Consider the following 143,748-nt stretch of genomic DNA (forward strand, 5'->3'; position numbering starts at 1 on the left):
ATGGCTTTTGGCAACGAACTAACTACACACGTTCCTTGCAGGAGATACAAACAATACAAACCTATCGAGAGAAGTCCAGGACAAGCAGAGAACCAGGAGGGATGGAGCACTTATTTCAGCCATTTCAAAACCATTTTCTTCTCTAAGAGCAATGAGAAAGATCCCTTGCTGAAAAGCAAGCCAGGCATTGTTTAAATCTTTAGTCTAACACTGACTGTTAGATTAAGTACAGGACTCACATCTGAATTGTACTTTGGATTTTTTTTCTTATAAAAACAAGGGGCTAAGGTGATAACATATAGACTGTTTGATAACTCTGGGGGCTGGGTGCAATTAGAAATTTTCATGAAATAGTCCTTAGAAAAGATTGAGGTAGCTTTGAGTATTTGTTGTTTTTGCTTGTGACCTAGGATACCTCTATAAGTGACCATCCCATTCTTACCTGTTTTCTCACTTTATTACTTGCAAAATTAATCAGATTGGTAATCCAGAGGAAAAAAGAATAGAGTTTTTGTTTGTTTGTTTTTTAACTTGTAGATAACGAATCTTAAATATACAGCACAGTGCAGTTGTTTACTACATTGCTATGGGGAGCAATGTACAAGTCTCACTATAATCCAGACCACGGACACCCAAACAACAGACTGACAAGACCTACCTACATGGCTCTGCCCGGCAGGAATTTCTAGTCTGCATCCCACATAAAATCCTTGGATGCAACCGCTGGTGGTGGCTTTGCTTCCTGCTGTCTCCATGGCTCTGGAGATATTGGATTGGCACCACCACTCCCCAGAGGGCATATGTGTGTTCTGGGGACAAGCAGAACGAGGCTCCTATCAGAGAGGTGCCAGCATTTTACTCCCAGAACAGAAAGTTTTTTCTTGTCATCTCATGGGGTAGAGACACCATTTTCTGCTTGTTCTTGCACCCTTTCTCACTTTGACTACTTACTCAAACAAAAGAAAGTACCATGGTAAATAATGGTAAATAATGTGGTAAATAATACAATACGCTCCAGTTTCTGCTTTTGCATGACTAATGAACTCCATAAAATTGATGCAGCTTAGTGTAGCTGCAGCTTTGGGTTAACAAAACTCATTTTGGGGCCTTTCTCATGGGCCCATACAGTCACATAATCTGGTACTACTGAGTGTCAGTAGTGGATGACTAGAATAAATTGCTGAAGGTTGGATCACTGGCTGATGAGAACAAAAACAGAAGAGCCTTTTATTTGTGGAGGAGAAGAGTTTTTTATAAAGGTTCACTGAGATGAGAAAACACACTAAAATGTTTTTAATGGTCTATTTTCCATAGGAGTCTGGCTGCTTAATATTAAAGTTTATAATCAAAATGAAATTAACATTTAACTGGACTTCACACAAGCCATTTCTAAACGCTAAATCCATTGAAGAGCTGTATTGCAACATATTTAGATTATTTACTGTAACTTTAACCTTCAGACTGAGACCTATTGCTCTCAGTTTATGAGAAGATAGTCAAGCATAGATGCATTTTGATATTTTAGCAGACCTGTCAAATGCTCTCTATTTGCAGTCTGAATATAGTCATCGCTACCACTTCCGCAGTGTGCATGATGACTTTTAAACAGCTTGAAAATATGAAGAGTTCAGATTGTAACATTCCCGTGAGATTAGTTCTTTAGTTTTAAAATACAATAGCCTCCTTTCTTCCTTTGTTTCTAGGTTGATTTTTTTTAACTCTTTTGTGGCCATTTCAGATATGTATTTTTAAAAGCACCACACAGCCTGCTGTTGTCTTCTTTATACGTAACTGTTCATCCTATTACCCAAACATAACTGGGCATCTAAAACTATTCTCTGACTTAAAACATAAAACACATTTTCCTGCAGAAATCATTACCTGAATTTTATGGCCTAAGTTAGCAGTCAGGCTGAGGATGGGAGGGAGTGTAGTTTGCATAATACTGATGATAGGAGGGCAGTGTACATGTTGTTGTGCAGGAATTTAGTCAAAAGCTTAAGAAGACTTTTAATGCAGCATGAGAAAAAAAAAGGGTAGATCTACTGCAGCTGTAATGCTTAGGATTTGTGATGCTGCAGGCTGTCAGTAAGCTATACACAGAAAGCAGCCTGTTTCAGCACAAGCACTGACATCTTATGCTACTGTAGAGAAATTAGCTTTCCTCCACACTTACATCCATAGTTTTGGGGTTTTTTTCACCTTAAGAATACAGAATTGCTTGCATTATCTTCCTTTAAATGTCATGTTAGAATATTTATAATTTGATTATGCTTTTTGAGGTGTGACTTCCAGGTCATACATTTTTGGTTTTGCAATACGGAATCTGACTGCTGTACTGATAAATAAACTATGTAATGGTTTTAAAGAGTCTGTTCCCTTTTTCTCAGAAAGACATATAGCCAAATGAGAAACATGGTGAGTGGTCTAAATACCGCTCAGAACAGCATCTACCGCCAGACTAAACACAAGGATATTAGTTTTAGTTCACTCTAGTTCACCTGGTATTCACTGTTAGCTATCTCCCCGCTCCAGCAGCCTCCTTTGAAACGTATGTAGATCAACGGCACCACCAACCTGGGAAGCACAAAGATTTTCTCAGTAACCTGATGGCAGCCGTGGAACCCGATTCCTGAATAAATCTGGATAAACATGAACTTCATGGCCCTCAAAGGAAACAGCAGCTCGTGAACAAGAGATTTGTGAACGTATGTCAGCAAATGTTACAAGACAGACAGGCTTCAGCCAGCCCCTTTGGAAAAAAAATAACATCAAAGAATGTCATCAAATACAAACGCGCATCCTCTTTAGAGACAACATCTGTTCAAACATGCCACCAAAAGAAGCAGACACATGGATCTGGTAACCAGTCTGCTGACAAACATCTCACAAAACTTAAGTATTAGTTCAAACAGTTTGTTCTGCTCCCCCCTCCTTTTTTTGAACATTTACGTTTTTATAGCACAAGTCTCATCAGATGTCACTAACATTTTTTTCTTACAAAAAATGTTTTAAACTACAGCTAAAAAGCACACTAAAGGATCGGTGAAAGAATCCAACTAAATGTTGTAGTAGACAACCAGACACTGTGGCCTGCTAGCAGAACTAAGCATTTCCAGCCTTGCACAGCAGTTGAAATCTGCTTGAAGCTAACTTTTTAATTATTTTTTAAATCACTTCTGCTATTATTAATGCCATCATTGTATCACCCTCAGAATCATTCAGCATGAGGGAGAAAAAAGCAGTCAGAATGCCTTTATTAACATCACTGTAAATGCCATTGTTTTCAGAGGCTGTAGTGGGAAACACATTTTTACTCATAGTAAATACAAAGAATTGAACTTCTGTAGGTGATTACTTTTTAAATCCTGATAAAATTTTTCATAGCAAAACTAATGCAGCAAGACTATTACCCTCTGCAAATTAACACTGTTTGTGCAGTACGCAAATGAAAAATACGCTTTCCCAAGTGTCAAGCCTGGGTGGGATTTTAGACAAAACTACAGCCCTTGAAAGAGGGAATAGGGCTTGGACTCGCATAAAAGACTATGGCTTGCACGGCACCGCCAGCCTTTTGTAGCTGCTTCTTTTCTGGGTTCCCAAAAACGGAGAGTCGCAAAAAATGGCTAGATGGGTGGAGCGGCCTTCCTTCCCCACGACGACCCCCCTCCTAGCACAAAACACCCCTCAGGAGGCACGCGGCGGGGTGTGCACCGCAGGGTCACCAAGGCTACCCCCAAATCCTCCTGCCGGGGCTCGGACCGCGAGCGGAGGAGCCCGCGCTCCCAACGGCCGCGCCTCGGAGAGCGGAGGCTCCCGCTGCGTTCCCGCCACAGCCACCAACGGCCACCAACGGCCACCAACGGCCGCAACAAGACGCACCCAGTGCGCATGCGCCCCAGCCCGCTCCCTGCTGGCGCTGCGTGACCGACAGCGGGAGGAGCCAATGGGCGGGAGGGCGGCTTGTGCCGCCGCCAATGGCGTGCGGGGAGGGGGCGGGCGCTGCGGCGGGGCCCGGCCGGGCGGCATGTGGCGGGCGCTGCTGTGGGGGCGCCGCCTGCTGCGGCCTCCGCGCGCCGCGCCGGGGGGCGCCCTCCGCGCCGGCCCGCGACCCGCCGCGGTGGCACTGCCCGGGGGCAGCGGCGCGGGGCGCGGCGGAGCCGGCGCGGCCTGGGCGCGGGGGGCGGCGGAATGGCGCCCGGCGGCAGGTAGGGACCGGCGGGGCGGGGCGGGGTGGGGGGGCACGCGCTACCCTCAGCGCCGGTCCCTCGGGGTCTTAGGCTTCCCCCCCCACCCCCCCAGCATTCGTCAGGCGGCTCAGTCAGGCCTGCGGCTTCATAATTTTAAAGGGCGCGCTTGAAGCTAGCGAGGTTTCTCCCTTGGGGAGGTGGTGGCTGCTTAAATGCCCCAAAGCTGGCGGTTCTGCCGCGTGTGCGGTAAGCGGTTCTGCTGGCTTCTTCCCCAGTGACTGCAGGCCGGGACATCAAGACAAGGCAGCTGAGCTAGAGCCATGTGCTCCCCGGCCTTGTGAAATAGTGCCGTGAAATATAATAATGCCTCAAAAAATAAATAAAAAACTCGCAAAACCCGCAAGCCATCCCCTGCAGGCCCCCAAGGAGCCTTGTAGGTGCTTAGTGGCAAAAGCAGCTGTGTTATGTGGCGAGGCCATGGATCTCCCACTTGCAGTGCTGCTGCTGACGCCGCATCACCTCCCAAACTGTATGAAGGTGACAGGTCGCTGGCTGTTGTCTACAGCGAGAAATGGCCGAGCTGCAGGCGTGTTTCGTCAAAGTGTGCTCATAGAAGCTTCCCCGTACGAGGAATGGGGACGGATTTAGCAGCGCGAGGGCTGGTACAGGCTTGGTCGCCCTGTGATGGGTTGTTGTGGCAGCTCTTCCTCGCCTGGGTCTGGCTGTGCCGTGCAGCGCGGCTGAGTAAGCCGGGGGCTGCTTAATCCTTCCTCTGGAGCAGGCGCTAGAGGCTTCACATGTGGCTACCAGGCAAATATTTAACTTTGGTAACCGCTGTGTCTGGAGGAGCTGTGGCCACTGCTAATTTTCTGCATGTGTGACCACAGCAAAAGTTGAAAGAGTGCATAAGTCCCTAAGCTCAAAGGCTGTATTTTACAGACATCTGATCCAATTTCATATCCCCATTCACGCATATGGTTGTATGTAGCTATTTTTCCTTTGTCTGCCTTTCCTTTACATTGGTAAGTGTGAGCTTGGCTCTGCTTCGCACTAATGTTCACTTTATAGGGGCAGGCCTGCGTCGCAGGCAGATCCAAATCTGCCTTCAGTGCATGCACAAGTCGTTCACTCATTAGACCCAATTGGAAACAATCTGATTTCAGTATGTGAGCAGAAGTAGTTGTACTAACTCAATATCAGGTCTATTTTCTGTATTGATTTAATCTACCTAAGATTTTAGAGCACTTTCACCACCACATATCACCTGTTCACAAGCAGTGCTCTGAAAGGCTTTTAATATGCTTAAAACCTGTGGCTGTTGAAGTATTTAAGCCTCATTCATATTGACTATCAAATATCTGATGATAGTATTGACTCAGGTAACTATTTCTTGCTGTTAGTATTTACTAAAAGGAATCCTGAATACTAACTACTGAGAAACTGTGTAGCATAATATGGGTACTGTATAAATAAACAATATCGACTGATAGAGTATTATTTACCAAAAGACTGCTTTGTTCTCAACTTTGAATGGGCTTTAAAAATCTGCAGCTCCTGTTTTGTTATCAGCATCTAACCAAACTCCTTAATGATTGGCCTAACTAAGACTATAATTTAGTTTGTGCTGTTTTGCTTCTTTAGTAACTTCTAAGTTATTGAACTTTAGTAATTTCTAAGTTATTGATATTGGGAAATTAAAGAGAAAATTTGCAACTGTTGGTTTTTGTTTTGTTTTGTATTCCAGATGATGCACTTTCCAGGTTCAACATTGACTTCGTTGTATCTCTGCTGAGGCAAGAAAATGCTAAAGACATTTGTGTCATCCAGGTATCTCCAGAACTAAGATACTGTGAATATTTTATAATTGTGAGTGGATCTTCAACACGACATCTCCATGCAATGGCAGAGTACATGCTGAAAATGGTAAGACAGTTTCCTCGATATCCTTCAGGTTTTGGGAAGCAATTTCAGTTGGAGACTGAAGTCGTGAAGTTAATTTCACAAGACTTGCTTGTATAGTGATATACCAGGCAAGATATGCCCTGCCATTAGTAGCCATGTGACATGTAGTCCTGAATATATCTAGCAACTAACTGTGCTTTTTTCCTTTAGCTGTACTTTGCAAAATGTAGAAAATGTGTTTTGAAAACAGACCTCTCTGTGTTTAAAAGAGTGATGATGGTAACACAGTTTGATGGCAGGGCTGAGAAGCTCTAATGGCAATGGCAAGCAGGCCACCGGCAAGCTTCGCAGTGTTCCTGCTTGGCTCAGGCTTTGGTCCCTAAACATGCAGCTGCTCACAGGTTTTTAAGGCTAGAAGAAAGGCGGCAAGTTGCAAAGCAAAGGATCCCCTCGCTGGTTTACTAATGCAAACTGCTATTTAAATAACAGCACAAAACCAGCTTGTAAAGGTGGCTCCGTCGATTGAGTTCTGTGCACATCTGGAAGGAAAGGAAAAGCAACAGCTATTCTTGTACTGAAGTGTTGTATTGTGTAAGCTTTTCAGTACAGGAATGGAGTCCAGGACAAAAGCATAGGTGCTACGGAGCAACAAGGACCTGACACGGAACAAGGAGAAACTGTGGCCAGGAAGGAACCAGCTGGCTGCTTATAAGTGCAGTATGGGCACTGCTACTCTTAAATCAACAGCCCTGGGTATTCCCCAGAGCAGGAGAGATCAGTGAATACCTGCCATTCTGCCACCACCCTACAGAAATGTGCCTGTGCTGCAACTGGCTGCTCCCTCTGCTGGCAGTGAGAGCTCTTCCTTTGCACGGGCTGAACCCTTGGGCATAGGGTCCTCCCTCCTGCACATCCAGAGAAGCTGACAAACCCAGGGCCCCAGCAGTTTAGGGCTGGAATAAGTGTTGCAGGGGGGAGAGGGGAGAGGGGAGAGCACAGAAAAAAAAAAGCTGTGTGGTAACAAAGCTTTAAAAGCTTTCCATAGTTTTCTGATAGGCTGTTTAAACTAGAAGTAAGGTATTTGGATAAGGAGCAGTGTGAAAACTCATCTGACTTAACGTTTGAGTGACCATCCTTTGATGCTTGTCTTGATGAAACAAATAGGCTAAGGACAGATCTGAAAGGGACAGGGCTTCAGCCTCGAGCTGTCCAAGTTCCCCAGTGCTCGTGAGCACCTGTGTTCTTTACGTAGCAGGTGGGAGAGTTGGGCATCTCTAACTGGCATCCCGAAAGCCAGCATGTTATATTGGAAGCTACCTTGCCCCTGCTAAGCTTTTCCAGTCCTGCTTTGAGCTGCTCTCCCTTCTCTCACAAAGGTTGGTAGCTTGAAAACCTTTATGCCCATTGTGCTTCCTCTGTAAAAAGTGGAGCTGTGTACCTGTGTCTTGCAGGCAGTGTTCAGCATGTGCTTTCAAGAGGTGGACGACCCCTTTGAAGGTCTTTATGTCCAGATTCATTTGCCTTCCCTTTCCAGAAAGGCTAAGCTGGGCATCACAATTCCTGCATCCTTAACTAGCTCATGTAGAATAACTACAGCTGCCTGAAAGGAAACTTAGTGATGCGGGCGACCGTGGGGAACCTCTGTCTGAAAGACAACTTAATTGCTAAGCAACTGTGTCCAAAATTGATTTTAAAAAAAAATCCTTATGCATGACTATAGAAATTCTGAGCATTTCAATGTCAGATTCTATACTAAAATGTCATTAATGCAAACTTTTTTTTCTTGTACAGACTACAGAATTAGTATTACATCACCTAGACTATTTCAGACTTGTAACAACTCTAGATGACAATGTCCATCTTATCTGTTAAGTCTGAGTGCTTTTAAGTAAGTGTGAAGTAACTTTATGCTCTTGCTTCTCTCTCAGTATAAGTGTCAGAAAGAAGAAGGTGATTCTCATGCTCTCATTGAAGGGAAAGAGACGGATGACTGGCTGTGCATTGATTTTGGTAAATATTTGCAAATCTGACAAACAACCAAGTTCTGCATGAGCTCTGTGCTGAAGGAAGTGTCTCAGTGTGAGCCCTAGTTGCTGTGGAGAGTTGACAATACTCTGCTGTTCCAGAATTTCAGATGTTACTGTTGCTTGAATTCACTGAGATAACTGAATTCATCTTTGCTAAAGATCATTAGCATTGAGAAGAAAGCAGCAGTAGTTACTCTTCAGGGCCAAAACAGGTCTTAATACATTGAAAATACGGTAGTAGAAAGAGGAGACAACTCAGCCAATTTTCTGAAGTTTATATGATTGCATGCCTCATGCTTTCCTAGTAATAAAATGAAACTCTTCACTGTTCTGGTCATGTTACCCCAGACACTGGGTAAATCCACAGTCCTAAAGAAACTTTTTTTGCTCCAGAGTGTGAAACGCTGCATACAAACATAAGGGTCTTTGCTTTCAAAAAGTATTGCTCCTTCATTGCCACCTCTAGAATCTCATCCTCTGGATTTGCGATGGGAATAAGGATAAGCAGGTGACCGCGGGTGGGTGAGGAAGCAGCACAGCCAGTGCCTCAGCCCCTTCACTTTCAATGATTTTGACAATTCTAATTGAAAATCAATTGAAATTTGAGGCATTACTAGGCAAACAAGTGCATTGTAAAAGTGCCCTGGGATTAGCTTTCTTTTCACTTATTTTGTACAAGCAGTAGTGAGCATGCAGGAAAACCTAATTGTAGTAGGAAGGAGAAGCTCGGTTGAAGTTCAGACCTGTTACTTTATAAAAAACCATTTGAGGTTTGAGCAACAGACCTGTGGAAAAAAGTTACTGGGTATACCTGAATAATACTACAGGGAAATTGGAAGTTTGTCATAAGGAAATTTAGGGAAGGTGCTCTTTGAGGAAAAAATTCTTTCAGTGTTCTTTCTAGAAGTTGCAACTTACTTTGGTCTGGAGTCTGGTGATACAGTTTCAGGTTAAACTAGAATATTGCTGTCTTCTACTGACTGCTCTGGGAGTTTTCTGTAGGAATGACTGATTCCTGATTCTGTTTAGGACATGGAGCCAGCTACTTAAGAGGAGACCTCCTGCAGCTTCTCTGTCACACATGGCCAGAATAGGGATGAGAAACTTGAACTATTTGTGCAGCTTGAAATATGGTAGTTCTACAATTAATGCAGAGGGCTAAGTTTCACTGCTGCTAGATTGCTAAAATAGGTCTATCACCCTATTAAGTTAAAGTCTGTAGCTAATTATTTTTGACATGTTGGAGTTGTTGCCCAGACATGTACTATAAATGACTCCCAGGCCAACTGTGACTGCTTATTTATTGTGACTTTCTGTTCTGTGCAGGTAACATAGTGGTGCATTTCATGCTCCCAGAGACGAGAGAGAGGTACGAATTGGAAAAGCTCTGGACTCTCCATTCCTATGACGACCAGTTAGCTCAGATGATGCCACAGTTGCTGCCAGAAGACTTTATACTGGGACTTGCTCCCCAAGAGCAGTGACTGTCACCTTGCAATGAGCTGCAGCAAGAGCTTAGTAGAGCTACTGAGTTGCCGAGGTGGAAAGTGAAGAGTGTGCCCTCACAGGCCTCAGGCTTGGAGTGGGATTACTTGCTGCAGTTGACTAGCACAGAACAGGATGTTTTACTGGATGTGCCTATGTAAGGTTCTGAACAAGCTATTAAACTGATCAGGCTTTACCATAAAGAAGGAATCAAATCATAAGGAAACTTCATGGTGGAGTCACCGTCTCAAGGGTGGCTATAGTGAGAAGCATGGGGAGCTGACAGCTACTGAAGTTGCTTATCTGAAAGTGTCTCTGGCCTTCTGGCTTTTATTTTATGGGTGAAAGGTCTTACGGTAGCAATAACACACATGACACATCAATCCTGCAAAAAGTGAGTACTGCAAGTTGGAGACCTGCCTGGAGCAGTATGGCTTAAGTAAAACCTTTTTGCAGTAGGTCAGGTGCATCTTGTTATGGCGAAGCAAATCATGCTGCCTTGGAATTGAAGGAAGAGGGGAAATGGACTGGTACTAAGTGAGCACCCAAAACCAAAGAAAGAGGAGTGACAAATACACCTTGAGTTAACAGAAATTCAGTCCTTTAGCTAAGGCTAACCTGTTCTTAATTAAAAACAAAACAAAAACACTGAAGAGCTTCAACTCCTTTGCATGTTAAAAGATGCAGTTTGTTCTAAGTGTGTCTGGTCTCTCTCCTGCTTTTCCTCTCACCTAGTTTCTGGCAAAAGACTCTGAGGCAAGAGGCTGGGGCAGTGTAAACTGCCCCCCTGCCCTATGCAGGGAGGGGAGCAGGGCTAGAGGCAGCCCGAGTCCCGGGGCACTGCTTGCTGCTGAGGGACAGTTCAGCACTGGCAGGAGGCCTTGTGCACTGGTCACACGCACTGGCTGCTGCCCTTCCTAGCATCTGGGCAGGAGAGCTTTAAGGCAGTAAGAACAGTTGCCTATATGTAAAACATGTAGCATTGGATTCGGACCCCTTCCCCTTGGGAGAAGCTTGCCCCGCCAGGCTAAATCTTGAGGGTGAAGACCTTTTTCTTCTGAAGTTGCACGAGCTGCTCCAAGCTCTGCCTGAGTCTGCCCCCTGCACAGCAGCTGCTGCTAGTGCAAGGACACAGTGCACCCTTCCCCTTCAGGGAGAGAGCAAGGAAGGAGGAATGCCAGCCGAGGGCTCCTTCAGGGAAGGTTGTGCCATTTGGAGTGTGTGCAGGCAGCGGGCGCTCATGTCCCGCTGGCAGCAGTGACCTAGAGACAACCAGCTGCACCAGAAGGCTACCACAATAGATGAAATCAAAATACGAGCCATGGATTAGTGATAGACATTGCAGAAAGTGTAGGTGGAGAAAGCAGCTGAATTTTTCATCCCATGAGCATGAAATGGTTCATAAGTTTAACAGCTGTTGAAAATGTTAACATCTTTTACAGATAAGGACTACCCACAGTTGTTTTCTTTCACAAACACGAAGTAGCAGTCCCTGCAATGCCACCGCTCTGAATCACTTGAAATGTGCCCAACTATATCCGAAGTAACTTGCCTCCCTTTCACAAGTCAGATTTTATTCTGGCTCCCACTCTTTCCATTGAGTGTAGAGCCATTTCTTGGCAACGTCTTGGTTACACCATACTGAATTAAGGGGCTTGACCACATTTTTTTTTTTTTTTTTTTTTAATACTGAAGTATTATGGTTTAGGAATTAAAAAAAAAAAAAAAAAAAAACCTTCCAGGTTGCTTGTGGTGTCTCTAGCTTCTGTTCTTTCAGGAATAACTGCCATGAATTAATCTTTTCTTTGCTAAAAGGCAGCAGATAGTTCTGCAAATTAAACAAGGACCCCTTGTTGATGTAGTAATGCAGATAAAGTATCTTTGCCCTTGTAAGAAAGGCATTAGTGATATACTTGACTGCAAAAAAAGATTTGCAAGATTATATCATGGTACTTGGCAACAAGTAATGCACAGGGGGTAAAGATAACCTTGACGCTCTGCATGGAGGGATAGGTTCTAACTCCGATGCTTCCTCCGAGGAATGGTATTGGGAAGTCACTTGGGTTGCCTCCCTGAGCCTCGTGTGCTGTTTGCCTCGTCCTGCTGCGGAGCACTGGCTGCAGCAGCAGAGCCTCCTGCCATCGTACGGCCCCGCAGCGCCTCGCCGCTGGCAGCTGCGCTGCGTGCAGTGTCAAAGGCAGCAGGAACGAGAGGAGAGGGCCAGAAAGAACAGAAAGATACGGAACAGCCTCCACAGGAACCAACTAGGACGCCTGAAATGGGAAAGGGATGGTAGCCTTTAAGGTAAGACAAGACAAAAAGAAATGAGTGGACAAAAAGCGGTGAAGTATAAGAAAAAGTACAACTGAATCTACTGCCAAAGCACACTGTGGAAAGGAGTTAAGTGAAAGCATCAGGAAAGATCCACTAGCTTCTGCTAAATATCAGGATTCCTAGCTCAGGAAAAGAACTTCATCACTCCCACTTTCACAAAACCATCACATTCTTCACCAAGTTACTGCTCCAGCCAGATGTGCTGGAAAGAGCCGGGTGCTGGGAATTACTACGTGTGTTCTGGCTGCTCCCTGCCGTGCCACCTCTCCTGCAGCTGCACAGGTGAGTCTCTGCAGAAGAGGATGATGGGGCAACAGAGGAAGAGTGCTAGTCCAGGGCTTTGGTCCCTGTATCCCCAGTGTCCTGCACTGCATTTGAGTAAGTCACGCAGCCGTGGTTGCGCCTGGCCCTTACGCTAGCCCCTGCAGCGCAGCGCACCGCTCTGTGCAGCTCCTGTCGCGTTCCTGTGCGCTGCGCCTGCCCTGGCAGCCCCTCGAAGCCCCGCTGTCCCGCACAGCGTACATGCTGCTTGCACTGGACACCAGCACACGGAGCGCATGCCTTGGAAAGTGCAGCTTAGGAACAAAAGCTTTGGAAGGTCGGAAGCAACTGAAAGCACCATGATTTAGCAAATGCTTGAACAAGTAGAGGATTCAGCTATCACAAATGCTCCAGCCACACAGAGGAAGGTTTAATTTTTGTTGCTCAAATGACAGGAATGCCACGTCTTAGAAGGTGGCTCTCTAGTGGCATGGGAGGTCTCTGTGAAATGCAGGACTGTACATGAGTGTCTGCTGCAGAGATTGCTTCTTCAATTCCCTTTTTATTTTTGCCTACTTGGTTCCAACAGACACACTGACAAGTGGAAGGGGTGAAATCACACACAGAAGTTCACAGTAATCTGGTTTACCTTAAAAGATACAGAATGATTTTACTCATGATCACTTCTTTCTTCACCTGCTCTCCTCCACGCTTAAGATATTCACCTTTAAACATCTATCCTCATTTCAGTTCCCGAGGATGGTTGTGGGGATCTAAGCCAAGAGAAGATACCACCTCCCTGCCCCGCCGTGGGCACACAGCAATGGGGCAGAGGCGAGACCGGGGTTGCCACATTGCTCGCTAGTGCGGCAGGCTCGGCCTACGCAAGTTTCTGGGGCTGTGCTAGTTACAGAGCTTCATCACAGAGAGCAAAGACCGGGGCAGAGGCGGCCAAAACAGTTGGCAGGTGATCAGCTGGGATCACGCTCCAGAGCCGCTGCAGACTCCACTGTGTTTGCCCCGCGTCACGACTGCTGAGCGCACGGCCCTGCCAAAGCAAATGGGCCCAGGGCATTTCGGTAAAATTGAGACCAAAAACTAGGGGCTGTGCTGTGGGCTTGGGGGTGGTGTCTCATGAAAGGGAGATGAGGAGTTATAAGCCACAGAAGTTACCGCTCTTAAACAGGCCCTGGCTGCCGGGCACCCTAGCACAGCTGGGAGCCCCGTGGTGGCCACTGGCCCTCACGCAGTTACTAGTCTGGAGAGAAAGCCCTGAGCAACCTGATGGAAGCACCATGACTGCTCGGCCTCACGAGGCTCTCAAGAACACAACACACAACTGTATCTGATGATAGGAGTTAAACTCTTTATTCCATTCAGAGGCATCTGGCAAGTGGAGCTGCATTGGGGGGCACATTACAGATGAAAAATGATCCATACTTTGTGGATACTGAAATCATTTACAGTATTTACTTTCTAGCTATTCCCAAATACTCCAAATTACCAAGTCTCAATTGAAAATAAGAAAACAAACATGATTTACCATACTAAGTCTAGAAATTTAAGAGAGATGACAGTATTTAAATCAGCAGATGTAAATGCAGCGCATATTTGTAAAGTAACTTTTATGGAAAATAACAAAGTCAAATCCTTCTCAAATGTTAAGAAAGGAACGTCAGACTGACTTAAGCCTCAACAAAAATTAAATGCTATGACTTTTCATACTTCAGTAATTTTAAATTCATTGTAAGAGAAAAAAAAAAAAAAAGTAGTTATCCTAAAGGCTAGATGAAGGTCACTGTCAAAAAAAGGAAAAAGAAACTCATTTTTCTCTGCTAAAACTACAACATAAGTTTGTGGTTTTTAAACCAATTAGTAAAGAAGAGATGCAGGAAAAAACACTTCAGACCATTTTCAAAATCATCTAATCTGTACAACAATGATCTTTGGGAAAATTATCTAGTCTATGTAGTAATGCCTCTATTTCAACATGAACCTAAGAGGTAGATAACAAAATGATGAAACAAATGTTTTTGCTCGTTGTGCCCCTCAAATCAGTGCAGCATGGTGATTCTGATCATCTCATGCACAAAAACATCACAAAAAAGGTTCAGAGGTAATAGCATGGCTCTGTCGACCACACGCATACAGGCGCGCACGCGCTCACACACACACACAGCAGTCTTTATGCACCATGTGTTGCCACATTTTTTTTTTTTTTTAAACTGAGGTAGACTGAAGTTTATTGTAGAAACTTGAATGTGTCACTATTACCACAATCATCATTCAAATTACATTCGGAAACTAAAAAATTTGGTAACTTTCCTGTTATCCCTGCCTTTTGACATTTGTTTTTTCTTCTCTAATGGTTGGTTGCAGAACGTGCATAAATCCTGCTGCATCTATTATAAGCCAGGCTAGAGAGGTGGTGGTTTTCTTTTCTTGTAATAGTTTTAAAAAAAACCTTCAAAGTGGCTTAGTGTGGCCCATAACAGCGGCTGGATATGTAAACTTAGCCTTTCCTTGTCTTTCAGTGTGATCAAACACTGCTCGACCTTCCCCCGTTGCGGTAACTGAAAGCAGTGTGTGATGGGGGTGCGGAGCGCCGCGCTCCCGCACGCCCCGTGTCCTATCCAACTCAACATGAAGCTTGCTCTCGGAACAAAATGGCAAAGTCCAAATGGGCTGCAAATGGGTCAATGTAGCATTATTAGGTAGTGATGGTCAAAGGCACAAAGGGTTCATGCATTCAATCAAGTAGCACAAAAAAAAAAAATAAAAAGAAAAAAAGAAAAAAAAATCAGCCTCTTGCAGCCTTCTAAATTTTTCCCCCAACCCCAGCCTCTTGCCATCACTTCCTTGTCCTGTTCCCAAATAAGTACCGTCACAAACTTTTTCATCCCATCTTAAAAGAAAACTAAACGGCATTGCTGCTATCAGAATGTTGGCATCATTCACTATCTTTTGAACATTCACTGAATTTTCCTAAACAAACGATGGTGTTGAAGCCCTCAGGAAATCTGAGGCTGTTTTTTGTATCCACCTTACTCCTGTCAGCCAGCAGCTAGAAGTGCTCTACTATATTTTTTCCCGATAAGCCTGTAGTACTCCTGGCTGGTGGCTGATCAAATTTTAATTTTTTTTTAAAAAAATAAAATGCTCAAGAACTATTAGCTTTATAAAGTATACAAAATACCAAAAAAAAAAGAAAAAAAAAAAAAAAAAAGAAAAAAAAGAAAAAAGGAACAATTTCTCATTGAGGTACTAAATGCCTGAGGTAGTTTAGTAAAATGCATATTTATCTTTTTATGCCCTGGCCAACACCATTCAACACTTCCCTTAGGTTATTCATGGCAGTGTTATGTAAAAATGCAACCAAATTCTTTTTAAAAAATGCCACTTGTTTCAACACTGGGACTAACACTTAAACTCTTGTCGATACCCTTGCTCTATCCCTAGCCCACCCAGAATCCCACCCTCCAAATGTGTTCCTTTTCTTTAGAACGGGACCTATAAGAGCAATGCCTTTTTTGTTTTTTTTTCCTTAAACCAGTGAACTCAGAAGAGAAAGCTTCATTAGACCAAGTTCTAAAATTGTTGGGGAATAATAAGAACAATAAAAAAGACTAACAAGTTTATGTTAAATTGTGAGAATAGAACAAAAGGGAAGTGAAGGGGTCCTTATTTTAAAGCTGGGTTTCAAAAGTTTGAGAGAGCCTACAGAATACATTCTCAGAGACAGCGTTCAGCGTTGCCTGGTCCTCGAACAGGTGATTGGCTTGGTGGATCTTCTGCATATAACTCCAACAGGTGCTCGCCACCCGTCGCTCTGTCGCACAGTCTGTCTTTGGTCTGGCATCTGTCTCTGATGGGCCATTTCCTAAACCTTTATTTCCGTCTTGGCTGAGGCTGTCCACTTTGCAATGTTTTTTGCTGTTGCTGCTGCCTTCTTACCTGAGCCAGAATTTCCTGAATTTTTCTCTGAGCAAGCTGAAGGACACAAAGAAAGAGAAACAATCATCACGTTGGTGCCTTGCTCCTCACAGAGGAATTGAGACACGCTCCCGGGATACGGGAGATCTGCAGTAACCGATTTCCTCCTATCAACAAACAGCTTGGTTTGGTGTAATACACAACTAAATTTTGAACTTTTCTTCTTTTTCCACCTATTTTAACTACCTGCATGATCAGTTTTCAGACATCATGAACATCAAGGAGATGACCACTAATAATAAGACTACTTGAAGGCTGACTAATGGACATTTCAAGGTAACTCCCATCTGATGTCTCCAGAGACACTAATAAGAACCACTCTTATTGGGCAGCAAACACGCTGCAGCACCCACAGGACTCAGCCTTGCAGGACTCATCTGCACTCCCTCCTCATTTCTGAACTACCTGTCACCCGCAACAGAACAGCAAAGGAATCAACCCGAACCAAGAAGCAGAAGAAGGATCCTGTGATCCTTTCCCTTATGATATGAAATCAGCACATTGGCACAGTTGTAATTTCCAAAGGGGGGGAAAAAAAAAAAAAAAAAAAAAAAAAAAAGAAAAAAAAAAAGGTTGTGACCAGACTGAAGTTGAGATGAAAGCGGGTAGGCTGTTGCATCTCTCAGGATTTGAAGACAAGCACGTATGTATGCAACCTGTCCACACCTCCCAAATCCTAAACATGCTGACAAAAGACATGCAAAAAGGAGCTTGTTTCACATATGAGTGTGAAATATTGCTAGAGGTCTCTCCCACAGGTAGGAGGAAAGTTCACTTCAGCAAGACAGAGAGCCCTGGCAAGCAGCACTCCCTGTATCCTGAGCACAGGCCTTCCATCCCTTGCCGCTCTACGTAGATATAAAAGACAGGTCATGGCAACATCAAGGTAATGCAAGAAAAGAAAAAAATCATTCCAACCCCTCCTACCTGGCATGCATAGAAGTGACCAGTTATTTTCACAACCACCTGATCATTTTCATCAGGTGTCTGGTCACGAGGGACTACAACTTCTGCACTTGTCAAGTTTTGAAGCTCATTTACCTAAAAATAGACAGGAGTCAGAAAAATGAAGCAATATAAAGAAACAAAAATCCCACAACAACCAAGCCTCAAAGATGAAGCTGCTGAGCACAGAAACAGCATCCTCTAAATTTAAAGCATTCAAATAAGCACACACACACCAGAAAGCATCCTCATCCTGCAGCGTACTTTGCAAGATGAGCTGCTTGTCTCACTAACATAAATTAACACCAAGTTCCCCTGTTTGTAAAAGTGCTTCAGCGGCTCTAAATGCAACATACAGGAGGTGTTAAATACATTACTTAAAAAACAAACAAAAAAACCCACAAAAAACCCACACAGATACATGCCAGTTAGACAGTATTTACAGCTGAGTTTACGAGTTTAAGGTCAGAACACTTATGTCACGTATAATGTAAGGAAAAAAACTGCCAAATTTTTTCCTTGAAAAGCCTTCATAAGACAGAACTCTGAACACCTACAATTAAGAAATAGCACCAGCTTTAATGTAACCTCATGGAGTTAGCTATTAATTAGCCAAATGTTTAATCTTTATGGGTGTATACACACTTAAATTGGAGTAACACAGAAGTTTTAGTTCTGGTACTTACTGTTTTGCCTCCTTTACCAATAACTCTACCAGCAGCATAGGATGGCACTTTTATATGAGCCTCAAGTTTCACTTCTTCTTTAGGTCCAAAGAAATTTTCTTCCTTAAGTTTTCCATAGATTCTCCCTTGAGCCTGCAAAAATATTTTCAGTTAAACAGTGCCTACTGAAATCCAGTTAACTTTAAACAAAAAAACACGCAGAAAGGGGAACTCACGATACACAACCCTAATAAAAACTTTCCCTCAATAAATACAGTAACTAGGTTTCTAAAAGTCTTTGTACCACCTGCAAACCTGGTTATGAAGGAACAACTTGGAGATCATTATACCATTCTATTTGCCATGAAATAGTGCTTTTAAAATAAACCGTTACATTCCTGCAGAGGTAAAGAATAGTGGAGCGAAGAAGAGCCATGTGGCCAAATTGTGTTTTTATTACTGCCAGGGGCACAGAATGTCATTAATTGGTTCAAAAATATATTAAGGAAGCTAAAATGAGCCATGGCTTCTTTGACCACAAACTGCATACCTTTATGTTCAGTTACACAATATTTTGGTTAAAAAATAAAAATAAAACAGGAATTGCTCAGTTTTCTAGTGTCAAAAAATGAATTCCGCATAGATCTAACTGGCACAAATGGGCAGCTGCCTGTTCTGGGCAGGGTGGGTACAAGTGCCAAGCAGCAACGAAAACGTCCCCCGAGACCGGCTGCTGCCCCTCGCCGCTACCTCCCCTTCTGCCCTCTGTCCCTCGCCATGTTTTAAGATATCGCCTTCTTCCTTCCCGCCATTGACCAATAAACCCTTAAGTAACGCAGCCGGTCTGCCTCTCTGCGGTATCAAAAGAACATTTCAGCTGTGACATTGCAGGGAGGTGCTCCACAAAGAGGACCGGCCTCTGACCGCGGAGCTCTCCCGGTTCAGAGCCCGCGTCGCCTGGTCAGAACCGCACGGCCTGGGCACGACCACCCTGCGCGGCGCACGGCCAAGGGGCCCGCGCGCCCAGAGAGGCTACACCATGCGGCCGGCACCAGCTTATTTCACCTGCACCTTAATTTCCCCATTCCCTCAAGCTCACACAAGCTTATACCACCCTAAATTTGTCAGGCCAAACATGTTTATAATCTTGGAGCTGAAGTACTCAGTAAGTACCTGAACAGTATGGAAAAATATAATGTGAAGTACACAGCTTTGACCTAGCTGGTGGGAAGCTACCACCCTGTCACACAGGAGAACAGCTACCTCTTTTCAGTGAGGCAAAGGGGTATCCAGAAAGCCATGCAGGAGCTCAGCACTGCGTGCTGGCACCATCCACCACCCAGCAGGCCAGTCACGTCCTGCTCCGGGGGGATCCGAAAGGGTTAGCCAAGGGCAGGTGAGACGCTGCTACGAAGCTCATGCTTGAGCACGTGCTTGTCCGGGGAAAGACAAGAGCGCAGCCGTTTTCCTCTCAGCAACGTTTCCCGCCCACAACACGCCTGACAAACTGCTCAGCCAGTAGGGCCAGCATGAGAAGCTCCATAGGAAAAGGGTATCGCGGCCCCGCAACGCGAGCTCCTCTCTTGGCTTTGAAAGGCCTTGAGAGGCTGGAAATAGGTTAGTGATCCTTCAGCTCTCAAAAAAAACGTTTTGAAGAACAAAGAGATGCAACTCAAATGGATTGTGGCTCCTTTACAGTCACACAGGGGCTGGAAGAGAGAGTCTCCCACTTCTCCTGCACAGGCCCGCGCTGAGGCGACGCGATCCCAGTGCCCGGGCCCGTCCGAACCCTGTGGAGCGCTGCGGCCGCGGCCAGCAGCAGCGGCACATTGCCCAGCTCCTGCACTGCAGAGACAGGGACACAGCCGCCCCGGCACGCGGCGGGCAAGGCTGCCGAGCCGCAGGGGCACGGACCTGTCCTTCGCCGGGCTGCCGCAGACGCAGGACAAGAGCTCCAGCTCAAGAGAGCCTTCCTGAAGGCCGGGCCGCAGCACAGGGCTCGCTGCGGGCAGTGAGAGGAAGGGCTGGATCCTGCCCTGCCCCACTCGGGCCAGAGGGCTCCAGAGGCTCCAAGAGATAGGAAAAGCCACCTGAAGGGAGCCCTGAGTGGGGCTGCTTCTCCACAAGACGAGCGCTCTCAGGAGAGCAGCTGTGCCAGTGTGCTCACCCCGCTTTGCAAACACACAACCCAAAAGTGCACAGAAGTGACCAACTGCTGTGGTTTTGGCTGAAGTAGGGGCTGGAAAACAGGGAGACTTTGTTCCTTGCATGATCTGGGTTTGGGAGAAATGGCTGGCAGAGGACTGGTATGTGGGAGTCCAGGGTAAGAAGCTTGAGAATGGCTTTGACTATATGAAAATTAGCCTAAGGGGAGTCCAAAGCTTGCTACAGGATAAGCCCACTGATATCTGGTGGAAGGAAAAAAGCAGCCAAAAGACGCTCCATATACGAGAGCACGAGTGCCCCCATACATGGGCCGCACACAGTAAAGCCCACGAGGCCACAGAAAACCTTGAGCAAGCAGAGCTTCTAAATTACAGTTTTACACTCAATAGATTTTCAAATCAATATGATAAGACCTCAAAATAGGCAATAATACCAAATTCATCTAAGATTGTCATCACCACAGCAGAATACCTGCCTCTGATAGGTCTCAACCTCCTGAACTCATGAAACCCATTCTAGATATGCCTGAAGTTTCTACACCTGCTTCTTGCAAGATGCCCTGAAGCAAAAAATACAGAGCTATAAAAATTAGGAACATGCAAGAAGGCAATACCAGGACATGAACTCTCAAATGACTTAGTACCTGCTCTGGGCCTCATCTATGATGAAAGTTGGCTGCTGCACAGAACTATCTGTACTACCCCTAATAAAACCAGCTGCTTTGGAGTAACTACATTTATCCCTTAGCAAGTAAGTCGGAACGCCACTCTACTACTTTATTTTAACAACAACAACAAAAAATTGGAGCATCTTCATGCAGCTGGGATGTAAATACAATTAGGAACCTTGCACTTATCTGTAGAGCTACACAAAAAGCATTTTCCATCTGGCACACAACAGTAACCTGGAGAGACTCAGTCTCTCATCTTGTCAGCTTTGTTATTTCAATTAAATGGACTCATTTTTTGCATACATTAAAATAGACTAGAAACACTGAACTATTACAGTCAGACTAGAAGGGAAAATAGGAATGCAATGTGGTTATATTTTCATGCTAGACTTGATTCAACCTTATGTAAAACTCCCACCAACTTAAGGTAACCAGAACATGGTCTCTGATGATACTGTATTACTCATATAGCCACATGTGATTCCTTTTGGCAGAAGGAAAGCAAAAATCAAGCACATACTAAAATTCTGAATAAAATAGTACTGGGAACCAAATACTCTGTTTTCACTATAGCCCCTTACAGCCCAAAGGCCACTATGGATTGACAAGTTTTTATACATTGTACCTTGAACTGAGCTTCTGGAGGTCCAGTGATGATAACCATTCTCAGCTTGGCATCTGGTCCTTCAGCAGGGGCAATCTGGAACAGATAAACATAGCTTTTTTTGGAGGAATAGTTTAAAGCCTCCTCCTCCCCATTTCAGTCTCACATTCTGTTCAAGAGTGAAAAATCATTCGCTGCAGTGCTTCAGTCAGGATGAAACCCATGTTCTCCTTAAAGTGTATTAATTAGCTATAATGAAACATGTAGAAATTGGCTAAACCATGAGCCACTTTATTTCTGAAAATTAAAGGCATGGCTACTCTTTTGCAGATGGCAAAACCCCATAGCAATTTTCATGTGGCTACGAACGATGCAAGACACGTAGCTTTCAGAAAACAAGGCTGGTCAATAGACAGAGATTTTTTTTATTCTTATCCATTAACTTAAGTAGTCTTTCTAACAAGTTGTGCCCATGAGCCAAAGTTTGCATCTGTCTCCCTGCACGCAGAAGGTCACTCTACTGTTGTAACTAATCATATCGGAAATATTCGTCCATACTGGATGACAAGTTCGCAGTTTCCAGTGGTTTTGCATTTAGAGACGTTTGTGTGTCTCAAATAAAAATTAAGCTCCACCACAACTGAGACAGAGATGCCTGTAGGGTATCTAGCAGTTCATGTCACCACAAAAGTAAGATTTCTGTGGGTGTTGTTCTCAGACTCCAATGGCATTAAATAATTCAAAGTAGCCTCTGACATTCTGCATGAATCTTTTGTTTATCACAACTGACATTTCCATTGTTGCATCTAGTATTACAGAGCCACTGTTGAATGGGCAATATATTAAACACTACGGGATTTCATCTTAGCTGTTGGCATAGGGATGTTTTTCATATTTAGCAGCTGTAGTTTATTTCAGACAAATTACCAGTCACCATGTATCACTGTCACTAAGGAATTTGGCTAACCAAAGTTCATATAATTATTCATATTGTATCTTAAGATGGAGAACACACTACATACACTAGTTATTTGGTTGGCATATTTATTTTTCTTATGATTTCTGTTTTCCACTTGGCTTTATATATATGGAGACATTCATTTTAAAGCAGTACATTTACTAAAATAACAAAATACAATGTTGTGGTAAGAGCAAGAAAAGACTAAACCCATTCATTATTTGGAACACACAAGTATTTTGAGGTGGAAAACTTCAAGAGCCACTTGCAGGCAGCTGATTGAGCAGAGCTCAGCCTGGTAATTTCCATTCTAGTGTAATGAACCCTGTGATTTGCCTCTGTCTCCTCACCTTTTTCATAGTGAACACCTGCTTCTTTATTGAAAGTTTAGGATAAATATCTTCCATCAAGTCTTCATTGCATCTTTATTTCTTGCACAAATAAGTGTTCTGGGCTGTTTCTTGCTTTGCTTTTATCTTAGCACACCTTGTTCTTTTCTCAACAGCTGGAGTACAGCGTAGCTGAGGGCTATGAGAGGAACACGTGCTACCAGCAGCAACCTTTCCATGTCTGACGGGCAATTTAGGAAACCTCAGTGCTAATTTGGCCTGTCTGCCGGGAGAGCGTACACCTCTCCTCTCACACCACAAACAAAGCGGGGGATTTTTAACATACAAGAGGAATAAATTTACATTCCTAACTGGAAGACAGCTAGTCTCCGTACTGAGTCACAATCCCACTGTTTCATATTCCCCAGACCTGGAGCACACACACACAAAGCAGCTCCTTCCCTGGCAGGAACGGGCAGCGGCTCCAGCCTGGGTGCGAGGTGGGTGCCCAGAGCACAGAGCTCCTTGGCCGGCGCTGGGGCCGTGAGCTGGACAGCACAGCCCTGCACGAGCCCCTGTCCGGCTGCCACTCATTGAGGCTTATTTTACGGGTAACCTAGTTGCATCAGATCGGCAAAGCTCAGCACGAGCGCAGAGAAGAAAGCGGGTGGATATAAAACACTTTCATTTGTAGCCATCGTGTATACGACTCCAAACCAGCTCAGAGCGCCAAGCAGAGGCTTAATTCTCCCACCGTGTGGAAGAAAGCATGCTTACAAGTCTGGCAGAGTGGAAGTTGTTCTAGCAACACTCCCTCCAACTTTTAGCTAAGATGCTGACTCCTGACTAATTCGTTATTTAATATTTTGCTCAAAAGCTACAGTAAAGATTGCTTGAATGACAGGTGGTCAACACCAAGGACCTTTAGCAAGCTGGAACCTACTGTCACTTGAAACATTTGTTCTCCCACAAAAGCAAGAGTGCTGCTTCATGTTGTTGGGTCAGATTAGAGTTCAAATTACATTTTTATTCTAACTGATATCTGCCAAAATCTGCAGCCTCACCATTTAGCAAGCACGCCCTATATCTGCACACTTCTGTGGAGCTTTAACTCCACTTCCACAAGTCTCTATTACTTTATTCCTGGTGAAGGAGCAGAAGACAAGAGCTTTAGCAAACTTTTAACTGTCTTTCAATTACCACAGACATGTTAAACGTGTTGGGCAGAGGGGTGCCAGCCAGCAGAGGAAGCCTGAGGCCACTGTTAGCCCGATGCGTGAGAAACTCAGGCAGCTCCCTTTCCACTGAACTGTCTTCCAAGGCCCAAATACAGGACTAGTTTGGGCTGGTTCTCAGAGGTCCAGGTTACTTCATGTCTCTCTCTCTCTCTCCACCATAGCAGTACCTACCATATGCTACCTAGCCTGTAGATATAACCTATGGAATGCTCACCCCTGTACAAGGGCAAGTTGATAAAAGCAAACCTCCCCCCCAAGACCAACACCACGCGCTTCCAACCATTCCTTGCACCAAGTTTCTCATACCAATGCTCTACAAATGTAAGCCATCCGTGCTGGGCAACTCCGTTATTTAATGCAGCGCTTAATAAAGGATGGATTTGGGCAGCAGGCCAGCTGGTTTACTGGCCAGCAAATCGATGGGCGTTCAGCAAAGCCCACGCCAGGCTTGTTCATGAGGGAGCCCCGTGTAACGTGCAGCGCGCTGCAAGGTGAAGCCCTTCCAGAACAAGGCGGCTGCAGCGCACGCTGCCGCGGCCCTGCTGCCCCCGAGCGTCTCTGCTCCACAGCACCCACCAGGGAGGCTCCGGGCGTTACTTTCTGGTACCTCTACAGGTACTAGGAAGCTGAGGATAAGCTAAAAGAGAACTGAAAAGATGACATCTGCATCGCTTGGGCATATAACAAACATTATTGGTAATTTGAGGCAAAACAGTGTCTTAACAGCACGGAATAGCAGAGGCAGCTATTCGCAAGGCCCTGGCAAGGGAAGGCAGCCATCCTTCCTTGCACTTACCGTGGTGTTCCCAGCGGGAAGCCAAGGCCTTCCTGCAGGCAAGGGGGCAGCCGTGCTGGTTAGTCCCTACACACAGCACAGGGCAAATTCACCGAGGAGGCCTGAATTTGAACTTGTCCCTCTGTTAGTTCAACTGCTGCAAACCACCTTATTCTCATCGGTGCTGAACTAGGTGGTCAACACACAAACAGCTAGACAGGCCTTTGGGTGCTACTCCAGGGTCGAAGAACAGATCAACTCAGGGACTGAGAATACACACGTGGTTATACAAAGTACTTCAGAGCGGAGCCAGCAGATCTTAATATCTCAAACTCTCCAGTTTGAAACAGAGCAAGACAGATCCCAGTAGTAAAAGACTTTGCCTGGCGTTTGTTTTTAAAAGGGGAATTTGCCTAGCCAATTTTCACTTTACCAAAAGCAAGAAGAAAGCCTTTACATGCTGCTTCATTAAGACTTAAGTCTGTTTCTAAGAAATTGGGACCACCAAAGTAGTTTTCTTTGCAGCTTATATTTCACACCTCGGGAGACGTTTGAAAACATGCTTCTATAATTATCTTGTCTCAAGGAAGATGAAAAAATGATTTATAAACAAATGTACCATTTATCACATCACATTCTAAGCGGAGAGAGGGGGAGGACGTTCACGAAAATCCTGCTTGTGCAAACTTGCTGAGAGCGTCATATAAAATAGACAGAAAGTTAGTCAGTGTAATAATACCTTAATAGATGCGCCTGCAAAACGAGAAAGTTGTTTGATGTGCTGTCCCTGCTTGCCAATAATAGCTCCAACTGCCAAGGCTGGGATGAACAGATGAACAGTCTCAGACTCGGGCTGTTGCTGTGGGGAAGAAGGAAATATGCAGTGAATGTTTTTGAACATTATGAATCAGACTGACAGGAAAACTGGTATGGAACAAGCATGCATGGAAATGAGGGAGGATTCTTAGGATGCCCTGTTAAGTCCAAATGTTAAAGGTCTGGCTTTTTTTTCTGAAAAATCATGAAATTCACAGAAAAATGAAAGGACAATTCAAGCCAAAAGAGGATTCTTTTATCTTTTGTAAAATAGTTGCAATTTTAATGCAGAGAGTTTAAAAGCAATTGTGCTGTTGCTTCTTCAAGACAAATTCATTCTTACCTGACACTACCTCGATGCTTTTCCGCATACAAGACTCATCAGATGAGACTGCTGCAAGTGAAGGGGCTACAGCTTAAGTACACAAACTATCTCCAGCTTCCCTAGTTACTTTTCAATAGCAGCTGGTGCGAGAGCTTTGCAGAAAGCATAGATTGGAGTTGCATAGATGTTACCATTTCCCCTGTGTGGGAGTGATCTGGAATGATAGCCAGCTTGACTATTGCCAGCGATTCCTCTTGGGTAATATTATGTAACAGTTGGATCCTTGGCAGCAGGCCCGAAACAGGCTAGTAAATGAAATGTGGGATTAAGATTTTTTAAAAGTAAGAGGACCCTGATGTTGAGCCCAGTGGATATCAGGCATTACTGCAGTTTTCCACTACCCTGGACCAGACAGCCCTGCTGGAGGATGCAGCACAGTGCCTAAGGTGCTCCCAACGTGCAGCTCCTCACACCCAGACACACATCAACGTTCTGCCGGCCTCAGGAGGGGCTTCCGAAGAGCTTGGCTTGGACTAGCCGAGCACGCCGTGCACCAACCTACCATTAACCCTCTTACACCAAAATCACTTCTCAGAGCATTTCACACAAGCCCTTCTCTTAGAACTAGAAGGCTCTTAAGACCCTCTTTAAAGCCCTCTTCCCTCTCTACAGTTATGTTTATGTACTTTCAAAATGTATTTCATTCATCCTCAGCAGTACAAGGCCAACAAACGCTTTTCCCACAAAGGCATCGCCAAAAGCACGGGAGCACAGTCACTGCATCCGCGCCAGCCGGGCAGCGCGTACCAGGGAGTACCACTGAGCAGAGCACAGGAAATCACTGTACACATTTAGCTTTGTTCTCTGGTGTATTTTGGTAGGGATGCAGGCCCACATACGCTCAGAGGCAGCTTTTCCTGAGATATTTTTGAAATGACATGCTATATGCAACACGCACACCAAAAAGCAGCTGGAGACCTTAAAAAGCCATCTCAGCTTATTTTTAAATTTCAGCAATTGCTTTCAAGGGGAAGCAAAGTCCCAGGGCGTTAAGCATCAACAAATCAAAACAAAATGCTCGTTTCCAAGTTTTACCACTATATTTTTGGTAAACCTGAAGACAACTGTAACCTCAGGGGAGAAAATTCCAGGCACGGATCCACGCACCAGGTAAAGAAATCCCGAAATAGGATATTTAGAATAGAAACACATTGTGACAGTTGCTTTAGGCGATCACCACAGTCACACAGTTTACCCAGCACACAAGGCAATGGCACATTTGGTGAGTTTCGGCTGATTCAAGCCCACATTTTCCTTGCACACGGGTCCCGGCGCCCCAGCACCCGGCATTCCCACCGTTCTGCGCACCCGCAGAGCTGCGACCCCGGCCAGTTTTCCACGCAGGGAGCAGGTGCCTGACCTGCCCCACGGCAGGGCCAGGCCAGCGGCAGCCCTGCAGCAAGGTGGAGAGCGAGAGCAATTAGACCCGGCTCCGGGAAGAGGTGGGAGCACCGCGTTTAATCTGCCTGCCGATCAGCTTGAAGTGATCTCAAAACTACGCCCTGAAACTGCATGTTCGCTGGGAGAGATACTAGGCACTGCAGTAGATGTGCGAAACTGCCTTCCAGAAGATTACTCATTTTCTCCTCTTATTTTTCACCAACACCCTAAGAGGGTACTTACAGTAAGTCCCTGCACACTTCCGTTGTCAATCCAACAGTATTTCCAGCTATTTGGAAACATTATTGAAGATGCGCTGTGATCTTATCACTTGTGAGAACTGCTTCTGAGCGGATACTAATCCGGGAGACGTTTCCCGTTCCAGTTTTGCTGCAAGGAGCCACGCGGAACGCCGCTGCCGTTGGCTTCTCCCCACGCACGGCCTCAGCCGAGCTCCCCCAGCCCAGCTTGGGGTTAATCCTTACAACGCTGCTACAGATCAACCACGTAACTTGACTCTGTTTTCAAGAGCTTACACAGCTTCTACCCAAACCACCTCCAGACATGCTTCTCTACCCTGCAGCTGAACCAAGCCTCATTACTTTTGTTTGCAGATATTTCCTGCCTTCCCTCTGGTGCCCATCTGCCTCGCAGCACTGTTTTTCCTTCTCTTTCCCAAAGCCCAGTTTCAAGCCGCCTTCTTGGCAGATTCAGCTCACCACTGAAATTCCTTTCTGCTGCTTCACCCATTACACATGAAACATGGGCAACGCAGGCAATGAAAGGCAGAAGACGAACACGCGTCTTCCCGAGCGTAGTCAGCTCGCTGTCATCCCTCTCCCTCCTCTTCCTTCTCAGGATTCTCACTTGTTGATACATTAGAGATCCCTTCCAACCTCATCCATTCTGTGATTCTGTGATTAAGACTTAAAAGAAACAAAACAAAGCCAATATTTTTTGTTTGAATGAGTCGCCTTAAGGTTTAAGTTCCCCAGTGGTGTAGTAGTGACACACGTTATCACCAGGGTACAGAGGAGAAGCTGTCGATACTTAACTGAGCATCCGCTGCCGTTGCTCAAGGTTTTGCCTGCAGCAGTGTACTGGCACTAGAATACAAGCAAATCCATCTCCAGGTAGACCCAGCAAAGGATTTAGGAGTAGCATATCCATTTCCTTACTCACACTGGTTTTAACTACTCAAAATAGCATAGCTTGATTTGTCTTCAAGCATGAACATCAAGATGACGGGTCTTGACAGTAACTGTGTACGACAAAGACTTTCAAGAGAATATCATAACACCAATGTAATTTATTATTTGCCTACCTCCTTACCCATAACAACTTTTAAAGTATCATTTGTGATTTAGTGGAAGACCCTCCTCAGAGTCAAAGCAAACTCCAAAAAAACACAAAGTGTGATGCAATGCTTACACCACCATCCGTCTCACAGAAGCTTCTGGAGTTCTCAGGAGGCAAACAAAAAAAATCCACTTTAACTTCATTTGCTCTACGCCATGCCCCATAAGTCATATAGTTTTCCAGGAACTTATAGGATGAATTATGTCAGAAATAGATTCCCAGATCTTAAATATGCGTTAAAAGCAGTAAATTTAGGTAAAATTTTACAATTGCATAGAATTTAAGATTAGTAAGGTCAAATGAAGCTTGCTTAAACATATACTTCAATACAAAAACTAAAAAAAAGGTCTTGGAGAAAGCATCCGTCCATATGGACTGCAAAGAATATCCTATAGTTCAATCCATTCATAGTCCCCTTTTCAAACTAGGAATGATATTAAAGAAATTGTTTCAAGCCTACCTGGAGAGGGAGAAAGATGCATAACTGAGTTGAATTTATTGAGCTTCATGACAATATATAGCAGTACCAGATAGATTCACTAATATTTATAGTAAAGTTACCATTTCGTCCTGTTCATGACCCCCTTGGAGGATGAATCAGTTTTAACCTTAAAAGACAAAATTTACTTTTGTCTTAAAGATGGTTAACTTAATGTGGAACTTTATCATTATGATTACTTTTAAGGCCTTAGCAATAGTCATGATTTTAAGTATTTCTCTGTTTAAATAGCATGCAATCATTAATCAAGTATAAAGTTCATTAAATCATGGAACAGGAAGTAGTAGCTCATCTACCACTTTTTGACAATGCAAAGTCTCCTGTCCCTGGAGAATTCCTTGCACTCTACTTTTCTTCCCCATCCAGTTTATTTCTCCTCAAATAACAAAATCATTTCTTCAAGGTAAGATCACCTTGGGAGCTGAAAGAGCAGGAAAAAAAACACTTTTAAATTTGAAGAAATGGAGAAACCCGTTTCTCCGAGGTGTATGGTCCATTTATTCATCCAAGCTTGGAGAAGCCGCTATCACAGACATACGAGACGGAAGACCTCTTGTGCAACGTTTGCCCAAAGCATTCAGAACCCTCCTCCAAAGTCTGAGGTCTTGCTGCTAATTCTGAGGGCCTGCAGCACCAGCGCAGGGTTTTTTCTCCCTCTACTGCACTTGACCAGATACTCTCTTGAGGTATCACCGTTTTTTTCTGACTTTACTAAGGACTTCCCTGACGACTGCTGAGGCCAAAGCACGTGAACTTACCCGCTGCCAGACAAGCGACTCTTGCATGTTGATATAAAATACCCTAGCGATGGGTTGGTCATCACTTGCCTCAAAGCGTGAAGGTACCTGTGGAGATGCTGGATGGCAGCTTATCAGATGAGTTCTGCAAAGGCTCCCTGAAGCCTTAAGTCTTGGGGGCATGGTGAAGCCTTAAACACATGGCCCCCAGGAACAACCAGACAGGAAAAACCACCCCCACAAACCACCCTCCAGGCAGGGGTCCACAAAGCCCAAGGCACCTGTCTCAGGCACAACGGTCCAACAGCCCTGTCATGAGGTGCAGTGTCCAAAAAGCCATACTGGAAGCCAGGAAGGTGCATGAAAGAAAACTTGTTGTTTTCTCTCTAGCCTTTAAGTCCAACTAAGGTAAAGCAAGCTGAGAAAAGGGAAAAAAAAAAAAAAAAAAAAAAAAAAAAGGATGATGAGCTTTGCCTTTTCAGACTACTGGGCAAAGCCAAGCAGCAGATTGAAGAACCTGTGGAGTCTGGGTTGACCTACGTGTTTCTGGGTGCTGGGACAGGAGCCTGAGGAACAAGGGTTTGGGGAAAAGAGGCTTTAGCTTTAGATCACAGGGCACACAGACAGCACACCAGAATGTTCACTCAGATGGAGAATTTGGTCCTTTTTTAAGATTGATTTTCTTTTTTATCCTAAGACAAGCTCCAGAAACTCAGCATTCCTAGTTCGGAGAAACTGAGATTCCTCAAGTGCATGGTGACCAGAAACAATTACTGCAGTTCACGAACATCTGATAATACTTGCTTTGTTTTTCTTCTACAAAAATCAGTACGCTCCAAATACAAAACAGGCTTGATAAGCCTTTTTCATCTACATTACACATTTAACTAATAAAAACAATTTTAAATGCTGTTTTTGTTTGTTAATTGAATTCCAATTTCCATCCAAACCTAGCCGATGAAAATCAGAAGTGAAAAATTAATCAAGCAAATAAGAAAAGCACCATTCATCATTTCTAACAGAACGTGGAAAAAATACATTAACCAAAGCAAATGGTAAAAACCTAAACATTTGTTTAAATAGAAAGATATACTGTGTTAGTAAAGAACAGGGCAGTTGTGGTGGTACAGACTACACTAAGGCTTTCAGAAAGGTAACTAAAGTACAGATGTAAATCAAGATAAGTCAACTTAAATCAGATTTCCTGCCCGCTAATATAAATCATGATGAAAACAGTGATCTAAAATACAGTTGCAAGTTATTCCAGCCCATCGGAGGAAGCTAAGCAACTGCTTCTCCACACCAGCAGCTCAAGAATTTCAGGTCAGTCCAGCTCTTTCCCATAGCACCTTGGATTCACCTCCTTCCACGTCTCCTGCAAGTCCTAGTCCACCGACCTCCTCATCCCCTACCACCTGCCCTTAGCATAGCACTCCATACCAGCTGTTTCTTAAAGTAAATAACAATTCTTGCTTCCTAGGACCTACCCTGTTCCCAATCCTGTAGCTGCTGCTGCTGCCCCTGCCATGTGGCTCTCCTGCCCCTCCGTGGCACACGCATCGCCAGGAGCTGCCCCTCTCCCTAGCTCGTCCCTGCAGCCCAGCCGGTTTCCCCAGAGGAATTGCCCGCGAGCCCCCAGCCCCACAGCAAACCTCAGCACACAGCTGTGATTGCCGAGCTGCCAGAGTGCAAAGACACCCGAGCTCAGGCTCTTCCCACTCCTCAGGATACGCTCCGTGCCCCACGCTGAGGGCTGCTGCTTTACAGACCCAGAGGCAGCAGACTCCCAGCCAAGTGAATTTGCAGATCCACACTTCTTTCCGCAGAGGGTAGGAAGAGCTCCAGGGCCCAAGAGGTTGCCCCTGGGATAAGCTAGCCAAAACACTTCCTTCTGCCAAAGTCCAGGGCAGCAGTCCTGCCAATGCCCAGGGACTGCAGGTGAGGGGAGCTTTTCCCTTACCTGACGCGTCGTCAGAAGAGGAGCCTTCCTCATCTCCTCAGGCTGGCATGAGCAAGGAGAAAAGCTCTGAAGAACAACAGACATCTCTCCAGAGAGGGGCAGGCAAAAAAACGCCCCAAAGCACACGACATGGGGGAGGCAGAAACCGCGTTTTGGGAATTGATTTATTTTAAAAAGCAAACGGGGCTTTGCCGTCTCGGCTCTTCCCCCAGCCGAAGCTCTCGCAGCCGGGGCCGCCGGGCGCTCTGCCGGCGCGCGCGAGGCCGCGATCCCCCGCGCCGGGCTGCTCGGGGACGCCGGTCCCCGCGGCCCTCGCGTGAGCCCGGCCGCTCGCCCAGCGGCGCGCTTGCCTTCCAGGCGGGCTTGCCTTCCAGGCGGGCTTTTAAGCGTCTCCTCAGAACCTCTGCTCCATCAAATACATGTGGTTGGTAAACCCATTGCAACATTTGGGATAAGGCTGTAAATTTTTTAAAATCTTTGTACCCACTGAAGTAAATAGGATTTTGTGCCAGACTCCAGCGGGAGCAGAATCAGATCTTTCCTGTTTTCCAAGCCTGTTGTGCATCTCCAGTATATGTTTTCATTTACTCCAAATGCGCTGCAACTGAATTACCTTAGGATGAGACACTTATTTTAAGTTACGGAGTCATGTTATCCATTTCTAGCCAGCATCCATTTTTAGCAGTGAGGGAAATAATTCAAAACTATTTTAAGACTGCATGAAACCATCTCAGCCAATGCTTGGCCACAATCTAGCTTTTCTTTTTTAATAGATTTTTAATAGTAAGCAAATCCACTTTGTAAAGTGAAAAAAATAAGCCCAGTAACTGAGTGCATTAGAGAGCTCTCTTGCTGCTCTCCCCCTTCCCAGCACCCAGCAGCAGCACCACCAAGGCAAGGCAGATTTACATGGTTTTCCAAATGCCCCAAGTTTTGTCAGGAAGCCTCTACCAGACCCAAAGCCAAAATTTAAACCATGTTTTTGCTACGCAGTATGAAGAATTGTGCTGGCCTACAGCTACACTAAATGCTCTTATTTAGTTAGTAATAAAAGTTTGCAGCAAGGGGAAACCAGCATTAAGCCAAGTATCCTTGAAGACATTCCAGTAAGAGTCAACGCATTAATACAAAATAAGCTTTTGACATCAGTGAAAGAAATCCTAGTGTGTTCGTTTTCCAATACCAACACTAAATGTTTGAGCCCTCATGGGAAACAAGAGGCTCCTTAAGAAAAAGCTTGAAGTCCTGGTACGTGGGTCTCACGTGACACGTAGAGTGTTACAACATCCTTCCAAGCACCCCTGGGTCACCGCTCTGCACATCAGATAAAGCAGTGCTGCTGCCCCGACCCTCCAAGCCTCTCTGCTTCATCAGGGAGGGATCGTGCTGCCATGCCCAAGCCCGTTGCTGCGTTTCCTGCCCGTGCCCTCGCACGGGTGGCCGGGGCTCCTGGCAGCACCTGCGTCCCGTGCCCAGCTCCCCGGGCAGCTGGGACCAGAGGCCAGGGCTCTCCCTCGGTGCAAAACCACACCAGCACCCCGGGCAAAGCAGGGACGCGGCCTGCAGCAGGCAGGCTGGTGTCAGCCCCGAGCCTTCGGCGAGGAGCGAGGCCACCAGCCCCTTCTGCATTCCCAGCTCCGGGACGGCTGCCGCTCAGCACTGCAAACAGGAACAAACTCTGTTATTGCACAGTGACCGGGGACTCCTGGAAGGTTAGCAGCCGTCACTGCAGCTCTTGGCCCTGAGCTTCAATGCTTTTCATCACTGTCATCAGCTACCTGGCAGGCCAAGGGAATCTCCTCAAACTACTAGAAGTCTCTAACCCAGCTGCACCCATCAGAAGTGCTTCCAACACGAAAACCTAGCCAGGACTGGGGGGTGCAGAAATCTCGGAAGCGGGGAAGGAACGTTTCCTGGCAGGCTGCGCATAAGGCATCTCACAAGCAGGGACAGGTTTGACATATTTCTGAACATAGCATGAACTCTTTGTTTTTGCAAAATCTAATTAGCCACAGAGCCAAAAAAGCAATCTGCCACCGTTTATTCTGAATAGATGGCCAAGAAGCAGAAACGAGCGCAAGCTGCAGACTGTTAAGCTATTTAAGTAGGAATTTTGCCGGTCAGTCATGAGCAGTAAATGTAGGTATTTGGTGCTGCAATACTCTGCAACCACAAAAATATGAACATTTTGAAGCACTTCTGCTTAAGAGGTTGCGGCATTTACACAGAGCCACGCGGGTACCCCAGACTCCAGGCAGGCTGTCCGTGAAATCTGCGGTTGTGGAAAAGATACCCCGTCAATCTGGTTTATCAAGACTCTGCTCTCTGATTCCGTAGAAGCTGCGGGAGACAAAGGACCACACAATAAAACCCAACAGATTCTGAAACACAGAAAGGCCGCTTGTTTCTCGCCACACAAGATGGAGCCAGCTACAGCAGGGCAAAAAGGAGACTTGAACGACTTGTGTTACTGGCCTGAAGGAGGACAGCACCCTGTAGTAACTACCTGTTACTACCTGGTACATAAGGAATAAATTCCCCATTTAGTTTGACATTTGGAGGATGCCGAGCCTGACGGTTGGAGAACCCCAATGAAATCTCCTTCCTAACACAAAAACCTCAGAGCAAACACTTATTTCTTGCCCCAGGTCCCTACAAATGAACAAGTGTTCAGAACTGCAGCAAGGAAGATGTCTCTTTTTTAAAAGGCATATGTTATTGCTTGTCAGTGACACTACTTGCTTCATGACAGACTCAGAACCATGCAAAAAGCCATTAAAAACAGCTGAAGCCTTCAACACCCCAGGAAGAAAAATGCTAGCTGCCACTTTGCCCAGTCTTTGCCAAAGGACACACAGGGCCCCCTCCGTTCCTGCTCCGCACACCGGGGACCGCTCGGTCTCCAGGGACGGACGCGTTCCCGAGCGCTCCTGAAGGGAGCCCGGCCGTGTGGCACAGCCCGGGGGACCACAGAGACCTCAGAGCTGCTGGGGAAGATCCACGGCTGCCTCCAGGGAGCCCGACAGCCGCCCAGGGTCACGCGAGTTCTCGGGTGCAGGGATGTGCTGTTGATCAGCTTGGAAAACGAGGCAGGGCAGATGTCTGCAAGGTCCTGAGCTTACAGCATGAAAGCCTCATCAGCTGCCAACAGTTACTGCAGACAACGCTATCATCCTAGAGGGTCCTCCTCTGGATTTGTCGTGCTACACATGTATGATTTTCATTTTGCAGATATAAAACCATATTGCAAAAAAATGCTGCCAATCCTTCTTTAGCCCCCAAACCACATCCTCTTTTGGCTGTAGGACAGCTCCTCACAAGATCATCTACTGCATAACAAGCTAGCCAAATTAGGAGAAAGGCGCTACACAAAGGTATAGATGCACATACATTACCTCCCCCGGGTAGTTTAGACATAACAGGTGCATGAGCTAATCCTAACAAACCCAGATATCCAAAGGAACCCAACTCCACCAAGTAAGAGTCAAAGTACCTGGAAACATAGGACAGTTTTTCCTCTTCCTTGTCTCTCATCTATGCTCAGGGCATCAAATGAAGGCCCTCAATGAAGCAATTTTTCATTTTAAATTACTTTTCTTTCCTGCCAAAAGCACAATACAGTTATTTCTCCTATCACATCTATGCGATATAGAAGAACTCTTCTTTATTATTATTACTAAAGAAAAATATTGGAGGACAAAGAAGAAATCTCTCTTGACCACAACATCTTCTAAGGAGAAAGGTTTCCATTGGCATGTTCCTCACCTGCAACAAAAAGCCTTAAAAGACGGCAAAAAGAATAAAGGAAAGCAGCCTAGCAGCCTAGCTGTACAAAACTTCGTTTGTCATTGGAGAAAGGTAGTTTGATTTCTTGATTTTGTTTATTGTAGGAAATGACTTCTTTTTTCCTCCTCCTAGAAGCACCTATGCATACCACATACCTGGAAATTAACTGCGAGGCTAAGAAAAGGTTAGAAAAAAGGTGCATTTTGAGGGTGGAGTTCCAAGAGGCTACAGTGGGTGTGCAAAGAGACGGCCAGTACAGAAAGCAGTTCTGCTGCGAGTGGAGGAGCGGTGCTCGGCCTCAGCTGGTTTTCATGGCAATAGCTCAGCTACCTCTTACCGTACCGTACAGATGCAGGAGAACAGCTGGCACGACCTCCTTCTGTGGAGAAAAGCTACCCAGCTCCGCAGCTCTCGACACACCGGGGTGCATCCGTCGCACTACGGAGAGCCTCCAGCAAGAGGGTTAATTCCACTGCCCGCTTTCTGGGCGTTCAGGGACAGGAGGAGCTCCCTGCAGATCACCCTGCCCTCTGACTTGTGATCCCTGCTTTCTGACAGAATTAAGTGTAGTCATGCGCACAATTAAACAAAAGAAATTTCAATTACAAAAAATAAAGTGCAAACTACTTAACCCCGGTAGAACTACGGAGTGTTTTTAATCACATGGCTAAAGATAGTGGAGCTCTAATATCAGGATTTCTTGTTCATTTGGTTCTTTAAAATCTTTAGCTTTCCAGGATAATCAGCTTTTATTCTTGGGAGACATGCACTTTCAAATTCTCCCCGAATTTCAGAAGAGAGAAGGAACAAGTTCATCAAAGCGATTCTGAGCGGCAGAACACGACATCCAAAGAAATTTTTCTCGGATATTTTATACAGTTTTTGTGATGATGGATCTCATACACACCCCGCTTCGCTGCGAAGGTGCTCGCGGCTCCTGACAGTCGTTACCAGTGAGTGGAGTGCAGGCAGAGCAAGGAAAACCTGCTTGCAATTGTGTCACACTTGTAACACGCAAAAGCCAGGGCTGAGAAGGATTTGAAGATAAACAAAACACTTGTTTTCCAAGCCCAAAAGCAGTTTGACAAGATATAAGTTACAAAGAGGCCATCTACAAGCCCTTACTGTGGTTGCACAAGGATACGCGTTCAGAAAAGAGAAGATGGTGTTACCAGACTGCCAGGACTGTAAGAGCAAAATCAGGCCCATTTGACAGTGCCATGAATTTCTAACACTCAATATGCTTAAGAGCAGACACATTTTCTTAAGTCCTATTTTTCTCTTCCTGCCTTCAAAAATTCCAGCATTTCCCACGCATTCCCATTTGACTTTGTCCTCCCGAAAGACAGGTAACAGTTCTTGGATTTTGACAAGAGGAGACAGAAAAATCCAGCCATCTAAGCACTCAATATGCAATTCCGTTACATGCTTTTCAAGCGACTACATAAAATTCACACTTTAAACAAACAAGCTGGGAACCTGCGCTTGAGAATGAACTATAAAGCTGCGAGATCAAGACTTGTTGCTAGTGATGGATAAATAAGAGGTGTTATCCTTCTGTAGACACTGTCAGTCAGAGGCACCTGGGCACCAAGTGCCCATGTGCACACAGGCACATGGGCTGAACTAGGAGAGAGATGCCAAGGACACAGAGTGTCCTGTATGTCCATACTTTCCTGTATGTACTCTTGCCAGGATATAAAATGCAAGGCAATAACCAGCTTCTTCATTTCCTACTCCACCTCAAATCCACCCTGGTTGGGAATTCTGAAAAAGCAGGGAATTGGACAATTAATGAAGCAAACTGCATCTCACACCCTCAGTTCAACCAGTAAGTAATGAGACTTGGAAGTTACACACCAGTGTGAACCACGCTCTAGCTGGGCCCTGGAGAATGAGGTATCTCAGTCAAGCAGAAACTGCTCTCCTGAACGAGGCTCAGGCCACGGTGCTGCATCCAAAGCGAGGTTTGAGGAGATTCCAACACTGCCATCTCCTAAGTGTGTTACTGGCCTGTTCCTGAAGCCGTTGGAGGAAGAAGAGTGTTTGTGTTCTTGTTAAACATGCCCTGAGGTTTTGCAGGAAGAGAGGGAGAGAAAGAGATAGCATCCAGCTCACATAAACAGAGCTAAAACATATCAATTTACTTATTTCTTAGCTCTTGAAATAAGATGAATTGGACTGAGGAATGTATGCTTGACTAAAACTGGATAGATGGGGGTTCAGACATGTCACTGTAAGCACTGGCAATGCAAAATAATAACAATAATAATCATCATCATCCTGAATCTGCATTATTATTGCCTTTCCACCTGTACAAAAAGCAGTATCAAACACTCACCTCATAAGCTGACACCTCAAAGTTATTTGGGAACAAGTCCTGCACAAAGTCACAGCAGCAGCTTGTCCCTAAGAAAACAACACATGCAGAGGACCAGCCACACAAAGTCTTCTGCAAATGCCTAACCATGCACCTCTTCTGAGGCAAGGGAGAGCCACTTTAAAGATCATATTCTCCACAAAGGAAGCTCCACACACTCAGACACACGCGAAAAAAAGCTCTGGAGCCCTCAGGACAGCGCTGGGGTGTCCCAGGCACACTGGAGGGTTGGGAAATGCACAGTCACAGAAAGACGTCACCCAACACCAGGTGCCAAGAGTCCCTAGATAAACAGACACATGAAGCTGCAAAGAACACCCCTCAACTCAGACAACAGTCCAGGCAAGGCAGCACCAGAAACTCAGATTTGCCGCTGTCATCTGATTTCTGCTTACGCAAAGATCCACCTCTTCCATTATTTCCCTCCTCCAATAAAACAAGTTGCCTCACTTAGCATTTTCCTGCCCGGGATCCAGAGACATTGAATGTCTGAGAAATAGCTTCTCCCGTTACTCAGGCATCTGCCCTGCACTTGCCAAGGTCTGGCTTTTACCTGAGAAACCAGCCAGACCTGAACTAGAGGCTACCCACACATCTAGAGGGGTCTGGGGGACACCAGTGCCTCCACCCCAAGCTAGCAGGACAGCCTAGCTTGATTTTTTCTGCTCCTACAAACCACTGGAAGCATCAGAACTGCTACTGGAAAAGCGCAGAACCGGCCTCTTCCACACGAGGCAGAGGAACACGACCTGTCCAACCCCTGGGAATGAAAGTGCAGCTTGTTGCCATGCCAGAGGCAAGCACCAGCTGTGAAGGTAGCCAGCAGTGAAATACTTACTGCAGTTGCAGTTTGAACAGAGACTGCAGAGCACTGATCAAAAGCCATGAGTTCAAGAGGTTCTCAAGAGCTTGTACAGATCCCAGCAGATGGAGGGTTGGCCAGCCTCCTTTGTGAAAAAACAGAGCCCCAGGGTCACTTCAACACAGCTGCCACACTAAGGAACTCCGAAACAGCCAGCTTGCAGGCAAAAGGACACAACGTCTCCCCATGGCTTCTTCCTCAACATTTTCCCTAAGGCCTTCTTCCCATGAAGCTGGACACAGGAGGCTCCTTCCAAAATGTCTCATGTCCTCTCCTCAATCCCCCTTCCATGGTTGATCTTTAGCCTTCCAAGGCTGTTCTACCAGTCAGCCCTCTTCTCTCGCTCTATTTCTACATACCCTCTTTTAACACGGTCTAAAAATTGCTCTACTAGAGATAAATAACAGAAGAAAAACACAAGTTAACAGAACCCCACTTCATACACAGACAATATTTGCAAACTTTCAGGGAACACACTTATAAAACAAAAAGATATGAAAATCTTTTTTTCTTGGAAAATTGCCCACACCAAAGAAAGAGATCCACCCATACTTTTTCTTGCTTTCCTCTGCTCACAAGGGAAGGGCAGCTACTGAGAGTAATCTGAGGGGCTGACTTGCCTGAAGACCACAAAACCACCTGCTCCTTTCTAGACAGTCACATTCAAGTGAGAAAAGGTGAAAGTTTTAGCTGTTCGTGTATTTGCTTCAGAAGTCCTTCAGTTTGGTTCAGGAATTTTCTTGGCACCATCCTCAACTTCCAAAAGCCAAAGACTCCCTGCTATTAGTCACCACTTTTCCTTGTGTTTGCATGTTTGCTTATCGCACATCTGGACTATTTGGAACAAAGGAAAATGCTCAAAGGATTGAGAGAAAAGAAGGAACAAGAGCAAGAGAGAGTTTAGACTGATGGTCCTTCCAGCTGTAAAACTGCGATACTTTTTGAAAAGTTACACTTGCTTCTTGATGACTCTTTTCCAGATGCTGCCTCTGTCCTATTTCCAGAGGCCGGAAGCTGCCAGAGATCCTAGAGGGCTAAAAAAGGTGCATCTGTGGGGAGAGCAGTGCACTAACAGAGGGACAGACAAGAATAAGCCTGAAATTGCCAATTCAACGCTGTTTAGGTGCACATTTGAAGCGGAAGTGAGAAAGAACCGCAGCAAAAGAAACAACGAGAAAAGGAATGAAAATAAAGCAGCACGTGAGGAATAAGAGAGTGTAGGCTTACAGTGTAAGCTGCTCGAGAATAGGAAAGCAGGTTGCAAATTTGGAATAAAGAGGAAAGAAAAAGTTACACCTATCATTACCACCAGCGTAAATAAAGTTATATATGCTCAAACAAAACACTCACACTCCACTTCATCTTAAAAAAGAAGAAAAAAATAAATCAAGGCAATCCACTACTACAGATGGCATTGCTACCCAATACACTGAAGCAAAACCTCTATTATTTGGTTAGTTTAGTCTGCCATTCTAATTAGAGGGGAGGGGGTGGGCGGGAGGGAGGCATTTATTTGTCTTACACAGAGGCACTGTTATTAACAGTAAGATAACTGCCTATAAACACATTTCCATTGTGGTTTTCTTTGGAGTATTTTTTTCTGATAAAGCTACTATTATACTGAACATAGTTTATAATACGTTCATAACACCCAAGTTGTTCATTCCCACAAACGATGCTACGAGTGTGGAATTTTTCCTCATCCTTTCAATAACATTTTCTTGGCTTCTTCTTCTGGGAAAAATATTTAGGCAACAACTTCCCTTTAGTGCAATATATATAGGCCCACTTGAGTTATTTCATAAAGTTCAACATGCTGTGCTGCTTTTTCACTCTTCTAGTTCATGATGAATCTCAGATTTAGCTTTTTAGATGTTACTGTTGAGCAAAAGAGAAGGTAAAGTCAGTTGTACTAAAGTTGGTCACATTCTGCCATCCACTTGTTAGAGACCATGACCAGAAACAGAAGAGTGATGATAAAAAAAAAAAAAAAAAAAAAAAGTCGCCTTTCCTGGGCAATGAAACTTTTTTTCTGGAGCAGCAGAGCATCTTCTCTTCCTAGAAAAACACTGGACCTTTCAGTTAGAGCAAAATAGTTTGCGCTCTATAACAAAATGTTCATTTGTGGTTACACTGAGCAGTACTGGATCTGAAAGGGAGCCCACTGGGCTTCTTCACATATTTCTTAGAGAGTAATATGACAGATAAATCACAGCTTTCTGCAATCTATGTAATTCTAATTCTATGCATTTACCAGAACGGTTTTTCAAATAAGGCTTGTACATTTATAAAGCTATTACACTTAAACAAATGCTCTTTGTACACAGATCCCTGCTTTATGACCATAGAGCTGTTTGGTTTTGTTTCCCTCCCCGCCCCACTTCCAGATCAGCAGGAATACAACTACAGATTAGTATTTTATTATTAGCAAACTTCTAATAATTTTAAACTCCATTTTACATCTGATTTCTTGCTGTGAAAATGCAGGCTCTCTAGAGAACAGGATCTAACACTTCCCAAACAGCAGCAGTGTTCGGGTTAACAGCCCCATCCGCTAGCACGACCCGAGGGCGCCCTTACCCCAAACGGTGGGTACGAAGCAGCAGCAGCAGCTGAGGCGACGCTCACGGCGGGAGGTGGGATTCCTGAAGAAGAAGGTGGGAACAGACCCAAGGCATTCAGATTTAATCCAGGAATTAAATGTGCTTGAAGCTGCAATGGAAGAAGAGTTATTTAAGCTTTAAAATTCAGGTCATTAAGCATGATCAGAATCCTACTTGGCATAGGCTACTAGGGCCTTTTGAAAAGATGTAAGTATATTCTTTCAAAAAATTACTTGAAATCTCCTTTCCCCCAAGAACTCAACTTCAGCTTTATTCTCTAGACACAGACCAATAATATTAAAAATATGGCGTGGAAGGAAAGGCAGCTAGAAATCGCTTGCTGCACTTAATTAAGTGAAATGGAGCACAAGCTTGTGACAAGCAAACCAGGCAACAGGGCAACCTTTAGTTTCCACATTCAGAGTGAATAAAATTATCAGAGATAACCATCATTTTGGCTTTGTACTCAGAACCACCCAACAGCCCATAGAGGCAGAGAAACCTCATTCACAAGCCCTGATCTTTTGCATATCCCCTTCCATAACCTTTTCCTCCCTCCCATATCCTGTCTCAGAAAAAGATAAAGGGAAAAGATCCCCAGTGTGTGCTCTGGCAAAGCGTCAGCTCTGAAGTTGTGCAAAATTTTGCTGAAGCAAAAGCTCCCTGGGCTCTCAAACACATCACTGCAGATCCCCGTGCACTTTGGGCACTGCACGTTGTCTCACAGGAGGGGAGGGAGGGAGGGAAAAGTGGTGGGGAGAATACGTGGTCAGTACAGAAGCCCTAAGAAATGGGCATTTCCGAAAAAACATGGACTGATAGAAATTAAAATAATGATAATAATCCAGACTGATTCCTGACCATATCATTTGGTTCTATAGATGTAGACACACGAAGTGCTTTTCACAGCCTGTCAAAAATCTCAGCCATTTCCCAATGTGAGCTTGTAGTACTTCAGGGAGCTGATGAGGTGTGTTGCTTTTACTATATAATTTGCAATCATCTCTGAATAACTGAATGACTTTATCATCTTTATCAAGAAAAGCCCTTAATATAGCCTTCTTAAATTAAATAACCGAAAGCAGGAGTGTTCCATCCTCTGTATGTTATGCTTTTAACACCAAGAGACTGAAAATCACTGCTTAGAGGAACTTACACAAACTGCAGCACACAAACCACAATTATATATAAACACACATTCCTTTCAGGTTTCTGCAACAACAAAAAGTGAAATCCTCATTCATTTCTTCAATCTAAGTCAATTTCTCAGTTCCTCTACTTAAAGCAAAACAGAGGAAGCCTTCACTAAAAAAATAAATAAATTAAAAGGTAATAAAAATAAAGCCCATACCTAACCCCCAGGAATGACTACAGGAAGCAACTGACATTGCAACAGCGAAGTTACAGCTGGATATCAGAAATTTTCGCAACAAGAGCGGTCCAGGTAGCACAGGCTGCCTGGAGAGGCTGTGGAATTTCTGCCCCTGGTGATATTCAGGCCTGGAGAGAAAAGGCACTGAACAGCCCTGCTTGACTTTGAAACTGGCCCTGTTTTGAGCAAGCCCCTCACTGGTCCAGATGATATCCAAAGCTCCCTTACACCCAAGTTATTCCAAATGTGATTTCCAAAGAGGGGCCGTGCCATAAGACTACTCACATTCATAGCAGCAATATCATTTTCATAGGATTCCCTGATTTTCTTCATAATTTCTTCCTCAGCCTTGGCACAAGTTTCAATACTGCCTTTAACTGTAATGGTCCGTTCTGGATTATAGAGTGTCAAGTCCTGCAATCTACAGACAAAACAGAAACACAGTTAATTAGCAGGTAGCAGCCGTTCGCCCGGGTTTACCAGTTGAGAGTGATGACATCCCAATATGTCGGGTTTGCCCTCCAGACAGCGCACAAGCAGTTTACAACAGAGCTCACACAGAGTCCTCGGAGGATCCGGAGAAACTCTGCCCTTGCAGCAGGCTCCGAAACCACCACCCTGCGGATCAGCAGCGCATGGGGGAGACGGGCTTGGATGCAACACCTGGCCAGATGCTCCTCCAAAGGAACAAACCCTGCGCTGCCAGAGCAGGAGCTGTGAGGCAGCGAGCGCGTCAGCGCTGTGCTCCAACCAGCCCTGCTCACGTGGGACATGGAATAACGTGGATGTCCCAGAGCACAGGCCTGCAAGGCGCTTTCTTGCCCTGGGAACACCAGGGATTCCTGAAGGAAGGAGAGGAAAATGCCCGGGCCTCAGTGATGCTGCAGGAGAGCCTCCAAATCCTCCCCACGGGAGGAACGTAAAGCTGTGTGCAGTTCAGCATTTGCTGTGAAACACTAGTAAGGGCTTACAGAAAACAAAAGGACTACAGCATCAAAATCTAGTGCTTCCTCATGTAACAAATGCTGACCATTCCATGATAAGATGGAATAGACTGACTGGGAAACCATGACATATTCGTGAACTGAGAAAAGGTGAGTTGAGGAAGGAACTAAAAAAATCCTAAAAAACAGAAACAACAGCACAGAATGCAAGAGAAGTGAGAAAAGCCATGGCAGACAGGAAAGGGAGAAAATGCAGCATGCGAGTTTCCTTCTCTTTGCGTGGCAGAATGTGTGGCAACCTGCACGTCTCAGCCAGGCAGCAGCAAGCACGAAATGCATCCACAAAGCAATCCTGAAGTGTGCGAGCACTGAGGTACTACACCAGGAAGGAAAATGGTGGAAATCACCCCAAATAAGAGAGGGGAAAGCTTCCCAAATCAGCTGCCTTTAACTTTATGGGCAAGCTTATCAAAAGCCTAAACAAAGAGATTAGGAAAAAGACTAATTAGAAGAAGCAGAATCAGGGGCACATATGCTCTTTCATCTACTAGGTACCAACTGAATCAGGCAACTCCACGGAGTTATTTCAGTCACAGCACAAGCAGCACGATCTTGAGCCCCAAAATTTTAAATGTACAAAAACCATTAGCTTGTTAAATTAAAAATTGCTCTGCAAGAGCGCAGAAGCAATGTGTTAATTATGTCATTATCAATAAAGTTAATTGTCATGAAATGAAGACCATTACCCCATTTACTCTGTAAATATATATTTATATTTTTCCTTTAAGACATCATTAACAGTCTGTATATCGTTTGCATACAAAATATTTATGCCAATGTATTTAAGTGATCAGGCTTATCTTACAAAACTTTTCTTGAAATACACTTGCCATGTGGGTGATTTTTCCCCCAGTTGATCCACTTTTCTCCTTCCAACTATTTCTATCAACATTGACATACCTTCAAGAAGTCCTCAGTTTCTTTCATCTGATTCTGAATTTACTGTTTTTGAAGGATCTCATTCACTCCTGGCTTCTTTGCCTTCATTTGAGCTGTCTTCTGTGCTATGTATGGTTGTCATCTCCTTCATTTAATCCCATCTCTTCCTACACTGCCTTCCAAACTTGCTCCTTTCTGTAAGGCCTATATATTCCTTATTTTTCCCCTCCTGGCTAAAGCTAAAGTCCAGGCTCCTGACAAATACTTGGAAGCTTACACAAAGCGTTACTCAAAGCACATTGTTTTCTGAAGTTATCACTCCAAGGTAAGGCCAAGCTTTTCCAGAAAAGTTTTGTCTAATTAATGATTTTCCCCATACATTCTCCTTGATTTGCAGACACAATTTCCAGTAAAGGTGAAAACTTCTGCCCAATCCCAGCTAAATTTAATCAGTCTCAGGCATCTTTGCAAATCCACAGACCGAGAGCTATTACTTTGTAGCAGAAGACTACTCGACACATCCCCGTTTGGCTGCTAGAGGCCAACAGAGAAATGGACAGAATTACCATCAAAACACTCCTTTCAGCACTCACTCACTTTGTTTCCCTTCCCCTTGCTCAAAAGTCTAACTTACACCAGAAACTAATCATCACTAGTTTCACTCATTTTCACTTATAACTCAGAACTGATCCAGGCTTATAATCTAAAACACTCTTCCTTGTGTAGAATATGTTATATTAGAAATAGCAAGCATTTAAAATATAGTCTAACAGAGGTTTCACGTAGCCCACAGTGTTTTGGGAGTCACTCTTGACTGAATAACTCTTCTTTACAGGAAGACTTACCACTTACAGTGATTTAACTGAACTTAACAGTTTAGTTCAGAATATGGAACAGGACCTGTTACCACAAGCTTCAAAACCCCAATATTATTTTTATAAGAGCTTTATATCTGCATGCTCTACAGTGGCATTGCTGCCAGTTCAGACATCACACCGGAAGACTAAGCCACAAAACACTTACGGAGATATTGTGATTTTAGTATCCGTGTCCTGCTCAATTTTCTTCAGGTTTCGTCCTTCTTTGCCAATAAGTCGGCCAACAAAGTTGTTATGTGCCAATATCTTCAAGGGAATTTCTTCTGTACTGTAATGAAAGTTGCAACCGGTCAGAATGCTGGAGACCAGAGTAGAAACTTTTTTGAATACTACAGAGAAATTCTATTTGCCTACAAATATCACTCCCATTCACTTGCACCTGTTTAAATGAGATGCAGTGTGAATGCAACTGCAATGTGTATTTCAGCACAATCATCTAAAGATTCGCCATAACATATCTGCTAAATAAAAGCTTGGTGAAGCAGCAAAAGCCGTTGGTAAGGAAGTAATATTCCTTAGACATTCTGGGAAGGACTCACAGCTTGTTGTGCTCACTCTGATTAAAAGCAGCTAGTTATTCAAGAGACTTCAGGGTTGGCTCCAGTTCTCCTCAGCATCACAGCCAATCAATGGCTGGAAATGTAGAGAGGTGCTGGGGCTGGTTAAGCAAGTATGTGGTCACTAAAAGCAAGTCTTGGTTCTTGCACCTCGTTAAATTTGGCTAATAGCAGCAAAGAGTCACTTCACAGCAGACTTTAAAGACTACATCTCTGAATGCAGTCAGCAAGAGCTCAGAATTTTGAATCCCTTCACAAGGAAATGCCTTTTACTCACAATTTAGTATCTTGAGCTTCCTTTTGCATGATCTCCATAATAATTTTACAAGCTGTTGAGCAGCCTTCAGGAGTTGAGTGGATGGTAATTGGTTTCTCAGCAGCACCTGCATTCTCTTTACGATGAATATCAATTCTTGAAAGAAAGAAAAACACTAGTTGTAACCAGGAATTGTACAGTGATTCTTGCATATTTCCAAGTCTAACAACAAAAAATGGAAATAATAATGACCACATTTAAGTGGTTTCAGTTCATGAAATACCAAATTATTTAAAATTTACCTAAATATTATTTTATTTTATGAAGAACTTCCACCTATCCTGATTTTAGCAGCTAAACCCCACCTTTGTGGACACTGGGATATCACCTTTCCCCCCATCCCAAATTCCATCAAGACTTTTAGAGGAGGCAATAGACCATCTCTAATACACCACTGAGGACAACATTTCAAATTTCCCCAGTATTCCTGAAGTTCATCACCAGTCTCATCACCCCACTAATAACCAATACACTGGTAATGACTGTTCGGGTAGGGTACAATGACAGTCTTGTCTCACCCTGGCTTTTGTAACCACCTCACTAGCAGAGTTCCCTAGCGCTCCATTAGCTAGTAGTGTAGCAGGACTTATATTCATCCCCAAAATCGTGTCCTATGCTTCTAAAGCCTGAAGTTGGTCCTGCCATTCCGTCCCTTCTAGCTCTGCTCTCTGTCTTCTACCAGCCTTGATCTACCCCCTAAGCTTGCAAAGCTTCAGAAATTTAACAGGATTAATCATGGCCTGCAGCAAGACGTTGCTCTGGGTACTATTGGGCCCTCCTCATACCTGCAGGACACGCGCCTTCCACTTCTGCTTTTTCCTTTCTCCCCTCATTCCCCACTGCCAACCAAAGCTCTTTCCCAGAGTTAACAGCTATCTTAGCTGCTCTTTAATAAGCCCCTTGATTTTTCCAGTTCTTTCTGATGTTGAGAATTCATTTTGTTTCATAATGCAGCACTTCGTGAGAAGCCCAAAGCACCTTTTGGTGTTGAGAAGGAGATGAGGTTTTTCATGCCCCAGTACAACAAAACCACCATCCGTGAAGTCCCAGATCTGTGCAGACAGCAACCTGCAATTGCTCCTGTCCTAGTCAGCCTGCTTTTAGGAGACAAGCACTTTCCACGTGCCAATCTTCCAGGTCTTTTCTAGGTCAAGAATTAGAAGCTTCAGGTATCACCTGAAAATTGATTTCCTATAGGCAAACTACAACCAAGTCTTGTCAGGACACCACAAATCTCTTAGATCAGTGCCATTAAGACGCAGCAAACACTCTCCTGGGTCATCATGTGCTGACGAGAGGGTGAAAGCAGCCACACAGCAATGCTGCTTTGAAAAAGGAGCACCCCCATCCCTACCGGCACCCTGACAAGGGGAGCTGCAGCCCCTCGCAGCTCCCACGCAGCCGCCCTGCACCGGTGCCTGGCGCTGCTGACAGAAGATTTCAGAGCTCCCGGGGTGTCCTGCTCAGCGGGATCCCACCCTCCCTCTGTGTTGGTGCTTATTTCTTCCCTAGGGGCTGGGACTCGCTGCAAACCTTCTCCTTCTGCACCCCTGGACCCCACTGCTCTAAGCTGCTCAGCTCACTTGGCAGTTTGCTTTTTGCCCTCTGTGCATTTTCTTAACTCCTATTTTGCTCCAGTTCTGCAACTCCACAGCAATTAGCTTATTCAGCAGAAATACATAGGGGTGAGGTGCAACCAGCAGGGAGTGAAGACATTAAAGTTTTGCCCCCACCAGCTCAAAGCATTTATAAGTCATAATGATGCTCTGAGCTAAACTCAAGCTGGATCAAGCACCCGTGGTGCAGGTATGTCCCCTCCGCAGAGCCCGGCAGTACAGCCCATGCAGTTTCCCTCTGCGCTGCATTCGTGCCTCCATCCCCGAGCTCTCCTGCAGCCAGCGCCTCGCTGCTGGCCATCCAACACATCAGGCAATGAGCCGGGCGCACCCGCTGGATCCCAGCACGGAGCACGCATGTGCTCTCCAGAAAGGACACGTCATGGAAGCAGAAGCACTTCCCAGGGGCCGTTTTTGTGACAGGAGGACAGACAGACATCAGATCTCTCCCCACAATCAAGATCATTTTACTAGCAAATTTTTCCAATGGGCCCTGGTTTAAGTAAATATTCTAGATTGAGAGGGTAGGTGCGGGGGGAAAAAGAACCCCCATATCACCACAAGGCTCTTATTGTCTCCTAGCAAACTATGCTTGCAAAGTTCACCCCAACTGGAAAAACTGTGCTCCAAAATATCAAGATGGAAAACAAAGAAACAAGCAACACACAAAACAAAAGAAAAAAGCTACACAAGACACCTGACAAAGCCGACACAGTCGGCCATATTTACATTCCTAAGGCAAGATGTTTCCCAATGGTGAGGGGTCCTCCAGCAAAAGAAGACAGCATGATTCTGTGGTCTCTAGAGCCCTTCTTACCCATGCAGAGGCCAGGCAGAAACTCTGCCTTTACATGAAACACAAGGGCAGAGCCCTGGAGGTCACAAGAGCCGGTTCGGAGGAACGACCTACTTGGACTGCGTCTGCTTGGTGATGTTCCTGATGGTGGCTCCTTCCTTGCCGATGATGGCTCCGACGAACTGCGTGGGGACCAGCATGCGCAGCGGGACGTCCGACTGCGGCTTCTGCCTGGCGCCGGCTCCCGGCGAGCCCTGCCTGGCGGGGCCGCGCGCGCCGAACCCGCGGCGGCCCTGCGCGTGCGGCTGCGGCGCCTGCTGCGCCGCCATCTCGTCGGGGATGTAGGCAACCTTCAACGAGTAGTTTTCCAGCTGAAACCCGTTCAGTTTTTCTATTGCTCTGTGTGTTTGCAGAGGGAAGGGAAGGGGAGAGAAAGAAAAAGAAAATAATCACACATGAGACCTTAGGAAATGGAAAATCTCTCAGGTGTAGCCTTCTTCGTGTCCTAAATTTTATGACAAAGCCAAAAATTTGTTCCTAGATGAAAACTTCCATTCACATTTCTTCAAAAAGATTTAGATTACACATCTTTTTTTTCCTTTTTTGTTAAGCTGTCTGTATTAGGACTGCTTGCTCCGGGCTTCTCCGCGCTTAAAAGGTTTTGCCAGCACAACCCTATCAGCGAAACCCACGGGAGACGCAGCTCATACCCTCCAAAGCGTTCTCCTGCCCATTTAATTTAAACCACTTTCCCAAATAGAATTAAAGCTGCACCAGAGGGAAAGGGTTTTTTCGCTGGTATCCCAGCACCTACCTCCGGGTTTTTGCCAGCGCAGCTCCGGGCTGGACCTCTCCTAATAAGCAATTTAGCTGCGACAGTGGGAAACACAGCTCCCACTCGGCCCTTCGTGGGAAATAAGGTGCCGCGAGGCAGCCACCGGCACTGGGCACATTGAGCGGGGCTGGAACGCTGCACACCTCACCAGCCACTGCTGCCCAGGAGGCAGAGACATCCCGGGCAGGAGAAAGGACAGAAAGACTCCAAAAGAGGCCCTTTAAACACACCAGGGTGTTCCACTGAACCCAGCGCGCTGGGCTCCTCCAGAAGGGACAGACTTCTGAACGACACGAGGACTTGCTCTCACAAACTGCACGGAATCAATCAGCACAAAGATCCAGGAGCTACCGGAGTAACTACATTGCCTGCAGTCTGCTGGTCAGGCAGGAGCACAAACTGGTGTCTCTGTCCAAGAAAGGCATTCTGAGTTTTGTTAAGTGTCACGTTATTTAGATGGTCAGCACGGTGCTACTCTGACACCACCAAAACAGATACTGATTTGGGACTATTTGCGAATGCCAAGCCTAGACTTGGACCAAAATTAATAGTGATTTTGTTTACAGACAAAATTTCAATTAAAAATACAAGCAGGAGGAGGGAGGAAGGGGATTTCCACCTCATGTCAAAGAACCTGCCAATATTTTCTTTAAAAAGCTCTAATAAGCCAGCACTTTGGAGTGAGGCCTTTCCAGTCCAGGCACTTAACGCAGTCCCTGGGCTCACATGCATTTGCATGTGGTTATAGACACTTTACCAAGCGCCGCCCTCAGCCACAGCAGAGGATGGAGCTCATCACCTCCTAAACCTGAGTGGGGAGCCAGTTAAAGCAGTGCCCGTCTCCTAGAGATCCCATCGGAAAATAAATCAGGCCTTGGGGTCTCGAAGAGCTGCGGCAACGGAGCAGTAGCTTCGTATGCAAGAAGTGATATAAGGAACTAAGCCCCAGCTGTACTAAAGAGGATAACGTGTCCTCTCCTCTCCCGAGGAATAAATCCATGCCCGTGACATACTCCAACAGGACAGTGAAGGGCTTAGGAGAAAATGAGTAATTCCTATCTTTGGAGCGGTGTTTAATAAGGCCTGGCAATAAATAAGGCCTGGGGCAACCCCACCGGACAACAAGGAAAGCGAACTATTGAATAACCCATCACTGCTCATTAAATACCTCTGTTCACCAAATGAGACTCGGGTCCATTGGGGATGGAGTGGGAGGGTAATTGCTCCCTTAATAGGGGAAGCTCTTACAGCACACAGCAAAAAAAAAAAAAAAAAAAAAAAAAAAAAAAAAAAAAAAAAGCTGGATTAAAATTTGTTCAGGTAATTTCCAAGATGAAATTTTGCAAATTTAATCCATTGCATTTGAAGAACATCTTATTACATAGAAAGCTGTGTTTAGGAGAACATGAACAGCAGAATTAATGCCATGTGCTTTCCCACGGATGTGTGTGTCAAGGCTGAGCTTCTGCACAGCTCTCCAAAGCCCGAAAAGCAGTTGGTGAAATCTCTCAGGGGAGATCCCAACTGGAGGAGAGCCCTGGAGTCTCTCACCTTTAGGTAACCTGAGCATACTGTTACCTGCTGGTTGGCTGGGAATATACTCGACATCCACGCTTTTGGGTTACGTTTCACTGTACGTGGCCAACAAGGTGAAGAGCTGCCAAGGCAGGGGACGAGCAGGGCCCTTGCACATGCCCCGCTCCTCTGCAGTCACGGCTCCAATGTCAGACACGGACAGGAGCCACTTCCAGGGAGCGCTGCTCTGGGTTCACACTCCTCCTAGCGCATTCCCTGCTACACGTTCCTTGGACAAGCTGGGACGCTGCATCTTTCCCCAAATGCTGCAAGCTTCCCTGGCTCTCAAAGATTTGAGACCGAAATCGCTGTGCTAACACAAAACCTTGCACTAAATCAAGGTTCCTCACTGCAAGATTCCTCACTTCCTCCGAAGTGGTGGTGGGAAGGAGAAAGCTTTTGTTTGCAACCAAGCTACATGGCTATCTCAATTCCACCACAACATCACCTAGTAACAAGTGGCATACAGCATACCTACGCTAGAAGGAAAGTTGGAGTTTTCCTACTTAAAAACAGTTTCGATATTCCTAAGTGGTTCTCCATGGCAGTAAGTGCCAGACCTAGAAAAGCTCCTTTTCCATTCTGGGATTTTAATTATAACAGCAATGAACAACTGCTGGCCAACCCATGTGAGGATGCAGAGAAATACCTCCAGAACACTAGAGGAGTTGCTTTTGAGGACACACCTGCATTAAAAGCCCCTTCTCTAACCAGGACCCGAGACCTGGCAGCCTGGGCAGGCACCGGCTGCGCAAGCCGTGCTGGGGCTGGAGGCTCCCATGCAGGAAGGCAACGCGCCAAGGAAGGACTTCACCAATTCAGCACCCAGGTTCTTCAGACCAAAAGCTCCATCTCTTGCCGTTGCCCGCTCGCATGTTCCCCACCAAGCTGGGCTTGCCCAGCCCTCTTCCCCCTTCTGCTGTTGACAGGAGTTAAATATTTTAAATATATGAATATAGCGCCTCCCCCTCGAAACGCCCATGCTTGAAATCACTCGTCCATTGATGGTGTGATGGCACTAAGCACTTGATGGAGAACATATTTCACTCCTGCATGCAGCTTGTACCTCCACCACCTCCCCTCACCTGAGCAGATATATTTGCATACTGAGAGGACTGATTTAGATGGTAATTTTTCTCTGCTGTTATGATGGGTTTTGCATTAAATACAATTACAGTTGTCATTAGTGTTTCAGAAAATAAACACTAAACGAAAATAAATCTAAGCTTATAATCACCTACCGCTCCGAATTTGCAGTACTTTTGTTCCTATGGCAACATTAGATGTGACCTCTGATGGTGTATAAAAGTATTAGCTATGTAAAGTGGCATTCGTTCTGCAAGAACGCGTGTTGCCAGCGTGCACACACGAAGCTTCAGTTTTGTGTGTGGGGGAACAGTCCCTTGCTGCCTGCGCTTGCACGCGTTCCCGCTAAGAGGCGGCCACCAGCACATGACACTCGAAGGCGGTGTCACCACCTGCAGCTGCAACGGGACAGACTTGGGCTCCTGCTGCTTTGGCCAACAGTTAAAATATCGTCCGTCACAAAGCACCACCAGACATCAGTGTTTGCAGCCACGGACCCATGATGGGAGACAAGGGGGTTCCCTCTGATGAGCAGATCCCAAGCAACCTCAGGACCTACCCTGCTGACCAAGGGGTTCAAGCCGAGCCAGTAGGTTTCAGGGTCTGCCACTCGCTCCCTGTGCTCCCCTTTTCCAAGGATAACCCACCACCGCGTTAAGTGGTTGCAGCGCGTGTGTGCAGTAACTTAAGCGCCAGGGTTTGATGCTCTGCGCAGGGCCTGCTGCTTCGGGGCTTCACCCGCTCACCACGTAGCCTCATCAGCGCTGACGTTTATCAGCCAGGAGCCCTTGCAAAGCCTCCCCTCCCCGCAGCCCCTGCTGTGCACCCCGGCCTCTTCCAAGAAGCAAGGCTGGGGCATGTCTAGAAAAAGCAAGCAGCCGAAGCCCCACCGCCACAGAAGAGCCATGCGCTGCAATTCCCTGCAGGCGGATTCCTAGAAAAACCTCCAGCCAGCCACTTCTTCTGTTGGGGGTTTCTAAATGATTGTGAAATTATACGCTACTAGGGTTAAAGACCAAGCCAATCTGAACTAGTAATTTCTGTAGAGAAAATGAGTCTCATCCCTTAAAAAAAAAGTCAATATTTAAGCATTTGCAGGTGAAAGAAAGCTCCTCCTGTTGCCCTACCTGCCCAAGGCAACTACCAAACCCTCTGGCTTTCATTCAACCTCTATCACTCCAGGTCCTTCTCCGACATTCACACTGGACTCCAACTCGCCTGCTTCAAATGCAGGATACCTTCAGTTATTTTTATGCAATTTCTCATGCAAAACAAAATTTTATCCCGGTTGCTTCTTCACAGTTTTGCCTTATCTCAGCATCTCCTTAATAACCTTAAAAATGTAATCACTAGCGCTGCCAATTTGAGGGGAGAAATTGTACACTGTTGTTTGCAGCTTCATAACAGATCGTACACATCTAAGAGCTCACATCAGAGATGACAGATCCGAAATATGAATCATGCTTTTTTTTCCCCCCCTATGATATTTTAGGCACTTCCTTCTTATATTTTCAAAGAGGGAACTGTCAAATGTAAAGTTAATTTACAGCATGGCACCAAGCATTCTTTCGGAATGAGAACTTCACCATCTTAATTATTGTGCAAGAGAATTCAGTAATTCTCTTGCACATGAAGAAATGCTTGTTGAAAAATGCAAGTTTTAAGAAGGTAACTCAGCAAATTAAAAAAAAAACCATTGCTGCCTTCCAAGCACCCCAATTGACACAAGTTGCCCTCCACGTTTGGTTAGAATATTCTTACAATTAAGCTAACACTTGCACAGATTAAACACGTCATGTGTTGCATTCAAGCTATGCAAAAGCCATAATTACTGAATTATGTGTATAAACATTGTTTGATTTGTAATTTGTGTTAACACATACCATAAGCAGTGTCTGCATCTGAACCGCTGATTTTAGTCAGCCACAAGGTGGCAGAAACTTCAAAGTTAAAAAAAAAAAAAAAAAAAATCATCCCAGGGTATTCCCTGGATTTGTTTGACCTACTGTGGCTAAAAAGAGGGAAAAACAAACGTGGTTATACCCTTCGATTAAAAATTAAGCAACACAAGTCCTTATTCTAACCATACGGGAAAAGGAAAATGATACCTGCAGCATAATAATAATATGCAAGTTTAAAGGAATAGGAGACAGAGCAACTAAGTGGAATACATATTTTCTTTAAACTCTAAACTTTAATGTTTAGATTAAAAGTTACTCATTACCAAAGATAGGTGAGAGTATAAAGCAGTCAGTCTAAAGTTCAAAAGCCCAAATAATCAGAATAATTAAAATAATTTATCAACTTTTCATCTGTTTAAAATAAGTATTAATCTTCTAACCAACTAAAACAAAAAAACACCAAAAAAACATAATCACCACCAACAAAAGAAACAAAACAAAACAAAACCTCAGCAAGAAGCAGAAACTGTTAGGAGAAGAAAGCAGCTTCCCAACAGAGGAGCATCCAACACTGCAGAAGGGCATCACAAAATATTTTAAAGTACGACTGAAAAAAATCATTAAGCAATAACTTTCCTCGTTGCCATTGGTAAAGCCACTAACTTTCAACCTTTGCCAGTCAAATAATTTTACTTAATTTTTCATCTTTCAAAATATTTTGGCTTATTGAAGGAATAGTTGGTGACAAAGAATAGCTACCTAAAATAAAGTATACAAGACTTAGTGGTGTGAGAGGATCGAGAGACAGTCTTAAAATGTTATTGTTTATGGCATCATTTCATTAATTGATTAAAAGCAAATTTGCTTATAAAATCTGCACGGAGACAACACCAAGATAACGTGACATCCCAACATGCAAGCTGGAGTACAGAAACAAGTTAGCAAAATACTTACTGTCTAGCCTGGTCCTTATTGCCGTATGTTACATTTACAACCGCAGTCTCTGTGTCAGTGTTCACTAGAGGAAAAGGCCAAGAAAAAAAACAAAAAATTAAGTGTGCTGTACATTCATTTCCCACTACAAATCTAAAAGCAATTTGAGATGCAGGCATGTACCTTGCTCACAGTTCTCCACTGTTCCATATTGGGCTAACAAACTATCCAGCACCTATCAAGAAGGAAAAGAAATGACACATGTAAGTTTTAAAAATGTATTAATCAAACAACAACGAACATCCTGTAATTACACTAAAATTTGAAATCATTTTATCAAAATGCGCTGCATTTGAGACAAGTGCTCAGGCGAGCTACAAATTATTTTGGGAACAGTAAACACACATTGCTGTTTTCCTTCTCCCCCCAGAAAACCTGCATTTGCAGCCTTATTACGGACGAGAGAGCTCCAAGAAGTCACGCTGCCCTGTTCCCAAGTAGAGTGGGCTGCAGCAGAGGCAAGAGGAATGCCAAGGGCAGCAAACATGGGGTAACACCCCTCGCCGTAACCGCTGCCGTGGGTCCGGCGTGTCCTTCCCCGAAACGCTCTGGGGCTGTGTGTGGGAGCGCAGGGTGCTCGGGCAGCCGCGGCCTTGGGCGCTGCAGGCAGGGCTGCCCCGCGCTCCAGAGCTCATCCCCCGCTGCCGCCAGCTTGTCCTTCTTCCAAGGAAGGAAGGAAATAGGGAAGCAAGGATGAAAGGAAATAAAAAACAAAGCAAAAAACAGGGCTATACCACATTTGTGCAGCTTATCCCTGCAATAAGGTCCCACTTGTTACAACCAGCGAGTAAGCATGCCCAAACCCCCCATCCTCACAAACTAAAGCTTCCAAGTACAGCCCGCTCCCTCACACAGTTAAGAGCTCACAAGGATAAGTCATTAATGACCCTCACACTTTTAACACAATATAAAGAGTTAAACTATAAACTGACATTTACATGCCCACGCTTAACGACAGCTCACATTAATAAAATTTCAAATTTTAATCTTTACCACCTATTAAAACTGCAGTTGCACACACAGGCATTTCAAAGGTAGTGTTTCAATCCAGATATTTTAAAGGCAATACACTGCTTGCCAAGTTTGAGCCATGTATCGCTACTCCTAAATGCACAATTTCACCTCCCACCTTATGTAGGCACCAGTAACTTCTCTTAGTAATAATTTGTCAATTGAAAAAAACCACTATTAATTGTCATCCCTTCCTACAACCGGAGCTTAGTCTAGTCTGAGCGCCTAAGGCTTCACAGTCCCCTAAAATCCAGGTTTTCTGCCACTGCTCAGATTCTACAATTTCAAACCATTTAAGGAAAATTTTACTCCAAATTTCACCAAATATTAGCAAAGCAGGGGGATCGCAGGGGATGAAAGTAAATATGAGAATCTCATGTGGAAACCTTCCCCTGGGCAAGCAGGAGTTGCAAGGTCTCGCAATTCGGAGGTTGAAGCAGGACTCTAGTGCCAGGGACAACAGGCACTGCCTGAGCAGAGAAAAGTCTCCTACTACAGACAGCTTAAATGAGAGTTTTGCCATAACCAGAATGAACAGAGCATCTGGCGGGGGCCAGACCCCTTCTCAGGGGCCCACCTGAAACGGGATACAGGAGGGGTCATCAGCCCGATAAAGCAACTCCTTTGTCCTTACCGGATGTTAACACCAGGGCAGTATTACACAGCAAACAGCACCCCAACGTGAGCTAACTTATTTAGTTACTTCGGACAGATTTTCATGACATTAGAACTCCCAGGATCAACTACAGCTCGTGCCCACCTTGACCCACAGCTGCATCACCTCCAGATCAGAGGATTTCATTTTCGTTCCTGCCCTACAGGAAAAGTGCAAAGCTGCAATCCCAGGGGTACTACGAGGCTCTGAGGAAGAAAAAATGATCCAATGTCTTGTAAGCTATTTCCCTATTAAACTAATGCCTGAGCTAAGAATGTTTTTAAATAAAGACCAACTTATTAAAGTCATTGACACCACAGAGGTACCTTTTAACTGGATTGTGTTTGAAGTGTGCAAAGAAAAAAAGTGTCAGCAGGTCTTGGGTATGTGTTTGTATGTATTTATTTTACGGTAAGAAGCAAGTTTTGCAAGGGGAGAATATTTCGAACCGAACCAGCCCATCCAGTTGGGAAAAGTCGTCGGGACTGAACACAAAAAAAAATACATTCTCTGTTATAACTTGCTTCCAACACACAGGACCCAATTTTTGCATGTGCTTCTTGCTTCACACATTTATTGCAACAGCCAGTTTCTGTTCACATCCTCCTTTTTTTTTTTTTTTTTTTTTTGCATATCTCTTTACCCTGTCTTTTCTCTCTAGCCCCTATTTTTCCTCTCTAGCCCAAAGCCCCTAGTTCTGCTGCAAAACAAACATGTTTTGTTTAAGCTGCTCTTCCGTAACACACTCCGTGTACAGCCTTATTGGGCAATCAGAGCAAAACTCAAAGCCAAGTTGGTGGTGCAGCAGCAATTCTGATGAGCAGCTGAAAAGAAAAGTTTATCTGTATAAATATTTAATCGAAGCTAGAAAGAAAGAAAGAAAAAAAAGAAAGTCCTTCCTTTTCTTAAGCTCTCCTTCTAGCAGTTGTCTAAATTGGGTCTCCTGCTCTTGTTATAGCACAGATGTCTCTCTCACAAAAAGCTGCAGTCTTATACTGTGGACTTTCATTCATCAGACTCTAAAAGCCAATTCTGACTTCATTATAAACAGCAGTACCCTACACCCAGCCCCGCAAAGCGGGGCTGCTTTACAAAGGCTGCCTAACAAGAAAACGTTGCTCTTCAGTAGAGCCGAGCGCTCCGGACACACACTAAAACACTCCGGTTCTCATGCAGGTTTCCAGGTTTGGCAGCAGAGCCCTTTGCACACACGCGAGCAGCCGTTTCGCGCTCTGAGAGTGCGGAGGGCGCTTGGCACAGCTCTCCCTCTGCGCCTCGGCCGTGCCCCACAGCGCCCAACGGCCTCAGAGCGCCGGGTGCCTCATGAGGCGACCGCGGCCCGTGGCGCCCCCAGCCCGCACGCTCGCGGCGTCGCTGCAGATCTCAGCCCTCCTCCCGGGCTCACGTAAAGGCACGTTGGGGCACCCTGACTCGAGGGCGCCGAGGGGGATTTCAAATGAAGCAGAACTGAAACCACAACGAGAGGGACTGCGGCCGGCGTCACTCGGCGGAGCGGCACGTGAGCGCTCTGGCTGCGAGCGCGTCCCGTGTGCCGGGTGACTTAACAACAAAGAGAAAGAGAGCCAGAGCGCGACGCGAGGAAAGAAAAGAAGTTGTCAGCGCAAGAGGCTCTTTGCTTTTAGAGAAGAGATAAGGTGAAAGAGCAAGGGAGAGCCAGGACATGTAAAGAAAAGGGGAGAGAAAAAGCAGCATGGACACCGTTACCAGATATCAAGCCTGGCTGATCCACTAATACCATCTCCGAAGAGTTTTCTTAAATATGCTTAAGTCCATAACAAACACCTTTTTTACTCAGTTACCTGAACGCGAGGGGCTGGGACATCCCTCGAGCACACACCGCACCACAGCACGGGCGGCACCGGCACCACGCGGCCTGGGCACACACAGAGCTGCCGGCAGAGCTGCCTTTGCCCTCCCAGCCCAAGCACCCCCCACAGACAACTTTAAAAGGCCCTTTAGCAAAGTGGCTTCACCTGATGGCCAAGCCCACACACCTGCCAGCCTGCAAGCCCCATGCAGCTCGCATGGGACTCCTCAGAGCAGCAATGCAACGTCGCCACCCCTCCGAGAAGGTCCAACCACGTGGGGCTCCTGGTATGGGCAGAGTGTAGCCAAACCAGCGTACGGCCCATTGGGACAAAGTCATTCCTCCAAAACTTTATGGAGGCATCCAAATGGGCTAGCTCAGCTTGCAACGGTTCACGTTGCAACATGTGGCGATGGTGTTTTTCATCTAGCAGGCCCTCCAGTGCCCAGTTACTGTCTCATGGAGCCATGACCATAGTCTGGAAGAATCAGAAAAATAAGTCTGGAAGCTGCTGAAGTCATTGTTTGCACCCACCAGAAAGGCAGCGCTTGGAAACAATAACGCCGGCTCATTTACCACATCCCATACAAACCCTGGAGTGAATTCTTTGCCTGGGAACTTACAGTTACATCCAAATGTTCAAAACTATTAATAAATTTACCCTATAATACAATGCTGTTTAGGTGGCATTACCAGGGTGTTAAGAATGCAAAACTGAATCCCAGAGAACAAAACCAAAATTATCAAAAGGAATTACTAACAGAGCGACCAGTTTGGACACAGAGTGTCTGCTTTCCAGAGTGCTCAGCACTCCTTTATGCTCAAAGAACGGCTTCAAAACCAAATCTCATCTGCAGCAAAGGAAAAAAGAGAAACCTCCTGCAGGAGAGACCTGGAGCTTGTCAAACCTGAACACAGGATGCACCGACAGCAGGTAATGGTAACTTCTGCTTAAAGAATTTGCCCAGCACCAAACAGCTAAGGCAGGAACTCAGCTTTCCATGGCAGCATCCGATTCCCCTAGGCAATGTTTGCCTCCGAGAGCCTCAACTCACTCACCACACACTTCCCTGATGTTGAAGTTACAGGAGGCAGAGCTCCTGCAGCTCGGCTGCCCGCGCGGGGTTTGTCATTCAGGAGCAGAGCTCTGCCCCACGCCAGCGCCTCTCCCTGCGCTGCTGGCACAAGCTAAGTCACCTTTTACCTTGATCTCATTGCTGAGCAGCTCAAATGCTGGATAGAAAAAGAAGAAAAGTTGTGTGTATTATTTCATTTTTCAACTTCAGTGTTTTAAGTTAAGCAAAAAGCATAAGCAAAGGAAGTCTAAAGCAGATCATCACAGGCAACCATAACTATGTACTATAACCAGTTCTACCTACCACAAGTGTTTATAACTAATTCCAGATAAGATAGCTGGACCATTTTTTCCACATAGAGAAATATACATTTTTATATCTATATATAAAACACGTATTTTGAATCAAAAGATAAGAGATCCAGAGGACCAAATGCTTAAAAAGACTCCAGCTCTCAAGAGCAACATGTAAAAGGACCTGCCTTAAATCTGCTAAGTCAAAAATCACACAAAGCACAATTAGCAGAACTCACAGTTGGAGGAAAGTTTGGCTCCTAGCAAAAATTTAAGAGGACTCCAGCAAATGTAAGCAACAGCATAAAAACATTAGAGATGAAGCTCAGCTTCAAAATTTCCCCTCATGCTTTTTTTTTTTTTTAAATAAAAATTCCTATGATAGAGAAAAAAGTATATATCTAAAAAATCATTGAGATAATGTTTTAGCTCTGAAAGCAGAGAACAAAAGTGTAGGGGGGAAAAAAACGTTTGGGCTATGACACCAGAGAGGAAAAAGAGCCCAACTTCTGAATTCGTCATACTCCAAGGGCTTGTGTGCGCTCATGTTCTCACGTCACATCCAAGTTGGAAACAGTTTCCTGAATGTGTGATAGCGTGGAAAAATGTGTGTGTGTGTGCGTGTGTGTGTGTGTGACACAAAGGAGGTAAGGGATGGCACAAAAAATGGTTGTCGTACCAGGCGGACAAATGGCATTAAATGGCCTCAGAGGTTAAAAAAAATTACATAATAACAGTTTAGAGAAAGGCAATAGAAGTTATTAGATGCATGGGTGGCCTTCCTCAGAGAGATTAAAGGGAACAGAATAATTCAGTTTGGAAAGGAGTGAGAGGGAATACGATACAGGTATTATGAAATAACGAATCACGTAGAGATGGCTAAATTGGCAGCTTCTATTCACCCTTCATCTAAATTAAATCAAAACAAGTTTGAAAACAGAGAAATAACTATTTATCCCACATTATCTGAATGCAATTAAGCAACCATACAATATCTGCTATAATACTTGATTAATCTCCCTTCCCTTCAGATTAAAGGTGCAACTCCTTCATGAGTAACGAAATCAGAGATGATATCAGAGTTTATAAATCAGGTTAGCACCCATGCAACCACTCATGATTCAACGTACAAACCCACATGCAACAGAAACTCAGAAAAATTAAGCAGCGCCATCGGGCCGATAGATCCTTCAGGGCAGCGATGGCCGTTTTAAGGAGGCAACAGCACTTCCCACGATACGCTGCACACAGGCATGGGAGCCAGCAAGCTTTATTAAAAATAAAACTGTTTGGAAATGCACAGAGGTAAGGTGCGAACGTCCCGCTTTGCTCATAGCCATGTAATTCAGTGGCACAACACACTTGGTGCTTTATTGGCATTTTAACACTTCCCTTTGGAGGCAGCCAGCAGCGGTGCCTGTCGGGGAGTGCTGCTCAACCCCACCGGGCAAGCAGCTCCATGCCACAAAGGAGGTGGCTCAGTTTACCCTTCTTCCTATCAGCCTTTCAATATAAATCAAAAATGAAAAAATCTTCCAAGTTTTCTTTGCTCCATAGTATCACAGAAAAATAATGTTTTCATTTAAACTGGAAGAAACATCAGGGAGAATTTCTCCTGTGTGCCTTATTCTTTTCTTGAACATGTGAAGAAGGTGCTTTTGAGAGCTATGTTTGGCTAATAGTAAAACACCTTAATGCCACTTCTGCTCTACAGGACTGCTACTAAATTAAAGGTTTAATTTTAACAAAAACACTGCTTCCTGTAGAGTTGAAAACATGCAACTATAACGAAACTGTCAGAATAAAAATTGATTTTTCAGTGATCTTTTGGAACCAAATCAGCAGGTACAAGTTTGATGAATTCTCTCTATAAGGATGCGGAAATACTTCTGCAAAGAGGCCACAGATTTCAAAAAAAAAAAAAAAAAAAAAAAAAAGCATTTCTAACAGGATCTTGGTGCTGCTAGAGACAGAACCTGTTCTGTGGCTGCTACTGGGAAATCTTTCCTGGGAAGTTTGTCCCATACTCCCACATTAAACATTTCCTCTAGGACTGGCTTACAGCTACCCAAAAGCTACGGGGGGAATCACAGAGGAAAATCCTGCAAAATGGATTTAGATCACATCAGATCAGCTCTGATAAGCTATCGAATCAGCTCTGATAAAAACAAAGCATGTAAAAACTCAGATGGAGATCACATGCAAGACACAATTTTCTTCCCTTGTGTTTAAGGCTCAAGAGGACAAGCTTTCAGGTGAAGAGAAGACTTTAACTACTTCATGAATACCTTGGTTCTCTTTGCAACCTGGAAAAGCTATACAAAGGTTGAAACATCTAACTTGAGCTGTATTTGAGAGATTCAGTCCCCATGCCCATCCTCTTTAAATAACAATAATAATAATAATAATATGCATGCCAACACGCCGCTTACCCACAGTCCTTCTCATCAAGAGCGGTGCTAAGACCCGGACAGATGTTGAAGGGAAGACTTGGCTTCTACGGTCTCTGATATGTGGGAGACACGTGAAAGGAGGGAAACGCTGTTTGTGTGTTATTGTTTATGGACACACGAGCCACATCGATGGATATTTCCATACAAGTGCTCCCCCTCCAGCCGTCAGTATGTGAAAGTGGCACTTGAGCAGGACTCAACCACGGCCCCAGCACAGGGCCCTCACCTATACCTCACCTACACTCAACGTGGGCCATCATGCAGCCTCCTGACACATGGGGTGGTTTGGGAAGCTAATCCTGAGCTCAGGCAGCTCGGCCTACACCTGCTGAACTTGCCAAACACTGGAGTAAATGAGCCTTTCCTAAGCTACCGCTTCTTGCTGATACAACCGCTTTGAGCAAAGGGAGGAAAGGGAAGCACCTCACGGGTGGAGGCTAGGGTGCCACTCAACACATTTATTCTCAGGGCAAGCCAAAAATAGGAGTTATATACACTTTATAGCAAGAAGTAGAGGTCTTTGTGCAGCAAGAACACCACCTTCAAGAGTGCGAATTATTTTGAGCTGCAAAACCACCTTAAAAAACATTTGCATTAAAGGTCTCTGCCGGACTAACGCAGAGATGGGAGCAACCACTACACACTTTCAATCTGGGGATGAATCTCACAGCAAGAGGGAAGCAAGTGATTTAACTGCCCAAAATTTCTATGACACACACACAAATCAGCCGGTCCCTTCTTCCAACGTTAACTTCAGCAAATAAACGTGCGCCTTTGCACTTAAAACTTTCTGGAAGGTAGCACAGCATATTTTTAAAAAGAAGCTACCTAATCATTCCACCTGTCCTTAAAAGCAGAAACATTTTTATTTAAAACCTCTAAAGGAATTTAATAACTCAAAGTTATGAAAGGAAAAGTTAAAGGGAGACTATTGTGCAACTGTAATGAAGCTCATCTTACAGACCCAGATCTGTAAGATTTCCAAGTCCAACTTACAGAATCCCAGTGCTCTGGCAAACTCGCGCACTAACAGGCAGTTAGGATTTGAGAAGAGTTTTACCAAAAAATGAAACTTTTGAATGCTATCATCTAAACTAGAAATTAGCACTGCAAGAAATGCACTGCACAAATACCATTTGACATATACACACACGTGCACACATCCAAGCAAAACAATTCCGAGTTCAAATATTGAGTGCTTGCTGACTGCTTACAGACTAGAAATTATTTTAAGTACCTATTTCAAATTTACAATCAGATGACTCATGAGATGACTGTTGGAAAAAATCAAGAAGAATGGCTACAGTCAAATGAATTACCTCAGGCTAACGTTAGCCTGGCTTCAGGAGGAACCTTTGCTTCCATCTTCTTGCGTTCAGGTCAACTTGTGACCCCCCCAGAGAGGTGGAAGTTTTCCATTAATAGCTGCACAGTATAGCAGCTCACCAATAAGATTTAAGTCAAAGCTTGTGGCGTGGGCTCGTAATTAATAAAATTAGCACACAGAGTCCAAGCCACCTTCTCCCAAAGGGGAAGCAAGACTGAGGCAATCGCTAAGGAGGCAAGTCTATGCTGTTGTACCTGCTTGTAATAATTAACAGCTGAGAAATAACATCATTTCACACAAGCCTTGAAATTAATGGAGGAAAGAGAGACTATAAATCTACGTGGATGAAAGAAGTTTGTTGTTTTTTTGGTTTTTCTTTTTTTAATTCAAAGAGAATTGCTTATCTGACACGTATTTAAATTGCCTCCTGTTTATCAGGCCTGCTTACACAAAGCACAAGAAATCAAATACCACTAAGCCACTAAGGTCTCCTCTCTCCTTATTGGCCCAAATGCCCTTGCTGGAAAGTTAAATCGTAAGTCTCCATGCCTTGCATTTTATAGCCAACTTCTCAACTGAGCTTAAATAATTGGAATTGTGTCCAACAGACCTGAATATATATAAATATATACACACATATATACACACACACACACACTTTTTTTTTTGTCATCCTTTGATAAAGATGCTCCTGTCCCAACATCTGAGTAGTCTGTAAAACAAGGTGCTATACTGATATATATCCCTTCAAACGAGTGTTATTTTCAGAAACCTTCAGCTGGATACTTGATTTCAGCCCAAATTCTCTCTTGTACTCCGAAATGGGCTCTGCAAGTATTCAGATAAATGGCTCTAGCTCTATTTCACAACCTCTCTGCAAGTAGCTCTGCAAGCTAAAAGTAGCTCCTCCACTAAAAGTACTTAACTCTCTACAGCTCTGTTCCCTTGAACATGAATCAAAAATGTCTATGGTAGTAATAAATTAAGAGTAAAGATGAGCAATACTGAAGGGCACCGAGAAGCCTTATGCTATTTACCAGTTACACATTTGCTATGAACTACCCCTTGTCAAAACAACTCTGTCCCTTTAAAAAGCTTAAAATTAAAATTTCTGACATTTTAAAGGTCAGCGCTGTTTAAGATAAGGGAAGTTGGATGGAGTGTAAATCAACAGTGTATGACTATATGAATGTACACTCCATTCTTATTTTTCACTGATTCATAGTGAAAAAGTCAGCCCAACAGAAGGGGAACTAGATTTTTAAGCACAGAGGAATAGAGTGCTTCAATATTTTATTACTGACATGAAAAAGAAAGAAAGAGGTGATGTTAGAGGAACTAAGTAGCCTTGGTTATATCACCTGCTGAAGACTTAGGGAGCCACAGCTCTTAAATCCCTGCTCATGGCAACTGGATAAAAAGAAACATACGATATTGGGAGCTTAACATAGCAAGAAGCTGCAGCGCCTGCTAGTAGGAGATCGCAGGAGCAGTGGCAAAATCAATCGCAAATCATCAGCTGTGCATTAAGCTCTTGTGCTGAACAGCTGCTGTGAATAATGAAAGGTACAACCAGAGGAAGCTCCTGTCTCCAAGATCTCACAGTACAGCAGTCAGTAGAAGAAATACTACATGGGGAAGTGCTAGGAAAGAAACAACCAACATGGAAATGTCCACCTAATCGTGCTGTTCAAGTTGAAGGTTGTCCCCAGGAAGCACTTCGGAAGCAGGGACCAGGTCCGCCTTATTGTCTAGCAGTAGAAATTAGAAACAAGCAGCCCAAGTCCAGGAGGAAGGGCAGCACAGCTGGACAGCACAGCAGTGAGCTGGAGTTTGTGGCCAATCCATCAGCGCTCCTGCCACTACTGGCATTTATAGGAGCAGAAATGAAGAGTAAGGAACGGAGTACGGAATGAAGGAAAGATCTGAGGGCTGAATTTCCAGTGGGTAGGAAAGGGCACCAGGAAGTAGTAATTTGTAGCAAAATGTTTAAAATACAAACAGAAACATGAGAGGAAGCCCTCAAAAGCCTGAGTAAGAGATGCAGAGAAGAGCAGTATCACAATCAAACTGGAGAAAGCAGTACACCCGGAGATGCAGTTTCCCAATCAGCAGCCAGCTAACGAACGCACAGGAGCGGTTTCTTGAGCAGCAAAGAAATGTTGGGGTGGCAAAATTACTTTCCCTGTCCTTAAAGGAGCACGGACTTAACTCATGAGCAACCATAAATAGTAAGGCTGAGGCAGAGAACAAAATTACAGGATGGAGTAAGATGGCAGAGCGCACTGCCGCGGCCTGCGCAAAGCGGCACCCGCGAGGCCTGGCCGCGGATCAAGGGCCAGCGCTCCAGTTGCTCTGCGGTTATACATCTTGGCGCAAGTATTTCGGTAATATTCAGCCTTCTAAAAACCTCGCTATGGAGAGCGGTCTTTTCCAGCCTCGTATCGTTGAGCCCTTCCCAGGGGCGCACAAGGCGCTACTGTGGCCGTGCTGGCTCCCCCACCAGCAGCACAGTAGTGCCGCGCACTGCAGAGCCACAAGACCAGAGCAGGACACGAGGAACGTCTCCTTTTCCAGCCTCCTCTCTCGTCTCAGCGTGTGCCTCGGCGCCAGGGCGGGCCAGGCCAGGCCACGGCTGGATCTGGGAATCCAACAGCGAGCTCATGGCCGTCGCGGCCTGCAGGAGATGGGCTGCCGCTTTCGGCCGGCAGCACGTGGTGTGGAGACCACCCAGAGCCTTATCCGAAGCCAGGAGCTCTCACAGGAGAGATCCAGGAGGTCACATACACCACTCCAGAGCCACATTAGCTTCCCCTGGAAGAAAGCGGGTGAGAGGGTAAGAAGATATTTTCTTTGCCGTTCTGTAACCCAGGACCTGGGATGTTCAGGAACAAAAGCAAAGGGAAACACTTTGCCTGGATACATGAGAACTCATGGAGGGGACATCATCTTCACACACAGTAGAGTCTCTCTGGCTTTCCCATAGGATACAGGCATCCCTCCAGGGTCCATGATATGAAAATATGAAAGATGGCAACAACACAATGGAGCAGCTTTATTTTTTATCTTGTCACCAACCGATCCAGGACGTCTCTTCACTTGAATCAGCTGTGGCTATCACGGAACAGTGTCTGAAGTGCATGTCCTACGCAATCACAGCTTTTAAACTCCAGCTTGCACCCTCCTATTCAGCAGCCATTTGGATCCGACCAACTTGGCCGTCTAGTCTTTGATATCAACTGGGATCTACTGAGGTGCAACTTCTTTTTTTTTTAATTTAAGTTCTTCATATGTTCCTTCCTGTGTGCTCAGAGAAAAAGTGTTTGCTTTTCATTCTTCCTTGCCCCCTTTCAGAATAAAAATCGTAAACAACAACAAAATCTGATAGCAACTTTTTCCTAGGCAGGGAAGAAGTCCAGTCTTCCCTCTTCCTTCTAGGGGGAAGGAGGGCAGTCTTGGGCTCCTTCACAGGCCAGGCTGCCATACTCTGAGAAACATTTCACTGACTGACCCCAGGACTAACTGCAGTGCCCTCTCCCCACCCTTCTGCTGGTCTTGCCCAAAACTTAGGGGCACCGGCTTTTTCCTCAATACATTTACAAGAACAACAGGGGATGGCACTTCCACGACTCTAATATGCAGTAATGAGCAACTCAAAGATAGCAATGGATTTTCCAAAGTAAATCAGAAATGACTCATTCCACCCTTCCCCTTTTTAAATTAAAAAATAACCCAAAAAGCACATAGCTCTAAGTCATTTTTTTTTCAGTATCTGGCTCGCAAAGAAAAAGTTGCTGTTAGTGTGCCATTCACAAAGAGCTTGAGCCTGAGCAGTGATGCTTGGGAGACTGGGCTCCTCACTGCTGCAGCTGCTCCAAAACTACCATGGATGACCTCAGCATTTGTGATATCGCTATACTTGCGACCAAGAAATCAAGAAACAGAAACTCAAGAAATTGCACTCTGAATTCGGGGAAAAAGGAAGTTGGATTTATCACTATCTCAACTATATCTGGAACTATGCAGACTTATCATTACTCCTTGATTTAAACAAAAGGCAAAAAGCTAACAAGCAAACACGACTATTTTCTCTCATCTATTTTTTTTGTTGAGCTACAGGTACCAATACCTTTGGCTATATTTTTCAAAGTGAAACACGAAGATAGGAGTATGCCCACCCCAAGTCGTGCTGTATGGGAATGAAAATAGGAACACATCACAAGTATAAACAGTTCTCGTCTTAATCGTATTAGCAAGTTCTGCTGGAAACCCTCTTACAACAGCATTCAAGCCTGTTTCAGCAGTTGACTAACACAAGTCTTAGCAAAACCAGCCTCAGGATTATTTCAAAGATTTGTTCACAAACACAGGCCAACCTCCTATTTTTTTCCGCACTCCTACGCAGGTCTTCACTACCAGAACAGAAGAGGATTCAAGCTGCTAGTGCATGAATATAGGCAGCTGACTGCTACAGTTTTAGAGTTTAAATACCTTTCTTCTACACATACTTGTGTGGGTATGTATACACATATACACACAAACACCCTATATATAATTTCTCCTCACCCAATTTCCCCAGGGTAGCAGGACTCCCCACATGGCAGTGGGACTCCAGAGCATGGAAAACAATCCGGCAGGAGCAGAGAGCTGCTTCAGGAGTGAAAAAACAGGTTGTGCACCCATCCCAAATAACACTGCGTAGTGTAGTGGAAGATGAATAATGTTCCCACTACTCATGTGATTAACCACATGTAAAATCTCTGAACAGTAGTGATTGGTTCATTTAAAAGATGGCATCTCAAAGTCTGGTAGAGCATATGGAGTGCTGTTTACTCAGCTCAACATCTTGCCATGGGCTTAAGCTATTCCATAAATAAAGCTTAAGTTGGCTTCTTAAAAATATTCATTATGAAAATACTTCCCAGCCAACATGGAAAGCACAAAGCCAGAACTCTTAACAGCTGAGAGCAAGCCCATCAGGGAAAGTTTTACAATATGACCTAGCAGTTCAAAATAAACTGAGTTATAAGATGGAGTCTGCTTTATCCCCTCATTTTCTACGCCAAGGCTGAATATTACATAGGAACACCTAAAATGACTGATTTCAGAGTGAAAGTACCATAGCCCCATGCATCAATATGCTTCATACTGATAAAATCTAGTACTTTGAGGCCATCCTCGAAGTCCTCTCTATCCTATCAAGTGTTTTCTCCACTCTTTCAAAGTATAAAACATACCAGTAAGGACATGCTCCAAGCTGCATGCAACTAGCACAAGCTTGACATGGAAGTGCTTTTAAAGACCTCCCGTATCTACTGAAGGGTGGTCATCCCAAGGAGCAGTGGTCAAGCCACAGTGAGATTCAAGTTGGGAGATCAGATCTCCAGCGTGTCCCATGACAACCACAACTATCTGATTTCAGAACCGGCGTTGATGAATTAAAACCTCCACAAGTCAGGCTTGATTTTGGATGTTTGTGTTCTAAATTCTAGAACTAGTCAACTAAACAGGAAACTGTACCAATCTCTACTCCCAGCACTATAGAAAATCTCAGTCATTTAACATAGCAAAAGTTGCATCCTGCTACACCTCCGTAATTCCACACCGACATTTAGATCTCTACCACGAGATTTTCCAAGTATGAACAACAGAGGTCTTCACAGACTGTCCTCACCACCAGAGACAGCTTCCCCATTTCACTGTGGATTTCTTTCTTACTATTGAAACTCTCTACCATTTTACTTATTTGCAATAGATATGAAAGGCTGTTTTTTTTTTTTTTTTTTTTTTTTTTTTGCATTTGCATTTGCATTTGAAGATTTTTGTCTTATCCAAACACAAAGGGAGGACTTAACCTCAAGTCTTTCTTGGAGATGACATTTTGGGGGTCTTTTTTAGGCCCTCACTGCCCTGCTGGAGATGCCTCTGGGGCAGCCCATGGTGTTGGTGCTCGGGGGAACAAACACAGGCAGCTCCAGCAGACACCTCGCTAAAGGGCTGGCGCAGCAGGTCCAGCCAAGAGGGTATTTGCCTCAGAACCAGTGAGGGAGAAAAGGGAACTACCTAAAGCCAGTCCACTTGGTGGTGGGAAAACATCATTTGCTGGAAATCTTGTCTTTACAGATATCATCTGGTATATCAGTAAGCAGTTTGAAATAAGGCTATATCCATCAAATACTTGAATAAATTTCACTTTTAAATCATCCAAGATCCTTCAGAAAGTGAATGTTTAGACTCTGCACTTCATCATTCTCTATTGCTTTAGAAACAGAACCAAGGAATTTGCAAGCTCCTTAGTTTCATTTCCAGCCCGAGCCAACTATAAAGTGCAAGTTATGCAGCATTAAAAAACAGAAACTGGGTCATAAAGCAAAACATGATTTGTTAATATAAATCTGTATGCAAGCACATGGACACAAAATACTATCATACATCTATTATACAGTTCACATCCTGGAGGAGCAGACATGTGCATGAACGCAGGCAGCTGTGTAAACACAGTTGCAGTTAAAATACAAAGCATGTAAGGAAGAAAAGCATCACTACAAAAAGTTAAAGACATTTGTCCCTTCTGTAGCTCTACAGAGATGCTTTTTCTACTGGGTTACTAAGTACAGACTGTCTTTAAAAAGTGTCTAGTAGATATGCAGTGATGTGAAGAAAAAGGGAGGAAAAAAAGAAAAAGAAGCCTTCTCGATTTGGCGAATGCAAAGTTTACACAGAGCTTACCACAGCTGTAAATAGCACAGGGTAGTGAAGATTTTTAAAAATATATTTACCTTTCTGCTGCTGATTTTTTAAGCCTATAAATATAGCAATAGGCATTGACCGTAAAAAGCTTAACACTTGGAACATTGAAGAACAACACGTTGAAACATGAAAACAAGTTAACCACTTCTGGTATGCCGTAAATTCAACCCAAGGCAACGTAAATTTATAACAAGGGTGTTCTGAGATTTGCTCAGGGAGACTACAAAAATCTCTAAAACCCCAAATTGTACCAGCTTTGCAAAATGAGGATATTAGGCAACCAACAATTTGCCTAGAGAAGTTCAGGCACGAGTCTCCAGTCTTGGTCTTACAGGTACTGAAAGCTTAACCTGGAGCACGTCAGCAGCCCACGGCCCTCGCAGGAGCACGAGCACAGCGAGTAAGAAGCTGCCTGTTTGCCTGTACACCATGGGGAAATGGCAGACACTGGTTACTCTTAAGCCATTAAATTAAACATTAATTTTCTGTTAAAGAGAAGACAGACAATTCAAGTTCCGGGGATATCAACTGAAAGCTTTGCTAGAATGGTAATTACAAAATTCCGATTGGCAAATTGTGCATGAAGAGCATGAAATACTATGTTTTCCCAAAGAAAGTACAATCCCCTCCTCACAGTAGCCAGTAATAATAAAAAAACAGATAAACACCCCACTGTGTATAGCTCTGAAATCTCAGATGCCTGTATAAGGTTACAAACCACAGAAACTATCAGGTCAAAAAATGCTGTCTTTGCCATGCCCATGAAGGGTTAACCCCTCGACCCAGGACACGGCAGCAGCAGTGCTCCGCACCCCAGCCCTTCTCTGCAGGAAAAGCAGGGATTCCCAGCGCTTATAAGCAAGTCCAGTCCTATTTACTTCTCTTCAGAAAACCAAACCTCCCTCCTCCCCCAAACAGGTATGTCGCGCACATTTATTTTAACCGCCAAGGGCTGGATGAAGAAAGGCAATACCTGCTAGACACGGTCCCACAGAGACACGCAGCAGCGGAACCTCTCCGTCCCCGGGGCGCCGCCGCGGGGCTGTCCTGGCCGCGGCGCCGCCGGGACGAGGGGCTCACGGGGGCGTCGAGCGCTGCCCATCGCCGCCCACCACCTCCCGTCACCGGGAGCAGCCCGGCTGGAGGATTTCTCGGCAGCTGAGGTGCTTCTCCTTTCAAGTTGTTGCTTTTAAGCTGTGAGATAGCGCAGCAAAATGTATATTTTTCATGCACCACGAGTCAAGTTCTTCTTCCTCTTTCCTTTGTCCCAGCCATATGCTGTTTCTGCATCTAATTCAAAATGCCAATGCTGGCACATGTGTTTTCTTTCATACAATGGAGCTTGCAAGATTATTCATGATTCAGAAATGCAGAGCATAATGTGGGCTGCTTTGCATCCTAGTCCCTGTCTTCTAATTCTCTGCAACTTGCACTTTAAGCTGGGAATGACACTAGGGAGCTTCCAAACTTGTTACTTCTGCTTCCAGAGCAATAGGGAACAAAGTGCAGAGTCTAAACATTCATTTTCTCAAGAATCTTGAATGACTTCAATACAAAATTTATTCAATGATTTGATAAAGGCGTCCAAGAACCCTGCGCGAAGCTGATGGCTGGTATGCGGCAGGGTATCATGTGAACACCAAGAGCTATTCTGTCTGCAGTACCAACCAGTTTGGAATAAGTCAGATTACATTTGTGGAGACAAGAGTCTCAGTAAAACCCCTTTTCCCTGAAGTGGCTCTACCTTTTGAGACCAACAACCTTCTCCCAGCTAGTCCTACCAGACCTGTCTCCCATACCCTGCTTTGAGTGAGGGCATCTGTCAGCAGACTTAAAGTCTTCTCCTGGAAATAACCTGTAGACTGGCAGCCATTTCGCCTACCAAATAAAAGGCTGGGGGAAGACTTGAGTCTTTGGATGTAAACAAAGTAGTGAGGGAAATCCACACCAGTTACGATCTAGTAAGCGGTGAATGCTAATATTGCACAGTTGGGGAAAAAGCTCCTTAAAAGTCTACACTTGCAGTCAATTAATAATAAAAAAGTCCCTTCTCCCCATTGCTACCCATGCCCCCACACACCTAGCTGCAGAAATCCTGCCTCCCGCCCCGTACGCACAAGCGGCGGCCGCCCTGGTTCAGGCACCGCGAAGGCCTCACGCGCAGACGGATGGTTTCCTGCGGGATGGGGTAACGCTGTTGAAGGACGAAAGAACGATGAAGGATGAACTTTGAGCAACATTCCTTGGAGACACATATGGAAACCTTTGCCTGATGCACACCCCACAGGCAAGAACTAAGAGCGTGGAGTGTTTTCACTGGCTTAAGTCTTTCAGCCTTTTTAAAAGGAAGGCACAACAAAAAGCACAGTCTTAAAAATAGGTGATTTTGGCAAATTTTACTGCTTATTCCTTTAGCATTGTCACAGCTACACCTGAAGTTGTTTCAATAAGTGACAATTGAAAGATGGTAATCATGACTTCAGGAGTAACAACACTTTAAAATGCTCAGAAAAGCACCAATATCTCAAAGGAAGAGCTCAGAAGCCTTAAAAAAAAAAAAAAAAAGACTAAAACATACCTCTGCTCTCTCTCAACAGGATTATACAAAGTCACCGAGAGCATTAGCAACAGATAGCCATGTACTTAACTTTGGTCTTATACAGAAGGAATCACTTGGGGCTGTATGTATTGGAGCTAAGCAAAAAAACCCAAGACACCTGTCGGTGCTGTAGAACATCAGCCCAGTTTCAGAAAAAGTGGGACCTTTCAAACAGCTGCTTAAGCAAAGGAGCATCTTTCCAGGCAAGCAGGAAGCCAGGGAACGGGTGGCAAGTCCAAGCAGCCCTATTTTTAGCACATGCCTAGAAAGCGCTTTTGCTGCTTCAGCACTTTGCAGGAAAAACAAAGTGACCAAACATGCAGTTTATTTGCAGAGGGATGAGCCCCAGCCCCAGGAGTGAGCGGATTAGAGGGATGCTCCGTTTTCCCCCATGCCCCGCCAGGCAGCGGCCCCGGGACGCGCTGCTGCTGCTGCAGCAGTGGTAGGAAACAGATGCTGCAGCCTCGGGAAAGCTCCAAGCTGCGCAACTGTGCTGGGACAGCAGGAACTGAAAGCGAATACACCAAAGGCTTCCAAATTAACAGCACTTCGGACAGTAAGGGCTTGCAAAATAAGAAAGCGTCTACAGTGAAGTGTTGTAAAAGGCCCCATGAAACCAGTTTTTCTATTTTAGGTTCCGTCTATTACAATATTTTTCCGGGCTTTTCAGTGCCTCTAGCATGAGTTGGTTAAAGAAACAAACAAACACACACACACTGCCTGTCACGGGCGATGAAAGCGCACAGTCACTTAAAGGAGGCGAGAAGGCCTATTGCCCTTGGCTACTGTTTCTCTTATTACCCGGTACATGCAGAATTAGACCACAGTGCATTATCTGGTAGCTTTTGCCTGTTGATATAAATATTTACCAAATAATCAAAATTTCACAATATATACATGCTTAACCTTTAACTCTCAAGTTATACTTGCACACCTACAACTATCTCTACTCACTCTCCCAGGAAAGTCTGTTACATTTTTTCCAGTGGTAAATGCCTTCTATTTCAATTATTATCATTCATATAAGTCTGTTTTTGGAACAAATTATTTCACACGCTGCAATAACAGAGTCAGAGTATCCCTAATTATACGTTAGCTAACAAACTCTGCCACAGGGAAGACAACTAGGGCTAGGAGATGCACCGGGCTACCAGAAAATTGGGGAAGACTGAATGCAAGTTTATTCTTCCTTCCTCCACACGAGTGGCACCACAGTGCCAGGAGAGCTGTGCTTAGGCCACCCACAGGCAGGAAAACAAGTGCTTTGGCCAGGAGCAAGGTCCAAGAGCCAAATGCTCCTGGTCCAATTGAGGAGCTGGCAAAGCGACTTGCCGTCTGTAAACAACTAACCCACCTAAAGCACGGCACTGGCCTCCGCAGTTAACGCAAAACAAGATTTCCAAAGGACACAGGTATAAGCCAGAAGAGCAGCTTTTTGCTCAAGGGTATAAAGGACACACTTCCAAGGCCAAAAGCTGGTCTGTTCTTTCCACTCGTGTCAGTTCCACCCAGAAACCCTGCAGCTTGCATGTCACATACGGCAGCAGTGGACAGTTGGCGACACGTGGGATCGCCCGGGCAGGGAAATGTTAACAGCACCTGCTCAGTCTGAAAACAGAGGTAAGCAAAGCAGTTGCTCAATTAGCATGAGGACTGAGGTCGGAAGACAGAATTATGAACATATGAACATAGAAGAAGAAGAAGGAAAAAAGGAAACACTCCAAAGTAGTCAGTTCACTTGTGCATGGAAACACTTCACAGTAACGCTAACTTCATCATCTGTTTTCACTAGTTTGAGATAGAATATTTAGCGTTGTCCAGAAGCTTTACACAGAACCCTCCACACACACACACGAACACAGGCCCTAGCAGGCAGTGAATTGTCCGAGTGCTCCGTGCTGCTCAGCGGGTCCCCAGGCTGCGGATCGCCCACCAGCAGGGACGTGCGACAACCACAGGCAGTGCCCTAGGCAGAGAAACCCAAGAGGGAGGCAAGGCCAACCGTGAGCAGCCTGGGAGGGGAGAGCACAGGGTCTGGAGGGCCCCAGAAGAGCAGCGTTGCTTCAGCTGCGGCGCAGTGGCCAGTGCGCCCTGACTTACCTGCACGCGACGGGGCCCTTCAGACCATGGGGACAGCACAGGAACTAGTCTGTAGAGCTACTGAGGGCAGCAGAGCAAGCACAACCGCGGGGAGGAAACCGCGGGGAGGTACCTGCATCTCCTTTTTGGTTATGTTAGCAAATAAGGTGCTGAGCACCATAAATCCCATTAATTTTACACAGGAACAGATGTTTGTCGGACAGCACCTCAAAGCAGCTTCAACACCTGCTTGTAGAGAATGTGCTACAAAGAATATGCCACAAAAAGAATAAAGGAAGACAGAATATATATATTTCCAAGCTACGGGATATTTCTGTGCTGGTTTAATCAAGGTAGAACACGAGTTTAATGCTCATACTATAGCTTCACTCCTGAAATAACCAAATGCCATTTTCTCCTATGTTGTTATGCAGTTTACCTGCAAAAATTGTATGTTACAGTTCAGTAAAATAGTCGAGCACGGCTGTTCTTTGAACATCCGTATACTTGCAGTTTGGAGACAAACTCTGAACCTCTTGAACGCGTTACTACTGACAAAACCACCTTCTAAAACTGCAACCAACAGCTGAGCAATGTGGTAAGCCGCCCCCCAGGCCCAAACAGGCCCCAGTCGCACCGCTGGAGGGTGACCCAAAACCTTCATCTTGGCTGGTGCGTGTGGTTAACCTTGGTTTTCACCCCTTGTCGTTCAAAATAAAAAACCACCCCAACCCAGGGCACCTTTGGTTTTCAGTCCTAAATTCACAGTTTTATGAAACTCTACACAGAAGTCGTGAGAATCTCTTTACAAAAGTAATAATAATAATAATAAAGCCACAAAAACTCAAATAGGTAAGGAATCTCTTCAGTGTTGTGTCTTGTCAGCATGGTCCTCCTGCCATCTCTCCCTCTCCTCCTCCTTCTCTCCATTTTGCCCATACTGGAGGGCTTCACCTACACACAGGGACACAAAGGAGCCGAGTGAACCAGTGCTCCACTCTGCTGGGAAGGGGATAGGGAAGAACATGCAAGATTCAGGGAAGGGAAGTAGCAAAATAAGGGGAAAAGAAACAGAAAAGTACAGAAAAAATAATTTGTCTCAAACTGTTGAGTAATTTTAAAACTAGACCCTTAATTCAGAATTATCTGCTTTTAAAAATAAGTCAAATATTTAAGGTCCACTTTATAAACAGAACCCTGGAGCTCTGTCTTAATATATGCCACTTTTCAGTGGCAACTGTTAAAATCATCCACAGTCATTACAGTGTCCATCAAGTAAAAAAACCTGCTAGCACTGTACAGATGAGGAGAACATCAGTTAAAATATTACACAATGATTTCCAATATCAACGTTTTATTCTAAACCTTTAGTTATAATCGAGTTTCTGTATGAAATACTCCACGCTGTGGCTCTGCAGTGGCACCAGGGCCCCTCCTTGGCGAGCGCTCGGACGAGCAGAGGTTCTGACAAGGGCTCCCCCAAACCTCTTCTAGCGCTGTTAAATAACAGACCAGGCTGGTGGACTCAGACCTGCCTCGCTCCGTCTGCACGTGGAAAGGCGAGGGCAAGAAGGCCACCGACACACGACACAAACCACTGAATATGGAGTTCCTAGTTGTCGAGTTAGGCAAATACTGCTGCAAGTCCAAGCCAAATGTTTGTCTACCACTAGAATTGAGTTCTGCTCATTGGTAAATATAAATATTGTTAAGAATGTTCTTAACAATGTTCTTAACAGACATCTTATTTGGGTGCAAAATCCTGTTTCCAGAAGTCATTTGTCCTAAAGAAAAAAAGTATATAAAAAGTATACAAAAGTATATATAAATAAAGCCACATGCCGAAAGATGTCCGGAGCGCTGACCTACCGCGTGTGTTTTCTTCAAGGTTTAGTGGTCGCTGTCCCTCCGTTCCTTTCTGCTAAGGTTGCTCCAGGAGAAGAGTGGAGCTGGTCAGCGAGGGCTTGCTAAATAATGACTGGCCGAGCCACCAACTTCTCTCATTGAGATTAATGTCAGAAGTTAGAAGCAAATTGACCTTTAATCGTGACTTCATAAAGAGGATATGATCTAGCAGTGTACCCAAAGTAATTATAATTTAAAGATCAACTTCTTTCTAGCCCTTCCTTTTTAGGGCTGTTTGACCACAGAGATCATTTGACCATATTTTCTGTATGAAGAGTTTCACTTTGCCAACATCAGCACTCCCCGGTTTGTTTGCCTTTAGCGCAGGAGAGAGAAAACATAAGAAGCTGACAATCATGGTTAATCTGCAGGAACTGTTACAAGGAGCCGGCTGAAAGCAACTTTCCACAAAAAAGACACCCAAAGCCAAAAGCAAAAATAGCTCTCATACACACACACACGCAGTCAAGCTTCATTTTTACTATACTGCTTTTAAACCATTAACTGAGTCATCTCAAATCCCCAGCTATTTTTATAAGGAATTATTCACACACTGAACTGGACTCAAAAAAAAAAAAAAAAAAAAAAAAAAAAAGAGGAATTGTGTACATTTCCAGTGGAAACTCTACCTCCTCCTGTCCCATTCCGCCTCCCCCACCCCAGGCTAATTAGAGCTACATAGGAATCCCCCGATTTAAATGCATTTCCTTTTTAACTTGCTCACCAATGAGAATTTAAAGCATATTTACCACAGTGGTTTTGAGTTCACCTCAGAGCAAAAACTTAGCATCTTCTACTTACTCAGCCAACACAAAATTCCCTCCTCTGCCAGGGGGCTTCCTACCAAAATAAATGGCCAGCGACCAAGCGACCGTGGTATAGCAGAAGAGCATAAAAAGCAATTAGCAGTAAAGTTTTTGTGCATTGTGTCATTCCGTATTCCTTCCACGCCTGCACCAGGCAGCAAAGACTTCATTAAAACGAGCTTTGAGAAAGAAGCGACTCCTGCAATCACTGCCCACTGTGATTACTCTTAATCTTAGTGGGAGCAGAGCTATTTCCACCCGTTGCTTATTTGAGGAAGGCCGCGTTCGTGCAGCGTTTATTTTGGGACGCCGCGGACGGGGCGGCACGCGGCCAAGCGAGCAGTACCCGGGCGCCGGCGCACACGGCAGTGCTCGCTCTCTAGGAACATCCCTCGGCCGCAGCCAGAGGCCGGGACCCCCCGGCGCTCCCATGGGATGAGGACGGGGCTCCCGTGCCCAGGCGAGCCCCCAGCGGCAGCCCCTGCGTCCTCGACAGCCTTCCGCTGTGAGGGGACGTGGAAAGCACCTGGTGTCTGAGGAACTCCCAGAGCCCCCACGCAGACGCAGAGCGCTCCAGCTCAAGCTTAGAAATGTCTGCGCTGCGCCCACAGGGCTGGCTCTGTCTCTGGCAAAGAGAGATGAGGGAAAGGGGCACCGACTCTCACCCTCTGCAGGAAGGCTGCACATCCCCTATAGCCCAGGAGGCCCCCAGCTCCCAGGGGATCACCCCATCACTGCTGCCACTCGAGATGGGGAGGAAAAGCCAGCACCTTCCTCGCACACAGGGCTGCGATGGGAGCAAAACAGAAATTACACACCTCTTCCCACCAAAAAGGGGCAGACCCCTGTATCACGGGCTAGCAAGTTTTATTCGGAGTCAGGATGTCAAATACGAAATCTCACCTCACGCCAGAGCGGGGAGCAGTAACGCATGAGGCAGGACCGCGCTCGCCACGCGCACCCGCCGTGCTCCTCACGCCGACACCGCGACGCTCAGGGGCGGGCAACCCAACGGGGGAGCGAGCGGCATCGCGGCGGCCGTTTTGTTCCTCCGCCCCCATCTCGGGGAAAACGAAGTACTGAATAAAGACAATTTGTGAGGAGAAGGGCAGGGCTCAGAATAAGGTACTAATCCATTCGTCACAAGTACTATTTTGTTTCCTTCAGGTAACATTATGAAAATGCATATTATTGGGTTCAAAGACAAGCAGAGAAGTAAAGTTTGTAATCTTCTCTTAAGAACAGTACGAGGGAATTTGGGACTCAACTCATAGCAAAACTTGCTATTTCTGAATCACAGAAATACTTCTGAACTGTTCATCTGGCATGAGACTAACAGTCTGGGAAGATCTATTTAAAAGCACTTTTTTTTAATTTAAATAACTGTGCATGAGATGTTGGAACTCAGCTATATACTTTAATTTTCAATCTTTTTATAATCTACAATTTTCTTTTGCCAAGTTTAAGATGTCAAAGTGAAGCACAGCACTAGTACACAGTATCTGTAATTATCTTGTTAGTCACAATTTGACTTTGATGGTATCACTGTCCTGAAACCCATTATTAAAATTACCCTTCACTTGATTACAAAGTTACCATTGCTTGAATGAGAGAAAACTCATGAGGAAGTAACTTGGTACCTTTACTCGCTCCAATTAGATCACAAGAGATAAGATACTCTTGAATTTCCTTTTCAGCACTACAAAAACCTTCGAGGTGCACTTGGATGGTTCATGTGCTCTTGCCATGGCCAGGAGGAGCATTGGTGAACAAAGTCCAGGTGCCACCAAGGTCAGCAAGGGGTTTCGGGGGGGTTTCCCCGCACAGTTCTCTGGAGGAAGAGTCACTGGTGCCTGCTCATACATTTTAGGCACTGGCTATGTCATTACTCACTGAAAATTTCCCATTGAGACTGACAGCAGCTTTTTTTCCGCATTACTTGCGAAATGGAAATTTCCTGTCTGCCCCAAACGCAGCCTGAGTTGGTTAGATATAGGAAGGCTAGAGAGAACATTTCCTACTGCATAGACACTAGGAAGTAATCCAAGTGCTGCTGGAACAGCTGCTGATCACTTTGGGTTGCATTTATTTCCACTAAGAAGAGAAATTCAAAGAGCAAAAGTGTCAAATGTCACTTGCAGCTGCAAGACTTGCCACTCCAGCAGCTACGACAAGGTCTACAAGCTGCTCACTCCTAAACACAACTCTTCTGTCCCACCGCCCCGAGTCTCACAACCGGTAACAACTGCTTTGCTAACAGCAAGCACCTTCTGCTGAAAGCCAGAGTGTCCGTTTCTCCACGGATACAGTTTATCCAACGGTATCGCCATTTGTTACTTTTTAAAGGCCTCAGCAACACTTGGAGATAGACACGCTGCAGAAGCGCACGCCTGTGAGCGCCCCAGCCTGACACTGCCCGCGCGCGGTGACCCGTCCTGGCGCGCTCCTCTGGGGCTGCACGAACAGCGGCCGCGACACCCTCCGGCCCGGCACCCCTCGCGGTTTGGCACCCCTCTGTCTGGGGACCTCTCGTCTCCCAGCGCAGCCTCCTGCCTCATGGGAAGAGGGGCAGAACCCCGGAGGCAGCTCCCCGCAGCAACCTGGTGAGTTCTCAGCTTCTCCTCCAACCCACCGCAGGGCCAGACCGACCTGTGGAGATCCCCTGGCACTGCAGAGCCAGAAGGTTCTTCTGCAGTTTGCAAAGCTGCTACAAGGGCTAGCTTTGCTCTAACGGAGGTGGGACAGACATTGCACCTCCCTCCTCAGGCAGCAGATGGACCCTCTACAGTCAGTTGCGCAGAGCAGGGCAGCATTCCTGACCCCACCGCCCTCAGGACGGCGCCTCGCGCTCCGGAGCGATGTGTAACGGGCAGCACGGCCCAAGGCTGCCAGAGGCTGCAGCTCACGTTGCAAGCTCGGTGAGGACTGCCTGCTTAACCTCCCTCTGTAAAGCCACCCGAAAGGCGCTGCTTTTTGGAACAGTGAAGAAATTAGTAGCGGTTTTACAATGGCAATGTGAACAATCAAGCTGCATAGAAGCCACTAGGCAGATATTAAGTTTTGGCAAATTAATGACAATGTTTGACATGCAGGTAGGTACACAAGTTCAAGTACACTAGATTTCAGCAAACCAGGAATTCCATCTGAAAAAAAAAAAAAAAATAGGCAGCTTCCCTCACTGCACTGCAATATATAGCAACCTCATGATGAGGGAGGAATGAAGATTGCTGACTAACACGCAAGGCACAAAGGATGATCACAAGCACGTCAGTGCCTCCCGGGACTAGGGGAAGCCTTAAGAACATAGCCTGAAATTTGCCATGCAACCCTTTGTCTTAACCCGTTTTGTAAACGCAAACACATTTCCACATTAAAGCAACCTGACATATTTTATGAGTCAGGTGAGGAGACCGCTCACATCTATTTTATGAAGACAGAGAAAGTTACTTCCCTAACACACAATCACACAAAACCACCAGTATGCACATTTCTAAAGAAATTCAGTGAATGCACCAGTGGTATCTGAACAAATGTCAGTGTTGGTATTCTTAAATTAACGATCCCTCTTTTCAATTGAGACTAGGCAGCGGGATCACTAAGGTGTTTTATAATGCAGAAGCAGACTTGGAGCAGAAATTAAGTCATGTCACAAACTGGTGGAAGTTACTGGCCTGTAATACACTCACACCACCAGATGTTTATCTGCAGCTCCAGAAACTGTAAGAATCAGATTCTCTCCTAATATTCTGTAGTCCTTCCACCCTCCTCCTGGATTCCTTGGTGGTTTTCGCAGCCGCGGAGCTATGGACCTCAGAAATCAGAGAACTGCTTGTAGCAGCTTTACGCACAGCATAAGAACCTCAGATGTACTCTATAGCCATCTGCATATGTCCCTAAAGGTTCTCGTTGTCCATCAAAAATCATGTGAGTTCAACCACGTCAGAAGAACGAGTCACTCACCTAGCATGAATCCCCCTGCACGCTCCCTGCAGTCTCAGACACAAAGCTGCTTGAAATACAAAGTACCCCCACTGCCCTGTTTCTTCTACTACTTCAAATGCTCAAAAAAAAGGAGGATCAAACAAGCATGTGCTGAGAAGGTGGCGTGTTCCCCATGCCACGAGCTGGCTGAGTCGGGACGAGGACACGAGCACCCACCAGCACCAGTGTGCAAGTCGGACCGCGTCCCCGAGGGCGAGGGCTGCTCTAGGCAGGCAGCCCGTGCTGCAGCATTTACTGCACACACACCGGCCGCAAAGGGCCGAGCAACACCCGCCTAGGAGCCACGGGCACTTGGCTACAACCCTCCGCTCCGGGGTGCCTGAGGTTGGCCTCCCAGTTGCTGGTCAAACTGGGAAATTAGGAGTTAGTAAGTCAGCCATGCGAGTGAGCAAGTGAAATTGCAGCATGAAGCGCTATCTACTATTCCATACAATAACAGCCTGATCCCATTAGTAAGAAAGAAAAAAAAAGTAATAATAATAATCAATAGAAGGTGTCCCAAGAACTGTTGATTCGGATCTGACTCTCGCACACACACACATATGCATTCAATCTCCTACTAGGAAAAGGGATTTTATAGTATGAAGGACCAGTCAACTGGGCTGTTTTCAATGATAGTTTTAATACACTTTCCTCCTCCCTTTCCATAAGTTAATGGTGGGCTATAGTTTTCAGAGTGTTTTTCTGCTTGCATAATGTTCTAAAAATTCTGCTCATTTGCTCCACTGAAAGACATGTGCTTGCAAGTGGCTTGGATGGTTTTTAGCCACTTCTCCCCCACCTTTGATTGCCATGGCATTCAGAGCATCTGAAAATAAGGCAGCTATTTCAAGTTACATTCCCTTCCTTCTCTGCCCACACGTACTTGGCTACCAATTTGAGACAGGGGATCAGAAGGAGCTTCAGGAGTGAGAATAACAATAAAACTTAAGAAGAAAGGAAGTGCCTTAACACAACTTGATCTCCCTGCTCTGCAGCCTTTCGGGTGGGCATTCAGCTACATCTCCTGCCTATTCTTCATGCCCTCATGGCTGCCTGGCACGGCCTTGCCACCTTCCCACAAGTGCTGTCACTTGTTTGGCTCTGTCATGTGTTCCACACTTTCCACGGGAGACACAGGGAGCTTCTCCTGTTCCCTTCTTGCCTGCCCGAGAAATAAACCAAGAATGTTGGGGAGCGCAAATAGAAGAGCACACGGGCTGGGGAAGAGGCCACACTCTTGGACAGCCAAGTGCAAGATTGCAGCCCAAACCGTGGCTGCCGAGGGCAAGGAAGGGAGGCTCGGGAGGAGCGCTGCCTGCGGGAGCTGCGCAGCAGCCTTGAGCAGCACCAGCCCCTCGGCCTGAAAGGGCCACGTCCCACCTTCCCATTTGTCTAATCCACAAGACTTAAAGCAGCCTAAGTTCGACTACAAGCAGAGATGTGCTGACTGCCATGACTTTATGGAACCAACCAAGCTGAAACTAGGCAGACCCCTGAGAACGAGCACATTTTGTTTCTCTCTCTACACAAGTGCCAGTTGCATAAAGTTAGGTCAACATGTGGTAAGCATATGATCCAAATGCAACATTTCCTGGCAACCAGCAAGCCCAGGGAAGGATCTGCGCTGCTGATAATGTAAATGTTTCTCAGGGTTGTTAAAATGAGGGAGGGTAGGAAAAAAAAAAAAAAAAAAAAAAAAAAAAAAAAAAAAAAAAAAAAAGCTGCTGATCTCTGGAGACATAGGCAGCAAACCCCATTTCACCAATCCCATCCCACTTTTCCACCAGTTTCATCTCTTTTTTTTTTTTTTTTTTTTTTTTGGTGTGGTACAAAACCCTAGACATGTGTACACCCAACTCCCATAGCAAATACACTCATAACATCAAGTGTCTTGAAACGAATGACGAAACTGCGAGCAGATCCGGGCCCCCAACTCAAAGCAGAATTAGCAGAATAGTAAAGAATAGGACAAGATGATGAAAAGAACAGGGACCATCTTCCACACCAAAAACAAGGCTATGGCTCTTCAGCCTGGAAGAAGAACGGCTGAGGAGTAAGTCCTTAAGACAATAAGGGAAGGGCACTGAGAGAAAGAGCCTGGAGCAGCTATTCGTGCTCTGGGAACTAGGAGGCAAATGAAACCAGCAAGTTCACAGAGGGCAGGAGGAGACAGTTCCTCCTGCAACCTGCCCTTAAACCATACTGCTATTCACTGCAGAAGATGCTGATGGTTTACACCGCTTCAAGGACACGTTTACAGCGGCTCTAGGTGAATTTTTTTCAACAAAGACACCATTTCTTGCTCACCAAATCCCTAAAGCCAGGAGAGTTCTCTGTATCCTTCCCTTATTTTGTATTTCTCTCAAAGCACAGCAAAGGCAGGGCACCACACAAAAACTTTTGGTTTAACCCAGTGTTACTATTTTTGCATTCTTCATGCACAGAATAAATACGTGGACAAAGACATGCAACTATTTAGTCTGAAGGGACAACTTCAACTAGTGACATCTTCCTCCACCAAGGCAGGGAGCTAAGATTATTTTGGAATTTCTCCAAAAGCAGGTCAAGAACAACTAGTTTCTTAATCACATCAATTCTACAAAGCTTAAATGGTTACCTTCATTTTTAAAAGCATGTAGCTTTACCAGCAGCTTCACGTGTGCTTACCAACGAAAGGGAGTGTCACCTAACTTCTAATGAATTTCTAGTTGGACTGTTGGGCTCAGAGCTGTGCTCAATGGGTCATACTCAACAAATACCATGGGGGTCTGTCTGGGGACGTGTCCTGCTGAACACCTTCATCAATATCTTGCAGGAGGTGACAGTGCTCCTTGCTCCTACCGATGAGACCAGAGCGAGGAGAACAAGGAAGGATCTCCCCACACCTGGAGGGGGTGGTGGTGGGGAAATCCCTCTGAGGATAATTAAGCCTGGAACAGGTCATCAGGCAGGAGGTCCCATCTCCATTCCCGGGGGCTTCCTGGACTGCATAACACCCTAAATGTGGTTTTAGCTCAGCATGGGCCATGCTTTGGCCAGGAGGTTGAACTGGAGATCTCCCAAGGTCCCTTCACACCTGAAAGGCTCAGCGATTCTGACACAAGCCTGGTAAGTAATTTCCACCACAAAAAAGACAATTCCTTAAGTGAAAATTGCAGTGAAGGAGCATCAAAATTTGGCAACTGAGCCTGCAAGCAACAACCAAAGGCTTTCACAGTCACCTTTCTAGGGCTGCAAATAAGCAAGATTTGATGGCTGGCTTCCCTAAAAACGCCTTGAAGCCAAGCAAACCTTGTGTGATTTCTCCAGTTTTGGAGTAACTGTGAGTTTTGTATGCAAAATAAAATGGGATAAGAAGGGTAAAGAATCCCAGAGAAAACAGCTAACCATGTTATTCTAGGCTTGTGAGCAATACATTGTTCTAACACTGCCATGTAACCCTATGGTGACAATGCCAACATTCCTGCACACTAACAGCTATTTTAAGGAGAGGAATGTTTCTGAAAAGCTAAGGAATCATAGGTTATGCCTTTCTTTATCCTGCAAGACCAAAAACTAGGCATGAAAACACAATTTTTCCTAACTCAATCACAGGATGATGGAGCAAATCTGAATCGGAGAAAGAAAAAAAAAAAAAAAAAAAAAAAAAAAAGGATTAAACAGAGCATAAGGTTTTGTTTGCTTGTTTTGCTTTTTTAAGCCCTTAACTACTTCATTAACTCAATGTTGGAAGGAAAATAAGCAAACTACATGCTCATAAACACACTTTCCAAAGACATGTATCTTCTGCATGTCTTAGTTGAAGTGGTCGTAATTGACCCTTCCAACTCTCAGGATTTCTATGCTTCTACTTTTACACTGGTCAGCACCAGAAGCGGTTCATGCTCCAACACAGACAATTCACTGTCTGACAAAACCAGGCAGCTCAGATGAGACAAGAGGCAAAAAAGGCCTCTGCTCCACCCGGCTGCTGCTGTCGGTCCCTTGTCCTGCCCGCACCAAGGTCCTGCTTGTCCTCCCAGCAGGTTTAACACAAGTCCTGAAGCTCACAGCTCAGTTATTCCAACTTGCTTAACATCTTACTATTCCCGTGCTTGTTCAAAAGTTGTTCAGGCAGGGTGCCTGCTTCTGCCAAGCAAGCCCAAGCGGCTCTTTCACCATCCTTATGGCCTCACATATTCTGCAGCACAAGCTCCAAAATCCTTCACTTCCCTTCAACCCACCACCTTGGCCACCTGAAGGAAATAGAGTAACTTTAGCTGCCTTCAAACAACTGTGTAAAAATCAAGCCCACGCTGACCTGATGACCTTGTGATGTCTTTGAAGCCAAGAACTAACACTACGATTTCTTGTGGCTGTAAAACCACCTTCCTCACCACAACACTGCCTTAATGTCACCTGGGACACCTACGTTGCTCACTCAGGCTACTGCAGTGCAAGTCCTCTCATACAGATGCACGCACACACACACAAGCAGCATCATTAACACAATTCTGTTTTCCTATGGCTACAGCTCTTTTAAAAACCTAGGAGAGGCAACTGCCCATAGAGGCATTGGGAATGCAAGTGCTGACATGGTGGCAGACCAAAGTTTCGCAAAAGCATCACTGGCAGCTATTTTTAATAAGTTCTTGATAATTTTTAAGTAACAAGTGTAGAGTATTTGGAGCCACAACTCAAAGAAAGTGACTTTCCCTGTTCGATCTTTCCCCTTTAACATCAACTCCATGCCTGTATCAGAGTAACTGCTGTAGCCAACGCTCTCATGCATAAATCACACCAAGGACAAAATATGTTTATCACATGCTTACCCAAGGACCTTTGCTCCCACACCCCGCATTCAAACACCTGCAAAAGCTGTTTATTGCCTCATATATCCCTCCCTGGTAAACCTCTCTCCCCATGATTAAGCAAAGCAGTTAAAATCCCCCCGACATAACCAGCGTGCAGGCTTCGGCACAGCACCGGGTGTCCTGCCACAGGACGAGGGGCGCTGCCCTGGCACCGGGCTGTGCCCGTGCGGCTCCAGCGGGGACCTTTGCCGAGGCTGCTGCGGAAGGAGAGCGCCCTCGGCCCGGGGGTGCAGGGGGCACCATGAGCAGCGCCATAGGCTGCCGTGCGCCCCGGCCCCGCAGCTCAGCTCCCCCAACACGGGGACGAGGGGACAACGGTCGTGTTGCTGCTGCTGCTGGGTGTTGTGTCCAACGCCCGTCCCACGGCCTCCTGCCCCGCGTCCCACGTTCCCCCGAGGGCTACTCTGCGCTTAGAGCAGCAACACGCTCTAAAGGACAACTCACACACCCCCAAACATGCAGGCATACACCTTGTTGTCTATACTAAAGCTTCTAATGTGAATAAATGGCTTTTCAAACTTTTATTCTTTCCACATATACAAAAACACATTTCTTCCTAACTTGTCGCCCCCCTCCACTGCTTAGGAAAAAAACCCTTCACTTGAACAACCTGACAACTAAACTTGTCCCCTCCATTGCCTACTACTGAAATACAAGATTTATGGCATTTAGACAACTGCTAGCACAGCTGCTATACAACTCACCGATTGCAGTTTTTAAATTCTTTGGAATGGGGTATTCTTGGTAATAGGATAAAGATGTTCTCACAAGAGAGGGAAACCTCTCCTTTGCAGTTAAGAAGTTAAATAAACTACAGGACAGCAGGTCTTTGGATACAGAGAAAGGCCACGGAGGGCTTCAGGGATGGGGGCTCACATTCTGTTCTCTATCAGAAGAAGCAAGAATCCACAGCTCCAAAAGAGGACTGATGAAAATGATGCAAGAAATTATAAAGAGAGAAAATGACTGCAATTTATATATATATATAAATGAAGGTTATAAAATAAACCTCATAATATGAGGTTTATAAAATGAAGGTTTTTGCAATGAAGCCAAATCAGTGGAAGTTCAGAAGGTGACTGGAGTGCAGGAGTCCAACGGCAAATGAAGTTGCATGCACCTTTTTAGCAGGAGTCACAGGACAACCTGTCATGGGTTTCTCCAGCATGGTGGAGAACTAGAGAGGAAGAAAAGGTGCAGAAGGTTTCATTCTGACTTGTATGGAGGGCATTACTGACACCAGAACACTGGGAAGACAACAGAGCAGACTGATCAGCACATGACCATGCACTGGGAAATCAAGAAGGGAGAATGGCAAGGTAAAAAAAAAATCACTCCAAAAGCATGAAAAGGTGAACAAGAAACTTCCAAAAATGCAGACTTCAAAATGTTCAAAAATCAGGTCAGAAAAGTCATAAAAAGTTAGTTCAAAAGGATGGAGGAACAAGTCTCAAAGCAGCACCACTTCTTTGGGTGCATAACGTCTAACTTTCCAAATGAAGTATAATAGACCAGTTTGTTTAAAACTATATTTTGGGATAAATGAAGAACTCACAAGAATAATGCAAAGTGCAAACTAGGAGAGACTGTTAAAGAAGATAAAGTTTATAATGTGAGCACAGGAGAAAAAAATAGGCCAAGATCAATAAGGAGCAGAGATTTAATGAGACATCACAGGCAAAGAGAAATCACTATCAAAGTACTTACATAGCAAGACAAGGCAAGATGTCAGTAGACTACTTGGTGGGGAGGAAAAACGAACAAAAAAATTCTAAAGACAAATAATACCTTTGATAGGTATTACTGATGGGATTAACATGGCGTTTTTGCACTGCTCCTCACTCAGACAACTGTAAACAGACGCTTAGTGCACAACCAGCACCGAAGGAGTAAGACGAAGGAATAAAGGAAGACACGACACATTCTGACATTTTATAACTGACTAGTTCAGTTGAACTGATGAAGTTCACTCACCTTTTCTTTCAACCATCTTCCATCTTTAAACCTCTAGTCAGTAAGATCTGGTGGAGGACATCATACCACAAGAGTGGTGTGGAAAAAGAGCAAAGTAAAGTGTGCAGCCTAACATTTAAAAATAAAAATATTTCTTTTTTTTAAAAAAAAAAAAAAAGAAGAGTTGGATAGTTGCAGAGTAGTCATCTAAATTCTATTCTGGGGGGAAAGATGCAGAAGAAATTGAACACAGAGATGCCTGAGGGACACTAAGCAGATGACCAATACTCGACCTTTATTTGACATCCCTAGGTCTTGATAATTCTCTCTGCTTTCTTATTACAACAGAATTAACCTTTGTGTGTGTGGGACAAGCCAGAGATCTCTCTCAAGATGGCTTTTGTTACTGGGTTTTTTGTCTTCAAAGAGAGATGCGTAAGATAAGCACAGACAACGCTACCACACTCTAAGAAAAGTTGATCTTTTGATAATTATAAGCTAATAGCCATTACCAGCTGACTGCCAAACCAAAAGCTGTTTCACAGGGTTTTACAGGCACCTACCAAGCCTAGGGTTGTATCAGCTTTTCATTAACAGCTGGGATGATGGAAGAGCAAGAACACTGATTCAATCTGAGGACAGGACAAGGCTAAGATGGAGTGCAAATCCAGTGGGAGACAAGATAAGAACTCAAAGTGATCTTAAACTGCAGAATCTACTCTGAAAAGGCCTCATTGGATGTTTCCAGAAGAGAGTCATGAGAGCACCCAGCTGCCTAGAAACACAGGTTTTGAGGACAGATTGGAAGAACTTACTCTTTCCTTATCCTTCAGACACAAGGGTGTTCAAATAAGAGAGCTCCTGCAGAGGCTAGAGCAGCATCTTCCCCCTGCCCCTGCCGGGGAGCACAGCCGGGCAGGTGCCCTCCTGGAAAGGGGGACACGGGACACCAAGATCCCCGCCAGACATTCCTACACCTAGACAGCAGCAGTGCACACAGATAATTTGTACGTGCTTAGCATTCTGGGAGCATTTTTATAACTATCAATTATGCTTACAGCACTACATTAAAAGCTAGGATTCTTGGAGGAGGTTGGAGGTGACAGATCGGATTTCAGCGCGTTTCCAGCTTCTTCGCTCTTGATTCTCTGCCTTCCAGAACCCTTCTCACAGACAGGAGCTCAGCTCCTTCTTGCATCTTCCCTTCCACCTTGCTTTATGAATTAAGATTATACATGGCAGGCAATTCCCATTCTTAGTTGTGGTGTACTTTTCCTCTTTTCTGTATCCACAAGTTTCCCATCTTTCCCCTTCACAATCTCTTCATTGGTATTTTAGAATAAGCTGCAGCATAAGCAGCAACATTCACAGGCACCATTCATCAAGAGCAATTTTTACACCACATCTCTAGAACAAACAAAAACAAAACAAACAAAAAACACACAGAAGGGAAAGACTTGCAGCTCAGCTGCTCTAACCCAAGTAATAACACAACTGCTGTGGTCTTTCTGCTGATCCTCAGGACAAATAGTTACATGCACTATGATGAGATTTGCTCATACTGATCACAATCAAAATCAATTTTCAGCTTCTTTAAAAGAAGTGAGGATCTTTCTTGCAATATATGCAGATAGATTTGAGCCACCTCCACTCTTTCTACATTCACCAGAAATCTCAGTGTAAAATCTGCACTCACATTGCAACTCTGATTCAGAAATCCTTTCCTGGTGCTTGCTTTGCATACACCATGTAGAGCGTTAGCAGTCTTTTGCACAGCTATGAGGCTTCGCTTCTCATTTCCATGGAAAAGCAAGAAGCAGCAAACCCTATTTAGCAACATCCTCTTACCCTTGGGTAAGCTTCCCACACACGCCTCTCCCCCCAAAAAATCCAAAAGCCACACAGCAAAGCTGGGTATACACACTCACCACGCTCCTGCTTCTCTGCTTGAAATAGGTTCACACTCCACAGGCTGGGCTTTTAATCTGTCCTTTTTTTTTTTTTTTTTTTTTTTTTTTTTTTTTTTAAATCATAAAGTTCATCAGTGTTTTATCCATTTGCTGCACACAAGCCAGGAAGAAAACAAACCTGCAGACGGTGAAAACGCTCCGGTGGCTGCTGAGGCAGCGAGCACCGTTTCGAGTGCCACCCGTGTCCTGAAGGTCTCTCTCTAGCCCCTTTATTCATTATGCAAAAAAATACTTATACTTGGAAGTTTCTTGAAAAAACTTCACACCGAGAAAGCTAGTTTTTAAATTCTTCAAAAAGCAAGCATGAGCAAAATTTCACATAATGGTTCGTTCCCAGTCAAAAACACATCCAATCCTCCACGAGTTCCAATCATGTTGAATCAGAAAAACTCAAAGATACTTCTTCAGGCTTAAATCAGTTCACCTAGGCCTCCTCCTAGAGGGCACAGTTTGGTCTTACAAATACACCTCCAGAACTGAGTCCTCGCAAGCTGACTAGGAGATTACTCACAGTTACAGAGCAGTAAGAGTCAAAGCTAAGTTTTCTTGTGCTAGAGACTGCAGCTTAGGAAAGAGCCCTTTAAACATTTCTGCAGAGACCACTGGGCTTGTCTGCGATAACAGGGACAACGCTTGTGTGAGCAATGAATGGGAGAAGGTGGTAGGGGAAATCCTTTAGCTGCCATAATTCTTAGCTTCAAACCTTGAATTTCATGTTTGCTGAGCAAGAGGAGAAAAGTAGGAAAGAAAAATGCTCGCCCACTATCACTAAAAAAGTGCACTAAATATTTGTGGGCTTGCTTCAACCAACAAACCTCGTGAGAAACTAAATTTTGCTTTATTAAAAATAAATCTGTTAATGCATATGTTCTTCAAATTACTGGGTTGGTAAAATAAGCTCTATATGCACTTCATGTGCAAGCACAAGCAAGGGAAGAGGGTCCTTTCCAGAAAGGATGATAACGTTTTTACATAGCATGGGCATTGATCCAGAGTACTCCCACAGTCCAGAGAGGGAAGGGGAAAATGCGAATGACCTCCTGGATGGAGAGAGAAGGTGATCCCAGCAAAGCCCCTAGCAAGCCAGGTTCTAGCATAAGGCTGAGGCAAGTACTACATCTTCCTACTTCAGAGGGATGCTGCTTTGCCTCCACCTCCAGACTCATCCAAACAGGGTGAGAATACCAGAGTCCACAATCCCCAGTTACAGAAACTGGCAGAACCTTGCCAAAAATCCACTAGTACTGCAGGGAGGAGGAGGGGAGTTCACATTAATTACCAGGCAAGTTCTGCACAAACTTAACCTTGAACGTGCTAGAGAAGGCTGGGCAATGTTATCTTCTGTAGCTGCGCTTTGAGAGCCAACTCCTCAGGACAGAAACCAAGCCAGCTCGGTTCAGTGCAGACTATAGCACGTGATTATCTGCTTTTCTTCTAGCACTTAGCCCTGAACACAGTCTAAAAACATCATCTTGCCCATTTTGCCTATATCGCAACAGCCTGATAAACACACAGCAAACTCTTACGTTACCAAGAGGGGACAAATACAGGTCTGATTGTTACTGCCAGTTACAAAAGCCAGTATTTTATTCAGGAACTTCCTGGACCTACAGGAAGGAGAAAACTAGCTGGTATATGCTTTCCTTTAAAGGGCAACCACAAAAATTAGTATTTGACATATGATTTGAATAATTGGTTTAGGAAAAATCTAATGCTCCTTACTCAGTGGCAGTTACACCCAATACATGTTTCTCAGTCTACATGAAAGAACTTTGCAGGTCAGGTGTCCTGCCTTGCGCGTGCATGTCTTTACGACAATGACTCTCTTCCAAAGGGAAGTGGAGCTGTCCGTAGCACTTTTTATTAAATAAGTGCAGACACCTCTTACAAAGGCAAGAAAGACATTTTCTTATGCTAATATCTCATAAGGTGTTCACTATCCAGATTAAGTCTCTACTTATTCCCAAAACATTTTCCATTGCTGAAAACCAGGAGGCGACATCTCTGCCTCTGGAGCGCTCAGGGGTGAGAGCTGCTGTTGAACGCTGCACTTTACGCTACAGACACCAACATGAAATTCTTGCGGGACCAGTCCTAGCAATTTCCAAATGTGCTGCATCTAAGAACACTGTAGAAGCTCTGCTTTTCAGAAGAGGCCGCGTGGGCAATACTTGCTGTAAGGAAAGACCTTTTTGCTGGGCATTTGCACAGACCCACGCTGGGTTTCAGCCCTCGGCTCCCAAACGCACACGGCAAGAGGAGCTGCGGGGCACCCTGCTCCAGCCGAGCACACCTCCTATACAAAATGGTATAGGATGGCAAGAGGAAAAACAAGGGATAGATTATTTCAACAGGGCTGAGTATCAGACCTTAGCAGAGAATGAAGAGGTAACCTTCACATTAATGAGTGTGCTAGGAAAAAGGTCTCACAAGAACATTTATCTTTCTTCAAAGAGTTTTCTTCGTATTTCCCCATGACGGCCTAAAAACAGAGGTGCTAAGTGTGCTTAGTGTTTCAAAATCCACCAGACAGGAGGGCTGACACAAAACTAGCCCAGAAACCCCTCTCATCAGTGGTTTCTCGTTTGGTTCGAGGGATTTAATTCACATTAGAAGTCAGTCTCTATTCAACCAATTAACAAAGAAGTGATGAGGCAAGCAGATTGGCACAGAGGGACCATAAGAAACTATTTAAGAAGTAAAATTGCTCCAGCTACCACACACGCACAGCATCCTCTCAGAAAACATTATGCAAGAATGTTGCTCTAATATAAATCCCTCACTGTCTGTATAAACTTTTACTCTCCCTTCCAAGCAACCGGCTGCAAGAGCTTATTTTAAGGAGGAACCAGCTGAAACTTTCTTACAGAACTCAAACGAAGCTTATGAAAGGTCTTTTAACACTGAAGGAAGATTCCAGAGTGTCAAGTAAGTTTGACCTAAGAGGATTCTCTAATGAATCTAATCACCAGTTGCCATTATTTTGCCATAAGGACTTCTCTTCAAGACCACACAAAACTTACCTGCTTAGCGCAAAATTGGCAGACCTCCAGCGTTTATAGAGAAAAATTGTAGCATGTTTTTGGACAAAAGTATTTGTTAAGTATCCCTATTATCATGAGAGGTGCTAAATGCACTGTAAAGGCTATTTTGGGGGCAACATCCATTGAAACACCGTGCCTGGACCAAGACTGTCAGGTATGTACAAGGAGCTCCAGGAAAGCCAGGCACGGCCAAGGTGACGTCCCCAGGGACAATCTTAATACTTGTTTGGGAAGTAGGAAGACTGTGTTTTAAAAAAGGAGGAGTGGAGAGAACATCCCACCCTCAAGCCCAGACAGTACCACAGAAACCGCAGTAATTGGGAAGAAAGGGAAATCATTAAAATAAATAGATTTTAAAAAATCAGGAAGCAGAGTGAAAACAGGGCAGAAACCTACAACATAGATGCAGTAACAGCTACAGACAAGTAAGGAGAGACAAGCGTTCTGAAACAGGCAGAAGCATTTTGATGTACTCTGTCCACAAGTCAGTGTTCATTCCCATTCTTCCAAATCAAATATCTGCTGTCTGATATGCATTTATTTCTCTCCAAAATTCTCAGAGACTACTGGAGTTTGCCCCAGGGAAGAAAATAAAAAAAAAAAAAAAAAAGAAAAAGAAAAAGAAAAAAACAAGGCCGCTTAACCTCCAAATCATGCCTATTACTATTCTTCCCCAAAATTCAAAACCTAGTAACCTAGTGTCAAGGGATTGACAAAAGGTGGTTCAGAATTTGGCATAAGTGGCAGCAGTATAAAAGTAAGTGGATCCTATTCAACAGAGCCCCCTGCAAGGGGATAAGTTTAAGGGGGGCAGCCTGTCGTGCCAGCGCACACCAGGACGGGCTTCAGCAGCGAGGGGTGGCAGTTTTGAGATCCTACAGGACCCCTGCAGCTGATAGCCCCTGTAGCTGGACAGGGCAATAGCTCGTTTTGCTTTCACGTCAGGAGAGAACAAAACCAAGCAAACCCTGCAAAAGAAGAAGTGGCTTCAGACAAAGTCAGGTGAGGTGGGTAGACCAAACCTGTTCAAACAGAACAGCATAACAAGAGCCTTACCCTGCACCCCCACCTCCCTCCACAAAAACCTCCATAAAGACAGGAAAACAGTGGTTTATTTGCATACAAGGTAGGAAATGGTAAAGATGACAGATCTGTTCTCACAATAGCCCACTACCATAAAAATACTCTCTGCACCGCAACCAGTGTCTGATAGAACAAATTAGTGAGATCCAGGAAGTGTAAGAGTATGAGCCATGATGCCACCATTGCAGAAGAGCCAAGGTGGGAGGGAAAAAAAAAAAAAAAAGAGAGAGAGACAGAGGAAGGCTCATTATCACATTTCTGCTTTGGAGGAGGTTTTGGCCAAGTATTTAAATCTGGACTTGCATTAAGTTTACTGAGTCCTTACAGCAGCCAGGTCTGAGCCGGACAAGCTTTCAGGCAAAGAGTGACCGCATCAGGAAGTCAGCATTCACCAAAGAACCCATTTCAGCATTTTTTATGGTTAAGTCGGAGCGCAGAAGCGAGGCAGCTATCTGAATCGCTCAGAAGGCTCCATTGTTCCCTCTTCCGAGGGATTTTTCCCCGGCACAGAATGGGTGGTGTGTGCAGAGGCAGCGAGAGATGGGGGAAGGGGGAGAGCCTTGGACGTGAGGAGGGAGACAGAAACACACAGCTTTAAATACGGACGTCTTAATTTTAAAAGTAATTTCCTACCTCCCACTGCAAGTGAGGCGGGATATTTCTGATCTGAAGTTTCCGACTCCTGCAGACGAATTGAAGAAAATAATTAAAAAAACAGAAAACATCATTGCAAGATAAGGCTATATATGACAGTGTCCACATTTAAGTATCTTTCTTAAGAGGCACAAAAACAAATCCGCAGCTCAAAACCCAACAAATCACCAGAAAGAAATCTCAGGTCAAAACAATTTGAAGTCCAAAGAGCTGGTACAGTAATACTTGTTCTGTATTTGACACTGCTACATTTCATGGAGTCTCTACTTGAGGACTATTTCCATTTAAGCTTTCAGGTCTAGACTATCTAACTTTCTCTACAATAAACGGGCATAATAATCCCATATATTTGTATAGGATATTTTCTCCCACCCTTAAATTATTATTTTTTAATTCACCAAGAGAGAATGCTGAGGATTCTGTCATTATTCGGCATAAAAAGGGGAGGTTAGAAAATGGATGCGCGCATTTGTTTTGCGATTAGGCTGTTCATTAACCTAGAGGACTTCATTTTAACATTTGTACGGGAAAAGGTTCCTTATCTCTGCGGCTGGGGGAAGGGGTGGAAAGGAGCAAATTCATTGTATTTTCTCCCCACCACCACCACCACCCTGCCCCAGTTTGGCTTATCTAGCAAGTAAAACGCTCCCTTGGAAGCGCTGCTGTGGGGCCTGGCCGCGCAGGCCGGCCATGCGCGGCCCGCGCCGCCTTTGTCTCCTCCCTTCCCCCAAAGTGGGAGAACAAATAAATGCCGGAGATGCCACGAAACCCTCGGGATTTTGAGGAATGTGTAGATTAACGCGGTTCCGGCTGGGTCAGGTAGCGCACGCCGGCTGGGTCAGTTTGGTTGCTCTCACAAGGAGCCACGAGCCGGGAATTTGGGGGAGGCAGAAGGGGGAAACTCGCCCCAACGAGCTGGGCAGGCCACAATGGCGTCCGGGTTCTCCCGGACCAGCTAAAGTAAGAGCCTTGTGCTCAAACACGGAGGGCTGCTATTTTAATTGCTCAAAGTTGACCTCTCACAGAAAGCTCCCCATTTTAAGGGCTTTTTACAGCACAATGGAAGTTTGTTAAACTTATACAGGCCAGTAAAATCTTGCGACGAAACAGGTTTTGGAGATGTTCCTGTCTAGCAATAAAAGGGAAGGCTTTCATTTCCCCTCGCAGTTCCTTTTAAAATACACTCCTTTCCCCAACACTGCCACCCACACACTCCGTCCTGCCACAAAGTGCACATCTTGAAGCGCTTTCCTCCAAAGACATGGAGGCAACCAGACCCTTAACATGGAAAGTTCTGGGATTTGGTTTTTGTTTTCCCCAAAGTTCTCCTGACTAAGAATTTATCCCCAAAACACTATAGTGGCCACAAGACCAGGAACAAACGTGCTTTCTCAAAATAAATAAAACTAAAAAATAAGTGTGAGCAGGTCTCAGTCATGCAGCGCTTTTCAGTTGTTTTCGACCCCTCTCTAGCAGGCAAGGGCTCATTTCATCGTTTGCTCACGGTCACGCAGGGGGCCGGGAGGTGGAACAAAACCCCAAGGCGCGCGCAGCCCCTTTTGAGCTGCCGTTTCCGATAACAAAGGAGGAGAGGGGAGCCGCTTCACAGCGAGAGGGGCAAGAAATTCCTGCGAGGCTGCAAAAATTCCCTTAAATCGTGATCTCCGTGAGGGACGTCACAATGAAAGCGGCCACGCTGAAATGGCAAAGCTGCGCCACGCTAGCAAAATGACCTCGCGCAGCAACCTGAAATTTGAGGGTTTGGTGCTAAAAGTAGAAAGGAAAAGAGAGTTTCTCTCAATGTTAAAAATACTGGGAAGTTGTAAAACCATTTAAAAAAAAAAAATCACCAAACCCACAAAATTGGCACTCAACACTCTATTCAAGGCGCTTCAAATTGTGCCGTGCCATTAGTGTCTCGCACTTGTGGCTCCCAATTAAAATTCATGAGAGCCTCGCAAGGAGCAGCGCGGCTCGCGAGGAGACCGCGCCGCGGGCACCCGCGGCAAACGCTCCGCCGCGGCAAGAGGTACCAAAGTCCTTCCCCGAGGCACGTGCACGAGTTTCCCATGCCTGCCTGCCACTCCACGTCTCATCCCAGGGGAAAAGCCTGCAGAGCTTCCATTTTGACTCGCATTTCCCCACCACCAAAAAGAGCCTAGATACACTCATATATTCATTCAAAAATCCCTTTTCTCTTCCCCCGTGGCTTTGCAGAGCTCAGAAGCATGATGCAACTTCAGACTTCCCCAGCAGAGAAGCAGCCAGAGCGCCCGGAGCGGGAGGAAGAGGAGCAGGGCGAGCAGCGCGGAGGAGCCGCGCGGCAGCGAGCGGCCCCGCGCTCCTCCGCCGTCCGTCCGCGGCAAGAGTGAGACACCTATTGCACGGAGCGGAGAGGTCGCTCCAGAAGCACCGGGAGAGCGGCAGGAAGCGCCTCATTCAAAACTGTTCACACCGGCAGCGGAGGCTCGGCTGCGCCACGGCCAATTCCAGCTGCAGCCACCAGCGCACGAGTTTCAAATCTAGTCCTTATTTACACTTGGGATTTTTATTTATTTATTTATACAAATTTTCTTTCTACACTGTGGCTGTGTTGCAGTTAGCAATGAGGGAAGCAAAACGACTGGGCATAAACACAGCTCCATATACGACACAGGAGAGAGAAAGCGGGGGGGAAGATAACGTGGGAGCACATTCCTGAAAATAATTCCTTCCACCTCGGACATGAGCAGCTCTTTTCAGGGTGCTCTCCACCTCACCCAGCCCTCTGCCTTCAGCGGGATGTGATGTGTGCAGAGCTCGAGCTCTTGTGCAAAGTTCATGCACCCAGGCTGCGTGAACGCATCGGGCGTTTTTAATAGTCTTAGGTTTGCCTGTAACTGCTCTATTACCATAGATTAATCAATAATTCACCAAAATTCTTAACAGGTCCTTAGGAAAATATTGCCAGCGTGTCTCATCTGTGCAGCTCATGCTTGCACTTTTTCCACTCCCAGGAGCTGTGTTTTTTTTGTTGTTGTTTTTTTTTTTAAATACATTTCATTCATTATAAACACACATCGCTGATGGTAATCACCTGAGAGAGGAAAAACGTCTTCCTGAGTTATGCTGAGGATTTTACTCTGTATCATATGGAAGTTCCTGAAAGCTGCCTGCAATTCACACCCGCGTGAACAGGTTTGTACGCTTGTTTCTGTCTCTCAAACAGGCCAACAGCATCTTTTAGTGGGGAAAGGGGAACCAGCCCCACTGGTTCCTCCACTGAGGATGTCCACGGCCCACCAGCAGGTAAGGACTCACTTTCGTTAAGAGAAATCACCCCCTGTCCAACTCCTGCTCGCAGACACGACACAGGTAACGGGATCGGTTACTACGAGCAGCTGCTGCTGCTGACGGGACATTAACAGCATGTCTGTGCTATACAGGCATGCCGGGATAAAAAGGATAAAGCAGTGTAACAAGGACAACTTACTAAAAGCCACCTTGGTGATTTGCTAAAGAGAAATCTCCCATATGCAAATACAGAGCAAGTAGCCCCAAAGGAACTCACCGCATGACCAGAACAACAGAAGTTGCAGCCTTCTGCCCTACACATTCCCTCTTCCTGCTTCTCCATGTACATCTCTCTTCCCTCAAGCCATTAAACCCTCCTGAGTTAAAAGGATCTCAAAAATTGGCCATCTACAACTTTCTGGGTTAAACAAACATATTACGTATGCCACAATCTCATTATATGTTTTATGTGACATTTAGCAAAGGCAAACGCACATAAAACCCCCAAGCTTCTTAAGGGATAATGACAAAAAAACAAACAAACAAACCCGTACACCACAGGAGAGACACATTTATAAAGGAGAAACAATTAACCACCACGCTTTTTCTTACGGTCCCTCACAGGTATCTCGAAAGACTAAGTTCAGTGTTTGAAGGAGAGAAACAAGCAGGTAAGAGACCACCACCGTATCCGTGCTCCTCACGGACCCACCTCCACGTCCTCCCTCCCACTAGAGGGCTGCTGCCTCCTCCCTTCCTTCCCCTTCCTCAACATAACACTCCACATATGTAACTCCACATAATAATCCATTTCATTTCAGCAGCCGTGCGAGCTATGTGCCAACATTAGCACCTTAAACAGCACAAAAAAGTTTTAAAATCTTCTATTAAAAAAAAGAAATATGTTTGAAAGGATTAAGTGAACATGGACGATTTTGGTCCATTCAGCTGTTTGAACTTAACTCCCTACGGGAGGGGAGGCAGGTTCCCTACCTTTTCCACTTCCCGGGAGCGTAAAGGGCAAGTGCTTATTTGCTGCCTCCGTTCCGAGCGGGCGCTGCTATATCGGTAGCCTGGAAAAAGCCTTGGCGCGCGACGCCAGGAGCGCAGTTGCGCTGGGCACGAGCACCCAGCGCGGCGGCAGCGGGGCTGCCAGCAGATCCCCTCGCCGGAACGACACGGGCATTTCCTACACCCAGGGCACCGGCAACACAGACCTCACACGAGCCCCAGGCAGCTGCAGAAGGAGTTTGGGGTTTTTTCTTTTTTTTTTTTTTTTTTTTTTTTTTTAAATACACAGTGGCTAATGACGTATGGTGGGAAAAAAAATAATGATGATTTCTCTGTAAAATGCCTTGATGTGAACAGCCATAGAAGCAAATTTAGGGACTCCTATCCCCAATGCAAAACTGCTGTTCATCGACTTGAGTTTACAGGGCAAGGGGAAGAGGGGTCTCGTCTCCTCTGGGACAAGAAAAACAGGCAAAACACTCTGAAATGCTGCACACACCGCTCCAGTTTTACCCCCCATCAAGTGGTCTTAAATAGCTAACACCTGATCCCAGCAGAATGCATGAATGTTTCTAATGCTTCTCCACTGGAGGGGAGGGAAAAAATAAATAAAATTAAATAAATAAAGAGGAATTTACAGGCCAAAATCCCCCTTAGCTTGGCACGATGTGGGGAGGGTGCAGACGAGGCCCCTGCACAGCTCCCCCTGTGAGGGGGGCTGAGCGTGAGCCCATGTCCTGACTCCACAGTGAAACTCCCTTCATTTGATTCATCTCTTTTGTCTTCAGAGTTGATTCTTCAAAGCACCTAACACAGTTAAGACCACCAGAGCAAAGCTTACTCAACCTGCACTTTAAGCCTTCTTCTCCTATATGTATTTCTGTAATCTAATTTACTTATTCCTTAATGAGCAGCTCTGATAAATACAAAGGGTCATATTCCCTCTCTAGAAAATAGACGTGCTGAATTTTTGTTAAAAATGCACTTGGGACCAGTAAACTGGCAAGTGAGGCTTTTGTATCATTTCTAATAAAAAGATATCAGCGCCCAGCATACACACCGGCCAGGGCAGGCTGGAGGCAGTCGCTGTGTTTGGCCCACTCAAGCTACCAGCTTGTGAACCAAGAAGCTCGTCTTGATGCCTTACCTCAGAAAGGACCCAGGAGGGGTTTCAGACACCTCCGAGCTGGCAAACACGACTGCTTTTTGCTGCTACGGCCGCCGACCCGGACGGTGGGAGGCGCGAGGAGGAAACACTCCTGCTCCCGTTCCAGCCCCAAGCCAGCAAGCGGAGCAGCTGAAGGTAGAACGAGCCACAGGCAAACCGCACCACACTCCTCTTCGTGACACGCAACCCAGGGCTCGGACTTAAAGGCACCCGGTATTACCCAGTGAGTAATAAACTCAGCATATTTCACCCCACCTCTCAAGGCTGCAAGACACGCAGGTTGGACCCTGTTGCCAGTTTTGACAGGTGCACAGCAGTCGCTGGAGCAGCAGTTTTGGAGAGGCGCGTTACTCCGGCCCTTGGGCCACCCTGTGGATGGCCCCGTGCCCCGGGTTCCTCCCCGCGGCTGCGAAAGGCCCCAAGGGCTCCCAGCTCTGCCTCTCCCTGGAGCTGCCGCCCGGGCTCGGGATAAACTCCAGCATCGCGCGTGGGGAAACGACAGGACCTCGTGAGCAGGACGGAGCTCGGGAAGCACGGCCAGGAGAGCGGCAGGAGCCCCGCCAGCCGCAGATACAGCAACTAATGCAAACTTCACTATCGGTTCCTGATTGGGTTTAATTTATTCAGGTTGGCTGGGTAGTATGTTTTCACTTATTACCATTTTCTCCAGGATTCTATTTCGACAATTCTTCACACTACTAAGTAGACTAAAAGCATATATTCATTATTTGTAAATCCCTACAAGCGGGCCATGAAGACACTTAAAAAAACAAACCAACCAACCTCTAAAGATTCCACCACTTAACCATATCAATGCCAAAGTCCTCGTTTGCAGGAGGGGGGAAAAAAAAAAAAAAAAAAAAAAAAAGCACTGCACACTTTCCAGGTGTTAATTAACATAGGTTGTTAAGATTTTTTTTTTTTTAAGAACTAAATACAACTTAGAATTTTATGAGACTTTCCAGCAGTATCTTTCAGTAGAAAAATGGCCTTCCATCCACCCTTAATTGGCATCTCTGACATTTCAGCCCCTTTCCTCTCTCAGAATCCTTCAGAGAAACTGATTTTTTATTATTTATTTGTTAAGCAGTAATTTCTCTTTCCCTCTCCTTCCCCAGCACTGGGTTCCTCACACATTGTGCTACTGGGGTCATTTTCTCTAGGGAACATTTTAGAGCTATGGCCACTTGTCATTTATTCTCCCAACTCATCACAAACTCACAACTAACTGGGATTTAGGTAACAGCAAAAACACTCGAGACACCCACAAAAGACCAAAAATAATGCCTTTAAAAAAGGTGTTTTCATGTCCAAATATGTGAAAAAAATTGCTTGTGACCTGTCCTAACCAACTGACCCAGCACTCCCTTGCTGATAGGGCATAACGCGAAGTTAGAGGCTGGGGAGCTCGAAGCAGAGAAAGAAAAAGACGGAGTTCTGAGTTCTCAGCGAATTCGGTGTCTTTTGAAATGCCAAGGGAAGAGCAAGAACATTGAGGATATTCTAGCAGGCGTTTTAAAGAAATCAAAAATGTGTAAGCATTTAGGTAATGGAAGAAAACAGAAAAAAGCCAACATGAGGCTTTGCTGCCCGAGCAGCTGCTGGACCTGCCATCGCAGGGCTCCTCTTTTCCTTCCTGCCCCATGACCACAACTGGCTCCACGAGGAGCTCGGTGGGAATACGTGACACGGCTACCGCAGGAGACGCCAGCGCGCGGGCAACGCGCTTGGCTGGGGCAGGAGGGCACCACATTAGGTCTCCTCTTTAACAGCAGCTCGGTGATTCACTCTGCCGAGATTAAAATATTTAAATAACAACTAACTACAACAAAAATCAGCAACGTTCACAGATAAACTCAGGAGTGACCACACTGTTAACATCAGCTTGCACTACCACAAGGTTTGCTTTTAAAAAGCTGTATTTGCAGAAAATAGCAAAAATACTTCTAGGGTCCTTTGTGTCACAACTATAAGCAGGGAGTCTAACCTATTTTTGGTCTTTTTCAGGCCAGGTTCAAGTGAAACTAAGGCCGCTCCTGCTCAGTTTGAGGTCACCAGATGCCTCAGATTAACCACTCAGATCCAGTTCTTGTCTGAAGCAGAGGGGAAGGTAAAAAGTAATATGTAGGGCTTGAAATAAAATAGCAGGAGCTGCTCCAGGTACGCACTAGTCCTGTGGCTGAAAACCTGGGCACATGGACTTGAAGCAGACACCATAACACATCTGATATAAACTCCTCACATCGAGAGCAAACTACCTATAGGGGCACAGCTCAACGTGGGCAAGCGGAGGTGCTGTGGGAGCACCAGGACACGGCTCCCCACGGACAAACCTGTGCGGTGTCTCAGGCTACTGCACCAAAACTGGAATAAATCCGTGCCCAGTTCTTCAAGTTATCCCTGAGAACTGGAAGGGAAAAATAAAAACACCGTGGAAAGACTGCTGCACCACCTAACTTCTCGCAGCTTGCATGCTATAACTAGAGCAAGTGAACACAGAGTGGAGCAGGGTTTTAAGTGGGTTTGTAACCCTCAGCTAGCAGACAAGCTGCCTGGCATTTTTAGATGTCTTCAACAGCGTAGAAGGATATTAACAAGGGAAAATAAAACACCGATTTGTTTAGGAATCTGTTCGTATCTTTAGATATTATTATTTTATAAAGTCCTGATGCGTAAAAGACAAAAGGAACTTAAAAACAAATTTAGCAAGAGCAAAGAGCAACTGAACACGGCCGTCCTCAAAGCAGGTGCGTGTGCCCGTGCGCAAGGGCCCACGCGGCCGCCCCGAGCAAGGCCAGCACTGCGCTCACTGCCTGCCGTGCTCCTCGCCCCTCGCAAGCGCCCGCAGGGAGTCTGCTTACACACCAAGGCTCTTTAAAAACAGCACACACACAAAACCAAATCTATTGCTTCCTTGCTGTTTTCCACTCTTCAATCTCAAGACAAATCAGAACTGATTAAAAAGCAATGGCAAGAGCTTGTTTTAGAACCTCTTGACATGCTAAAGAATGAGATTTGGTAGAATTTTTATACTTGAGCAGCACTGAAACAGCAAAAATTCCCATTTTACCAGAGATTTCCTGCTAATATTGTTTGAAAATAAATTTTGCGTTCCTTCTCAAAGAATTCACCACAGTGAACCTTCACACTAGTGAAAAGTATGTACTTAAAAATCAAAAAAAAAAAAAAAAAAAACCCACACACAAAACCCAAGAACAAAGCTATCAGCTCTCATTTTGATACTCTAGTAACTGCTCTCCTGGCACACGTGGCTGGACCAACTGGATACCAACAACAAAAAACACGTGCAAGTCATGGCCCTCCCTAGCAGCAATTCCACATAGCTCCACACTGATGGGATGTAACGTGTGTGAGATGTAACCCTTCCGTGGAGCGATAGAAAGTGCGGGGTTGCTGTTAATGCCACCAAATACTATTTTTTTCTTCCTGTCTCCTGCCCTGCAGGAGACTCGCAAGCACCAAAATGGACTACTCGGCAGTTCAGTTTTGTCATTTTTATGCTGAATGCCACCAGATGCAGAATTTAAAAACAAAGTATTTGCTTTCTCTAGACTTAAATTATTTACAAAGGGAAATAAACCGAGCTAAAGGTTTTCAGATAGTATAGTGGCTTTTTTGTTCGTTTGTTTTAAGTAATAATCTCTGAAACATTCTCCCCAAAAGATAACATCCCAATTCAATTGCACAAAAATTGCAGGGACAGAATAGCACCAAATAAAATTATTTCCTACTTGCAGGGGAAAAAAAGATTACATTATTTAAAACAACTGCCTACTTCTCCCTGACAAAAAAAAATGTGCTATACTTTCAAAGGATAAATATATTCTTTCAACTGAGATATAGAAGATGTACACATTTTGCATGCATACATGATTTTTTATACATTAAGTTTTGGTCTAAGGACAGAACACTGAACGTGTAACTTTGAATAACCTGTTTTTTGAAGTTAACTTTAGTAACATAGTTACATCCGTGCAATGACTTCTATGAACACAGGTATGCATGTTATTCTCTCCCTTTTTAGGTGGTGATAAAATCCATCAGGATAAATACATCTGCACTGCATCTACACTAATAAATCTGCATTCACACTAAATATTATGTACTGCTATAGTTAAAGAATTGCAGCCTGTATGTAGACAATATTCCTTGCAACTCCTTATATTTACCTCATAAAAAGATGTTAGAATTACATCTTTCATAAAATTTAATTTTTAAGAATTTCTGAAATGCTTGTACATTTCCATCAAAGCAGCTTTGTTGAGCATACATTGGCTTACATAGAGTATATGGAAGTAATTCCTGAACTTTCATACCAGGCCTTGATGAAAGCCTCACAGTACCATTCTCTACTGCTCAAATGGAGAAAAATAAAATAAAATGAAACCACCACCCCTAAAAGTGCACACACATTTTAACCTTTGCAATAGTTTAAAATTACTCCAAAATTCTAGAATTTCATTCAAAAGCAACTTATGTTCCAAAACATTTCTGTACAAAAGGCACGAGTGTAGTTTCTTTGTTAACCATTAGTACATAGAGTTACTACATAATAATTTTCATCCATTTTTATAACATTATAAAAATTTGTCATGGCCTTATGGAGTGGCATAAAAGCAATCACAGGATAGCCACTATTACCTTTTAAATTCTTCTTCATTCCCCCTCTTCAAGGAGACTATAGCGTACATTTTGAGAAGAAGTATCATAGCATTTGCTTTTTCATTGTCACCATAGCTGTAAAATATACAGCTGTTTTGATCAAAGAATAAAAAGAGTTCACATTCCTGCAGTCCTGGGAACGGCTCTCTTGCACCTTTACATAGTGCAGCAGAAAAACATTTCAACTATTTTAGCTCATGGTGTATTAAACCGAGTGCTATAAATCCAGATCAGCTAGTTTTAAGGCAAAAAGAGGCCTATACCAAGCTACAGCTATCAGATGCATAAATATAATTATCAATTATAAATTTTGAGGTTATTTGCATTTAGCAGCTTACGGCATTCAAATGCATTTTGCTAGATACTTAAGTCAAGAGTGGGAGAGAAATTCATGTGAACAATGATGATAATTTTGATCAAGTTTAATAAATCACGAGGTAGTTAATTGCTTCAAAGTTAGTTTGTGTAAAGACTTGCAAACTTACTATCATACCAATGCAGCAATCACCATCTTTTCACCATCCTAGAAGCAGAGATTTCTTAACAAAGATACTTAAGTTATCAGGTGGTATCTGCCCCCACTACTAGATCAATTTACTTTTACTTCAGAGCCTAGTTTAATAGTTTTAATATGTCTTTCAAAAAGCTTTGAAATTCAACTGCTTCATCTGCATATGGATCTGCCCAGCAATTGGGGATTTAAAAAGAACATTTAAAAAAGACATAAAGAGGAGAAAGCTAAAAATACCTAATTACCAAAAATAAAATTAAAAAAAAAAATCAGCATAAGGAAGGCTGTGATGTTACAAGATAAATATTCAACCCCAGGAAAACATAGATAGATGGATCATATTTCTTTAGGAGTGACTGCTCCTTTTTTGGACACCTCGGTGTTTGTGGCCTCCTTTATTCATTCCCTCCACCCCAAAAATTCCACTTCTTCCGCATCTTTCTGGCGCCAGTTTAACGCCAAGCTCTGGGCTGCACAAGAGCAGCCGCTACCAGCGACAACCGTGAGCGAGGCCGAGGCCAAGGCCAAGGCCGAGCAACCGCCCCCTGCCCGCAGCAGGACGGTCCCTGGGGCCAGGACAGAGGGCCGAGCCCTCGCACACGGTTCCCATCAACCCTCCTGGGCTGCAGGAAGGGAAAACAGCTCCGAGGAGCCACCCGCACGAGCTGCCCAGGTGACACGAGCATTGGGGCGGGAGAGCAAAGCGAAGCAACGCGCCCGGCCTGAGCGCCCGGCACGAGCCGCGCTGGGCTCCCCTCAGCCGCGCGACACCGAGGTAACGCGGGTTTCACCCGCCAACCTAGGAGCTTCACGTGCTCAGCACATCACAGCAGTAACTCCTCCAAAGCTTCTTCCAGCGTCGCTTCCAAAGAGCGATGGGTGGCTTCAGCATTACGCAGGTTCAGCACCTGAAAGGGTGATTTTGCTCGTGGCTCGAGTTTAACTGAACAACTTCCACGTGTACAAACAGGGTCGTACACCACAACCGGCTCCATTAGGACCTCACACGCCTGTGTTACAAGCAGAATTTGAGGTGTATTTACAGGGCAACTTCAACAGCCGCTTCTAGCTTAAGAGAGCAGCCAGGATGCAAGGGGTAGGATAGCACTTTATATATGAAAATTCCCTCTCGTGTGCATGGCAACAAAACGAAAGTTAGGAAAATAGGCATACAACTCCGTTTAAGTAAATACATTGCTAATGCTGCAAATGAGCAGCGGTTCCAAGCAGGCTACCAAACCAGAACAGGACCTCACCACTTGGCATTGGCTCTCAGAGCACCACTGAGTACCAGATTTAGTATTTAGTGAAAAGTGAACCAACGAACCATAATGAAAGGACAGTTGCTTTGTTTGACTATAACTTAACGTTCCTTTTAGGAACCACAGCATGCCACTAAGCATTCTGGTGAATCTTTGGATGAAACAGTATTAGCAGCAAGAGAACAATTTTACATCACTGCTACTGAGTGCCAACATTAAACGCGGAGGAGAAATTCAGCAAAAAGGAGGATACTTTTTTTTTAAAAAAAAAAAAAAAAAAAAAAGAACGTCTCTGCTTAGACATTAAGAGCTATCCATTTCTCATTTACTTTATTCTACTAGCCTGTGCTAAATATCTGAGCTGTGTTATAGGATCCTCCAATTCTTTTACTTCAGCTCTAATTAAATCTACAGCTCACATTAAACTACATGCTGGCCACCTCTTTGCATGTACTTGAAACAAAAAAAAAAAGAGTTTTTATAGAGATTTAAATAATAGGCATGCATTTCTTACCAAATTCTATACTAAACGCTTCTGTGCGGATTCAGAGCTCATGCAATCACGCAACAAACATATTAAGGAGCTATGACACCACTCGGTAATGGTCAATAGGAATAAAACCAGCTCCCTGCCAGCAATGGCAGGTTCCAGCTCAGTCACTGAGTGACCCTATTCTCCACGACCACCTAGAATTTGCTTAAATAATTGAACTTGTGTAAAAGCAAGGCTTGCCATATGAGATCTCTTCTTGTTGCTCAGCACCAAAACTCTCCGTGATCAATACCATTAAAAGACACTTAGTATTGAGTCGCTCTCGCTTGACCCTAGTGAATGGCTCTGCCTGCACACCAGAATGCTAGTTTTAAGAAAAACATGGCTCAAAAATGCAGCTGCTTCAGTAGGAAAGACATGTATGTGTTTTTACACTTCAGTAGTGCACATCAGTAACAGACCAACACCGGGGAAAAGGGAAGCCTGCGTACAGTATTACAGAATTAAATAATTGTTTGAGTAGTTTGCTAATTAGCAATAATATTCCGAGAGACAAGTAAATGCATTTTAAGATTTTTTCTACCAGAAGCGGATTCTGGTTATCACAAAACTTAAAAGCCACGGTTTTAACTCACCTCAGGAAAGAGAGGAGTGGTTTACACTCTCAGGGTAGTCTATTATCTCAGATTAAATTAATGCCTAAATTCATCAAGCATCCTACAGATTACGCTGCTTTTCAAGTATTCCTCCAAAGATGCCTTCCCCCCTGGCTCCCAACCGCCCCTTTAAGTTTCTTGCTCTAGAAATAGTAGGAAAAAAAAAAAAAAATGAACTGGTCTTCTATGATAATTAGAGAGCTGCCATCACACACAGACTTTTTTTCCTAGGTACATGGACCAAGTAATCTGCTCTGTTGCAGAAAATAAATTTCTGGAGATTTCTTCTGGAATTGTTTTGAAATTACTGGGGTTTTTTGTTGTTGTTGTTTTTGGATTGTTTTTCTGTGTGTGTATTTATTTACTTTCAGTCTGCATTACTAGGTGGTATGTGCGACTTCCCTGCAGAACATTAGGGCAATGAGGGTTCACTCGGGGGCTGCCGGCAGGATCAGGCACCCAGGGAAGAGCTCTAAGGAGAAACTGGAGAGAACAACTCCCTCCTGGGAGCTTTTCTTTCCTCCCTCCAGTAAGAGGTAGCCCTCTTGCCCTGCTTATTCCTAGAAAACTGGAATTCCTGATTGATATCCAAGTGCTAGATATTTACCAGTAATTCTAAACATAAACACAGCAAGCTTCGTCACTAACTATTACATAACATGAAGTTTCAGGCAAAATAAATAATTGTGAGCGTGAGCACAGCTCACAACTAGAGGAGTGTATTCATCAACAGAAACATTTTTGCTCGCACAAACTAGAGCTCTAACTGGAATTTAAATTTCTACGCTAGAATATTTAAGAATCCATTAGGATGAAGCAAGCTCCATTTTTCTTTTTGAGTTAAAACACATAGAATCTGTACATTTTAAATCTAAAATAAATCAATTTGCCAAAACAATAAAATCCTATTTTTACAGAGGAGAAAAACATATTAGACACGCAATGTAGACTACATATTTTAAAATAGCGTTCCTAAAGTTCAGCTGAGCATGAAAGTTAATCTTTCAAAAGTGAACATGCAGCTCCAATTCTGTTCAAGTGTACTAATACTAGCAAAAAGAAACTTGACTATTTTTATAAATTCTCCAGATATTTTTAACTAGTCTCTTCCTAAACCACAAGTGGTTTTATAGCAGAATTCTTTCAACTAAATATATATATTAATATACTTTAAAAATATAATATACACTTTCTTTGAAACATTTCTCTGCATTATTTCTCAGTGGACTACAACCACAAGGATATCGTGATACCAAAAGAAAAATTGAAGAGGGCCTTTCCACCTGAAGACCTTCCATTCCAAGGCAGTTCAATATCAACAGTTAGTCCCATACCCCAAAAAATCAGATCCATCCTTTTCTGCCTTTTTTTGTGCCCTTATCCAAATTTTAACTTGGTTAAAAACAGATGGATTGTCTCATTTAACCTGTTAGAAGCAGTTTCCCTTTCAGATTTTTAAGGGGACGATTCAGCTGATGCTGACCCCGCTGCACCATGAAGAGGCAGCACAGAGCAGCTGGTGCCTCGGCTGCACGTATGGGAGTCAGCCCCTACCCTATAGATTTCTCGCGTGGCAACCACTACAAGAAGACGCTTGAGCGAAACAAAGAACATAATTTAACTCATTTTTACATTTCAAGCATTAATATTCATATACAGGAGGGAAAAAAAAATCCTTGAAGCTTTTTATCTGTCATTAACTGCCACACGTACCGTATTTTAATGCTGACCTTAATGACACATAGTTTATTTAATAAATACAAAAAGATCCAGCCACAAACATTAAAATCTTCTTGTGGGTTAAATGCATTCATCTTTCACACGCCCACAGACACTGCAGACTTAGAAAGCAGCAAAACTAAGGGAGAATTCGGTCGTATAATCTGTTAACTATCTTAAACATGTCCAAACACAAAAGAGCTTATGCTCCTGTACAGGCACTTTCCAAAGACAGTTTGGTTATTTCTGGTGATGAGAGGGAGTAACCGGAGGTTCCAGGTCAACAAGTGTCCCCGGAGAGGCTGAGGAGCCCCCAGCGGCTTCCTGACTGTCCCAGCACCCCCAACCCAAGGATCCAGCTAGGATTCGGAAGCTCTTGCAGCACTTCCAGCAGCAACATCTTTATGGGGCAGCACACGGAGGCTCACGCAGAACACTGGGTTGGAAAGACATAAAAATGCAAGCACCCAACATGGCCAGGAGAGGGGAAAAAATAATAGAATAAAATAACGGATGGAGCCGTCAGACTAAGGCTTAACAATGACACAAGCGTTCCTGGTAACGTCACATTTCCAGAAATGGAAATTAAATCTCTGTTTCTGGTATCACTTTCAGCAGCAGTTAAGAGATAAGTTTACACCCTACGTCATTTGAGAAAAAGAACCAATTGACCTATGGATAAATACTTTGCACGTGCAAGCAAACGGAGAGAAGACCCAGCGAGGAGAAAGACATGGAAGTCCTGTCAAGTTACACGTGAGTTCCAGCATTAGTAAACACATCAATCCTACTAGAACTTTTCCACTTGCCCTTCTACCTCTATAAAACATTAAAAGCTATTCTTACTTACAGCGTCTGGTACTTAATATTTGCACCCCTTCCCCATCTACTCTCCAACTTCAGACAACCAAATTCCAATTGTCTTACAATTTTTTTAAAAACTCTAATTATCAAAAATCCCACATCACTACCGCACTGTTCCTATCTCACCGTACTGGTGTAAGGAAGAAGCCACCAGAACTGTTTTTAATTATGCTACACCCCTCGAGGCACCAGTTAGATGGCAAAATCCTAAAAGTTAGGAGGACTTTAAGGAGGGGAGTAGGTTGAGGGAAGGAAAACTCTTCACGCAGCTTCCCTTGAAGGCTGATGCTGACCATTTTTAATGGATGTATATTAATTCCTCACGGGCCCCTCATGGAAATTAAGGGAAGCATCTCATGTTCTGCTAGACAGGCAAATCCCAAGCCACTTCAGAATTTTTCAGGTCCAAATCAAGCCTTTAAACTCCATCCAGCAGCTAGCCTGAAGCTATAAGTACTCCAAACACCTTAGAGTCCCATGCAACTAAGTGAATAAAACCCCATTTTTCAAAATTATCACCCCTAAGGTCTCAAAAACACATGAAATAGTTTCTATTAACCTATGATTAAGGAAAAAAAAAAGGAATTATTTTTAAAGCATTTCTTGGTTATATTTTATTATCCTTGAGTTTCACTTCCAAGATACGCAACTTCTTTATTTCCTTCCTCCTCAAAAATTACACATCCACACAGGTTTTGATCCACATACAACAAAGTGCTCAACTACCTTCTGTAAAGGGATTGTGGTAAAGACAGTGAGCAAGTAAACAGCCGCCCATCAGGATGCAAGTTTAAAGACATGCCTTTTTAAAAAAAAAAATGCAACAAAAAAGATACATTTGATGACCAGGCAGTATGAGGAGCTAGACAACCTAAACTTTCAACAAGGTAACAGGTAACAGTCAGTGAAGAATCATCTGTCCTTGCCATAACAACCTGTTGCCTACACAGGAATTACAACAGCTATTCAGATTCCTATTTTCCATTACAATTTTTAAGCTTTCAAAAAAAAAAAAAAAAACACACCTGGAAAAAAAAATACACGTAGAAGCAGAACATAAAAACTCAAAAGTCACTAGGCAAAAACTGGGGCTTTCATTCCTGAAGACGTATTAACTTGGACCCATGCATGGTCCCCAGCCTCCTTCCACTCAGCAAAGCAAGAATATGGCTAATAAATGAATGGGGAAGGGGAGAGATTTTTTCTTTTTTCTTTTTTTTTTTTTTAATCACTTCTACTCATACTGAGCGTGTTTCTCCTTGCTTGATATTTACAGGATCACAATTAAAAATCACTGCAACTAACCTCTATTTAAAGTAATTCTGCCACGACACACCACGCTGTCTTGTGAAGCCATTTCCCACTGCCCTGCGCACTCAAAATACAAACCCTAATTATGCCAAAAATCAGCAAAGCCCAATTCAGCGCCCGCCCAACAGCATAAAACTCATTCATTGAGCACAGGCGTTTTTTGTGCAGATTTTTAGGCCAGTTTCCCCCATTCTTCACATCCTGTGAGGCTCTAGGTGAAGGATGACGGGAAATTCATTACGTTATCCGTAACAGACTCGCTAAGAACCAAAATAGCTTGGTAAGAGGCAGCACCACCTCTGCGCCGCTGCTCGCTTCCCCCAGCCCTCTCCCAGATAGAAACCTCCGAAGGGGAGGTTGCAAATTTGTCTTCTCAGTAGTAACAAAGAGGCCCAGAGGTGGGGGGGAAAGAAAAAAAGAAAAAAAAAAAAAAAAAAGAAAGAAAGAAAAAAATCCCACTCTTTTCCCTGCTCCCGCCGTGAGCAAAGGGCCTCCTCGTGGTGCCGCAGCTCGGCCCTGTGGCGCTCGGAGGCTCTGGGGCAGCAGCTGCTCCCAGGCAAGGGGACCCGGCCGGGGTAGGCCCAGGTGGCCGGAGTGGGCGCCCGCCCTCCCCCCAGCCCGCACGGGGGCTTCGGGCCCCTCGGAACGGTGGCCCTGTGGCACGGAGGCCTCGCGAGACGCCGGCCACGCTGCCAGGGTGGCGGGCGAAGCCATCGCGAGGCCGGCCCCAAGTTTTGAGTCAAGTGACCTGAGGCTCCCCGCGCTGCAAGGGCCGCCCCTCACTCGCGGGGGTCTGAATGCAGAAATGCTGCATTCCTGCCACATTCCCTCGAGATTTTGGTAGCGAGGCAGGAATCTATGTGGAGCTTATTAAATACTTTGCACCTCCCCCCTCCCCAAATAATTCCCCACCCTTCCACCAGGCAGACCTTGACCAGGCCCCTTTCTTTCAACTGCAGCATATCCAGTTGTCTGTTTTTAAACACTTCCAAGGGGGAGGGGAGCCCGGGAGCCACACACAGCTCCCTCTGAGCAGGTAGGGAGCTCGTTTTGCAGCCCTGGAGCACCCACTTCACCCCTGGAGAGCACACGGGGCCGGGATGGCCCCTCCGAGCACCCAGCCCAGCGCATGCTGCAAGGAGCGGCGAGGGGACTCGGCTCTGGGGCCACCCTCCTTCACCTTTAACCTTCTTTTCTAAAAGAAGGGCCTGGATTGCCGAACTGTCACCCCCTTTTCCTCAGGCCACCCAGAGGGGGGAAAATTACCCTTGAAATATCTTTATCAGTGATAACACACACACTCTCTATTAAAAAAAAAAAAAAAAAGTATTTAAAGGCACTGTAATGAAGTGAGCGGGAACTCTCCACGAACCAGCCACACACCAACAGAGGTCAATACAACGTATTGAATAATTCCGGCGTGCCACAGAACAACTTTGGCTCTCATGAAATAATCATTCGACCAAACTGCTACACACGCACACGGAAACACAGACTTCACACAGCCACTTTTTCTTCCCCCCCCCCCTTTTTTTTTTTTTTTTTTTGTAAATAACCTCCCTCCACCCCCCAATGGTATCACTTTTCTAGCTACAGCAGACACAGGGCTGTGCAGGGCCCCATGGAAAGCTCGGGCCGGCCCGCGGCGCGAGCGCGCTGGGTGGGCCTGGCGAGCAGCGCGCGCGCGGGCCCCTACCTTGGTGCTGCCCGCATCCGACGCCTTCCCCTTTTGGAAAAAACACACAAAGGCCTCAAATAGGCCACTCTGCAAACACACTAATAACCGGTTTTAACCTAAATATTCAACCCTTGAAGGCTGCCCTTCCATAGATATCTAGCTATGCCAAATATACACCCAGTAAGCAGTGTTTGGAGACATGGAAGGAAAAAAAAAAAAAAAAAAAAAAAAAACACACCAAAACTCTTAACTTGTTGGCCCCACAAAAGTATTGTACATCTATAAAAGGAACAAGAAGGCCACTTTTACATATGGAGGGCACTGGATGAATTTTAAGTGGGTTTCTATATTTGATTTTAGGAGGGGGGAGGTGGAAACAAAGGGGAAGGAAGTGCAGTTATGAGAAATACAATTTAATTTTCAGTTAAGCAGCAGTATAAATCCAACCTACATCTGATACATTCCAACATGACACTGCATGATGGAGCAGTGTTTTAACAAATAAGGGCTTCAGGAGAAACACCACTGGTGCACTGATACTATCATATTTGCAATTTTTGGAATCTTATGCCTATATCTTGGGAACGTGAGCCTCGAGAAGCGCTCAAGTTCAATGCAGATTTCTTTTCAACCAAAGTTACAGACAGACGCATGTTTCTAATATTTCCTACTTCAGTAACAAACACGAAGACAAGCTACCCCACAAGAAGAATGCACTTTTACAATTTTAACTGAGCTGACAACTGAGAACAGGAAAATACATTTAAAAACACTAAGTAGTAACACAAAAGATGGTGAGATTTTTTTCTACATAGTGATTTTTCATTTACATTTACACGAATAAAATGAAATTGCTCCCAACAGAGTAAATAGACCACTGTTTGCACGTGCTTTAGATTAATAAATATGTATGTAAATTCATTCATTACAGAACAATCAATTCTTGAATGTTCCATTGATTTTTAATTTAAATCTAATAATATTTTAAGTCTACAAAAGTATTTATAAATATATATGCACGCAAGAGGCAAAATATGTATTCAAATCTCTGTAACATGCATAATGAAGAACAGAGGATACAATGTACCAATTTCTTGTTAAAAGTATCTAACAAGTACAACCATGACAATTAACATGCTATGAATTAGTCCAGAGAGAGATTTCCCCCACCCTTGCTAATTCTAGACCACCAGAAAACCTCCATGCTTTCCTCAAATGAAACCTTCCTTCAACACTAAATAAAGATTAAACTTCTAATTCTCAGAATGCCAAGATCTAATTCCCAACAAGACAGCTAATTCACCTTTTCAAATCAATTATTTTAGATAGGCTGCACTTTTAAAAACAACTAGGAAATAGCAGGAATCCCTTCTAATAAAGTTGCACAGACAGACATACTTCCCAGATTGAATAATGGAGGGCAGGAACAAGCACGTGGAAAGTTTGATCTATTTTGCTATTACTCTCTAGTGCACTCCAGCTTTTCTGCTATCTAAATATTTGGGGGGAAAAGGCAGACTGAACTGCCGTAGGCAGTGTAAAAATACAACCCTGCTGCACTGCAAGTATTGCTTCTTTAAATGAGGCCCACAAAATTACTATCTCGCAAAAAAATAAGCATACGTTTCGAAATTAAGGATGCATAAATCCTGCCCTTATTGGGAAGGAGTCATTCTCCTTCTGCTCTAACATTCCAGCTCCAAATAATGATAAAAAAATCCTCTCAAACACGGACGAGACCTATACTATATGCCCATAAAATGCTGCAGACTCTAACATGGCAGGATCAAAAATATGTACACCAGTGTATTTACAAGATGCTTTTTGTTGCCGGAGCCAAGCTCATGTGCTTGCCCGTTATACAGTTCAAAACACCACATTTCATTTCCTGCTAACGCCCATATTTTAACTCTTCTCGGGAACTTTAAATTTTAAAATCTTAACAATCCCCTGCCACCTCGCCAGAAGCCGCTTCTCCTACAAAAAGGAAGGATTTTTTTTAATTGTATATATATTTTTTAAACCTGGATGTCCTTCCCCTGCAGCATGGCCAACCCGGTGCACCAGGAATACGCGGGGTGCCTCGGGGAAGCTGCCGGGTTTACCTATCCACAGGGAAGGGAAGCAAAGACCCGGGCATTTTTCAAATTGCTCCTGCCTGGAAATCTAACCGAGGAAGGGGGAAAAAAAGGAAAAAATAAAGGGAAGAGAGAGAAAAAAATAAAGGAAATTACCTTTGTCTTTTGGGGACTGAATGCTCAACTTCTATGAGTTTCCCGTGCAGCTCCACTTTACCTGCCGAGACAAGCGGAGGGGGGACATTGGAGCGCGGCGGCTCCGCGGCGCAGCGCGCAACACGTTAGCGGCGCCGCGGAGGTGACAAAGCGCGGCCCGCGGGGGCTGCGCGGCGCGGGGGCCCTGCCCGACCCCCCCACCGCGCCCCCGGGCCGCGGGGAGCCGCGCAGGGGCGCGCAGGGCCCCGCCGCCCTCCGCGGGGCCTCCGGCTTGGGGTGATTCCCTCCGCAAGGCGGTGGGAGGGCGGCGGGAGCGAAGCGCGATTAAAACAAAAGCTCTCGTTTCTTTTCCGCCCTCCGAGGGAGCCGCTCCCCGGAGCCGCCGCCGCTTTACGCGCAAAACCTGCCTGCCTTTTTTTTTTTTTTTTCCTTTTTTTTTTTTTTTTTAAGCACACAAAAACAGGATGTCGGGGCCAAGAGCCGGCGCGCTGCTGGAGGCGGTGATGGGTGCGTGAGAGCAGCAAAGAGAAACCGAAATAAATAGCAGGGTGGCTCGGGGGGAGGAAGCAGGCAGGGCTATTCCTCCCCCCCTCCCAAGTTTGGGGCAATTGTGCGTCTCACTCCCACCCGCGAGGGGAAGGAATAAAATAATAATAAAATGAAGCGCGGCCTGCGCAAAGGCGCGGAGCGGCCCGGCGGGGGCGGCCCTGTGAGGGGCTCCGCGCGCTCGCGCTGCCCCGCGCGGCCGCGGAGGAGCCCACGCGGCTCCGGGGCTGGCTCGGCCGTGGGATGCGCGTGGAAAAAAAGCGGTGGGCGCCGCGCGCCGCCGAGCCGCGCCGCTGGGCCCAGGCTGCCGCGGGCGCGCAGGGCCGCGCGGCCCCCGCGGGCGCCCAGGGGCCGCCCGCCCCTCACCTGCCCTCGGGGCGCTGCGAGGGGGGTGCCCGGCTGCGCGGCCGCGGAGCCGCCGCTCACCTGAAAGCGCCTCTATGGCCTTCATCGCCCAGCTCTCGTCGGGGCAGTCGACGAAGGCGTAGCCCGTCTTGACGAGGAACTGGCCCGAGAAGGGGATCTTGGAGTCCTTAAAGAGACTTTCGAGGTCGAGGGGGCTCACGTTCTCGCCCAGGTTGCCGATGTAGAGCTTGTTCATGTTCGCGGCGGCTCGGGGACACGCGCGCGGCGGCTCGCGGCGCTCCTCTTGCGGGAGGAGGTGGGGAGGGACGGCGGACGGAGGGAGGGAGGGAGGGAAGGAGGGGGGATAAAACAAAATGCGATGGGAGAGGGGAGAGAGAGAGAGAGAGAGGACGGGGCGGGGGGGGGAGAGAAAAAAAAATCAGAGCTGCAGCTCGTGTCCCTCCCTCCCTCTCTCGAGGGGCGGTTAAAAAAAAAGAAAAAAAAAAAAAAGGAAAAGAAAAAGAAAAATGTGACCAAATGGGAGCCCTTAAGTGTCTGCCGGGTTATGCAGGCGCATGGGGGGCGCGGGGGAAACACCCAGCGCCGGGGCCGAGGATGGCGGGCTAAGGAGAGGAAAAGGAGGAGGGGAGGAAGAAGAAAAAAAAAAAAAAAAAAAACTACTTTTTTGTTTTGCCCCCAAGCCCCTTTGACAACAGCAGGCGGACTATGAAAATGTCACACTACGTGCGTGCAGGCGCCGCCTCTCAATACATATATATATAAAAAAAAGAAACACAGAGAAGGGAGGGGGGAAAAAGGGAGGCAGAGAGCGAGAGAGAGAAAAAAAATTACTTGAATATTCCGGCTTTTTGAATGAGCCACGTGTTCAAACTACAAATCAACTTCTCACGTGAGGAATCCCAGCTCTTCAATTAGCGAGTGGCCGCGGCGCGCGCACCCGGCGGAGCAGCAGCAGCAGCAGGAGGAGGAGGAGGAGGAGGAGGGCCGGGGTGAAGGCCGGGGGGAGGAAGGGAGCCGCGCAGGACGGGACAAGTTTAGCCCGGGGGGGGGCTGGGGGGCGGGACCGGGGCTGGGGGCGGGCGGGGGAGGGGGATGGAGCGGGGGATGGACAGGGGAGGGGGGTGGGGGCCGGGACGTGCTCGGTGCCGCCCCCCAAACCGGCCGCCCCCCTCCGCTCCCCTCCCCCCAGTGCGGGGGGGGATCCGCGTTTGGTAACGCGCCCGCAGCGCGGGCGGCCCCTGCCCGGGGAGGGGGAAGAGGGGGGTCGCGCAGGGCCCCCCGCCGGCCGGGCAGGGGGAGGGGGCGCTCGCCTTTAATGGAGTTAATGGGGGGGGGGGGCAGCGCGGCACACAAAGGGGTTTGGGATCCGCCGCCCCCCGCCTGGAGCCGCGCACAATAACGCGGGCCAGGGGGAGGGGGCGCGCGGCGGCCCCCGCGCGGAGGCCGGCGGCCAAGGGCGGCCCGAGCGGGGCGGCGGGTCCCGCGCTCCGCGGCGCTCGCCCGTGTCCCTCCTCGCGGCGCGTTTGCAGAGGTATTCCGTGGAAAACGGTCAAACGCTTCCGTTAGGCGGCATTGAGTGGATTTCCACACGCGCGCGGTGCGCGTGGGAAGGCGCGGGGAGCGCGAGCGCCTCGCGGGTCCATGTCCAACTTCTCCCAACTCCGCGATTCCACGGGGGACGGTTTAATTTTCCTGCCCCCCTTTGAGGCGCGGCGGCCGCCCCGGAGCCGGGAAGGAGCCGGCGGGGGTGACGCCAGGGGACGGTTCCCACCACGGGGGCTGCCCGGAGCCCGCAGCCCTGGGGAAACAGCCGCGGGCGGGATCCGCGCCCCGAAACGCCGCCCTCGCCTCGCCTCGCCTCGCGCGCGTCCTCGTACCTCGCGCACGGGGAAACCAAATATTTGCGATTTCGACTCATTGTTTGGGCTCAGCATCGTTTTTATGAACTTTTGTCAGCTTGAAATGGAGCAAGTGAACGGTCTGCTCTGTGCTCGTGAGAATTTAGGCACAACTTCCATTTTGTAGAGAATTAGCAAATACTTATCACAGGGACAGAGAATTTTCTCTTTCCTCTTTCTTCCGTATTAGCCTGTTTACAACTCTTTCATTCTGGATGACATTTTTTCCTAAAATAATTCGTATTCCATTATCCTATTTTACCTAGCCTGGATTTTTTTAAAAAAATAATAATTATTATAATTTTTTTTTAAAATCACAATTGCTTGTGTCAATTGTGCCTAAGTCAAAACCAGCCCCCTACAAACTCCTAAATTCTTGGTCAAACTTGTGAAAGAAATTCGTCACCTTTCTTGTAGATTGACTGCGTTCGTTATAAATTTGATTTGTACTGAATTTAAGTCAATTTGCATGTGCTCGTTTTACGACAAGGTTGGTCTATGGCTGGTTTATCTAATATTTGGTCTATGGTTGGTTTATCAAATATTTTGTCTTAAAACTGTTAAGGAAAATGCAGATAAATTTCATTTAATATTTCAGTTTGTTTATTTGTCTTGCTGGAAATTATTTAAGAAATTAGGATTGGGAATTCATAGTAAGAATACGCATCACTCAATAACACCATAAAACACTTGATAATCAAATGATTGGGAAAAAATGTATATTAGCAATCCGTTTCTTTTGATATTCTGAGAACATCTTGCTAATAAATCGAAATATTTTCTGTAAAGCTACATAATGCAAAGCTTTGTTTGTCAAGAAGTGTGGGTTGGTTAGTGGTTTCAAGAGTAAATCCAAATCTTGAACGTCAAAAAAGGCAAATGAACAACAAAAACTTGCTCATGGTGCATAAAAAAATCTCTGCCTCCCTATAAACGTAGTTCAGATCAGCTTGGCACAATCAAATCATAACATTTGGGGAAATATAGTTTTACAATTTGATATGTAATTTATCTTGGCAGTCACAAACTAAATACGTCGGGATATATCAGCACACTCTCGTAGTTAATGTATTTTTAAGCCTCTTCCGTAAGAAGAAAAAAATAAAAGTATTATAAAATGTTTAATATTTCCCTGCGTTTCAAATGTTTATATTTATCATCCGCGCAAACCAGCCAGAAGTTAAAATATTTACACAAATACCCTGGACGAGGAAGCAAAGCCCATCGTTAATGAGGGGGCTGCTCTTTCTCCACAACAGGCTGCCATTAAACTCCCAGCCCAACATGTGCTTCCTCCTGCGGGCTCCATGGAAAGCTCCCTGGAAAGCTCCATCACAGCCATACAGGGCTTTGGGGGGGGTTCCTTTTTCCCTCTTTTTCCTCTTCCCCCCTCCCCCCGGCTCTGCCCCCACAGGCGCACCGGACCCTCCGCTCCAGGGGGAATAAAACACATTTAATACGTGACCCCCGCGCGGCGCCTCGTGGGCCCCGCCAGGACGTGGCGGCAGCTCCGCGCGTGGCCCCGTTGAGCACCCGGCGGCCGCGCGCGCGGAGCGGGGATGGGGGATGAGGGCCGGGGCGGCGGCGGCCCCAGGCCCGTGGGCGCCTCCATGTTGCCGCGGGGCGCGGGGCCGTCCCCGGCAGCCCGTGGGCGCGGGCGGCCATAGTAACTCGTAGTAAGCGGCGCGGCGCGGGGCGTGGCGCGGCGGGCGCTCCCATTGGCTGCGGCGCGCGCCTACCAGCGCCTCCCGCCGCCCCCGCGCGGGCGCCACTGGCTGCGCGCGGGCGCGCGCCGCGCTGGCGCCGACGCCCATTGGCCGCCGCGCCGGCCCCCGCGGCTCGTGGCGCGAAAGCGGCGGCGGCGCGCGGAGGGGAGGGGGCGCGCGCGCGGGCAGGGAGGGGCGCGCGCGCGCGCGCGGCGCGGGCAGGGAGCGCGGGGCCGCCTGCGAGGCGCTGCCCGGCGCGGGCTCCGCGCCGCGGCGCGGTAAGTGCGCGGTGCCTGCAGCAACGAGGCGGCGCGCGCGGGGCGGCGGGGCCGGCGCGCGGAGAGCCCGGCGGGAGCCGCCCGCCCGCCCGCCCGGCCGCGCCGCTCCTCCGGCCGGGCGGACGGGGGCGGCTCGGGCCGCGGCGCGGGGAGCGCGGCCGGGCGGCGGCGGCGGAGGCTGCCGCGCGCCGAGCCCCGCCGCAAAGGCCGGTGAATCGGAGCGCCCGCGGCGCGGGCACGCACGAGCCGGCGGCGCGCAGGGAAACCGAGACAATAAACGAGCCGGTTGCACCCGAAGCTCCGGGGCTGGAGGTGCATGCAACGTTGTAGCAAACTCTCCTCACCTTTGTTTATGGTTTCGCCCCCCCCCCCAAAAAAAAAAAACCCTCAATTCTACTCATTTCTAACTGAGTTATTTTGCTTGCCAGAAACTTGGAGGAATTCTCTATTTTGTAATCGTAAGGACCGTTGCATTATCATAGTACAAGAACAGACAATCTCTCTGTGAGTGTTCCTCCCCAGCAAGCAGTGTGGCCATGCTTTGCAATGAATCTGCCTTCTGATTCCAAAGAGCATTTTACTTTTTGCACTTTCTCATGGGATCTCTTTATTCAAACGCTGGTCGTTCAGTTAATTTTATTTTCAGCTTCCAAACATTTGCAAAAACATCTGGCAAAACAAAAATCTGCTCACGTATTTTTAAAAAATGTATCAAATTAGCTTAAACTCCTGTTTGAATATATAGAAACTTCTCCTCAGTGTTACTTTTTGGGAACAGCTGAATTTAAATGGGATTTTCAAAATGGAGTTGTTGTTGTGTTTCAGTTCGATACCTGAAGTTTGAGATCACTGGAATGGTAGGGGAGAAAGAGTGGAGGGAAAATATAAATATATCACGTAGAACATGGCCAGGCGAATTCAGAAATTTATTTGATCAAGTGACAGGAGAAATTGCCAATATGGCTTCCTCTGCCTACAAAGTATTTTGTGGAGCTTGTTCCAGCAGCCAGGAACTGCAAACCAGGGCATTTACTTCAGAAGCAGAAGTGCTCCTCACTTTTTAAGTTTAATTTAACTCAGTTCACATGCTTTTTGATTATTTTGTTGTATTTATGAAGGAATCCAAATATATTTCTTGTTTGCCTCTTCTTTGATCGTGGAAGTCCTTTGCTAGGGAGAGAGAAAAAAAAAATCGAGGGAGGGAGTAAAATGGGGCAACAGCCCAGGCATGAAATCCCTTTGGAGAGAACAATGAGACCCTCCTCTCCAGGATCTGTTTTGCCTTTCTAATGCGAGGGGGATGTTTTCTGCTAGCACTCAGCACCGGAGGTATCTGCTGAATTCAGCCTCAGCATTCTCCACATCTTAAACCTATAGGGAGATTTGTTGTTGTTATTTTAATATCTGGTACGAGGTAGATTTTGATGCCTGTGTTTCCCTCCAAATAGCCGTTATTGACTAATAAAAAAAAAATCTTTTTTTTTTCCTCAAAATTTTGTGGTGTAACACACAGACCTCTGAAGAAACTCTGAAATATTTTGTAACTGAAGTAAGATATTTCTTACATTAAAAACAATTTTGGAGCTGCTAAGTGCAGACATTTCCTAGAGTTTACAAATTAAAAAAAAAAGTTTTAAATTATTTTATTATCTTAAAATATATTCTTTCATAGCCTGAAGTCAATACAAATTCAGTGCCTTCCAGTCTGAGCAGTGTTTTAGCTTAGATTTTGTTTCTTTCTTTTATACATCCTGCCACGGATAAGTATTCTCATTTCCAGGTATTTTCACAAAAATAGCTGTTTAAATTGTCTGTTAAAACATTAAATCTCTGAAGAATTTGCTTGTGAACGTCTGTTTGTGTTTAAAATGTGCATATGCAGCTCAGTATATATTTTTATCGTTTGCTACTTCTTATTTTCCTGAAGATCTGGGAAAAAAAAAAGTTAAATACAGCCCAGTTTTTGTTCCTGCTTTCTTCCTTAAGCAGATTGCATGGTTGAGTCCATGAATAATAGAGTATATGGTAATCCAAGGCAACCTGCGAGGCTGGGCTAAGAATTCTTGGCTCCTCCTGCAGACATTGGAGCTTATGTCTGAATAATTTCATTAGGTCATTTCTATCGTTATTTTTCTGGTTTTAAATAAATTAGCCTCAATCTTCTGTGTTTCCGATGAAAGCCTTGTGATATAATTGTTTCCTCTGTAATTGGTTATTTTGGCATATTGTGGATATTTTTAAGTGCGAAATGTTAAGGAACTCAGTTTAGAAGAGAGGTATTCAGATGGGTATTTTCAATATAAAATGAGAATATATAATATTTTACAATCATACAAGGAAATTCCTGGATTTCCCCCCTAATTATGGTTCTCTGGCACTTAATTAGTCAATCCAATTTAACTCCTATTTTTGTAAGACATTTTATTTACAGTTTAATTTTCCAAAGAAGTTAAGGCAGAAAACTAAAACTCATATAAAATTAAGTTGTTGTTTTGTTTGGGTATTGTTGGTTGTTTTTTTTTTTTTTTTTTTTTTTTTTTGATGAGACTGTTACCATCTGGCATTTCCAACAATTTCATTCTGGACCCCTGGAAAAGAGAGATCTGTAAATCGAAAAGAATTTGGGTTTCCATGCGGCATAACTTGTGAAAACTTTGACAAAATTAAAGCACATACAGATAGTGCTACTTTCATGCTAATTAATTCCTGGTTTATAGCTCAATTTACATCTCAATTGAGCAATCCTTGATGCACATAAATATATCTTGGGTTAAGCAATAGTTTCTACATATTCCAGATTCAAGTTTTTCTTCAATAAATATTTTTGGTTCTTGAAAGATACTTTTTTGTTTATTTGTTTTTGTAACAGTAAACAATTTAAGTAAGTTTCTAAGTGCTTACCAAAGCTAAAGTTAGAAAAAAAAGCAGTGAAAAAAGTGTGAAGCAAATGCTATATTTAGGTGAACCTGGGTCTACAAGTCTACTTTGAGGCTATTTTTTGCAAGTCTGGTTTGAGCCCATTGTTTGGCTGCGCAGTCATTTTGTAGCAGTAAAACTTGGCTCACCGAGTGCTCACCAGCAAAGAACTATAAAGGGGTCACGAAGGCCAAAGGAAAAATTCAGCTTTGTTGCATCAGACCTGTGATAAAGCCCCAACCTATATGTAAACACTCAGTGAAACATTTTGCTATGCAGCAGTCAGAGGGAAGGCTAATGCCCGCCTTGTTTGCCATAACTTAACCTTGTAAAAATACAGCAAAGTTGTGTTAGCAGAGAAATAGCAAAAGTTCTCTTTATTTTCATTCTTTTGATGAAAGAAAATGTTAATTTCATGTAATAGTTTTTATATGTGCATATATATATGTAAAACGATGGATCCAAGAAAACTCAGCCATGTTTGATACCCTTTTGTTTTAGCTTTACATGAGTTTCTAATACAAATAATCAATGCTGAAATCCAAATTTGGTTCTATCAAAATAAGATTTTTTTTCTCAAAACAACAAAATTTTCAAACATCAGTTCTGATACTAATGAAACATAGAAACAGAGTAACCTAATTGAATTCAGTGTTAAAGCTGTGTCATTAAGCCGTTAAGCCCAGGAAATTCAAGTTAAATTTCCTACAGCATTGGCAAGACGGTAAAAATACAGAACTTTTTCTCTTAAAGTTAAAAATAATCAAAATAATTGAAGTTATATTTCTAAGGTAATAAAAATGAAATATTTCAGAGTAGTATTATAGTCTATTTTTAAATTTAATATAATATTTGATCCTTATGTTAATATTGCAATCCTAATATTGCCTTCAGCTTTAGGTAGCTAGAGCTACTTTAAATATTGTTAGTTTTTATCTGAATATATTTGCATCGAGTTGTAGCTGTTTACTTTGAGAGAGAAGAGTGGGGAGGGGGAGTTAAGCAGTGGAAAAAAAAATAAGAGAAAAAATATTTCCTGGCTCTGCTGAGTCAAAGGCCAACAGGTGCCTGCTCAGTTTCTTAGCAAAACAGTCATTGGTCTTGCTAAAAGGCTACACTCACGTGCTGTAAATGGGGATTTTAAAATGCTCAGTTTTGAAGAAACAGAACAAACCCAATGAGCTTTTTGGATGCAAATGTTACCAGCCTAATTTATTATTATTATTTTTTACTTAGTAAGTGACTTTCAGAGGTTCAAAACTAACTTCTAAGTTGTTCAGGGTGTATCCCAGTGAGGATCAGTTAAATGTCAGGTTTCAAAGTTCAGTTGTCTTAATAATTAGGGAAGAGGGAACAACCCCTTCTTTTCCAGCAAGAAAAATGGGCTTTGCCCCATACACGCTTTCAGACAGCTTAGAAACTGTTGGGGGCGTATAGAAAAAACATGGCAAAACTGTAGCCCAAGGGAAGATTTTGTTTTCTCTATAAATTATGAGTGAAAAGGGAGTGAAAAAAATGTAGGGATTTCAGACATCAAATCTCCTAAGAACCCAGTTGTGCCTAGTATTTCTATCTGCTGCAAATGAAGTTGCATCTGACTATTGTTATTGCTATAACAATAAAAGAAAATATTCTTTTCCTTTCTTTTTTCTTGTTTTGTTTTATGTTGGACATTGAGTTGCAAAGCTATAGAGTAGCACGCTGTATCTATGTATGCAGAGCCTCATCTTAAAGCTTCTGTGGAGCATGGCGAAGAGGCAAAGCAAGCCGGCACTTGCATTGCACTTCTGGAGTTGTAGGTCAAACAGTAGAAAGCGCTGAACACCTTTGAGATCTGGTTATCAAGTGACTATAAAGGGTTATAAACATCACGCCTGTAAAGCCTGTATAAAAAATTAAAGAATATGTAGAAGTATTTGAGTTTATTTTCCCAATTGTTGAATTTCTGAAGTTGTAAAACTATTATTTTCTTTTGCATTTGCAATATATTTTATACTTCCAGTATTTTTTTCCTTTATTAGTTTGTTTTTGGTACTGTGCTAATTTCTAGCAATTTTTATTAAGATGTTAGATGTTTTCTTTTCTTTTTTTTTTAATTTTGTAATTGTAAAATCAACTTTATAGATTACCTCTCTATTAGTACGTCTTGTACATCTTCAGGTTACAAATATTCTTAAAACTAGAACTGCTACATCCAGAATCAATAAATAATAAAAAAAAGAGGGACAAAAAAGAAATCAAGAAAAAATGGCAACTGATTTAAACAAAAGTTTGTCTGTTTTGTTCTGTGAGAGATAGGGTGTTCCTTGCAATTAAGTATTGAAATACTGCGTCTAATATTTTCAAGGAATCCATTCTTTGCAGCAGTTTTTCTCTGTGCGATTCCTTAAGTATATAAGGAATGAGTTTTAGATACGATAACATGGTGTATTTTGACTGCATTCGCAATTGCCATCAGTGACTAATCAAGTGGTAGATGAAAAACCTTTCGTTGCCTTCACGTGAGAACCTGTTTTATGTTTAGTTGCTATTTTAAACTTTAATCTATATGTAACTAAATTGAACTGAGAAAACTGTGCCAACAGAGAATATATTAACACAAAACCTTAAACCCATTTTAGCTTTAGCTGTGGCCAATGTTTTCCCCTAACAATATGAGCGATTTGTCTTAAAATAAGCATGGCTTCCTTTGCTGCTAACTTTTTTTTTTTTTTTAAGAAATTCAAAAAAATTCAGAAAAAGTCATCTGAGTAGGGCTGTAAGAAATCTCCCTGATGGGCTTGGTGGGGCTGGAGCCTCCAAGCCCTTGTGGGGGAAGAGAAGCCCTGGCTGCTGGAGCAGATTAGCATTGCAGATGAAACGCCCCCCTTCCTCTCACAAGCCCCACATCACCTGGCTGCAGGCACAGAGAGCTGTCCCCTGCACAGGGGGGAATTAGCCTTAGCCTAACCATAATGGAGGCTAAAAAGAAAAAAAGAAAGAAAAAAATGAAAGAAAGAGCAATCCTGCAATCAACAGACTCAGATCTGTGGCGTAGCTATGAGAGGTGGAGGGCTTCAGCCCCACCATTTTGTTTTTAAGAAGGCAGTTTGCTCTATTGTGGCTTTACTGTGGAAGCCCCCAGATGAAGCCTGGCTAGAAATGTGCGCCAACTGTTAAAACCCAACACGTTTAAAGACATTTACAAGCTCATAAAGCAGGTTCCCCAGACATGTCCAATCTGAGGGGTGGTTTGAGGGCAGGAGAGGAGGTTGGCTTGGCTTGGTGTGCACACCCTTCCCCTGCAGCTGGACACTTCAGCAGAAAACTGCTTGGCATGAGCGGAGTTAACATACATCCTGTCAAGAGAGTGGGGCATTCCCTGCAATGCTTCCTCAGCACATCAAAAAAAAAAAAAAAAAAGAAAAAGAAAAACACAAGTATATGAAGGGGGAAGTGTCCGGAGTTAAGGGGTGCCGCTTTCCTTCCTCTCCTTTCGCCCTCCAGTGCAAGAGCTGCAGCTGGCACGTGCTGGAGAGAGGAGCCCGGCACTGCTGAGGGAGCTCGCGCCAGGAAGCTCAGCAGGAAAGACATGGCCGTGCCGTGGGGAGCGCTGCCCGTGGCAGAGACGAAGCCACAGCTCAAGTGTCCGGGCGGTTCTTCCTTCCTGGCGCGAGCGGGAGCCACAGGGCGCTCGGCACCCGCAGGCACCAAAGTCTCGTGTTCCCCTTCCCCGCGCGTGGGCAGGCTCCCCGGAGGGAGCTTTTCCTGGGCTAGGAGGGTAGATGAGGCTCTGCCGCCAGCGTGGACGTGGGGGAGGCCGGGGCAGGCGCCCACCGCGCGGTGCCACGCGCTGGCGTCGGCGGCGCCACGCGCCTCCCGCTCGCAGAGGCGAAGCCGAGCGCTCGCCCCCTGCAATAGCCACTCCCGGAGCAGGGACGGGTTCCCCGTGCCCGCCGCCATCGCGACGCCGCCGGCCCTGAGGGTCGCGGGCCCCGCGCTGGCGGAGGGGTGTGCGGAGAGGCGCGCGAGGCCCGCGCGCTGCCCCTCCTTCCTGCCGCGCCGCGCTCCCATCCCCCTGCGGCGGCCCCCGGCCCCGCGCCGAGGGCAGGGAGGGCTCGGGCGCGCGGCGGCCGCCGGGGAGACCACGCGCTTCCTCCTGGAGCGGCTGCCTCGCGGTAGCCACAAAGCCCAAGTGGTAAAAAAAAAAAAAAAGAAAAAGAAGAAAAGAAAGAAATCCTCCTTTCAAGGCGGCGGAAGGGGAGACACCGACGTCTTCCTTCTCACCGGTCTCACAGAAAATGCCTCAGTCTTGAGGCAGAGGAAAAGCCGAAGCACCCCAAAATGGTTTAGAGCGGGCACACTCGGTGTTACCAATTCACAATTGGTGCTATGGGCATTTAAACAGGGACTTCATTAAGCTCACATCTCTGCAGACGTGTGTCCCTAGCAGGGGTGCTGGGCGTTCGTGTTTCCCTTGGCTCTGGTCTTGAGGAGAGGACAGCCAGAGCCAGGGCAGGACGGTGTCTGTCTGTCGTTCTCCAGAACGCGCCTTTTACACCCGGCGCAGGTAAAACACAACGTCCTTCCCAAGCGCTGCGGGTAAACGGCTCCTGGAAAGAACAGTGGCCAAGGCAGCTAATTTCAGGATGTTGCCCTTTCCTCAAGCAAAAGTCAAGGGGTAGCAATTATTAAATCAGAGAATAAATCACCCCATGAGAGAAGTTCCTCAGAAGCAAGACTGGTTTCAACACACCTAATTCATGCCATAGTCACTGCATATCCTTTCAGCATTTTTTTTCCAAAATTTACAGTGCTATCCTTCTTGTTATCTTCAAACTTCACATTTTCAGGACAGAGGTGTCCTTGCTGTTCAGCCCAGATGACTAGTTGTGAAGTTTGATGTGTATTTGATGTGTACTTAGGGAGAAGGAGCCTGACGAACCTCAAGTGCTGCATATTTTCACACCCAGTCTCTACTCTCCTTCACCCAGCTGCTCATCATGTCTTTCCTGTTTCATCTGTTGTCGTTTTTTTTTTTTTTTTTCCCATTCTGCTTCCCCTTTCAACTGCTGACAACAAACTCCCATCCATTTTTCTCTCCCCAGCTGTCACCCCTGTTCCCCTTTCTCCCTACCTGCTTCCCTCCCCTCTTTTCCCTACAGAGAAGCATTTTGTGCCTCCATCCCTCTGCTCCTTCCCTCAGTGGGATTTCTGTTGCTTGTGTTGTGCCTTGGTACTCATGTCACATGGAGGGATTCAACTCAGTGTCCTTCTGGAAGGCAGAAGTCAGAAAAAGAATTTTTTATCAGGATTTTTTATGAAAGCCGCACCTGGGGGGAGGACAGGTTCTCCTGCCTGCCCCCCCAGCACCTCCATGTGCCTTCAGAGAGGCTAGTGCAGCACCAATCCCCATCAGTGTACATGTGATTGCCCTTCAGGCTATGAACTATGGGCAAAAAGAAGTTTGCTCTGAAACTCCTTGTTCCCAGAGCTCCCACTTGCCTTTGGGAATAAATTTGGAGAAAGTCACTTTTTGTTAGCAAATTATTGCTGTTTCAGGGGAAAACTGTGGGTTCAGGGAGGCTCCTGGGGTGGGGGAGAAGATGCAGCACCAAGCACAGTTGCAGCGCTAGTGGGAGGCTGGTTCAACACAAGAAGCTTGGACACACCTTGGGGAATCGGATTCTTAAAACTAGTGCTTGGATATTTTAGAGCTCTGTTTTCTTGGGTGATCAAACACAGCCTTGTGTGAGCAGGACACAAGTGGTAGCAGTTTCTTGCCTCAGGTGCTGGGGAGCAACTGAGGGTTCAGGGAGCTCCTGCTGGCACCATAGCGGGGGTCAGGGTGCTCTCAGGCTTATAGAGGCTCCAGCTACTGCAGAGCCCCTTCTTTTTGGGGCTCTGGAATTGGAATTAAGCTGGATAAGAAGCAGTGCAGACCCTGGGCTGGGAGGAGGAAGTTAAAAGCAGACGAGATCTTTGTCGGTTTGCAATAACTGATGCCTGGCAGGAAGAGTGAGTTCATGGCAGCATAAGGAAAAGAAGAAAAGGAGGAGGGCAGTAGCAAAAATCCATACTGCTCACTTAGGAGCTGAAGAGTCTTCCGACTCTAGGAGGCAAACAATATCCTGGATACAAGGGGAAGATGAAGACTATTTCTGTAGCTCTGTTGGAAACTCAAGTTTTGTTCCTTTATTTCTTACATTTAATACTTTAATGATGATTGAAACACACGATCTTATCTCACCAGCAAATCTCTGTTTTGATATTTTACAAGTTCCATGGTTAATCATTTAAATGTTAATAGTTTGCACTCAGTAAAATCCCATACAAATAGGCTCACCTCATAGCAATGTTCTGTAAAAAGAAACATGGGTGTTAGAGGAGGCAAGGAAGAGGTTGTCTGGTTTGCAATCCTGCAGAGAGACAAGGGGCTGCTGACAGTTTGGCAGGTAGAGGAATCCCTAGGACTAGATGTGGAACTTGCTGTGATAAAGCAGAAAAGTGTAGATGGTCACCTCTAGAGGTGGCCTCTTGGCCAAGCAGGAGATCTGTGTCTTGAAGACTTCTTCAGAGACAGGGGTCTTCAGATTTCCACAGCTGGCTGCTCCCACTGCCGTGGGATCATTACTGTTTGCGTCCAGGAACTTCCTCTCTCCCAGACTCTTGTTCCCAGGGTCTTGTCCTCCCTCTGTCTCTGGCAGAGCTTTCTTTTATTTCTCCCTGTCTGCTTCATCAATAACTTTGAAAGCTACTTCTGAACTTTCCAATTTCCACTGCTACCTTCAGCCTCGCGGCTTGATTTCCCCTCTCAGCAGTGCCCCAGTAAACCAAGAAGGTCCCTCCTTGCACCTTCTCTCTCTCTCTTCCCCACAGTGTCTGCTCTGCTCTTCCACTCACTGACACTCACAAACACTGACCAGCTTTTACTACGCACCCAGAGGAGCAGCAAAACCTAATCTAGTTCCAGATCTTCTTAATGTCACTTTTTCTATTCCATCTTTATCGAGGATTAAGGATCCTTGATCCTTATCAAGGATTAACTATATATTTTGAGGAAAAACATGCTGATTTGTGTTACACTCTTTTATTCTGGAGGAATAAAGCGAGCAAGTGAAGGAGATCAAAGCGAAGCCTTCCCTAATTAAGTCTGACCTGTTGCACGTGGTGAAATTTTGGAAATTCTTGGGTAGCTCTTTGGATTTCCATTCACATTCCTCATGATTAGTAAAATGTTATGGAAAGTTTTTGCATAGATATCCAGAAAGCATCTAGAAATGCATCTAAAGAGCAGCATCCCTTAATGAGCAGTTGTTGTGCTGATATTTAAGAAGCCAACTCATAAAATTATCTCCGTAGCCAGCTATAGTCATAGAGGACTGTCTTTCTTGTACAGGAGAGGCTGGAGAGAAGACCGGGACAAAACAAGCTTGGTGCCATTCGGAGCCTTCGGAGTCTCAGGGCTGCTTCTCTGCAGTTGGTTATTCAGGCAGACTCCATCTCAGCCTGACCCGTGCAGCGAGCAGGCATCAAGCAGCCACCCCGACCTCCTCCGTTGCTCTTGATGCTCTCAGGAAAAGGCAGCGAGGCGACAGCCTTGTAGTTTTGGTAGAACTAAGGAGCTGGAAACAGGAGGAGGTGGCAGCAGGTGGCTTTAGCAGGTGGGAGAAGTTGAGGTTTACACCTCCACAAGCCATGAAGGGTGGCTGTGGCCATGGGGCAGGTGTCAGTGCGGACTTCCCTCTTGTTGCTCCCGTGGATCAGCTGGGCACAAGTGGGGGCTGCCTCCCTCCCAGGTGGTGACACCTCCTGGGACGAGTTTTGCCTGTGCCGGCAGGGTGGGTGGCCAAGCCCCGTGGGGCAGCTGGATTCGCTGACAGCTGCTGACGGCTCTGCCAGAGCCGCTGGCGGAGAAGCCACTGCTTTTCCACCAAGGGCTAAAGGGACTAGATTTCTTGCTTGGGATGCAGCCTTTGCCCTGGACAACTATCCCTAGCCCGAGCTAAGCTTGGAGCTGCCCCGCAGTCGTTGGCATCGGCACAGACCCCTCTCCAGGCGCAGGCGGGGGGCCGGTGCCGGGGCCTGTGCCAGGAGGAGCGGGAGCCGAGCGCTGCCGCCACGCGGGACGGGGGCTCGGCCACGCAGCGGCACCGGGGCTGCATCCCGCGGTGTCCCGGGCAGGCGGGCAGCCTGGCAAGGCGGGAGGCACAGCCTGCTCGCAGTTTCCTCCCAGAGACATTTCCCTTTGGCTGTTGCTCCTTCCGCAGGTTTCACAGCACGAGAGAGGAAGCAAACAAAGGCAGACGTTGCAGGGAAACTTGCCCAGACCAACACCCAAAAAGCAGCAAGGGACAGCAGCTCTTCTGGAACCGAGGAGGGGTTTCTATAGCTTTTCTTGGGATGGAGATTAGCTCAGCCCCCTGCGCAGCTCTGTGCTCCAAGCCGCGTGTGCGGGTGCAGCGTGTGTGCGGGTGCAGCGTGTGTGCGGGTGCAGCGTGTGTGCAGGTGCAGCGTGTGTGCAGGTGCAGCGTGTGTGCCAGTGCAGCATGTGTGCGGGAGCAGCGTGTGTACAGGTGCAGCGTGTGTGCGGGTGCAGCGTGTGTGCGGGTGCAGCGTGTGTGCAGGTGCAGTGTGTGTGCGGGTGCAGTGTGTGTGCAGGTGCAGCGTGTGTGCGGGTGCAGCGTGTGTGCGGGTGCAGCGTGTGTGCAGGTGCAGCCTGTGTGCGGGCGCAGTGTGTGTGCGGGCGCAGTGTGTGTGCGGGTGCAGCGTGTGTGCGCGTGCAGTGTGTGTGCGGGTGCAGTGTGTGTGCGGGCGCAGTGGGTGTGCGGGCACAGCGTGCAGGGCGCGCACGTGCTGCCGTCCTGCCCCTCAGTGGGGATTGGGGCTCTCAGCACCGGCGGGCAGAAACGCGCTCCCCGCTTGCAGCACCGCCCCTGCCTGGCACCCTGCACGTAGCTGGGTGAACCCCCCGCTTCCTCACCCTTCTGCAGGGAGATCTGACATAGGGGATGGTCTTTACTCAGCTGAAAGCACATACCTTACACAGAGGGTATCTTAAACACTCCAAATTTCGGTGATTTTGCCTAGCACACATTAACACACGTGTAGCGCACACAGAGCACACATTGAGTGGCTAAGTAGGGTGCAGAAGGCAAAAATCAAACCAGTGTCTTAAGTGACTGCTATGTGCAAGGAAGAGCTGAGCCAGGAAGCCCTCAGATCTGCTCTGCTTCCTTTTTGATAACCCAGCCCTCCTCATCCTCAAGGTAGCACTGGCACTTTGAACAGAGGAAGGAAGAAACCGTCTCAAAGAAAGACAGCTTCGTGACTTGGACTCCTTTTCTGAAGAGGGCAACTCCTACAGTTTATCTTAGAAATGCTGCACATGAAAATCCTGTTTGGTGCTTTTTGGGGGTTAGGGAGCAGCCTGAGGGGAGATGAGGCTGGGGACATGTTTGCCGCGGGAAAGGTGGACCTGGCAGGAAACTCCACTGTGCAGCTGCTGCATCTCTGCTCAGGGAGGCTCAGTCTCACCAGTTGGGCTAGAAATAAGAGCATGGATAAATACTACACTCACTCCATGTTGCTATACTTCCCAGCCAGCCCTTCCAGAGCGACAGAAGAAGCTGCAATTGTTTCCAAGAAGAGAAAGGCAGGAGAAAACCCCTCCTCCTCCTCCTCTTTCTCATGGCAGCACCTCTGTTTCAGCAGACTAGCAAGAGAACTGTGCATCTTCCAGGAGAAGGGGGGTCACCATTAGCACTTCTTTAAGGCCAGGTACCACCCGTTGTTTAGGTAAAGGAGATGCCCTTTACAAGGTTGCTGAGGCTGAGCTGGGGCTGGACAGAGTTTGTTCTTGCTCAGACAGGCACGAGCTGTTCTCCTTCCCGAGTGGCACACGGGCACCAGGCAATAACTCCAATTGCAGCCGCGCTTTCCCGCTCGGTCCCGCTGCCTCCCGCCTGAAGGGACCGCAGTCCTGGCCGCTGCAGCGCGGGAGCTGGTCTGCTCACACGCAGGGACGGGAGCTGCCGCCCTGCTCAGGTCGCAGGGAGCAGCGGGAACACGTAAGGTCAGTGCTGGAGCAACACTTCACCAAGGGCAGGGCACGCTCCTGTTCGCCTGACGTTGCTCCCTCATCTCCATAACCTTACTGCAAGAGCCATCCTCATGCCAATGCCCAAGGCAGCTTTTCCAGGTCTCTTTGGTGCCCATCTCCTTAGAAAAACGTCTTTTCTCTCACGTTCATTTTTGGCTTTCCTTCCCTGCTTAAGTGCTATGGTGACGTGGATGTCTCTGCCTCCAAGGTGCATTCAGCACAGGAGCTCCCGTGTCCTGGGGCAGCTTAGCTCAACCCATGAGCGTTTGTGCTCGCGCAGGGGTTAGACTCGGGCTCCCATGCAGGGGATAAGCACACAGCTCAGAACAAGCATTTACTTTAAAATGAGTTTTGACTTGCCCATTTCACAGCAGCAAACTTGAGCTAAGTCTTCATTTAGCTGGCTCTTCCACGCTGGCCCCCATCCGCGATATCCCTGCCTGCCACCTACGCGCTTCCCGCTGCCCCCCTGGCTGCCTCTTGCACGGCGCTGCCGATGCCCTGCGACCTTCCCTGCCAGCCCCACGGAAAATGCAACAGGAGGTGGCTGCAGCGAGGGCTATAATATGGGCAGACTCTACAACGTCCACAGTAGAAACGTATTTTGAAGCTGAAATAAGAAATAATTAAGCAGGAATTCTTGTGTTGTAGGAATTTGTTTAAAAAGAAGGCATGTCTTTCATAGGTCTGGCAATTTCCTTGTTATCTGCCTCTGTTAATTAATTGAATTGATTAATGATATTCCTAGTCAATTAAGACTTGCGGCAGCTTAAAAGAAAAGAAGAATAAAAGCAGTCTGGCAGCATTTCCATCCCTCGCGATGTTGTTCCAACAGGTGATGAAGATTCCCCTTTCCACGAGGAGCCAGGTGGTCACCACTGACCAGGAATAGCAGACGGTCTCTCCCTGTTCCCAGATGGGGACCTCTGCTGGAGCGATGCCTCCCGGAGAGTTTCGGGTTTGGAGTTACAGTGCAGCCTGGGTGACCGTCGGGTCCTGGTTTCCCCGGCCTCGTCTCTTCCTCGGAGCAGACTCAGAGTTTCATTTGTTCTTGCTGACTCAGGCTGGGCTTCCTAGTGCAACCACATCGGCCTCTGAATGGGCTAGCATGGAAAAACAGAGCAAAGGCAGCAGGAGCGAATGCCTCTTCCGAGGTGGTGGTGTGGCAAAGGTGCAAGATACCAAAACGTGCGTGGGTGTTCTTGCGGGTGCTCTTTTCTTACTGTTCTCTGTCCAAAGCCTCCACATGGGGCTTTTCTGCTTCTGAAGAGGCCAGAGGCATGTGCAGATGCAGCCAGCCACATGCACGGGCCATGTTCACCCACAGGTGTGGGTGGTGGATGTCAGGAGGAACATTGGGCTGTGCAGGGGGTGCAGACGTGGGGACCTGCCCCGGTGGGAGGCGATGGAAGTCTGAGCGCTGCCAGGGGACACGGCCCTGGGGGCCAAGTCTGGAGGCCCAGGCGGCTCTTCCTCGTGGGCATCGCCTCTTTCTCACACTGCAGTAACAGGCGCACTGCGGGGAGCTGGTATCTGGAGAAGCAGGGGCTGAACATGTGGGAAGGAGAGAGGCTGGTGGGAGGGAAGGAGAGGGGCAGGTAGGAGGGAAGGAGAGGGGCTGGCGGGAGGGAAGGAGAGGGGCTGGCGGGAGGGAAGGAGAGGGACTCGCAGGAGGGAAGGAGAGGGACTCGCAGGAGGGAAGGAGAGGGGCAGGTAGGAGGGAAGGAGAGAGACTCACAGGAGGGAAGGAGAGGGGCTGGCAGGAGGGAAGGAGAGGGACTCGCAGGAGGGAAGGAGAGGGACTGGCTGGAGGGAAGGAGAGGGACTCGCAGGAGGGAAGGAGAGGGACTCGCAGGAGGGCTGCGGCTGCCGGCACCCTCCTCTCCTGGAGCCCGAGCAGGGCGGCTGCTGCGCAGAGCCCAGAGCTCCCTCGCAGGCACCACCACATCTGGTCAACCAAACCAGCCTTGGCTGCGGCCGCCCGTGTCTCTTCAAACAGAAACCAGGCCTGCAAGGAGGCGAAACTTCATGGTCCCCCGGGCTCCATGGGGCCCCTGCTCAAAGGCAGTGGGGCTGGGCTGGGGGCGGACGTGTCCCCCAGGCTGCCCGGGCTGGTGGGGGCGCTGGGGACACCTCGGTGCTCAGCCGCATGAGGCTGCTCCCAGCCTCACCAGCAGCAGCAGGTTAGCACCAGCAGCAGCCCACGTGGCTGCCTAACAGACTGGGCTCTATAGCTGTTTTTAACCTGGCGTCGGAGTGTCCTTAAAAATCATAGAATCATAGAATCTTTATGGTTGGAAAAGACCTTCAAGATCATTGAGTCCAACTGTAAACCCTTCAGCACCATCTTGTTGAACCACGTCCCTAAGTGCCTCAGCTACATGTTTCTTCAATGCTGCTAGGAATGGTGACTCCACCACTTCCCTGGGCAGCCTGTTCCAATACTTGACTACTCTTTCCATGTAGAAATTCTTCCTAATGTCTAACTTGAACCTCTCCTGGTGCAACTTGAGGCCATTTCCCCTTGTCCTACCTGTAGTTACCCCCAAGCTGGTGTGGCCATCCTTCTGCATCTATCTGCTGCAGTATAGACCCTATGGAGTTATTTATAATCGCCTGTGAGCTTGGACAGCTTTCCTAGGTCCTTTTGCAAATAGTCCATTGTTTTCCAGTGCTGGGCGGGACAAAATAAAAGTATGGCAGCAGGGTTGTCCTCGTGCTTGGAGAATAGATTGAACACTCTGCTCAGGACTACGCACGTAGGCTGAGCTAGGAGCTGCATGCAGCCCTCCCCGCGCGTCGGCGACGTTGTGCCACCATGAACCGTCCTCTGCAAGGAGGAGTTGCAGAGGACGTGCTGAAACCTACTCCAGCTCTTCATTCTAATAAGGTTTTGTCATTATATTCTGAGTATTTATTTTCTCTTGTCTTCTTTCTACAAAGGCCTCAAATTGGTTGTGTCATCCATTGCAGCCTCCAGATAAACACTGTGCACAAAAGGATGTCTAGAAACCATCTAGAAAAAGCAAACCTGAATTTGTGTTAGATGCGTGTCTGGAGACCAGAATGGGATTTTTGCTTTTCGTAAAGCCTTGCTCCTGATAAGGTCTCCCTTGGTCACCAGCAGCAAGCACAAGGATACAGAGAGGAGCCGGCTGGGACACGGCTGCAAGGGCCTGCTGGGGTGGTTGGGGCTGCCATCGCCCTCCCAGCCCATCCTAGATCATCCACCTTAGTTATTGCTTGTTCTTACTGTAAGCATATGAAAGGTCCCTCAGCACAAGCTTGAAGCTTGTCCTCAGCCTGGCAGGTAACACTTATTTTAGCTGCATCAGCTTGGAGATGTTCCTGAGTATTGAGGTGCAGCCCATGAAGAGGAAAAGCAGCTGGCCAATTTGTGAGGAGAAAAAGCCTTAAAATGTAAAGTGCAGGTTAAAACCAAGTCTCCCTTGCTTTGAGGCTTGCATTCAGCACACTGTCCCCCTACACCCGGGTAAAGGAAAGCTCAGGAGAGCCGGGCGTTCAGAGAGCAGCCTGGGAGCCAACTGAGGCGGCAGCCGCCGAAGTCCCTCTGCTCTGACAAGGGGCAGTTTTATTACCCGCAATTAATCTGCCTCTGCCGAGACTCAGTGGTATTGAAGAAACACTGTGAGAGGTGCTCATGCCCTGCGGGGTTACACAAACCCTTTAGCCCTTCTCAAGGCTTCTGTGATGGTGTATTATTATTATATGTATTTTTTTTTGGTTGAAATCAAGCCTATTTCCCCTGGCTGCCAAACATCTACTGCACAGTATCATGAAAGGCACAGCAGAGAAATCCAAATTGGCCCTTCCTCATGAAACAGGGTCCTCGGCCAGGATCGCTTCAACTGCTCACTGACCAGGGGGTTTTGCATCTGCAATTTTTGTAGTGTGAAGCAGATCATCTCCCCTGACCCTGCACTGACTCTGCTGGGCTGGAGGAGGAGGAACCGCCTGGCACCTGGAGCAAGGGGTGGGAGCAGAGGGCGGGAAGGCGCCTTCAGAACCTGGCGCTCCGTGAGCAGTGGGAGCTGCTGGGAAAGCTCCCCCTTCAGCAGCCATTTTACAACGGCCCAGATCAAGGTAACTCTAACAAGCTGAATTCCCCCTGCTGCAGGAATTTTGGGTTTTTTTAGAGACTGAATATTACATGGTACATATTTAAACATCTGCATTGCCATTATAAAGAAATTCAGTGTTGTTTGAGTAAGAAGTATTTGGTGGTGCTTGTTTCTCATGTGAATTGTTGAGTTACAGACCAGCTTCCACAACAACTAGAGAAGGTAGCAGAGCCACTGCAAATGATCAAAGGCTGCCATTGCGTGTGGTATAAACAGCAGTTTCCTTCAGGTATTCTTCAGGTCCTCTTCTTCTCCCCAAGTTGTAAGGTTTTGGCCATGAAAGGACCAATTTACAGCTACTGAAGCATTGCAAAGGAGCAGCTCTGCAATCTTGGCTCCGCAGTCCAGAACGCTGAAGGATGAGGTGGCTACGGTAGTGCCAGAACCTGAGCAAAACCGGAGCTGTGCACGAGGGCCTCAAACAGCCCCTTTCCTTGATCTGCAGATTTGCAGGAGCAGCCTCTATTCGGAGCTGACATCCTCTGCTTTACTTCTCAGATTGTATTTATTTTAGGGCTTTTCCCCCCCTCCTCTAAAGCAAATAAAGACCTATGTGAGCTCCTGACCACAGCTGTGATACAACTGCACGTACCATACAACTGTATGTACCATAAAGAATTTTCCAACAACACTTTCCCTCGGGATACCTCTCCAAAGCCTAACGACCCCGAAGCATTTTGCAGGGTTATCTTGTGTCTTGCCATACGGATGTAACAGTCCAGGACTGGGCCTGCCCAGGAAACCCCAGCATGGAAGTTCTGGCTCGCGGAGCTGGAGCTGCTGTTCAGCGACTCCGTACGCCGGTTCTGGGCGCAGCCCGGAGAGGAAGACGAGGTGGGAACCGCCGCACGGGCTCGCGCAGCAGCAGCGCTAACCCTGCCGCTCGGCGCCCAGATCCGCGCCCCAGCTCTTGCCAACGCTCAACGCGTCTGACTGCCTCCAGCCCCCACAAAGAGTCACAACGTAGAAATAACTACCCAAACAGCAACCATGCAACCACTTTTGGAACAGAAGGGTCTTTCTAAATTTAATTGCAAACTTGAACTGTGTGCCAGCACAAAGTAAAGTTTCTCCTCTATTTTGTTAGATGGGGTGACTTTTTATTTTTACTTTGTTGCAAAATCTCTGTATATGATTAAAGTACGGACTAAGCTTACACTTTCCCTGGGTGTTTTTACGTTTTTATTTAATCTACAGTAGTCACCTGCTTAACTAGCTGTTTTTAATAAGACAGTGCAAAGAGTTACTCTCTTCCACAGAAGTAGCAGCAGTTTTATCTAAATCTATTCACCACAAAGCAGCAAGAAAGGCTGCTGTCCTTGGAGAATGCTGGCTACAAAAGCTACTGCAGACAACACACACACAGGTCTCAGCTTAGCTCCTGGGAAGTACTGTATGAATGAGGAACCGGCTATAAACCATCCTGCCAGGTTCAGGACTGTTCTAAAGTGAGCATTTGATTCTAACAAGTATTCATGTTAAATACGTGTGCAAGTGCGTCCAAACACTGTAAAAATAGCCATGATTATTACTGATTTACCTTCAAATACACTATACTGCTTCTGTCAATACAAAACTTGCAAAAGACGACTGCCACTCTAAGCATTAAACAGGAATTTGTGCAAGAGAAGTTATGTGGATAATAACGCACCACATAACAAAATTTCCACTTACAGCTTCATATAGTGATTTTACAGTTACTTGAGTAAACCCTACCAGAAAGGCTATTTCACCCTGCTCAAGCTCAGCACAGACGCTCACGGCTTCAGCTCGCAGGCAGCCGGGTTGCTGAACGGCTCCTCCAGCGACTCCGGGAAATCTCAGCCCTGACAGCCGTGACGGCACCTTCGCACTCTGGCCACTTTCTGTGCTTTGTGCTTCATGCTGCCTCACTCTTTCATTCAAAATTAGAGAGTTACATGCTTAAAAAAAAAATCCCAACACAAGCATTCTCTCCGCTTAAATTTTGGCCCTTCAGTTTGTGGCAGTCAATACGCTGCTTGACCCTGAACCTCGTTGATTCCAGTCACCAAAAGAAATGTGTTATTTCCCTTGGAAAGACCACTGCAGTGACAGGAGAGGGCTGGACAAATCATGTATAGATTATGTTTTCAGAGATGTGGTCCATTGTTTTATCCAGACATATTGTAGTCGATCCTTAAAGGAAATTTAGGTAACAAAATATTTCATACAGGCTTCCTCGTAATATCATGAGAAACCTCAGAGTTGTGTTAAGGACTCACCAAGGCAAGAAAGTAACCTGTGTTTTTGCCATCTTCTGTTAAGATGAAGAAAAATTGCACTTCAACCCAGAATCAGATCATTGCTGTAACTGAACTCTTTCTTGCAGAGATGCAGAGCAGCTTTTCCAGTCGCTACCACGCAGCTCTCCAGCCCCCGCAGCAGGCACTGGCAGTCACCTTCCCTCACGCGAGCCCGTCGGGGCAGCTCTGACCAGCAGCAACTCTTCTGGAGACGCTCTGCGAGAGCACATGGGATGATGCTGGCTTGCTTATTTGTACGGCCCATATGCACATTAGCCTACTCTTTATTAACTTATCCACCAAGGCAGCATGCAATATAAAACAAGACAAGAAATTGCATCTCAGTGGAATTAACTTTTATTGAGAAAAAAAAAAAAAAAGTTTACATACAGTTGTAGGTTTTTCCATCCACATTGTCAAACTCCAAAAAGGAGTGGAAACAAAACTTGCTTAACCATTATTGTAATACCAAAAAGGTGGGGTCATTTTTGCTTTTATTTATTTTTGTAAATGAACAGCAAATTATACAACTAATTGCTATGTTCAATAAATAGTTTTTACTCCTGCATTGATTAAGGGGAAATATTCAACAGAGTACAATTAAAAAACAAAAATAAAAAAAAGCTTTAACTTCAAATGTTACCCGCTATGTAGCAGTCTGACAGCTTAATGTAGAAAACAGTCTAAATTTTCAGTGTACAAGAATCTATTTTCCCCAGTCAATCAAATATCAAATTTTGCTCTAGCTCAAATATTCTACATTCAAAATAACTACTTGACAAAAAGATCCTCTGGTTCATGACTATCTAAATAAATTTGTCATTACAGAAAAGGCTCAAAAGGTGTTACTTGTTTCTCAAAGTAAGAGGTAAACATCTTAACAGAAAGATTAATGAGTTACTTGGAAATGCAGGTTTATATTGAAGTATCTGAGTGTGCTTATTACATATGACATGCAAGCCTTAAAAATATCAATCCTTTCTGCTCTTTTGATTAGCCAGAGTCCAATTGTTTTAAAAACAAAATCAGAATGACTTCCAAAATGTATCAACATCTTGGGTTCTCTATTTAATTTTGCTTAGGATGTTTTACTACACAAAACTACCAACAATTACAATATTTAAGAGTATTACAATAAAGAGGGATGGAAAATAGGAATACTTCAACTGAAAATATGTATACTCTAACTGAACCAAAGATCTGTAAAAGAATTGGATGGAGGATGAGGAAGGGAGAACAGGAGGGGAAGCAGAAGGGAAGCTAAGATCTGAAGTTTATATTTAAAAATCACGTCCTTGCTAACTCTTCTGACCTTCAGTAGCGCCCTGGAAAAAAAAGAGAGAAGACACCATTACTATAAACAAGGCAAACAGCTTGAAAATGCCCCATCAGATGCACCAGTTTTGCTGTGGCATTCAGAACTGTCCCTGACCAATTAATACTGGTAAGAGCAAGGTTTAAGCCAGCCAGATGCGGTTTAATCATTTGTGTTTACTTACGTGGACTATAGGAGCGGGATCTTGATCGTGATCGGTATCGACTATAATAAGGTGATGGTGATCGTCTCCTTCAAGGGAAATTAAAGAAAAACCCAACAACGTGCATTATGAAAGATGCCTTATTCACATCAGTTCTACAGAACAGAACCATTTCCTTAGCAATGAAAGACTTTGGCCTGCATGAAAGATTTCAGTTTTATTTGGCTGAGGCTCACTTTTTAAAAAACAAAACGAACGAAAACAACAAGAAAAAAACCCAAATGCTTTTATAAAACTCCATTCAGTGTTTTGCACTGTAGGACATTTCTAGACAACATTTATTAAACCCTTAATAGCCCTGCGAGTGCACCAACTACTTTAACACATGCATACAGCTCTTGTTCAACAACATTCTCTGACACTAGCTAACTTTCAAAACAGCAGGACAATTATGAAGCCTCAAATGTACTAAAAACATACCTGAAAAAGCCTTGCTTAAAGCAGCACTAGTCATCAGCTGTCCCTGCTTCCATAAGGATTTTTCCCTTCTTTTCTGCCCCTCCATTTTGTAGGGCATTACCCTCTTTCAGGTCACAAGACTGACCCTTCTCCCAGGTGTTCACTGTGTGACTGTTTTACAGAAGCCTTAAAGATTAAGACTGTTTTAACCCTACAAAACCTAACACATATATGCATGCACAGTCTTGCTACAGATGGGGGGGGGGAAAGGCAAAAATGCTATTCCATTTCTCCCACAAATCCATTTTTTTCCCCTACAAATAAACTCAAGATTACCTGTATCTGTAGTCATATTCTTCATATCTGTCATATCCTCTGTCATATCCCCTATCGTAGTAAGAGTCACGACGACGACCTGCTCCACCACCACCTCCTCCTCCACTGCTATTGGGAGGGAAAAAAAAAAAAAAAAAAAAACCACACACACCTTTAAGCAGCTATTCTTCATCGTTATTTAAACTATTTACAAGCTTTTGCAGTGTTCTTACAAATAATAAACACTTCAGACCACAACATAAAATAATAAAAGTTTTAAAGAAAAAAGCTTCAAAAAACACAATAGTCATTTATCCCACCAAAAACTAAAAGACAAATGGGTACCTTAATACCTTCTGCAAGCTACACGTATCTTAACTATGACTGACAATTTTTAAAAAAATCCTTCAGCAAACTTTGAGAAATGATGACACTTGAAACTCCAGTAGAATAGTATGCAAATCTCAATGATACATACTTTATATAAACATACTGTAATAAAATGCAATTAGCAATATTGATAAAATACAATTGGGAGAAAAAACACCTCAGGATTATTTTTTAAAAAGGAAAAAAAAAAAATCAGAAAATTTAAGTTTCTGTATTTTGATTTCCTCAGTCAGACTTCAAACTCTCCATTTGTATCAACTTTCTCCTCATTAAAAGGAAACGAGGGAACTTCTTACTGGGTTGGCCTGCCCATGTAGATGCCTGGAGTGGGCGTATGCGCTCTCTTGGTGATGGAGTAATCCACGCGGATCCTCCTGCCATCCAGCTCCATGCCGTTTGCATGCTCCATCGCCTGCGGAGACAGAGAAACGGGCCGTGAGCTCTGGGAGCTCCTGCTACGCAGGGAAGCGCTGGAGGCGCCATTTTCGGCGAGGAGGGCAAGCCCCGAGCAGGCCTGAGCGGGGCTGGTAACGAGTGCCCCTCTGTGGCGCGGCTCGGCCGGCCGCTCACCACAGGGCTGCCCCGGGGCGCCACACTAACCCCTCG

The 143,748-nt window shown here is 45.6% G+C and overlaps 4 protein-coding genes across 5 annotated transcripts in view; 2 read left to right on the forward strand and 2 right to left on the reverse strand.

Annotated features, from left to right (window-relative positions):
• GPNMB (glycoprotein nmb) overlaps positions 1-338 on the forward strand; it is an 11,019-nt gene extending 10,681 nt beyond the window's left edge. The window contains exon 10 of the mRNA XM_088519675.1: positions 42-338. Coding sequence (XP_088375801.1) covers positions 42-195 — 154 coding nt within the window. The 3' untranslated portion in view covers positions 196-338. The remainder of the gene's footprint in view (positions 1-41) is intronic.
• Positions 339-3,622: 3,284 nt separating this feature from the next.
• On the forward strand, positions 3,623-9,675 carry MALSU1 (mitochondrial assembly of ribosomal large subunit 1). Its single transcript, XM_088519726.1, has 4 exons — positions 3,623-4,208; positions 5,935-6,113; positions 8,021-8,102; positions 9,446-9,675. Exons 1-4 carry the CDS (start codon positions 3,623-3,625, stop codon positions 9,601-9,603), a joined length of 1,005 nt encoding a protein of 334 aa, XP_088375852.1. The 3' UTR covers positions 9,604-9,675.
• A 6,143-nt stretch (positions 9,676-15,818) lies between these two features.
• IGF2BP3 (insulin like growth factor 2 mRNA binding protein 3) lies at positions 15,819-118,164 on the reverse strand. The gene is made up of 16 exons (XM_088519701.1): positions 118,047-118,164; positions 117,276-117,497; positions 116,304-116,364; positions 95,420-95,468; positions 55,241-55,292; positions 55,079-55,142; positions 48,842-49,126; positions 46,277-46,411; positions 45,588-45,710; positions 42,967-43,102; positions 41,287-41,418; positions 25,282-25,401; positions 21,264-21,338; positions 17,824-17,955; positions 17,120-17,233; positions 15,819-16,189 (listed from the first exon to the last, which is right to left on the reverse strand). Exons 2-16 carry the CDS (start codon positions 117,448-117,450, stop codon positions 16,088-16,090), a joined length of 1,755 nt encoding a protein of 584 aa, XP_088375827.1. The 5' UTR covers positions 117,451-117,497; positions 118,047-118,164; the 3' UTR covers positions 15,819-16,087.
• Positions 118,165-141,230: 23,066 nt separating this feature from the next.
• The window catches only part of TRA2A (transformer 2 alpha homolog), a 23,881-nt gene continuing 21,363 nt past the window's right edge, over positions 141,231-143,748 (reverse strand). For both annotated transcript variants that reach the window (XM_088519696.1, XM_088519695.1), the window contains exons 5-8: positions 143,439-143,554; positions 142,774-142,881; positions 142,000-142,067; positions 141,231-141,825 (exon numbers count right to left, since the gene is read on the reverse strand). In XM_088519696.1, the coding sequence (XP_088375822.1) occupies positions 141,815-141,825; positions 142,000-142,067; positions 142,774-142,881; positions 143,439-143,554 (303 nt within the window). In that variant the 3' untranslated portion in view covers positions 141,231-141,814. The remainder of the gene's footprint in view (positions 141,826-141,999; positions 142,068-142,773; positions 142,882-143,438; positions 143,555-143,748) is intronic.

The sequence above is a fragment of the Tinamus guttatus genome, unplaced genomic scaffold (assembly GCF_059628265.1).
Source record: "Tinamus guttatus ecotype Peru unplaced genomic scaffold, ASM5962826v1 Tinamus_guttatus_pri_ptg000067l, whole genome shotgun sequence".
In the NCBI taxonomy this organism is placed as follows: domain Eukaryota; kingdom Metazoa; phylum Chordata; class Aves; order Tinamiformes; family Tinamidae; genus Tinamus; species Tinamus guttatus.

Bases quoted from the DNA above. Each gene is read 5' to 3' on its own strand.
- IGF2BP3 (XM_088519701.1), bottom strand. From the start codon at position 117,450: ATGAACAAGCTCTACATCGGCAACCTGGGCGAGAACGTGAGCCCCCTC. The intron at 55,293-95,419 runs GTAGGAAATTAC...CCTTCTTGATAG, and splicing joins CGCCTCACTTGCAGTGGGAG to GTGCTGGATAGTTTGTTAGC. The intron at 45,711-46,276 runs GTGAGTAAAAGG...CTTTCATTACAG, and splicing joins GAAGCTCAAGATACTAAATT to TACAGAAGAAATTCCCTTGA.
- MALSU1 (XM_088519726.1), top strand. From the start codon at position 3,623: ATGGCTAGATGGGTGGAGCGGCCTTCCTTCCCCACGACGACCCCCCTC. The intron at 4,209-5,934 runs GTAGGGACCGGC...TTTGTATTCCAG, and splicing joins GGAATGGCGCCCGGCGGCAG to ATGATGCACTTTCCAGGTTC. The intron at 6,114-8,020 runs GTAAGACAGTTT...CTTCTCTCTCAG, and splicing joins CAGAGTACATGCTGAAAATG to TATAAGTGTCAGAAAGAAGA.